At 37.5% G+C, this 142,798-nt stretch overlaps 12 protein-coding genes and 3 long non-coding RNA genes across 17 annotated transcripts; 9 read left to right on the plus strand and 6 right to left on the minus strand.

The window, feature by feature from the left end:
• The first annotated feature begins 348 nt into the window (after nt 1-348).
• On the plus strand, nt 349-1,279 carry LOC149625311 (uncharacterized). The gene is made up of 3 exons (XM_089852122.1): nt 349-614; nt 682-909; nt 1,083-1,279. The coding sequence occupies exons 1-3, from the start codon at nt 349-351 to the stop codon at nt 1,264-1,266; spliced, it is 678 nt and encodes a 225-aa protein (XP_089708248.1). The 3' UTR covers nt 1,267-1,279.
• Nucleotides 1,280-1,423: 144 nt separating this feature from the next.
• LOC149625312 (uncharacterized) lies at nt 1,424-19,623 on the minus strand. 2 transcript variants are annotated; one of them, XM_089852120.1, is made up of 6 exons: nt 18,773-19,623; nt 18,562-18,680; nt 3,657-3,715; nt 3,369-3,594; nt 2,947-3,296; nt 2,750-2,880 (listed from the first exon to the last, which is right to left on the minus strand). In XM_089852120.1, exons 1-5 carry the CDS (start codon nt 19,235-19,237, stop codon nt 2,951-2,953), a joined length of 1,215 nt encoding a protein of 404 aa, XP_089708246.1. In that variant the 5' UTR covers nt 19,238-19,623; the 3' UTR covers nt 2,750-2,880; nt 2,947-2,950. The 2 variants fall into 2 exon arrangements, with proteins under 2 accessions (XP_089708247.1, XP_089708246.1); XM_089852121.1 differs by lacking the exons at nt 3,369-3,594; nt 3,657-3,715; nt 18,562-18,680; nt 18,773-19,623 and adding exons at nt 1,424-1,673; nt 1,749-2,324; nt 2,459-2,645 and having other exon boundaries at nt 2,716-2,880; nt 2,947-3,081.
• On the plus strand, nt 4,606-6,042 carry LOC149625313 (uncharacterized). Its single transcript, XR_016374587.1, has 3 exons — nt 4,606-5,491; nt 5,580-5,843; nt 5,907-6,042. It is a non-coding gene; the product is annotated as an uncharacterized LOC149625313 (long non-coding RNA).
• Nucleotides 19,624-26,092: 6,469 nt separating the features above from the next.
• On the plus strand, nt 26,093-36,121 carry LOC149625314 (uncharacterized). Of its 2 annotated transcripts, none has more exons than XM_089851744.1 (4): nt 26,093-26,598; nt 33,799-33,838; nt 34,928-35,104; nt 35,616-36,121. In XM_089851744.1, exons 1-4 carry the CDS (start codon nt 26,561-26,563, stop codon nt 35,853-35,855), a joined length of 495 nt encoding a protein of 164 aa, XP_089707870.1. In that variant the 5' UTR covers nt 26,093-26,560; the 3' UTR covers nt 35,856-36,121. The 2 variants fall into 2 exon arrangements, with proteins under 2 accessions (XP_089707870.1, XP_089707871.1); XM_089851745.1 differs by having other exon boundaries at nt 35,393-35,684.
• Nucleotides 36,122-44,658: 8,537 nt separating this feature from the next.
• LOC149625315 (uncharacterized) lies at nt 44,659-46,648 on the plus strand. Its single transcript, XM_089851737.1, has 2 exons — nt 44,659-45,580; nt 46,283-46,648. Exons 1-2 carry the CDS (start codon nt 45,339-45,341, stop codon nt 46,548-46,550), a joined length of 510 nt encoding a protein of 169 aa, XP_089707863.1. The 5' UTR covers nt 44,659-45,338; the 3' UTR covers nt 46,551-46,648.
• A 5,340-nt stretch (nt 46,649-51,988) lies between these two features.
• Nucleotides 51,989-53,075, plus strand: LOC149625316 (uncharacterized). The gene is made up of 3 exons (XM_089852126.1): nt 51,989-52,569; nt 52,633-52,780; nt 52,846-53,075. Exons 1-3 carry the CDS (start codon nt 52,483-52,485, stop codon nt 53,073-53,075), a joined length of 465 nt encoding a protein of 154 aa, XP_089708252.1. The 5' UTR covers nt 51,989-52,482.
• A 4,528-nt stretch (nt 53,076-57,603) lies between these two features.
• LOC149625317 (uncharacterized) lies at nt 57,604-59,073 on the plus strand. Its single transcript, XM_089852127.1, has 4 exons — nt 57,604-57,775; nt 57,847-57,982; nt 58,045-58,265; nt 59,030-59,073. The coding sequence occupies exons 1-4, from the start codon at nt 57,604-57,606 to the stop codon at nt 59,071-59,073; spliced, it is 573 nt and encodes a 190-aa protein (XP_089708253.1).
• Nucleotides 59,074-70,985: 11,912 nt separating this feature from the next.
• LOC149625318 (uncharacterized) lies at nt 70,986-71,900 on the plus strand. Its single transcript, XM_089852128.1, has 5 exons — nt 70,986-71,152; nt 71,234-71,397; nt 71,456-71,503; nt 71,579-71,756; nt 71,825-71,900. The coding sequence occupies exons 2-5, from the start codon at nt 71,301-71,303 to the stop codon at nt 71,898-71,900; spliced, it is 399 nt and encodes a 132-aa protein (XP_089708254.1). The 5' UTR covers nt 70,986-71,152; nt 71,234-71,300.
• Nucleotides 71,901-72,911: 1,011 nt separating this feature from the next.
• LOC149625319 (uncharacterized) lies at nt 72,912-73,761 on the minus strand. The gene is made up of 3 exons (XR_016374489.1): nt 73,738-73,761; nt 73,544-73,682; nt 72,912-73,468 (listed from the first exon to the last, which is right to left on the minus strand). It is a non-coding gene; the product is annotated as an uncharacterized LOC149625319 (long non-coding RNA).
• A 93-nt stretch (nt 73,762-73,854) lies between these two features.
• LOC149625320 (uncharacterized) lies at nt 73,855-74,658 on the minus strand. The gene is made up of 2 exons (XM_089851739.1): nt 74,013-74,658; nt 73,855-73,950 (listed from the first exon to the last, which is right to left on the minus strand). Exons 1-2 carry the CDS (start codon nt 74,563-74,565, stop codon nt 73,916-73,918), a joined length of 588 nt encoding a protein of 195 aa, XP_089707865.1. The 5' UTR covers nt 74,566-74,658; the 3' UTR covers nt 73,855-73,915.
• A 111-nt stretch (nt 74,659-74,769) lies between these two features.
• On the minus strand, nt 74,770-76,048 carry LOC149625321 (uncharacterized). The gene is made up of 3 exons (XM_089852129.1): nt 75,922-76,048; nt 75,382-75,851; nt 74,770-75,276 (listed from the first exon to the last, which is right to left on the minus strand). The coding sequence occupies exons 1-3, from the start codon at nt 76,046-76,048 to the stop codon at nt 74,980-74,982; spliced, it is 894 nt and encodes a 297-aa protein (XP_089708255.1). The 3' UTR covers nt 74,770-74,979.
• A 4-nt stretch (nt 76,049-76,052) lies between these two features.
• Nucleotides 76,053-76,894, minus strand: LOC149625322 (uncharacterized). Its single transcript, XR_016374459.1, has 3 exons — nt 76,856-76,894; nt 76,324-76,603; nt 76,053-76,261 (listed from the first exon to the last, which is right to left on the minus strand). It is a non-coding gene; the product is annotated as an uncharacterized LOC149625322 (long non-coding RNA).
• Nucleotides 76,895-82,343: 5,449 nt separating this feature from the next.
• On the plus strand, nt 82,344-85,490 carry LOC149625323 (uncharacterized). Its single transcript, XM_089852130.1, has 4 exons — nt 82,344-82,403; nt 82,688-83,077; nt 83,589-83,648; nt 84,543-85,490. Exons 1-4 carry the CDS (start codon nt 82,344-82,346, stop codon nt 85,488-85,490), a joined length of 1,458 nt encoding a protein of 485 aa, XP_089708256.1.
• Nucleotides 85,491-96,564: 11,074 nt separating this feature from the next.
• LOC149625324 (uncharacterized) lies at nt 96,565-100,367 on the minus strand. The gene is made up of 3 exons (XM_089852131.1): nt 100,294-100,367; nt 98,809-100,038; nt 96,565-96,619 (listed from the first exon to the last, which is right to left on the minus strand). Exons 1-3 carry the CDS (start codon nt 100,365-100,367, stop codon nt 96,565-96,567), a joined length of 1,359 nt encoding a protein of 452 aa, XP_089708257.1.
• A 30,170-nt stretch (nt 100,368-130,537) lies between these two features.
• On the plus strand, nt 130,538-133,492 carry LOC149625325 (uncharacterized). The gene has a single exon (XM_089852132.1). The coding sequence runs from the start codon at nt 130,538-130,540 to the stop codon at nt 133,490-133,492; it is 2,955 nt and encodes a 984-aa protein (XP_089708258.1).
• Nucleotides 133,493-142,798: the final 9,306 nt, after the last annotated feature.

Below are 142,798 nucleotides of genomic sequence, written 5' to 3' on the forward strand. Positions count from 1 at the left end.
TTAGAAAGGTGTGAAGTCCAGCAGCCTTGCACGGATCTGCACCGTCATCAGGTTAACCCAAATAGCTTAAAGAGTTACTGACACATAATTTGAATGAGGTAAAATTTCATGTTGAAAATAAAGTTTGGGCCTCTAAGAAATGATCCGTATAAATTTTCCCCATTAAAAATTGGTTTAGTAATTAGAAACTTAATTCTAATCTTAACTGGGCACTATTACCAATTTGAAATCGTCCAGGGGGAGTGGCTAAGGTATGACGTAGGTGAATTGAGTTATCATTATTGGATAGATCAAAGCTAGTAACTTTTCTATGCTACCAAGTCTATACTGAACTTCTGAAGGCTAAAAATGGAATCTGACTCCTCTTCAGGTGATGTGTTTTACTCCGCTTTATCAAGTAATGATAGTAATATTGAAGAATCTCTCGAGTCAAGTAATTACGAGACTGAAAATTCCGAAGTTAGTGATAGTGATAAAAGTTTAGGCCTTGGCGCTGTGCAAAATCCTGTCCACGGAGTATTGCCTTATCAATTTGAACCCTTGGCTTCTTCAAGTTCTGAAGATGAAACCCCACGACCTGAACCTGAAAACCCTAGATTAGGGAACTCAGATTGGTAAGATATAACTCTTGAGTTTTACATAACCTTATTATTTGTGCCTGTATCTAAAGGTTATTTTTAGGTGCATCTGCGGATACTGTGTTATTATGCCAACTGCTGAGGAGAGCATTTGTTGCAGGGAAAAACCTGAACTAGAAGAGTTCATTACCAACGGAACCTGCATTACTCAGCACGACGAGTTTGACGAAACGTGTATCCGCAGAAACCAACTGAGGTTGGCGTATCTGGAGTTTGTAAACCCTGACGGTGGAGAAAGATTTCTTGAACCCCCCGAAGGGTTTATACACAAGTAAGTTAATTTCTCTGAATATTGCTACTAACGTCCTAAGTAAATTTATCTCATACTGTAAATCAAGATAGAAAATTAAGTCAATTTTACGCTAAATTTAGTTGTTGTAAGCGCTATTTAACCTGATTAAAATTTAAAAATATAGATTCTAATATTTTTTTCCAATTTAACAGGACTTATAGATACCTGGCTTATCGGAGGTTCATGCGCTGGATATATTGGTTTTTACCAGGTACACGTTTACCAATACCGAGTTGTGTCATCACTAAAATCCGTAACGCGTACCCTTCCGACGAGTATTGCGGATTTAGACACTTCCGTGTAAGACAAAGAAGGAGCCGCGGTCGTCGATATTGATAAGACAACACTCCATGAACAGGATTTTGTACACAAGCAAGGCCAAAACTATTATTACTATCATTAACTTCCGAATTTTCAATTTTGGAAATACTTGACTCCTGAGATTATTCGAAATTATTATCATTACTTGACAAACCGGAGTAAAAAACGTTCACCAAAGGATAAAAAAATTACAAGAAAGATAGATTTTCAAAACAGTTATTTTGATAAATCATTTCATTGTTTTTTAAAACGCTTTGCTTTTTCATATGAGGCCACCGCGTCAGATTTAGATGGGTGTTCATATTTTGAAGCCAAAGGTTTGGGTGCTTCTCCTAAAGATTCCCCGCTCTTTTCAAACCCAGTTTGATAGCTTTCTTCAGAAGCAGAAGAACATGTAGTTGCCATGAGGTTTTCTACATAATCTAGGGTGAACAAAGTGGTTGATAATTTTAAGAAAAATTCTTCAGGTATAAAAAATTATACTTTCATAAACTTACGATAAGTCGACGCAACCATGATTGGCCTTACAGAATATTCTCCAGCCTTGTATTTTGGAAAGAATATATTCCACCGTCTTTCACCATTTTTGGTGATAGCTTGTAATTTATCCGAATTTTCATTATAATGAAGCGCAGCTAAATAAAGTCTGGCTTCCATTCCATGGAAAGAATAGTGTGTGTGTTTGGTAGCAAATTGTATTACTACTGCATGGAAAGCTTCTACAGAAGACGTCTGGCATATCCAGGCTAGCTGCGCTATGTCCTTTACAAAACTGTCTATAATTTGTTTTAGAGACGCGAAAGCAATTTCTGAAACGTTAAGCCATTTCCGTGGTCGGTCTTTAGTTTTTTCTAGGGTACCGTGAGCACACTCTGGAAATGGTTCACCGTGTCCTCTGTGTTTGTTGGTAACATGGCGTAAAATGGATTTCCATTTTGCTTGCAGGAGGTTGCCATCACCATCACTGGTACTAGCGATCCAGTACAAATGGTTCTGGATACTTTTGCTCCATTTGAGTAGAACTTCCATGGTTTTTTTCTTGCCGCATACTTTTGCAATTTTGGACTTGACAGCTAAAATAATTAAATAATAATACTTATTACTTAATCACAACTAATAAGAAATAATAATAATATAATAATACGAAATAATAACAATATAATAATACGAAATAATAATAATAATAATAATAATAATATAAACTTACATTTTACTAAATGCCATACGTCAGAAAGATGTCTTATTCGTGGATAATGTTTCCTCAAAAAACTTCTAATTTGTATGTGCCTATCTGTCACCAAAAACGCTATTTCCAACCCTCGGTCAAAGAGAAACTTCAGTCCTAATTTCAAGCCTTCCAGCTCCATAGCAACGCTACTCTTTACTTGATTACTCTAAATGAAGAAACATATTTAGAAATGCTATTTACGTAAATCTTAGAACAAAAAAAAAACATATTCTTACTTGAAGTAATACCAGGTGAATAATTTTTTTGATTCGGGCTTCCAAAAAGGTATAGCTTCCGTATTTTGCGCAGAAAACAGGGCTGCAAAATCTGCCATCCCCTCCCATTTCAAGTTTTTGGCCTTGTAAGGAATCCAAAAGGCTTTTTTGTTCATCATGCCATACCTATATGTATACAATGTTATTAGGCACAAATTTATTACCATATAAACAAAATTAGAAGTAGCATACCGTTTTAATCGCTCGAAAAAGATGCTTTTTGAAGCCTGTAATATGTTCGCAAATCGAACATGACAATCTGAGAAAATTGGAACATTCTTATTGTTTTCCCTGGATTAAGTCCAGCTGCAGTTAAAACATTCAAAGCTGGCTTTCTTCCAATCAAAGGTTGGCTGCTCCACACATGATGATGGTTATTTGGGCAGTGAGTTTCGATGGTTATCATAGATCCATTGACATTTGATTTAATTGAGCACTTTGATAAGCACTGACTACAAAAAGCGAAGAGTTGGAGGAGAGCAGCTTCAAATACTATGAACTTCCGCTCAGTAACTGGATTAATTCCTTCAAAACTTCTAGAACTAGAAATTAAATAATATCTTTAAAATTTATTTTCAATTATCTCATAACTGTCAACACCAAAAATATCTTACTCGTGTACATCTTCAGCTATAGATGATATGTTGAAGCTTGATTCCAATGGATCTGAACGAGCTCCGGCATCTACCTCCTCCTCCTCCTCTTCTTCAAAATCATAGCAGTCATCGTCATTCCGTGATTGTAAAAACTGCCTTATTAGGCTCTCCTTATTTTCATTGTGAAAATCAGTTTGCGTGGTTTTGTCAGCGAGGTCTACCATAGCTACGCCAGCTTGATGACCTAAAATAATTCAGGGTTTAAGATAAAAATTATTTTAAAACTTCAATCATCGCGAAACTTACATTTGTTGCTTTGTTTTATTTGAGTTTGCGTTCCAAATGCTTTTGCTCCAGGCGAAACCCTTATGGAAAATTTCATTGGAAACCAATTGGGAACCATTTAAAAACATGTAGGACATATGGGGAATTTATAGGAAAAATACACCTATGCGTGTACTCATAGGGAAACTATAAGAAACCCATAGGTTTCCTATTGCAACATCTATTGGGATTTAATTGGGAGAGACTGCAATAGAAAACCAATAGGAAACCTATTGGTTCCCTATTGCAACATCTATTGGGATTTAATTGGGAGAGACTGCAATAGAAAACCAATAGGAAACCTATTGGTTCCCTTTTGCAACATCTATTGGGATTTAATTGGGAGAGACTGCAATAGAAAACCAATAGGAAACCTATTGGTTCCCTATTGCAACATCTATTGGGATTTAATTGGGGGAGACTGCAATAGAAAACCAATAGGAAACCTATTGGTTCCCTATTGCAACATCTATTGGGATTTAATTGTAAGAGACTGCAATAGAAAACCTATAGGAAACCAATGGGTTCCCTATTGCAATATGTATTGGGATTTAATTGGAAGAGACTGCAATAGAAAATCAATAGGAAACCCATTGGTTCCCTATTGCAATATCTATTAGGATTTAATTGGAAGAGACTGCAATAGAAAACCTATAGGAAACCAGTAGGTTCCCTATTGCAATATGTATTGGGATTTAATTGGAAGAGGCTGCAATAGAAAACCAATAGGAAACCTATTGGTTCCCTATTGCAACATCTATTGGGATTTAATTGGAAGAGACTGCAATAGAAAATCAATAGGAAACCCATTGGTTCCCTATTGCAATATCTATTAGGATTTAATTGGAAGAGACTGCAATAGGGAACCCATAGGCTCCCCAATTGCATTGTAAATTGGTCTTTAATTGGAAGGGACTGCAAATAGAAAACGTATAGAAAAGCCATAAGCTTCACAATTAACATGTCTATTGGGATTTTATTGGTAAGAATTCGGTAAGATTAGTGCTTTGTTATAGGTATATGCAAATAATTATTTCTTAAGAAACTTTTATTAACATGGTGCTTTATTAAAACTTTTACTGAAACTTAAAAAAGGCTTCAACTTAATCTTTCAATTTAAATTTTAGTGAAAGTGTAATTATTTAATACTTTTGGATTTAAATTTACATTATTCCCTTAGATTCAACTAAATTTGGGAAAGGGGATAGGTAGTGCTTCTTATTTACGGTAAAGACCAAAATATTCTGCGTCTTTTTCACTATCCTTAGAAATGGGTGTCCATTACTACCAATATTAACAACTTTGTACTCCCTTAAAATAACTATAGGCAGTTCAGAATTTTGACACCCCAAATTTAAATACACAAAATTAAGTGTTTCACTTGGATTGACAGCAGAAGTCTATTTAAAATTGCATTAAATGGATTTATTTTGAATTTTATATTGCTCCATGATGTCCATGGTGGAAGATTGCTACCATCAAATGGAAAACGGCATTAGCCAATTTAATTTGCCAATTTCTATCTACCCCATGGAGCCATAATAACGGGACTACTAGTTAAAAAATCGATATAGACTGTTCAAATCCCGGTCTCTCGTTATCATTCCTCCACGTGTGTGTTAAGGCTCCATGCCCTAGGCTTATTCTCTCACACGACAGTCGACACACGCCTCCAGGGGTGGCGCCACATTCTCTACTCTCTCTCTCTCTCTCTCCCCGCTCCTGTAACGAACGCATCGTTTCGTTTGATTTTGAATTTTAACGGATAGGCTGCTAGGAGTCAGCTCGTTACCGACAGACAAACCCAAGCACAATCGGTAAATCATGTTTTTGTTCAACTATTAATAAAAAATTACTTTGACTTTAATGGCAATATTCTACTATATTATTATGGGTAAAATCAAGGGAAAAACGTATTTAACGCCGACGTTCAAACAAAACCTTATTCTAAGCCTTGGTCATCAAGACAAAGAAGTAGAAGCAAAGACAAAGAAACCCCTATTTGCGCTAGTTAAGTTCACCGGAACTAACATACAGCGTATTGTTAACATCAAAAATATTACGGGATTTAAACCAAATCATTTGAATGATTTTAAACTTTGCACAATTACAAATATCTTGAAGAAGAGACTGAGGCATGGACTAAAGTGCTTATACTTTTATTGGGATGTAAGTAAATTTTTTTTTTAAATCTAGTACTGCCGCTCAGCTATTTGTAAATTAATTTTGCAGATTTATCTGGGAAACGGCGTTTTGTTAAATAAATGCAAGTGGGAAAATCGTCTCATGACCCAAAATCCATCAATTTTTACGAAAAATTTGGCTGTTACGATATGGGGGACCACAGTCCTTGCTACTACAAGCCTGACAGGAGTAGTATATTAATAAGAGAACGGGATGGGTATGAATTTGCCATAGAGATAACATGGGGTATGATACCCTATGGGAAAATTAACATTGGGTATGAAAATTCGACGGTCTCAAATTTTTCCGAAGCGGCTTTTTTGTGCACCTTGGACGGCATGGAGAGTACGTAAGTTTTACGGTAAAATGAGAACAGAGCGGGACGGGTTAGTAATAACATTGAGGGAAAATTAACATTGGGTATGAAAATTCGTCGGTCTCGAATTTTTCCGAAGCGGCTGTTTTGTGCACCTTGGACGGCACGGAGAGTACGTAAGTTTCACGGTAAAATGAGAACAGAGCGGGACGGGTTAGTAATAGCATTGAGTGTATAATTTCGACTCGAGTTCTCTGAATTGGCTCTCTTGGACGGCAAGGAGAGGACGTAAATTTTACGGTTAAAAAAAAAAGAGAGAGAGAGATAGCTCTAGTTTCGTTACGATGAGAGAACTCGAGGTTTGGAATTTCATAAATTGTTTATGCGTGCATTTCACCCATACGAGACAGTTGTCTGCGGCGGTGGTGTTTTTTTTAATTAGATAAATCGGATTATAGTAGTGAAGAAAATTAAGCTAAATTTTGACGGTCTTTGAACAAATCGCGTACGGTTGGATATAAGAGATGGGGAAAGTTGGGTATACGTACAGAGTGATAGAAGAAACATGAGGCATGGATGAGGGATATACCCTATGGAATATTACCATAGGTATATACATGTATATACATATTATATGGATTATAGTATTATTAAGGTACAGTTTTCAAATAATTTCTTGTTTAGCCGAGCATAGAAACGGTTTAAAAAATAAGAAATACTTTTGTGCTCTTCAAAAATGTATCCTATTCTCCACGTGGATTTATAAACATCAAGATTATGTAAATTCTTTATTGGTAAATGAATAAGTTTTGCCACCTCATAGTACGGTACAGGCCGACAAAGGTAGTACGGAGGGTCCGTACACAAATCGACGAGGGGGATTGGATTCTTACCGTTTCAGAGTACGGGGGAAGACCGAATTAATTGTTCGACAATTATATGCCTAATCATCGATGCTTCCCAGGGATATTACGGGAGTCTGGTTTCGAGACAGAGCGACGAGTTCTCAAATTTCCCTTCCGAGAGAGAGGAGAACGTTTTTAGTATAAAAGAGCGCGCATTATAAATTCTCCATAGGGATTGTACATACAACATTGACTATAGGGTATATAATTTTTCTGAACCAGGTAAAAAGGGGATTGTTTTTAATTTCACCGATCCAAGGGTACGGGAGAGGCCGACTAAATATTACGGTTAGTGCATACCTCGGAGTCGATGGAGGATTCAAATATGGATTAATTTTTACCGGTTCTATAGTAAATCTTGGTATAATTATAAATTATCCATACCAGTTGTACAGTATACAAATAGGGTTTATGATTCAGAAGTTTATGCGTGACTTTCACCCATACGAGGCAGTTGTCTACGGTGGTGTGTTTTTTTTTAATTAAGAAAAGTAAATCGGAGTATAGGAGAGAAGAAAAAGATTATGTTTTTGGCGTGATGCAAAATTAAGCTAAATTTTGAAGGTCTTTGAACAAATCGCGTACGGTGGGGTATAAGAGATCTGAAAAGTTGGGCATACGTATAGGGTGTTAGAAGAAACATGAGGCATGGATGAGGGATATACCCTATGGAGTATTAAGATAGATGTATACAACTTTTAACATGGATATACATGCCTATGGATTATAGTATTATTAAGGTACAGTTTTCAAGGAAGGTCTACAGTATATCTATAAGCTATATTTCTTAAAAACGAATTGCGTGATGTAAAATTAAGTTATAGCATGACGGTCTTTGAGCAAATCGGGTACGGCGGGGTATAAGAGATCGGGAAAGTTGGGTGATAGAACGAACATGGATCATGGATGAGGGATATACCCTATGGAATATATCGAGTGGTATATACACCCTTTAGAATATAACATGGATGGATATTATTAAGTTATAGTTTTCAAGGAAAATATACGGTATATCTATAAGCTATATGTTTCAAGTTACGAATATAATGGGTGTTACTACCCATTTAATTTCATTCTTTATTCGTATCTGGTTTCGCACACATTTTGGAAAACGACATATAATATGGCTGAAAATGTTGTCAAATACTAAATTCAATTAAAAGGTGCGGTTGGATGATATTTTCATTGAAAATTACTGTTAAATAACTAATTTCAATAAGAAATTCTGCTTTTAAAATAAAATTTGGTTGAAACTATTGTAAAATTATTAAAACGTGTTGTTAAATAAGTAAAAATTATATAAAAGTGTTGTTAAATTAGCAAAAAATAGATAATTGTTAATAAATTACTATAAATTATGGTTTAAAGTTTCGATAAATGAGAAAAATATGGTTACATGTGCAAACAAATGATTTAAATGTGGTTGAAAATTTCGTTAAATGACTAAAATACGCTAAAACATGAATGAAAATGTCGTTAAATGGCTTTAATATAAAAGGAAACGATGTTAAATGACTGAAAAGCGGTTTGAAGTGTAGTTAATTTACTGAAGTGCGGCTTAAAGTGTTGATAAATGCCTAAAAAGTGGTAGAAAGTGTTAATAAATGAATAAAAAAGTGGTTTAAAGCTACGTTGAATTACGATAATATGATAGAAAATTATGTTAAAGGACCGAAAAGCTGTTTGAAGTGTTGTCAAATGACAAAGTGCTAGGATGTGTCGTTAAATGAATTAAAGTTAAACATGAAAGACAAGGCTTTAAATTCCTCGATATCCAAACATATATGAAGGATGCTATGGGACCAGAATGAATACGAATTGGACGAACTAACTAGAATCGTCCCAAGCATATCGGAAACAGGGGCTAGAAAAACAAGTATATCATTCCGAATATTTTGGAAAAACAATTATAAACTTCGAAGACTTAGGCTGCCCCAAGTACAAAGACTTTTCTTATCACGGTTCAGATTGGGTGGAAATATCACTCTGATAATAAATTGTGCATTATTCAAGCGCACAAATTGAAACTATGGAATGTGTAATATTTATCCCACGAAATAATCAGGGTGCGATGTTATTATCTGATATATATTAGGCCATTTGGCCAACATTTTCTCCCAAGCCTCGAGAGGAAGCGAAAATTCTTTAAGGTTATTCTTATTAATGTTTTATGGGGTCCATCACCACATGATATCCAATAAGGCCTACAATTATTTTGCGGAATTTTTTTTAACTATGTCTAACCTCGATTGTCTAAACGTATAAGACTTTTATCAATATAATATGGTTGAAAACTTTTTGAAATACTAAATTAAATTAAAAGGTGCGGTTGGAGGACATTTTCATTAAAAGTTTCTGTTAAATAACTAATTTCAATAAGACGTTCTGCTTTTTGAACAAAACTTGGTTGAAACTGTTGAAAATTATTAAAATGTGTTTTTAAAAAAGGAAAATTGTTAAAATGTGTTGTTAAATAAGTTAAAATTAGATAATTTTTGATAAATTACTATAATATATGGTTGAACGTTTCGATAAATGACAAAAAGATGGTTGCATGTGCTAATAAATGATTTAAATGTGGTTGAAAGTGTCGTTAAGAAACTGAAAAGAAGTTAAAATAGTGTCGTTAAGAAACTAAAAAGAAGTTAAAATTTCGTTAAATGACAAAACCCTGAATGAAAATGTCGTTAAATGCCTATAATATGTTAGAAAATGATGTTAAGTGACTGAAAAGCGGTTTTGAGTGTTGTTAAATGAATAAAAAGTGGTTGAACGTGTCGTTAAATGAATAAAAAGTGGTTGAACGTGTCGTTAAATGAATAAAAAGTGGTTGAACGTGTCGTTAAATGACTATAATATATAATAGAAAACGATGTTGAATGACTGAAAAGCGCCTTGAAGCGTAGTTAAATTATTGAAAATATTTGAAAATGACTAAGAAATGGTTGAAAGTGTTGATAAATGATTAAAAAGTGGTTCAAAGCTTCGTTAAATGACTATAATATGATAGAAAATTTATATTAAAGGACCGAAAAGCTGAATGAAGTGCTGTCAAATGACAAAAATTGCTAGAAAAGTTGTTAAATGACTAAAAACAGGTTGAAAGTTTTGTTAAATTAATAAAATGGTGATGAAATTGTTGATGAATGCCTAAAAAAGTGGTTGAAGGTTTCGTAGAGTGACTAAAATATGAATGAAAATGTCGTTAAATGACTGTAATATAATAGAATACGATATTAAATGACTGAAAATCGGTATGAAGTGTAGTAAAATTACTGAAATGTAGTTGAAAGTCTTGATAATTGACTAAAAAGTGGGTGAAAGTGATGATAAATGACTATAAAGTGGTTCAAAGCCTCGTTAAATGACTATAATGTGATCGAAAATTATTTTAAAGGAACGAAAAGTTGTTTGTAGTGTTGTCAAATGACAAAAAAGTGCTAGGAAGTGTCGTTAAATGACTATAATATAAAATAGAACGATGGTAAATGACTGAAAAGCGGTTTAGCGTAGTTAAATTACTGAAAAGCAGTTGAAAATGTTGATAAATAACTAAAAAGTGGTTTAAAGTGTTGATAAATGACTAAAAAAGTAAAACGTGGTTCAAAGCTTCGTTGAATGACAATAACAGATAATAGAAAATTACGTTAAAGGACCGAAAAGCTGTTTGAAGTGCTGTCAAATGACAAAAAAATGCTAAGAAGTGTTGTTAAATTACTAAAAACTGGTTGAAAGTGTTGCGAATGAAAAAAAAGTGGTTGAAAGGGATAAATGTCTAATGTTCGACTCTAAGGCGCTGTAAAAACATACGGAAAGCGTGTTAAATTAACAAATTCAAAATTTTGGTTCTGTGTAATGAAAAACCTAAAAAAAACCAAAAAAAAATAAATAAACAGTTTATAGGAAGAGTTGAAAGAAAAATTTTTCTATCATTATTTAAAACATAGTATATGAGATTCGCCAGCATGTACGTGATTGGTTGAATTTATCATATTATAGAAAGACGCTACATGGTATGACCTTATAAAATACAACGCAGATCCCAAGATAAGGCAATTCTTCAAGCTGTCCACAATATTTCTAAATAGGTCAACCAATTTAATACCTTAATGTAATTAATTAAAACCGTTTAAATCGATTTAACCAGCTTTGATCAAATATTTTCTATACGAAGTGAAAATGTCACTTTTTGGTGGGCATCGTCCACCGATACATCACTAATTTAAATGGTGTAGGTGTCCCAATGCTGATGAAGTCGACGGAGATGAAGTCGCCCCCCCCCAAAAAATAATCCGTAAACCCTACCAAAAAAATTCGCTGTTAGCAACCTAAAATTCTGTAGCAATTTATATAAAAAATTATAATGATAGATTCGTTATGTTTCATCTCTGCAGAGATGAATTTCAATATCAAACAGTACAATTTTGAACAAAAGAGCAGATGGAGACAAGTAAAATGTTTCATGTTCTTTCGATGGGAGTCCCAATAGTGTGGACTAAAAGCTAACCTTCATAATGCAATTTTTATATTAAGTTCTTATAATAACTAGTTTGCCCAGATTTAGCCCCCCCCCCAAATTTCAAACCCTAGCGACGCTACTGGTTTGAGTAGAGTATGATATACCAAAGCCATTGGAAGAAAGTGTCAGGGGACCAAACCTCAGGACCAGGGAAGGGCCACCACACCCGTGTTTTTTTTCTTCAGCACGTGTTTTATTAGACTTTCAACCAATTTATTTGTCATCTAACGATATTTTCAACCTTGTTGTTGTCTTTCAATCACTATTAAAACCATTTTTTCTCATTTATAAAGACTTTCAACCACTTTTAGTCAATACTAACACTTGCAACTACCTTTTACTCACATAACAACACTTTCAACCGTATTTATAGAAGAGGAGATCTTCCTATTGAAATTAGTTATTTAAGATCAATTTTCAATGAAACATTTCACGTCCAACCGTTTTTTAATGAAATTTAGTATTTGACAACGTTTCAACCATATTTTATTGATAGATATCTTTGACGTTTAGAAATTCAAGGCCAGACATAGTTAAAGAAAATCCACAAAACAATTATAGGCCCTATTGGCCGGGTATGATATTGTGTGGTGATGGACTTACATACGAACGTTTATTTCTTATCTTTAAAGTTAGACTTATATGCATATATATGACGTGCTCAGCCGTCCATCTCCGTCGACTTCATCAGCATTGGGACACCTACACCATTTAAATTAGTGATGTGTCGGTGGACGATGCCCACCAAAAAGTGACATTTTCACTTCGTATAGAAAATATTTGATCAAAGCTGGTTAAATCGATTTAAACGGTTTTAATTAATTACATTAAGGTATTAAATTGGTTGACCTATTTAGAAATATTGTGGACAGCTTGAAGAATTGCCTTATCTTGGGATCTGCGTTGTATTTTATAAGGTCATACCATGTAGCGTCTTTCTATAATATGATAAATTCAACCAATCACGTACATGCTGGCGAATCTCATATACTATGTTTTAAATAATGATAGAAAAATTTTTCTTTCAACTCTTCCTATAAACTGTTTATTTATTTTTTTTTTGGTTTTTTTTAGGTTTTTCATTACACAGAACCAAAATTTTGAATTTGTTAATTTAACACGCTTTCCGTATGTTTTTACAGCGCCTTAGAGTCGAACATTAGACATTTATCCCTTTCAACCACTTTTTTTTCATTCGCAACACTTTCAACCAGTTTTTAGTAATTTAACAACACTTCTTAGCATTTTTTTGTCATTTGACAGCACTTCAAACAGCTTTTCGGTCCTTTAACGTAATTTTCTATTATCTGTTATTGTCATTCAACGAAGCTTTGAACCACGTTTTACTTTTTTAGTCATTTATCAACACTTTAAACCACTTTTTAGTTATTTATCAACATTTTCAACTGCTTTTCAGTAATTTAACTACGCTAAACCGCTTTTCAGTCATTTACCATCGTTCTATTTTATATTATAGTCATTTAACGACACTTCCTAGCACTTTTTTGTCATTTGACAACACTACAAACAACTTTTCGTTCCTTTAAAATAATTTTCGATCACATTATAGTCATTTAACGAGGCTTTGAACCACTTTATAGTCATTTATCATCACTTTCACCCACTTTTTAGTCAATTATCAAGACTTTCAACTACATTTCAGTAATTTTACTACACTTCATACCGATTTTCAGTCATTTAATATCGTATTCTATTATATTACAGTCATTTAACGACATTTTCATTCATATTTTAGTCACTCTACGAAACCTTCAACCACTTTTTTAGGCATTCATCAACAATTTCATCACCATTTTATTAATTTAACAAAACTTTCAACCTGTTTTTAGTCATTTAACAACTTTTCTAGCAATTTTTGTCATTTGACAGCACTTCATTCAGCTTTTCGGTCCTTTAATATAAATTTTCTATCATATTATAGTCATTTAACGAAGCTTTGAACCACTTTTTAATCATTTATCAACACTTTCAACCATTTCTTAGTCATTTTCAAATATTTTCAATAATTTAACTACGCTTCAAGGCGCTTTTCAGTCATTCAACATCGTTTTCTATTATATATTATAGTCATTTAACGACACGTTCAACCACTTTTTATTCATTTAACGACACGTTCAACCACTTTTTATTCATTTAACGACACGTTCAACCACTTTTTATTCATTTAACAACACTCAAAACCGCTTTTCAGTCACTTAACATCATTTTCTAACATATTATAGGCATTTAACGACATTTTCATTCAGGGTTTTGTCATTTAACGAAATTTTAACTTCTTTTTAGTTTCTTAACGACACTATTTTAACTTCTTTTCAGTTTCTTAACGACACTTTCAACCACATTTAAATCATTTATTAGCACATGCAACCATCTTTTTGTCATTTATCGAAACGTTCAACCATATATTATAGTAATTTATCAAAAATTATCTAATTTTAACTTATTTAACAACACATTTTAACAATTTTCCTTTTTTAAAAACACATTTTAATAATTTTCAACAGTTTCAACCAAGTTTTGTTCAAAAAGCAGAACGTCTTATTGAAATTAGTTATTTAACAGAAACTTTTAATGAAAATGTCCTCCAACCGCACCTTTTAATTTAATTTAGTATTTCAAAAAGTTTTCAACCATATTATATTGATAAAAGTCTTATACGTTTAGACAATCGAGGTTAGACATAGTTAAAAAAAATTCCGCAAAATAATTGTAGGCCTTATTGGATATCATGTGGTGATGGACCCCATAAAACATTAATAAGAATAACCTTAAAGAATTTTCGCTTCCTCTCGAGGCTTGGGAGAAAATGTTGGCCAAATGGCCTAATATATATCAGATAATAACATCGCACCCTGATTATTTCGTGGGATAAATATTACACATTCCATAGTTTCAATTTGTGCGCTTGAATAATGCACAATTTATTATCAGAGTGATATTTCCACCCAATCTGAACCGTGATAAGAAAAGTCTTTGTACTTGGGGCAGCCTAAGTCTTCGAAGTTTATAATTGTTTTTCCAAAATATTCGGAATGATATACTTGTTTTTCTAGCCCCTGTTTCCGATATGCTTGGGACGATTCTAGTTAGTTCGTCCAATTCGTATTCATTCTGGTCCCATAGCATCCTTCATATATGTTTGGATATCGAGGAATTTAAAGCCTTGTCTTTCATGTTTAACTTTAATTCATTTAACGACACATCCTAGCACTTTGTCATTTGACAACACTTCAAACAGCTTTTCGGTCCTTTAACATAATTTTCTATCATATTATCGTAATTCAACGTAGCTTTAAACCACTTTTTTATTCATTTATTAACACTTTCTACCACTTTTTAGGCATTTATCAACACTTTAAGCCGCACTTCAGTAAATTAACTACACTTCAAACCGCTTTTCAGTCATTTAACATCGTTTCCTTTTATATTAAAGCCATTTAACGACATTTTCATTCATGTTTTAGCGTATTTTAGTCATTTAACGAAATTTTCAACCACATTTAAATCATTTGTTTGCACATGTAACCATATTTTTCTCATTTATCGAAACTTTAAACCATAATTTATAGTAATTTATTAACAATTATCTATTTTTTGCTAATTTAACAACACTTTTATATAATTTTTACTTATTTAACAACACGTTTTAATAATTTTACAATAGTTTCAACCAAATTTTATTTTAAAAGCAGAATTTCTTATTGAAATTAGTTATTTAACAGTAATTTTCAATGAAAATATCATCCAACCGCACCTTTTAATTGAATTTAGTATTTGACAACATTTTCAGCCATATTATATGTCGTTTTCCAAAATGTGTGCGAAACCAGATACGAATAAAGAATGAAATTAAATGGGTAGTAACACCCATTATATTCGTAACTTGAAACATATAGCTTATAGATATACCGTATATTTTCCTTGAAAACTATAACTTAATAATATCCATCCATGTTATATTCTAAAGGGTGTATATACCACTCGATATATTCCATAGGGTATATCCCTCATCCATGATCCATGTTCGTTCTATCACCCAACTTTCCCGATCTCTTATACCCCGCCGTACCCGATTTGCTCAAAGACCGTCATGCTATAACTTAATTTTACATCACGCAATTCGTTTTTAAGAAATATAGCTTATAGATATACTGTAGACCTTCCTTGAAAACTGTACCTTAATAATACTATAATCCATAGGCATGTATATCCATGTTAAAAGTTGTATACATCTATCTTAATACTCCATAGGGTATATCCCTCATCCATGCCTCATGTTTCTTCTAACACCCTATACGTATGCCCAACTTTTCAGATCTCTTATACCCCACCGTACGCGATTTGTTCAAAGACCTTCAAAATTTAGCTTAATTTTGCATCACGCCAAAAACATAATCTTTTTCTTCTCTCCTATACTCCGATTTACTTTTCTTAATTAAAAAAAAACACACCACCGTAGACAACTGCCTCGTATGGGTGAAAGTCACGCATAAACTTCTGAATCATAAACCCTATTTGTATACTGTACAACTGGTATGGATAATTTATAATTATACCAAGATTTACTATAGAACCGGTAAAAATTAATCCATATTTGAATCCTCCATCGACTCCGAGGTATGCACTAACCGTAATATTTAGTCGGCCTCTCCCGTACCCTTGGATCGGTGAAATTAAAAACAATCCCCTTTTTACCTGGTTCAGAAAAATTATATACCCTATAGTCAATGTTGTATGTACAATCCCTATGGAGAATTTATAATGCGCGCTCTTTTATACTAAAAACGTTCTCCTCTCTCTCGGAAGGGAAATTTGAGAACTCGTCGCTCTGTCTCGAAACCAGACTCCCGTAATATCCCTGGGAAGCATCGATGATTAGGCATATAATTGTCGAACAATTAATTCGGTCTTCCCCCGTACTCTGAAACGGTAAGAATCCAATCCCCCTCGTCGATTTGTGTACGGACCCTCCGTACTACCTTTGTCGGCCTGTACCGTACTATGAGGTGGCAAAACTTATTCATTTACCAATAAAGAATTTACATAATCTTGATGTTTATAAATCCACGTGGAGAATAGGATACATTTTTGAAGAGCACAAAAGTATTTCTTATTTTTTAAACCGTTTCTATGCTCGGCTAAACAAGAAATTATTTGAAAACTGTACCTTAATAATACTATAATCCATATAATATGTATATACATGTATATACCTATGGTAATATTCCATAGGGTATATCCCTCATCCATGCCTCATGTTTCTTCTATCACTCTGTACGTATACCCAACTTTCCCCATCTCTTATATCCAACCGTACGCGATTTGTTCAAAGACCGTCAAAATTTAGCTTAATTTTCTTCACTACTATAATCCGATTTATCTAATTAAAAAAAACACCACCGCCGCAGACAACTGTCTCGTATGGGTGAAATGCACGCATAAACAATTTATGAAATTCCAAACCTCGAGTTCTCTCATCGTAACGAAACTAGAGCTATCTCTCTCTCTCTTTTTTTTTTAACCGTAAAATTTACGTCCTCTCCTTGCCGTCCAAGAGAGCCAATTCAGAGAACTCGAGTCGAAATTATACACTCAATGCTATTACTAACCCGTCCCGCTCTGTTCTCATTTTACCGTGAAACTTACGTACTCTCCGTGCCGTCCAAGGTGCACAAAACAGCCGCTTCGGAAAAATTCGAGACCGACGAATTTTCATACCCAATGTTAATTTTCCCTCAATGTTATTACTAACCCGTCCCGCTCTGTTCTCATTTTACCGTAAAACTTACGTACTCTCCATGCCGTCCAAGGTGCACAAAAAAGCCGCTTCGGAAAAATTTGAGACCGTCGAATTTTCATACCCAATGTTAATTTTCCCATAGGGTATCATACCCCATGTTATCTCTATGGCAAATTCATACCCATCCCGTTCTCTTATTTATATACTACTGACAGGAGTAATTTCTAATAGAATGAAAAATACCAGATATGATGAAGCTAGGCCACCCCTCACCCCCCAAAAAATTCAGTCAATAAAGAGTAAGTTTATAATTATTATTTTAAGGAAATATCAAAGTCCAAAATCTTCCAGGTGGCGTAAGGTACTACGGGGTGCAGAACATCCTGATCTTATTGATGTTGCTGTGAAAGGTGTTCATCACGCTTTAACTCAAAAAATTGCTGTTATTAGGAAAAAGATTAAATAATTATTTTGTAAAAAGCCGTAATAAAATGTATAGCATTCTAGGGTGCTAATTTTTACACTATTAGAATGGTAGCTCTTCACGTGCAAAGTCCGTTTATTGTGTTAATTTGTACTCCTCTCACGGATTTTAATTCCTAGTACAACTGCATTAGTTTTAGGTCTTATCAAAGCCCCTTAGGGTTTTTTTCCTGTCGGAATTCCAGTTTGATTATTACCTATCTGAATTCCATTTTGATTATTACCTATCTGAATTCCATTTTGATTATTACCTATAGGAATCCCATTTTGATTATTACCTATAGGAATCCCATTTTGATTATTACCTATAGGAATCCCATTTTGATTATTACCTATCGGAATCCCATTTTGATTATTACCTATCGGAATCCCATTTTGATTATTACCTATCGGAATCCCATTTTGATTATTACCTATAGGAATCCCATTTTGATTATTACCTATAGGAATCCTATTTTGATTATTACCTATAGGAATCCCATTTTGATTATTACCTATAGGAATCCCATTTTGATTTCTACCTATCGGAATCCCATTTGGTTTATTTCTTATAACAATCCCATTCATTTCTATTCCTATTGAATCCCCATTAGATTATATCCCAACACTGCCTATTGGGACACCATTTGTCAAGGCCTATTGATACCCAATTCAATTTCTATTGGTGTATTTGTCCAAAACACAATCGATTTCTAATACATTTCCAATAGGAAAAATACCAATTGGTTTCCAATGTAATTTTCCATAAGGGAAATAATAACTGAGTTCCTCGACTTTTAGTTTTTGGAAAAACAACAAACTGAATTCCAATCGACGGATTCGAGAAGGTATCGGAATCCTAAAAATTTACAAGTTAAAAATTGGTGTTCAATAAATAAACAGATACAATTAGTACAGATAGTTCTCGAAACGACTGGAGAATAAACTCACCATTAATTTAGCCCTCTTTCTCGGTAGCATTAAACCTTCAGTGTAATCAGTTTCTAAAGTTTCCGAAGGTTCATGAACGCTTTCTAGACTCTCCACGGAAGTTGATGCACACGCTTCCATTGATGGCAAATTAACCGAACCTATCACACTTACACCCGATTCCACATTTTGAGTACCGAAAATTGTTGGAACAGAACTACGAGCCAGGAATTTAGAACCGTACCGTTTAATAGGGCTAATGTTAATCAAAGCACCGGGTTTATGTTCATAACAATCGCTCGTAAAATGAGCAGAACAAACGCGGCTACTTTTCGTGATTTTAGATTCTGAAACTCCAACATTTTCAATCCAAACCTTTCGAATGACTTCGTTTTTAGGAAAACAATGGAATAGTATTGACGGTGCTTTAGTTTTGTTATTGTTTTTGCAACCCGGAACAATACATTTATAAGAGTAATTACTCATACTGACTTCTACAAACTAAATTTTAAAAATGAAGTTAACTAAATCAAGTTAGACTGATTTTTTAGCCTGAGCTCAGCTGAGATATCTTAACCCTCGGCGCAATATTTACCAAGCAGGCGACTAAAGATGGCGTAGGCGGAGTTTCCTTCCCAGATCGTGACGTATATACCTTGAAAAAACAATTTGGCCAAGACCACGGTGTGAAAATATTCAAAAGTAGGCGGGGCCACGTGGACAATTGGAGTCACTTTCAAATTGTAATTTCAAGGTTAAAAGTAATTTAAATGTAACAAATATCGATATTTTCGAAATCTACGTATAGGAAAGCATAAATTAAACTACAAACTAAGGGAATATAAGATCATGTACTATATGTGTCTATAACTCTTTAATAATGCCGGATATGTTTTTTCACCGCTCTAACTGATCTGACCTGGCAGCCCCAACGAGTCTGTGACAAAGCTTTTAGCTCGGAATTTCCAATATTCAACTCTTGTTGAATTTCTTTGAACTTCCTGTGAGCTATGCCTGACGTAGAAAAGTACGAGTGCAAAGTACTTAGCAGACTGAAGAAATCCTTGACATCTTGAATATCACAACAGGTGTCGACCAGCACCAAATTAAGTCTATGGGCATAGCAGTGAATATATAATGCTTTGGGATGCTCTTCTCGAAAAATCTTTTGTACCCCTTTGCACCTTCCACTCATGACATTTGCTCCGTCATATCCCTGGCCGACACAATAAGCTTCTCCAAAATCATACTCCTTAATTTTGTCGCACAAAGATTTTTTTAAACCTGCAGCGCAAAGATCTCTGACGTCTTCAAAGCATAAAAACTTTCGTTCAATTTGTTGTTTAAGAAGTATCGAATGCATATACTCATTTGTTCCAATTTGCTCAAGTCTCTAGTGTCGTCACACAAAATTGAGTAAAATCCAGACTTTTTCACTTCGGCAATAATTTAGTTTCTTAAAATGTCAGCACTGATTTTCATCAAGCTATTTTGTGAAGAAGGAGACAAGTAAGAGGCATTTCCAGGAATAAGAGTTTGGCTAAGGTTTTCGCCAAAAATAGGATCAAACTTCGAAAAAGTTTGCAAAATTTCCAAAAAGTTCCCCCAATTCAATGAATTAGAGCCTTCGTCGTGTCCCCTTTGGGCAATTCCCTGTCTCGCAGTTAGTAGTGAAATTTCAATTATTCGATTGAGATAAGCTCTGTTTTTCCTAACCTCCTCTACGCTGGCATTCAGTGAGATAGTAGCTACTGATCCAGTCTTTTGACATGTCTTAAATCCAGCCCACCCTTCAAGAGATTTCTTATGGCTTAAGGTATTTTCGTGGTCGTTGATTTTTTTTACTGCGTGTTGCCAGTCTTTGAAACCAATGAATTCAAATCCATCCGCGCATCTTCCACTATTGAGTCTGAAATGTCTGCAAGCGTAACAAAATGCAGAATCGTGGCTAACACTATACTCTAACCACTTGTAATAATCGAACCAACAACGGTTGAAAGCTCTGTTGTGTTTACCGCTAATTTTTAAAGGATACTTAGCAAGTAGTGGTTGTCTAGGTGCTTCATACTTCGTTTCACTTAAATCAGTAGGAACTGTATTGTCACTACTTGGTCGAGTTGAGCTACTTGGTAGTACATTATTGTCAATCACAGAAGAAACTCTTAATTCATTGTTAATATCTTCACGAGTTGATAAATTGGCAACTTCAGTGTTTTCGGGAGGAGATAAAAGACGTGTTGCTTCACCCTTTTTAGTCCCTCTTATCACAAACTTGTCCATTATGATTCCTGATTTGTTGTTCTAAATTTAAAACTTAATTTTAGGTTTGATTTTTGTTATTTATTGATCGATCAATGCGATTAATATGTGATTTGTGGCTTACAAAGAAAAATATATCAGTTAGTCCTACTCCTACAGACTAAGTTTCTTTTCACCTCTCCAAAACAACGGACGCGTCTGACTCGCATATCACACTCAAACTAGGTTATTTTCAAAATTTTATCCCACCCGGGCCACCCACAGCAACTGAAAAAAGGCACGTGTCATGAGCTAGCCACCCGCTACCCCTTAAAAGAGAAAACAGTACACTCCAAAAGCACAGGAGATCGGAGATCCTCGGTACTTTACGGGGGTAGAGGACGGGAGAGAGGTTATTTTTTAGACCTTGCATCGGAAGGCAGGCGATTGAGTCGAAAGGGGGAAGATGTTGCCTTCAGTGCTTGGGACGGTGTAGGGTAGCTATTCTATAGCAAAAACATGACTGTTACGACTGTATACTGTAGATAATATAAATATGAATTAGTGTTTGTATGTGTATTTCACTTTCATACAGTAAAAACTTCAATTCACCCCAACTGAATAATTAGCAGAGGCTTTCGGTAAATATAAGGGGCGCTTTTAAGAAATTTTAGGAGGGGCCAGTTTTCGTCCGTTACTGGGAACACGAGTGCAGCACTCGCCCAGAGTCGCGTTTTCCACTGGCCCCAAAAACTGCCAGAGAATTGCTCTTTCTTGCTCTGAAAAATTCGGCGGAGCGACGGTCCTCGAGTGTTTTTAGCCATATCGTAGTATACGATAGGCTCTTAGTTTGACCCGAGCCGTCCGTAGTAGTAGTAGTAGTAGTAGTAGTAGTAGTAGTAGTAGTGGCCGGGGTTGTCGCTTCGTTATCGTCAGATTTTAGCTTAAAAGGAACTTTATATTACCACAACCCACCCATAGGGGTTACAGGGCTCGGTTAGAGATTTAATTTTAATTAAAATTTTTTCAGGTCAGACCCGGGAATCGAACCCGGGTCGCTGGCGTAGTAGACAAACACTCTAACCACTGAACCATAGAGACTTGATAGAAACTCCGAGTTTTTTATTATTTATTCTTATCTCTAAAATGTCGGGGTGATGTGGGGTCGGAAACTTTTGAATTTTTATCTGTGGAGTCGGATACTTATGAATTTGTATGTTTGGGGTTTTTATATTTATTTTCTTTTTATGTATGTGCTAATTAAATAGATAACGATTTTCCCCGTTTTTCGTTCTCGTTCGGTAGCTATCGTCATCTATGTTATGTTTGACTGGAACGTTTTGGCGGTTAATTCAAAAATGGGTTTAGATAGAGCTAACATAGTGTTAAATGAGCGTTATGCGTTTGATCATTTTAGCATTGCTAAAGGTAATTCGAGGGGATAATCACTAAAATGCGTAATCGCTTTAACTAAACTTTCTCTTTCAAAAGTTTCTGGGCATAAGTCCTTGTTAATTACTCTACAGCAGACGACGCTAAATGCTCATTACTCTACAGTAGACGATGCTAATTTGCCATTTCACCAACTTGAAACCTTAACTTGATATTTTTCAATAAATATAACACTATATTTATTAAAAACTTCACTAGCGGGTCTAATTTTCGTTTAATTATGTGTCTCGGTTGAAATTCTTTACTTAAGATACCTTTTTAATTTATATTTTAGATGTTTGTTTCGACCAAGGCTAAAGTTGCCTAACTTAGGATAGCGTTAGTTAATCCATGGTGAGTCTATGTAATGGGTGATTGTAAAAGCTTTGAAGGACATATTTAAAGGTAACCAGAGTCCTGACATTAATTTAAATATTTTAATTATCCACTTCTTAAGTTTAGCAGACGCCTACCAATGGTAAGTTAATTTACGACTAGCTATCAATGGTGAATTAAGCTACCAATCGTCTACCAAATTATTTAAACTTTCCCATAAAATTATGACTGACACTTGGTTTGAGCCAATATGCTCACGAACATCTTACTGAATCCTCGAATGAATGACGTTATAGAGGCAAAAAATTATTTTATAATAGATATTCTTTATTTTCTTTGGTGCGTAAGGTTTGGTAGTTTAAGATTGTTTATTGGGTGTGTTAAGTCATTAGTTTGAATAGAGAATAAAATAAAAATAAAGACGCTTCGGCTGCTGCTAATTAGGCCAGTAAAGATTTTGAATTACATTTGTAATTAAAATCAACGCTTTCCTAAGAGAAGGACAACGGTCTGTTTTTGTTCAAGATAAAAAAATGTCGGCCTACTATTTGGCGGGTGCGACATTTCGACTCGACACCGGCCATCCACGTGACACTCGTTGCCAACCGACTAATCGGGCTGAAGGTACATTCTCTTTTAATCTGAGATCTTGCGCGAGTGCGAATCTAACTGATAAGAGTTGTGATAACTAGTTCTCTCTTCATATTTGCCCTTAACTTACTGTTAAATGTTTCAGCCAATCACGTAATCAAAATGACTTCCTAGTTGTACCATGGAAGAAGTGCTCCTGGGTCTACTTGTCTTACATATGCAGGGTGTGGGTGTTGGTCATAGAGTTTGATTATGGTCAGATTTTTAAATAAAAAGGCAAAATTTTTAACGCCCTGAGTGACGATGACGTCACGGAGCGGTATTACACTGGACGTGTCTGTGTGCGTGGATTAACTAACGCTAGGGATTGTTCGTTTCCCCTAAAAGATGAAGCCCTAGCAGCGGCTACTTTCCCTTACAGGAAGTTATAAGAAAATTGGCCCAAATGTCATGCGTCCTATGACGTCAAAATTGAAATCCCGCCTAAATTAGAAGCCACCATCTTTAAAATCCGCAAAACCGATTTATTTTGACTAGAGATGGCGGTATATCTACATCCGTTTCGGTCCAATAAATTGGGGGAATGAAGAGGGAAATCAAGAAATAATTCGGAACATGTAGCTGGCTATATTAATACATTGGAAACACGGTTAGTGAACAATCCTTAGGGTTGGGCAATCCAGGCTGCGTGTGTCTGTCACCGCGTTCGCAGTTGGCTAATCGGAGCAAACGTGTTCGCAGTAAGCAATTTTTATCTTCTACTCCCATCGTTAGGATTAAGAAGTAGGCGGCAACCGGCCAGGGTTACGAGACACGTCAAGCTGTCCTGCTTCCCAATGGTAGGGCTTCCACCAAGGTTAATGCAATTGCGTCTTGCGAATACTTAGAAGAACTTCATAATAAAAGTCTGTGTGAATAGAAATCAATGTTTGAGTAGAAGCAGTTTTTGTTGAAACACTTATTTTCTCGCGTTTCTGATCATTATTAGCTTTGCTATTAGCAGGGGTATTAGTAAATTTGTCTATTGGAAGGGCAATGAAAAGTACTACGTTGCAACATTAACAGTTTTGATCAAAGGCTTAGAGGAAAGTTCAAATTTTTGTGTGTTTTCTTGCGTTCTAATTAAGTTGCAAACCACGGACTTATGCTCTTTTGGTTTGTTCATTAAAAACAAATTACACTGCGTATAAACCTCTTTACCCGACATTTTGATTAAAAAATAAGGCACTTGATTAAATTTTCACTTCTGGTTAATCCCTACAAGCAGAGCAGACTGCCATTATTACAAAGACTAAAAGAGACACTTTCCCACAGTATATTTTTAGTCTGTGTATAAACAAAGCTTCTTGTAGCAATCGCTAGGTAGCGTATTCAAAGCTCACTCTTGAATCAGTCCAATCAGAGATGACTGTATTTCTAACAGGGGGCTATAAAATACGGCGCCTAAGGAGGGGAAACAGAGAACTTGCCTCTAGCGTTAGAGGAATATGTCTCCGATAATTTCGGTTTATGTATTTCTGTTAATATCAATTAAAGTTATTCAATAATTTAAGAAAACCTCTTAATTGCGTCTCGACTCGGAGAGGTTATTTTTGGATTCCCAACTTGTTTCTTTTAGCTCGAAGCATACCTTATCAAAGACCATTTCCAAAACCTTCATTGGTGGAAAACCAGAACCGAAAAAATATCTGTCCAACCGAACGGCAATGCCGCCATGCAATTGCCGTGAAATATTTCCGATGAACTTCTTTCCATCGTATTCCGTTCTGATTTTTCCGCCCAGTAAGAAGTTTTAATCGAAACTTTAATTACCGGTATGCTAGCTATTTTTTCCTGATATTGAACCATCATTACCAAAGCCATTATTGCAGCTTTTCGCATGTAAACCGAGATTATATCCCTGTCTTTAAATTAAGGACCATTTTCAGTCAACTTTTTTGACGGGCTTCCGAAGACAGAAAAATAAATCGAAATCGAAAAGCCGCAACTCGGATCGTTTTCAAACAAGCATCAAATGAATAAAATTGACTAAAGAGGGCGTAACTCAATTACTTTTACTTTAATCGTATAAAACTTAACGAAAATAAGAAGCAAATATCAAACTCTTTTAGATATCCGCTTCTTGAACTGAATTTGAAGCTTGTTTGAAAACCATCTACAATTTGTGTTCCTGCCTTTGACTGAACATTACTTCAGACGCAGAGGCTTATTTTTTGATCAAAAAAATCTTGATTGAAAATGCGTCTTTAGAAATAAACTTTTTAACTTCAAGGCGTCGTAACGCTGTCGAGTTTCTATAGTTTTGATTTCGCAAATGTGCGTGCAAAACTAAGTGGACTTTTTAAATGACTTTAATAACACACTCCGTGATTGCTTCTCGCGTATGCCATCATTTTAAAAAAGGAATCATTCCAACTTGGCGTCGGGGGGGGGGGGCAGCCTCTTAGCGTAGCCAGTGAACAAGTCTGCACCCTCGCTTGTGCAAAAATTATGACGCGTAATCTTTAAAAGCCTATTCTTGACAGCGCTAGAATTATAGCGCGTAATTCGTAATAGGTGGACCGGGAATCTGAGAGTGATTGGCTCTTCGGTTGGCGCTGTTAATCCAAGTTTTTTCTCGTGATAAGAAAGTAACGTTTTAACTAAATGGTGTCGAAACACTATTAAGGCTCTGTTTTGATAGGATCATGATGACAACAAAATGAGAATGCGGATATAATTGGACTCTTCGGTCGATTCCGGTGGTAAAACTCGTTTTGACTTCTCATGGTGAGGGCACGCTGTAGATTCGATCATTTTGTGTCTCTAAATCGGAGCATAAATTCGCTGTTGGACAAGGTGCTTCTATTTGCTTAACATATGGAAGAAGAGGTCTATAACGTAAGCGTACTCAGTTTCTCTGGTAAGGTAAGTTATCAAAATCTGAAAACGTTTTAGTTGTGAATACTCTTAAAGATAGTGTTCGTTGTGACGTAAACTTGACGCTGTAAGATTGTCGAAATAGTCGATTATTGCCTCGGAGTTTTTTGAGTTTGAAGAAATTGCGCATTGAGTTTCCGTGTTCCAGACTATAGTTGTGAACTTTATGATAACATATTAAATTTAATCCTCTTATTTGAATGAAATTTAAAATTTTTTAAATAAACTTTAATTGCGTGATAAATTTTAATTTCCTAGCCGCTTTGGGATTTACCTGAATACTCTGTCCACAGAATGACTTATTACATATTTGAAAATAACAAACATCTCCGGTAAAGTATGCCAGGTAACCGTTAACCAAGAGCAAATACAGGTGGAGTACAATTCTCAGCTGTTAATAATTGCCTTGAATACGCGTCTAACCAAAAACCAATTCTATGAGAGCGGTAGCTCTCTTAGGTAAGACTTCATACTGCCTCTAATGTATAAGGATGGTTTTTTGATTGGCCGTAACCTTTTTCGTATTGTGTTTGCTGCTTTGAAATTTTGACAGTGGGCCCAAATTTTGTAGTTAAAATTTCAAAGAGATCCATCTAATAGTTAATTTTATAGAAAAATAAAGTTGCTAAGGGGGGATTTCATTTCCATAAAATTAATCACAGATTTTGACGAAAAACTGGAAAATCTCCCTAGAAATAACATGGGAAATATTCCAAACTTAACCATTTTGTCTATACCCTTACAAAAATAACTATACATTTGATACATTTGAAAACGGTCTTAAATGGAAGCCCCATTATCATAATTGGCGCCTATTTTTTCATTAAGAAAAATTAAGTTTAAGTATTGTTTTTCATAGTTTTAATTACATGCTCTGACTTACGTGGTTCACCCTGAAGCTGTGGAACTTACGACTTTGTAGTTTAGAAAGCCACTCTTGGATTTTCGTCGTTTTATCGCGGATATAGTCAAATTCTTAGAGCAAATAGCTAGCTTAAAGGACATTTTAACTATTGCCTATCCAACTAGTTCAGTTGCGAAGTACAGATTAAGGCTAATTAAACTGGATTACCAATAAAAGATAAGTAAACTTGATTACCTTTTAAAGATATATAAACTAGATTATCAGTTAAAGATAATTAAACTAGATTACCAATTAGAGGTAATTAAACTAGATTACCAATTAGAGGTAATTAAACTAGATTACCAATTAGAGGTAATTAAATTATATTACCAATTAGAGGTAATTAAATTAAATTACCAATTAGAGGTAATTAAATTATATTACCAATTAGAGGTAATTAAATTATATTACCAATTAGAGGTAATTAAATTAAATTACCAATTAGAGGTAATTAAATTATATAACCAATTAGAGGTAATTAAATTAAATTACCAATTATAGGTACTTAAATTAAATTACCAATTAGAGGTAATTAAATTAAATTACCAATTAGAGGTAATTAAATGAAATTACCAATTAGAGGTAATTAAATTAGATTACCAATTAGAGGAAATTAAATTAAATTACCAATTAGAGGTAATTAAATTAGATTACCAATTAGAGGAAATTAAATTAGATTACCAATTAAAGGTAATTAAACTAGATTAGCAATTAAAGTTAATTAAACTATATTACCGACGGCTGGTAATTAAGCTAGATTACCGGCGACTAGTGATTCAGCTAGATTACCGACGTTTGGTGATTAAGCTAGATTACCGACGACTGGTGATTAAGCTAGATTACCGACGACTGGCGATTAAGCTAGATTACCGACGACTGGCGATTAAGCTAGATTACCGACGACTGGTAATCAAGCTAGATTGCCGACGACGGGTGATTAGGCTAGATTACCGACGACTGGCGATTAAGCTAGATTACCGACGACTGGCGATTAAGCTAGATTACCGACGACTGGCGATTAAGCTAGATTACCGACGACTGGTAATCAAGCTAGATTACCGACGACGGGTGATTAGGCTAGATTACCGACGACGGGCGATTAGGCTAGATTACCGACGACTGGCGATTAAGCTAGATTACCGACGACTGGTGATTAAGCTAGATTACCGACGACTGGCGACTAAGCTAGATTACCGACGACTGGTAATTAAGCTAGATTACCGACGACTGGTAATTAAGCTAGATTACCGACGACTGTTAATTAAGCTAGATTACCGACGACTGTTAATTAAGCTAGATTACCGACGACTGTTAATTAAGCTAGATTACCGACGACTGGTAATTAAGCTAGATTACCGACGACTGTTAATTAAGCTAGATTACCGACGACGGGTGATTAAGCTAGATTACCGACGACTGGCGATTGAGCTAGATTACCGACGACTGGTAATTAAGCTAGATTACCGACGACTGGTGATTAAGCTAGATTACCGAAGACGGGTGATTAAGCTAGATTACCGACGACTGGCGATTGAGCTAGATTACCGACGACTGGTGATTAAGCTAGATTACCGACGACTGGCGATTAAGCTAGATTACCGACGACTGGCGATTGAGCTAGATTACCGACGACTGGTGATTAAGCTAGATTACCGACGACTGGCGACTAAGCTAGATTACCGACGACTGATAATTAAGCTAGATTACCGACGACTGGTAATTAAGCTAGATTACGGACGACTGGTAATTAAGCTAGATTACCGACGACTGTTAATTAAGCTAGATTACCGACGACTGGTAATTAAGCTAGATTACCGACGACTGGTGATTAAGCTAGATTACCGACGACTGGTGATTAAGCTAGATTACCGACGACTGGTGATTAAGCTAGATTACCGACGACTGGCGACTAATCTTGATTACCGACGACTGGTAATTAAGCTAGATTACCGACGACTGTTAATTAAGCTAGATTACCGACGACTGGTAATTAAGCTAGATTACCGACGACTGGTAATTAAGCTAGATTACCGACGACTGGTGATTTAGCTAGATTACCGACGACTGGCGATTAAGCTAGATTACCGACGACTGGTAATTAGGCTAGATAACCGACGTCTGTTAATTAAGCTAGATTACTGACCACTGTTAATTAAGCTAGATTACTGACGACTGTTAATAAAGCTAGATTACCGACGTTTGGTGATTAAGCTAGATTACCGACGACTGGTAATTAAGCTAGATTACCGACGACTGGCGATTGAGCTAGATTACCGACGACTGGTAATTGAGCTAGATTACCGACGACTGGTAATTAAGCTAGATTACCGACGACTGGTAATTAAGCTAGATTACCGACGACTGGTAATTAAGCTAGATTACCGACGACTGGTAATTAAGCTAGATTACCGACGACTGATAATTAAGCTAGATTACCGATGACTGGTAATTAAGCTAGATTACGGACGATTGGTAATTAAGCTAGATTAACGATGACTGGTAATTAAGCTAGATTACGGACGATTGGAAATTAAGCTAGATTATCGATGACTGGTAATTAAGCTAGATTACGGACGATTGGTAATTAAGCTAGATTAACGACGACTGGTAATTAAGCCGGATTACCGACGACTGGCAATTAAGCTGGATTACCGACGACTGGTAATTAAGACCGATTACCGACGACTGGTAATTAAGCCCCAATTACCGACAACAGGTAATTAAGCCAGAATACCGACAACTGGTAATTAAGCCCGAATACCTACAACTGGTAATTAAGCCCGAATACCGACAACTGGTTATTAAGCCCGAATACCGACGACTGGTTATTAAGCCCGAATACCGAGGACTGGTAATTAATTTAGATTACGCGCGACGCCGTAGGACTTTTTTTCTCCTATGGTTTCTAATAGGGATGGCGGTTTTCGGAAAATTCCGAAACCGGTATTTGACGATGTCAAATCCGGAATTTACCGGAATTCCGGAATCTTTTTACACTCCGAAAAATCCCGGAATCAATCCGGTTTCAATTCCGGAACCAAACCGCATTGATTCCGGAATCAATACGGTTTCAATTCCGGAATCAATACGGTTTCAATTCCGGAATCAAAACGGTTTCAATTCCGGAATCAAAACTGTTTCAATTCCGGAATCAAAACTGTTTCAATTCCGGAATCAAACCGGCTTCAATTCCGGAATCAAACCGGCTTCAATTCCGGAATCAAACCGGCTTCAATTTCGGAATCAAACCGGCTTCAATTTCGGAATCAAAACCAAAATTACACCGACACGCAATCCGGAATTTAACCGATATCAAAACCGGAGCTATTAACATTAACTATATAGCTATAACTTACATTAGCTATATAACTTGTACTATATAACTGTACTTGAGCCTGGTTCGCTCCCGTCTTGTGTTTGGCTGGGTTGCTTGGGGGAGTTGTGCCCAATATCTTCGTGATAAGATAGAGGGTGTACAAAGAAAATTTGTGCAGTATAGCTACTACAATTTCTTTCAGAACCTTGAATACCACTATGACACGTTGCTAACATTCTTCGAGCTACCAACTATAGCACATTACTGCACTCTGATAGATTTTAAATTTATTTTCAAGTTACTTCATAACATTATTCCTCTTCCCATGTTGTTGGCAAGGTTAAATATTTGTGTTCCACGGGTTTGGCGTAATAATCCTGACACATTTTACATAAAGGGAACATACTTAAATCCTATTAACAGAATGCAAAAGTCTTGCAATATCCTAGGTACTAAACTCGATATATTTTCCATAACTTTGAAACAAATCAAATAACTCTAAATTCACTCCCTCATTTTTTTCTTAAAACAAAAACAAATTATAATGCCTATTTATTTGTTAAGATATGTATTTTTTGTATAATTCATTCATAGTTTGTTAATTTCTCTATTACTCACGTGCATGATCTCAATTTTTGCTACATTTGTATATTGGATACACATTATCAATGTCTATATTCTCGTGAACTCTTTGTAGTTTTTTATATAGACAATAAATATTTATTTCATTTCATAACTAATTTAGGCAAGGAAAATAAATTTTGTTAAATTATGGACTGACAAATAGGCTAAACACCATTAGCTATTATTGTATATTGTTGAGTTTGTTTCCCACGGTGGAATTTAGAATTTTGTTTTTATTATTTTATCACGAAAGAGAGCCAATCCGCCTCTCTTATACACCGACTTCCTAACAAAATTAAAGTTGAATGTGACGCCACGAATAGCATGACGCCAATCTCCCCCTTGTCACGGACTGTCACAAATTCAGAAACTCCCCCCCCCCTTAAGAGTTTGACGCCGATTATGGAAGGTTTCCATTTGTATTATTTGAAGAGATGAAGATTGAAGACAATAGTGGTGTGTCTTACTCTTGATTCTTGAGTAATGTTGGCTGAAAACATTCCGTATGAGCCGGAATTCCGTACAAACCGGTATTCCGTATGATCCGGTATTCCGTTCAAACCGGTATTCCGTATGATCCGGTATTCCGTTCAAACCGGTATTCCGTATGATCCGGTATTCCGTTCAAACCGGTATCCCGTATGATCCGCAATTCCGTACAAACCGGTATCCCGTATGATCCGGAATTCCGTACAAACCGGTATCCCGTATGATCCGGAATTCCGTACAAACCGGTATCCCGTATGATCCGGAATTCCGTACAAACCGGTATTCCGTATGATACGGAATTCCGGTTTTCAACTTGGAAAATTCCGTACCGGAATTTTTTGGAAAATTCCGGATATGTTCCGGAATTCCGGAATTTTTCCCATCCCTAGTTTCTAAACAATTTCAATTAATATTAAGACTGAAGTAACAGATATTAATCAAAACTGTCATTGTAGACAAAGACGGGAAAGTGTAAAAGATAAGTGTAGAAAATTAATTGTCTAAAGTAACAGATATTCAAATTTTCACTTTTGAAGACATGATTATAAAAGATCAATTATTTAAAAAAAATTCTTATCTTACTTTTTTTTCACCAAAATTTCATTTGCCCAAAATATTTTTCACCACTTTTTACCCAAGTATTTTTTCTCAATAGTAGTTCAAGAGAAATGCCACCTACAAGAGTTTAAGGGACTTGATACTAGGTTTTACTTTCGACTAACATTTTCTTTTAGGAGATTCAAATACTTGGATATCTGAAAAGATTTCGCTTGAAGAGTTTACGCGTACTATTTTTGAAATGATGCGCATGTTTCATGTTAAAATATTTTACTTAAGTAATTTTGGTGAAAAAAAGTAAGATAACAATTTTTTTTAAATAATTGATGTTTTATAATCATGTCTTCAAAGGTGAAAATTTGAATATCTGTTACTTTAGACAATTAATTTTCTACACTTATCTTTTACACTTTCCCGTCTTTGTCTACAATGACAGTTTTGATTAATTTAATCTTGTCCGTACACTTTAAGAAATTAGCGTAAAATTAACCGAAGCGAAATGATACCGAAAACGCTAAGAGTTTCCATTAAATTAACGGTTTGTTGTGTATAAAATTTACGGTTCCGTTCTTCTCCAAAAAGATCATGGTGGCAATTTGATCCGTGAAAGGGCTAATGGTAAACGGGTTGTATAGATACAGAGTTTTATTCTTTTTTTATGGTGCGCATTCACTTTCAGTGCGTCTAGCCACAAATCAAATTTGGTGTTATTTAACGTTAACAGTCATGTTGACAAACTAAGAACTCGTTGAGGTTAAACGAGACGATAGTGTTTACACTGCAAACCAGTTGTGAATGTAGTTATGAGTATATAGGGTAAATAGCTGAAAATTTATACACTTCATTTCCTGTTTTTTTCCCCATTGACTGATTTCCATGAGTCCAAGATTTATCCTTATTGGATGTAAAATGTCGTCTGCTTTACTGTATATTCGCTATGATTGGAATGCTGCTTCAATAACTCGTAAATTTTTACTTGAAAAAGGAGAAATAATTCCATATCTAGGTAAATAAAATAAGTTTGTAGTAGTTGACCTCTTGACTCGGAGAGGTAATAATTTGGTTTTTCCAACTTGTTTATTAATTTATATAGGCTGTGTTGCTGTTATTTATTATAGTTGTCGTTGACCCTTCAATCGGTTGTTGTTATCAGTTTTTAGCTACGACTCTATGAATGTGAAAGACATTTCAGATTATGATCTGTGAGTGTGTATGTTGGATAGACGAAAAGACCTTTTTAGCTAGGCGTGGTAAGATATTAATGTACCCCCAACTGTTGGGTAATCTCGAATATTACCTTAGCGAAAGAGAAAACGCGAATAATGTGCTACATTAGCACATACGAAACTAACACGCCCTCCCCACCCTCAACCACACGTAGCTAATACGGAATTTTTAAGTGACTTGTCTTCATAACGGTTCTTATTTTACCCTCACTTGGAAATAAATTTCAACGTTATCTCTATGGGAAAATTTAATCTTTCTCACCAAAAAGTCGGATTAATTTTATGGTTTCTAAATTCACCCTTAGAAAACATGATTTTCGATGAAATTTGTTCAAGGTTTATAGTGGGATTCTCGCCCTTGGTTTTGCTCTTGGTGTTGTAAAAGACGCTTTCATAATTGAGCTTATATTTTAAGGTACATACACGTGAATAATGGTAATGAAGATTCCTTTGAGGTTTGTCACTATAAATAAAACATTTTAGCCCTAAGTTTGAAACAAGTGCCCCACCAACGGTTTCATTATGTGCTATTCAAGTTACCAAGCAAGCCTAATCCAGTTAAGAGACGAAAATTTGAAAATTTGCGCATCTCCCGCTGCGCAGGCTGTCTTTAACTTCTGCAAATCTCGTTAGGAGAATATGTAACCAGAGCGCGCTATTGATGTCGAAATTGCTACAAGCAACGCCTCGACTAAAAAACTTAGCGCTCAAATATTGTACTTATGCGTGAATTGAAAAATTATATTCTCACTTCGCTGATCGATTAAACTTTAAAAAGTGCTTGAAGGGTTGAAGAGAGGAACTGGGTAAACTTAAGTCCACCGACTGCACTAGAGCACTCTGGGCCAGTTTTCGTCCGTTACTGGGAACACGAGTGCAGCACTCGCCCAGAGTCGCGTTTTCCACTGGCCCCAAAAACTGCCAGAGAATTGCTCTTTCTTGCTCTGAAAAATTCGGCGGAGCGACGGTCCTCGAGAGTTTTTACGTTCTTTTATATTAGTTCGGTTTCTTTCACTCTTAACTAATTATAATGGCTGGTTCTTTCGAGTGTTAATTAAGAATGAGAAACAACAACCACGTTGCTTGGGTGCCATATTTGTTCTAAGGTTTATTGTAGCCTGCTATGACTAGTTCGTTAGCGACCCCTAGCGACGAGTAATACAAAACAATTTGACCCGCAAAGTTTAAATAAGTAAAATACATAAGAAGAGTGACGTAGTAGCGTGTTAGATCTTGTTCCACTGACGAATCGTTCTCCGCCAAAACTCTAGTAGGTGAAATCTTCTCAACCTGAGAGCACTCTAGTTTTCTTGACAAGGCCCATTTAAAATGGATGGTCCAGCTTTGCTTGGAAATTCAGAGGTAAAATGGTAGAGAATACATTTCAGGCAACATGAAAATCGTTTAAAAGCGAGGCGTTATTTTTCATTAACCTTTTTTCATTTCACTGTATAATTTTAAAGCGAATGAGTTCAACTTGTTTCAACCCTTCATGCTCCCATTAAGGGCCAACTACAAACTGTTTATCTCATACGCATTTCCAGAAAGCGAACCTGGTAGCAATTCCAATGAGTTACGAATTTGGAATGCGAAACATAATGTCCTCAAAATTCACAGTGCCATTCATGTACGCCCATCAAAGATTACTGTCTGCCAAAAATCTGACGTTCAACGCTGCTCCAGTCGGAGCCTTCGACGATTTAAAAACTATTTCCATTGGTGTGAGTCTAGAGAGTTTTGTACCGTCTACAAATACTAAATAAACATATCCTTTAGTTTGTGGGCTGCTAGGAGCCTCCAGCTATAGGGTGGTGTAACCAAAAATCTGATAAGACTTCATGAAAGTCTTATCAGACTTTTGTGTAACATGATTACACCGCGATATTGAAATCGTTCCCTACATAAAAGCTATGACCAAACGTAACGTAACAATTAGAGCTAAGAAATATCAAACTCAGATTTAGTCGTCGAGGAACGAGTTACAATTCGGGGAAAACATTTTCCTTCAGTTCCAAATTATCTGCTGTTCGTGTAATGATGTAGAATGGAGTGTATATAAAAAATGTAGAATTTTCTCTTCGTGTAAAGCTGGAGAACGTACATCTTTAAGTATGTGAAGCGTATCCAAGATCTCTGTTGTTAGTGCCCTTTGCTTGAGAGCCATCTAGTAATTACGTCTATTTTTTGGCAACTTAATTCATAATCGTTTCTTCTCTGAAAACACTTTTTCAGGTTTGGAGCGGGTTGCTTTGCGTCATGGGAGTCTTAGCGATGATTGATATCATTCACAAGCGAGTGAAGAGAGATCCAGGATCAATGTTGTCCGTCGCTGCTCAAAAACTCTTTCTTTATTTTGGAGCCATTTTGGGAAAAGGTAGAGTTTCAAGAGTCGAACAATTTATCGGGCCTGGACGGGCCGGGTCGGGCTTTTCAAATTTTGGAAATTTAAGGCAGTTAGTTACAAAATTTTAAAGCGCGCGCCCTGATTCCTACGCCAAACAGAGCCGCGGTGGTCTAGTGTGACGTCACACAAGCGAGTTGTTGGAGAGAGAAACAAGTTGGGAAAACCAAAATATTACCTCTCCGAGTCAAGAGGTCTACTACTACAAACTTATTTACCTAGATATGGAATTATTTCTCTTTTTTGAAGTAAAAATTTACGAAATATTGAAGCAGTATTCCAAGCATAGCGAATAATACAGTAAAGCAGACGACATTTTACATCCAATAAGGATAAATCTTGGACTCATGGAAATCAGTCAATGGGGAAAAAAACAGGAAATGAAGTGTATAAATTTTGGAGAGATATAACCTTAATGTGTTGTCTACGCTTCAGCTATTTACCCTATATACTCATAACTACATTCTTAACTGGTTTGCAGTGTAAACACTATCGTCTCGTCTCACCTCAATAATATTCTTAGTTTGCCAACATGAATGTTAACGTTAAATGATACCAAAGTTAAATTGTAGCTAGACGCACTAATAGACAATGCGCACCATAAAGAGAATAAAAAGTCTGTAGCTACTACCCGTTTACCATTAGCCCTTTTACTATTCTAATTGCCACCATGATCTTTTCTTCTATTATAAAATCTTAACCTGATTAATTAATAGTGTATTTAACTTTCGGCTCACTCTGAACCGTTGATGTCTCTTCATTTCAGACACGATAATCAAAGCCCAAAGTTTACTTCACCTCAGGCCTCAATTAATAAAATCTGTCATTGTAGACAAAGACTGGAAAGTGTAAAAGATAAGGTTTGAAAATGAACTGCCTGAAGTAACAGATATTAAAATTTTCACTTTTGAAGACATCATTTTAAAACATCAATTATTTTAAAAAATTCTTATCTTACTTTTTTTCACCAAAATTACTTCGGGAAAGTATTTTAAAAAGGAACATACGCGTTATTTTAAAAATACTACGGCTTTACATTTTATTTTTTATCAAAAATTTAAAATTAGGTAGAAAATTGACCCTATAACGTGAGAAAATCGTTGAGAGCTTACAAAATATAAACCGTATTAAAACTTTACAAAACATATTCTTAAATTGTAAAGCTTTCAAAGTATTAAATATTAACGTGCTGTGTTGCTCTCAAAGATCACGATCAATCTACAGATCTTTTCGACACTAATAACTAAATCACAAAGAAAAGGCCTATATTATTTTCCGCTACGCAATATTTTCAATTTCAAAATATAAAAATTTAAACTCTTCAAGAGAAATCTTTTCAGATATCCAAGCATTTGAATCTCCTAGAACAGAAGTAGATCATATTACAGCTCCCTAGAAGTACTGGACGATATAACATCGCTGTGCATCAGCATTGTCTCCCAGCGCTGAAGGGAAGAGGGTATATGCGAAACGCAGCGGCGAATTTGTGAACTAAACCAGAGGAATGATTTTGGCGCGAAAGAAATTTTTAAAAAGCGGGGCAAGAAAACGGAAGTACGTAGTAGCCAACGAGAAAAGGTTTGAGAGAGAAGAGCGCGGAAGGAAACAAGTTGTTCCATACATAGTGTTGCGTTGTAAATATAATACTAGAAGTCCACTTTGTTTTTACGATTTTAAAAAATAATTGACGGTCTATAGGTATTTCGCTCAATTTTTAAACGCTTGTGTTTGAAAGGAAATTAATATGAATTCAAATTTTCAAAATAAAATTCATCATGCTAGAACATTTTTGGTGCATCCCTAATACAGCACTGAGTTTCCACCGATTTATAGGTTTTTAGCGGGGATAGTTGGACCGATTTATTACGAATTATAGGTTATGTGCGTCGACATAGAAATTTGTTTTTCTTTTTTAAGTCTGACAAATTTTTTCAAAGCTTTAACGTTTTCCGTTCGCGAAAGATGCTGGTCAATATTTTTCAGTTTTACAAAACGTTTTAGTCGCTTACGGTTATGCGATTTTAATATCACATATAAAATGTGTTCAGATGTGTCTTTCATTTGGGCATGCGACGATTGCAATTAGTTACATTGGTCCTAGACGTTTTTCCTAATTAGCAAAGAAACATAAGCCATTCTAAATCAAAATTATAGCGCGATAACAAGCTTCACTCTAATCACAACACTGACGGCGGTCTGACAGCCATTAGGCTACCATCAACCGGAACTTCCGCAGGTTAACGCAGCTCCAGATCCGGGTTAATGGGCAAACTATACTTGTAAAACTGAGTTATAGATGGCGGGCTTGGATGTCTTGGAAGAAAACGCTGTTTACAAAAGCATAACCTACGTCTTGTACTTATAGGGAGCTGTAATATGATCCACTTATGCCTAGAATCAAATGTTAGTTGAAAGTAAAACCAGTACCAAGCTAGTATCCCTTAAACCCTTCTAGGTGACAACTACTATTGAGGACAAAATACTTGGTAAATGTTGCTGAAAAATATTTTGGGAAAATGAAATTTTGGTGAAAAAAAGTACGATAAGAATTTTTTAAAATAATTGATGTTTTATAATGATGTCTTCAAAAGTGAAAATTTTAATATCTGTTACTTCAGGCAGTTCATTTTCAAACCTTATCTTTTACACTTTCCAGTCTTTGTCTACAATGACAGATTTTATTAATATCTGTCACTTCAGTCTTCATATTAATTAAAATTCTTTAGAAAATATGGGAGAAAAAGTCCTAGGCCGTCTAGCTTAATTACCGGTCGTCGGTAATCTAGCTTAATTACCGGTCGTCGGTAATCTAGCTTAATTACCGCTCGTCGGTAATCTAGCTTAATTACCGGTCGTCGGTAATCTAGCTTAATTACCGGTCGTCGGTACTCTAGCTTAATTACCGGTCGTCGGTAATCTAGCTTAATTACCGGTCGTCAGTAATCTAGCTTAATTACCGGTCGTCGGTAATCTAGCTTAATTACCGGTCGTCGGTAATCTAGCTTAATTACCGATCGTCGGTAATCTAGCTTAATTACCGATCGTCGGTAATCTAGCTTAATTACCGGTCGTCGTTAGTCTAGCTTAATTACCGGTCGTCGGTAATCTAGCTTAATTACCGGTCGTCGGTAATCTAGCTTAATTACCGGTCGTCGGTAATCTAGCTTAATTACCGGTCGTCGGTAATCTAGCTTAATTACCGGTCGTCGGTAATCTAGCTTAATTACCGGTCGTCGGTAATCTAGCTTAATTACCGGTCGTCGGTAATCTAGCTTAATTACCGGTCGTCGGTAATCTAGCTTAATTACCGGTCGTCGGTATTACCAGTCGTCGGTAATCTAGCTTAATTACCATTCGTCTGTAATGTAGCCTAATTACCGGTCGTCGGTAATCTAGCTTAATTACCATTCGTCTGTAATGTAGCTTAATTACCAGCCGTCGGTAATCTAGCTTAATTACCAGCCGTCGGTAATCTAGCTTAATTACCAGTCGTCGGTAATCTAGCTTAATTACCATTCGTCGATAATGTAGCTTAATTACCAGTCGTCGGTAATCTAGCTTAATTACCAGTCGTCGGTAATCTAGCTTAATTACCAGTCGTCGGTAATCTGGTTTAATTACCATTCGTCGGTAATTTGGTTTAATTACCAGTCGTCGGTAATCTTGTTTAATTACCCTTAATTGGTAATCTAGATTAATTACCCTTAATTGGTAATCTAGATTAATTACCCTTAATTGGTAATCTAGATTAATTACCCTTAAATGGTAATCTAGATTAATTACCCTTAATTGATAATCTAGATTAATTACCCTTAATTGATAATCTAGATTAATTGCCCTTAATTGATAATTTAATTAGTAACCCTTAATTGGTAATTTAATTAGTAACCCTTAATTGGTAATTTAATTAGTAACCCTTAATTGGTAATTTAATTAGTAACCCTTAATTGGTAATTTCATTAGTAACCATTAATTGGTAATTTAATTAGTAACCATTAATTGGTAATTTAATTAGTAACCATTAATTCGTAATTTAATTAGTAACCATTAATTCGTAATCTAGTTTAATAACCTCTAATTGGTAGTCTAGTTTAATTAACTCTAATTGATAATTTATTTTAAGAACGTTTAATTGGTAAACTACTTTAATTATTTAAATTCGTAATCTAGTTTTTTATCTTTAATTGGGAGTCTAGTTTAATTATCTTTTATTGGTAATCCAGAATAATTAGCAGGGAAAAGTTAAAATGTCCATTAAGCTAGTTTGAATTTGACTATATCCGCGACAATTTAGACCCGTGTGTTTTGATGGCGTCGCTGTAGCGGCCGCGTCAACGTCACTGCAGCAATATTAAAGCCGTCTTATCTCACTATCGATAGGCCATTCCAACCAAAAGGCATTAAGATGGAACAATCGGATTATTATGAGGCAACTATACGTTAAAAAAGGCCAACATTGGTCTCGCTGATATTTCCTAATAAAACAGTGTATAAATGCTAAAATATCGCAGATTGGGGTAGTTTTTAAAATTTAAAATTAAACATACTTAAAATTAATTTTTCTCAAAAACCTTAAAAATGGTCCTAGAAAAAGGTTTAAATTTTGATATAAAACCATTCCCAAACGTAACAAACGAATATTTCATTTCAAAAGGGTGGCGACAAAATGGCTAAATTTGAAAAAAACTCCATGTTATTTCTATGGGAAAATTTAACTTTTTCACCAAAAGGGCTGATTAATTTTATGGAAATGAAAACCACCCTTAGCAACTTTATTTTTTATACACTAAACTAATGGGTGGATCTTCTTGAAATTTTAACCACATATTGAGGGCCCGAATTGTAGTTCTGTGGAATTTTTTCAAAGCAGTTAATACGATACAAAAAAAGTTATAACCAATCAAAAAACCATCCTTATACATTAAAGTCGGCATGAGGTCTTATCTAAGAGAGCTATCGCTCTCCTAGAATTATTTACTCTTTGTTTCACTAAGCCTATTGCGGATGATACTTAATATACCCGCCGGAGTCTAAGTCTTAGTTTTCTTCATGAAATCACTAAACCAAGGATTATTCTATATACAGATGTAGTATAGCTTAAGTAATATATAAACAGCCATTTCAAATAACAATATTAAAAAAAATCTTTGGAATATCAAAATGAAACAGAGCTTTAAAGCTACAAAAGTACTAAATGCATCATAATTACGAAAAATACTTCCTTATATTCACTTTATATTATGGAACAAGTTGGGAAAACCAAAATAATACCTCTCCGAGTCAAGACAACTACTTACAAACTTATTTACCCAGATATGGAAATGTTAAAATTTATGAAATATTAAAGCAGTATACAAAGCACAGCAAATATACTGTAAATCAGACGACATTTTACATCCAATAATGATATACTTGTAAACATTAAAATCATCCGATGGGGGAAAAACGGGAAATGAAGAGATAAAACTTTGGAGGGATATTACCTTTACGTGTTTGTAAAGGCCCAATTTTCTACTCCTCAACTGTATGCCCTCTATGTTCAAAGCCATATTCACAACAGGGTTGCATTGTAAACACTATCCTTTCATTTCATCTCAACGATTTTCTTAGTTTGTCAAGATGACTGTTAACGTTACATAACACCAAAGCTTATTTGTGGCTACACACACTGAAAGTAAATGCGTACCATAAAAAGCATCAAAACACGAAGCTATTATCCGATTACGATCAGACCTTTCACTGGTCTGGACTGCGTTCAGCAGAGCTCACCAAAAAAGATAGCGGATTTTGGAAATGTTTACCGGTGAGGTCTGTCGTCATAGCTTTTCTCCGGTCATCGGCGTTTTATAAATGACGCTAGCGCAATAAAGCGTGCAAGGTACCAAGGCTTAACAAAAATTGTATGATAACATATTTATAGAGATAGATAACAACTTTTATAATTAAAATTAGAAACTAACATATCTTTTAAAATTCTCGCGTGATCAACTGGTTTCACGCCAATTAAATAGCTATAGTCCCATAGTGCTATTTGTATTAATTCCTCCATGGTTTTTCCGCAAAGCTGAGAACTATGCGTTTTACGTCACGTTATCCAAAGAGCCGACTATTTTCTTTGAAGACCGCCCTAGCTCAGCACTAAGCACCGTGACGTCAAAATTCAAAACCAAATCCCGTTATGTAGGACACTGCTAACAGCGCTGGGCTCTGCTGAACGCGGCCCAGATTTCCACCATGATTATATAATCTAAGCCTAATTATTTAAAAGTGTATTTAGCTTTCGGCTCACTCTGAACCGTTAATGTCTCTGCATTACAGAAACGAATACCAAACCCAAGCGTTTACTATTTGGTTCACTAGGCCTATTGACAAATAAAAGTTCATTTGACCAACATAGTAGCGTTGTGCTTGTATTCACTTTAGAAAGGATTATGCTATAAACAGATGTAGTATAGCTTAAGTAATATATAAACAGCCATTTCAAATAATAATATTAAAAAAAAACTTTGGAATATCAAAATGAAATAGAGCATTAAAGCTACAAAAGTACTAAATACATCATAATTACGAAAAATATTTCCACATATTCACTTTATATTAAGGATAAAGGGAATATTATGGTTCTGTAGGATTCCTTTACACATCAAAACAAAACGAACTTCTAACGCAGCGCACTACTGTAACAACGGACGGACACATACAGACAAAAACATAGACTGCTTTTTAACTCTTTCCGTATTAATTTTGAATTGAGAAACAAGATTATCTTAAATATTAAAATAAATATAATTAATATTTAATATTTTCTTCGTTAGTTATTCGCCTTATTGAACGTTACATCGTTTTAAAAAAGAACAATTAAACATTCTTGAGAGACTTGACTAATATTGGCGTTTGAAATGAAGCATACGCCGGTTGCTTCGCCTTAATCAAATAGGTAGTATATAAGGGTGTCGAACTACAGTTAAAAGCAAGAACAACCGCAATTGCGAAAACCTATCGTGGACAACCCACCCTAGGGAGGCTAGACGTTTCTCGTAACCCTAGCTGATCGCCGCGAATGTCTTAAACCCAACGATGACGATGGAGTAGAAGCCAGGTGTGCAGACTGGTGTCCATGTGGGATGGACAAAAACAAAGACCAGAAGATGGTGGTGTAGAAGCCAGGTGTGCAGACTGATGTCCATGTGGGATGGACAAAAACAAAGACCAGAAGATGGTGGTGTAGAAGCCAGGTGTGCAGACTGGTGTCCATGTGGGATGGACAAAAACAAAGACCAGGAGATGGTGGTGTTAGAAGCCAGTGTGTACAGACTGGTGTCCATGTGGGATGGACAATGACCTGAAGATGGTGGTGGTTAGAAGCCAGTATGTACAGACTGGTGTCAATGTGGGATGGACGAAGGCCGTAAGATGGTGGTGATTAGAAGCCAGTAAGTACAGACTGGTGTCCGTGTGGGATGGACAAAGACCAGAAGATGGTGGTGAGAGAACTCAAGTAGAGTAGCCATTTCCGTGACTGTGAAAGCAGTTCGGAAATGGTGAACACGTTTGCTCCGATTTGGAAACTGCGAACGCGGTCACGTGGGTGTAACAACAGACACACACACAGACAGACACACACGATCGTTACAGAACCTCTCCGTGACATACGTCACTCGGAGAGGTAAAAAGGGAATATTAAGGTTCTGTATGATTTCTTAACACATCAACACAAGGCTAACTGCTAACGCGACGCACTAGTGTAACAATGGACGGACACACACAGACAAAAACATAGACTGCTTTTTAACTCTTTCCGTATTAATTTTGAGTTGAGAAACAAGATTATCTTTAATATTTAAATAAATATAATTATTTTAATCTTCAATAATTAACATTAATAATAGTTAAACCGTTTAAAATAAAGTTATACCTATTATCATCGCAAACTTTGCTAATATTGACGTTTAAAGTGAAGGGTACCCCTCTTGCCCGCTTTCTTCAAATTTTGGGGTATATATACGATTCGTTTCCATTATAATAGTAAGGAAAAAGCGCAATTGCGAAAACCTTTGGTGGCGATCCCACCTTAGGGAGGCTAGACGTTTCTCGTAACCCTAGCTGATCGCCGCGTATATCCTAAAACCAAACGATGATAATGGAGTAGAAGCCAATGAGACAGATTGGTGTCTATGTGTAATAGACGGAAAACCAGTAGATGGTGGTGTTTAGAAGCCAGAATGTACAGATTGGTGTCTATGTGTAATAGACGGAAGACCAGTAGATGGTGGTGTTTAGAAGCCAGAATGTACAGACTGGTGGCCAAGTGGGATGGACAAAGACCAGAAGATGGTGGTGATTAGAAGCCAGTATGTACAGACTGGTGTCCAAATGGATTGGACGAAGAGCAGAAGATGGTGGTGATTAGAAGCTAGTATGTACAGACTGGTGTCCATGTGGGATGGACGAAGATGAAAAGATGGTGGTGATTAGAAGCCAGTAAGTACAAACTGGTGTCCGTGTGGGATGGACAAAGACCAGAAGATGGTGGTGTGAGAACTAAAGTAGAGTAGCCATTTCCGTGACTGTGAAAGCAGTTCGGAAATGGCGAACACGTTTGCTCCGATTTGGAAACTGCGAACGCGGTCACGTGGGTGTAACAACAGGCACACAGACAGACAGACAGACACACACGATCGTTACAGAACCTCTCCGTGACATACGTCACTCGGAGAGGTAAAAATTCCGAAGGGAGCGTGAGCCCCCCCCCCTTGCCTGTGTCGCACCGTCGCACGCGTAAACACTAAACACGAAATATACCGTATAAATCTATCAATTTTGCACGCCATCTATGATGGACGAAAAAGTTAAAAATACATCCAATCAAACGAAAAGAAAAAAATAACCCTTTCTATCTATTTTCCGTAAATTATGGATAAACGATTATTTATAAACGAAACAAGCAAGTTCTGAGGATAATGGCGTAGACAACATGGAGACATAATGTGGAGTTGTAAAAAAACCGCCCTTACACTTTAAAGCCACTTTTAAACGCGTAATAGCTAAGGTAGTGAAATACAACTTTTTCGAACTTCCTTGAACTATGAATGCGGTATTGAATTTGCGAACTTGTTTGCTTTGATTTGCAAACTGCGAACGCGGTCCCCTTGGTTGTAAGAATGCAGCACACAGACACACCCACATGTCCAGTGCAGTGAATGGTTTTAGTCAAGCAAAATGAACAGTGCCTTCAAGCACTCAATTTTTCTATTGGTTTGTGTTGGTGCAGGCTTCGACATTCCTTCGTCACTGGCGATTCGCTTCAGCGTTGGAGTTTATCTCTTGATAGTAGTGATTTTCGTCAATTTGTTCAACGGAGTCTTGAAAGCCAATTTCTCGTCTCAGAAGATAGAAAACATTAACAGTGCAAGGGATTTATTGAAAGTACACGACGTCAAAGTTTTCATTTCTGAGTTAATAGAAGACAGTGTTAAACAATCGGTGGAGATTTTTGAACACTTTAATCTCATTCCTAAAGTCCATTAATAAAATTTCAATTCTAACAGACTGACATGAAAACTCTCTGGCATCAGCGAGCAAAACGCTTTGAAGCGGGAGACTTACAGTCAGGAAAGGAAATATGGTTTGGAGATTTACCTACTTTACAGATGGCCTTGTTAATGCACTTCGATGAGCCAAAGCTGAAACTATTGCATTTTCATCTTGGTTCGGCCAAGTACTTGGAACAACCGCTAGTGCTCCCAGTTAACAATGCAACAATGAATCCGAAAGCTCTGAAGAACATCAACCAAAGGTTCGTTAACTTTCTTAATGCACGAATAGTCTGCGTTTTCGTGTTTCTCCTTCGCACATCTTTAATATAAAACGTAGCTACTTGAGTCTTCTTCAATAATTCTATACCTCAACTGGCGATCACGCGTATTGACTAATAACGCTGGAAAAATCTTAATTATTATACAACTACTCTCGAGCACATATGATGGCGAATTCAAGAGCTACGTATCGCATTACGTTATTGCTCGTGGAACCGATACGTAGTAAAATGGATATTTTTAGCAGTTCCACTTCCAACTGCCGATTGATCCCATAGACCATTTTCATAGCACCGCTTAATTTTGACACCGCTAAACCAATCGATTGCTTATTTGGTAATCCGCTGTCAAAAAAGTCCAAATGAGAAGCGTGCAAATCACGTAACACGCTTTAAATGACGGCTTTTGTTTAATGTTCATATCGCTACACGCCCGTGAAATCCACGCGAATTTACATAATGATTAATGACTAGCGCATTTTAATCGAAATCGGCAACTCTTCATAGGCCTAGTGTCACTTGAAATCTTTGGGGGAATATCATTTTACAAGTCCCGGCCAAAAGTGTCGAGTGTACCTTGAAACTATCAAATAAAGTCGGCATTAATCACACGGACAAATTTTGTAGCCTGATTTAAGTTACTGAAGTGAAAAATTAAAGTATCTCACCATTTGGTGATTTCAGATTGCGGTCTTTCTTGGAAACCAGCCAAATCACAGCATTTCACCGCGTGTTCGAGAGAGACTTTCACGTCGAATTGGAACCTCAACATTCGACGGCTGAGAATGAAGTCCACGTACTCGGGTTCAAGGACATTGAAGCCAAGTTCCGATTGTGGGCGGCAATGCTTGGAGTCGCTTCTTTCGTCTTCACCGTCGAGCTACTGACAAGATTCCAATTTCGAGAACCACTGCACATCACTAGGATCAAACGAGGATTGTTAGGAATGTAAACCCTCGCAACGGAACTTTAAACCGGAAACTGATTTAAAACGATTCCGATCCGAACAAAGACATGGCTAAGAGTCGGTTCAGACTAGTATTTATTTGCATAAAGCATAGGTATCTTCATGGTTAAATCACACATCAAAATTGTACACCACCCGTAAGCAAAGATTACAAATTTTAAGACATGGAGCGAGACCGCATTCGACCGAATTCAATTTAGCATACACAATAGCGGACGACGATAACCGCGAACTAGCACAAGACTACCTTTCGGTAGTGAATATAGCTACGCCGGTTCAGCGGCCAATTACCGCGAAACTCTGATGTCTCGCGACTTTTGGCCATCTTCACACTTTACCTTTGTCCACTTTTGGTGATACCAAGAAGTGATATCTAGTTCACTAGGGCAAGGTATAAATTCGCCACATTTCTAGCTTTATCTCCAGTTCAAACGTAGGTCCGGAGTTAATCCCCGCCTCTAAATTACAATTAGCATCGCATTGGTTCAGGGCGACGCGAATGACGAAAATTACTGACGACTGAGCGGAGGCGAATTAGCCCGGCCTCCTTTTACGTCCCATCTTGTATTTTGAAAGGACTGGGACTATGTCGCGCGAATACTTAGGCATCTTTTACCATCTCCCTAGTAAACTAGATATCGCTTCTTGGTGATACCACGGGCCACTAAACTAAGAGGGCATTTCAGCTATAGCTTTGCCTATACGAACGGTTTGCCTCTTCAAAGAAATGGGCACCTATGTGAGTTAGGAGGGAAAAAGGGGGTCGAACAGGAACGTGTAACACGTACCGCAACGCCATCTACCGTATAATAGACTAATTACATGAACTTTGACTCTGCCAGTCTGTCTTCTGCTACTATTATAGTAGCTTTAGTCCTGTCTCGAGTTTTAGTTTTGACGTTTCATCTTAATTGAACTCTATTATTTATAATGGGTGTAAAGCATTGTGTGTTCCCTAGCTGCAACAGCGATAGTCGCTTCAGCACTAAGCCTCATATGAAAGGAGTTTGGTTTATACCCTTTCCCAAATATAAAACTAAAAAAGTATATTGCATTCAATGGGTAAACTGGCTAGCAAAATATAGGAACGGATTTACGGTAGATGACATTGGACCTAATACGTACCTCTGTTCTAAACATTTAAAAGACGATTTTTTTAAAAGTCAGCTATGGCTTAAAAAGACAGATGGTAAGCTTTAGTCAATACTACTTAGTCGTACTTATTTATAACATGTGTTTAAAATTTTTAAGACTTTACCATTGTGACAACTGAAGTCAAAATATGTAGGCCAGTGTCAATTCTGAGGCAGGTTTCTCAAAATAAATCGGCTGTAATTTTGGAACCAAATATTATTCCTCAGAAGGATTTAAAAACCATCTAAGGCATGAATCATTAGCAATGGAATGTTCCAATTTTGAATATAAACAAAGTGAACCACAAACAGTTCCTGTATGTCATTAAAAATCTCTCTTGTTGATCTGCTTGGACTATAATACTTATTTGATATTTCATAGATTTATGATGTGCAGTCTTCATCAACCCCATCATTTATTCTAGATCATAACTATTGTGGAACTCAAAAGGCTGTTCACAAATCAAAAAACGAGTTAATTATGAACCTTTCTAGCCCTGTAGAGTCATTTGTTCACGAAGAAATAGTACAAAGTTCAACTGTTGTCGAGGAAATGTTTAAGTTCTACGAGTTCCCAAAGGAATGGGCTGTTGCCTATGATGCTGGAGGTTTAAAACTATCGAAGAGGGGGAAGACAACTGAAGACTAATCAAAATAGCCCGTTTTAGTTCGAGTCCAGTCCCCAAAATAATAGCCCTATACGGATAAAATTTTACTGACTTATAGTTCAAACCTTCTCCTAACGATTAAAATATTTTTCATTATTTTTAACTCAATATTTAAGTCAGAATATTTTTTCCCGCTGGTGAAGTTTTGGATGTAGTTATTCGAGTCCAACTCTTACAATTCAATACCTAATGTTTTGTCCAATATGTCATTCGAAAGACAATTTTGAGCTGTATCGATTAAAATAATTTTCAATTAAATCCGTCCACTAATAAAAGAACTGCACCAGAAAAACTTCAAATTTAGACAGCTTCAATATTTAATTCCTAGAGGGCACCCTATCTGGGTATAGGCTAAACTCTGAACTTCTCATACTATGTAGAAGTTTTCCTTCTATGCTGGTATAAAGACTGGCGGAACGCCGGGAAAAGGTAAAACTGGTCGGCTGGCCCCCGCAGCGAGATTTTGAAGTTCTTTTGTTGTACAGAACTACCGAGGGGAGGGGTTAATATGGGAGACTGTGAATGCTTTTTTGAAAGGCTTCATTCGCTTCGTCAAAGAATTTTGCTGCTCGTGGAGTCGTGGATTTCGGGGCTATTCCCGCTTATCACCAACAAAATTCTAGTTTATCCGTCTTTAAATTATTCCTCACTGACCCTCTCCCGGGTGTTCAAATAAAATTTACTTTACTAAATGATTTTTATTAATTAAAGGGAGTCAGAAATGGTCATACAACCAGTTTTAATCGATTTATATTAATTTAAAGCAATTTTTATGTTATTTTATTATTCTAAATATAGATAGCTTCCACTAAAAGGGCTAGAGATATTTCCTCCCCTCTCTCAGCTTTAACTGCAGTGCAGTGTTGTCAGGCCCTCTGAAATTAGCCGAGTTAGTCAAGTAACGACTGAAACTGAACTGCTAGCCTTCCTCTCTACATTTTGTTTGGCTCACAAACGGTCTGGCGTCGAAAAGAGATGTGGTCGTTGTCTGATACTTGGTATTGCCGTAATATTTCTTCCTATAATGTCGATGGCGCTTTTTGCGACTAAGAACTTTACTTGGTGGTCTTTTTCTTTTCGATTACCTTGATTTTTTTCTTAGGGGTGATTAAGGAAGACTTAACTCTGTTGCCATATACATTTTAATTTCGAAGTTGGTTAGCGATATAAAGTCTTAGAAAAAGTTTTGCTGCTAAACAAATTAAAAACTGATCTCGTTGTAACAAAATTGACTACTAGTGGCGGTAGAGAGGGGCGTAGACTATGTATCCCTCCATCTGGGCTCGCTCTTGTAAGAGGGGACACTGTACGCGCCCAATAGGGGGATGACACTGAGCTAAGAGAGAAGAGTATGACGTTTGCATACGCAGCACTGCCATTACTGTATTAAAATGATGCAAAGGTTCACTAACCGTAAACTACGTGTACATTTTAGGAGCAAGACTCACACCTTATCTGACGCTCAAATTTCGAATAGCGCTACATTTATTGTGCATTAGGCCTAGTTCAGACCCTCTTAAATGTTACCATGTTTCAGATGATTACTTCAGTGCCTTCAAAGCTATACTAAATGTACTTTCAATAGGGAAGAGAAGTACAGCTCTAGTTTTATAGGTATTGTAGTTTCAAGAAAAAAAAACTTTACAGATATTACAAGCGTTTCTATTGAGAAAGGGGTAACCGTAACGGTGTCACGCGAGGGGCAAACCACTCCCGTAATGGTGGTCAATGAAAGAAATTGTGCTATCCAAAGATAAAATTCCCCTAACATTCTCAGGTGTTCACAGGTCAGGTGGACGGATTTAATTGAATTTTTTTTTAATCGATGCAGCTCAAAATTGTCTTTCGAATGACATATTAGGCAAAAAATTAGGTATTGAATTGTAAGAGCTGGTCTTGAATAACTACAGAAAAACTTCACCAGCGGGAAAAAATATTCTGACTTAAATATTGAGTTAAAAATAATGAAAACTATTTTAATCGTTAGGAGAGGGTTTAAACTATAAGTGAGTAAAATTTTAACCGTATGGGGCTATTATTTTGAACACTGGACTCGAACTATTTTGGGTTGTCTTCAGTGGTCTTCCCCCTTAATGAAAAATGTCGAGGTGAACATCCCCTCTTGTTCAGGTCGCTATCTATCCCTGATCCGTAACGCACGCCCTTTCCCTTTCACTGGTAATCTTAACCGCGCTTGAAAAAAAAAATCCCCATTTTCAAAGATGCGAGATCAGGTTCGTCTCACCTAATGTTCCATACATTAAAGCCTTCATGACAGTTATTTCTATCGGCGTTAGTATAGCGTTGAATAATAATAAATGGTTAACTGAATTCCGGTACAGGGATGGTTTATAGAAGGAAAACTTCTAAATATCCACTATAATACCTACTACACGGGGGATAGAATTGTGTTATTCCCCGCAGATCTGAGCGCCATCGTTTGAAAAAGATTCGAACTTTAGGTCAGTTGTCCTCCCCCTTAACTATGAAATAGGATCTGTGCTAGCTTTAATAACTATAGACCTTGACTTCAGTTTAAAGCTAAGAATATTGAATCAACGTATAAAAGAACATGCCCTATTACCGAATTTATGTACAAAAGTAACCTGCCCAGAAGATTTGACCAACTTATTGCAAAAATTGAGTCACATGAAAGTGTGTTCCGGGAATCATGAAGAAACATACAATGATATTTTGAAACAAAAAGCTGTTCCAAATGGTGTGATGTGCTGGCCTACCAATTCGGTACGACATGTTTCATGCTGCCTTCTTTCTCAAATGAACAGGTGTGGCAAGTGCGTTAAGCTACGTAGTTACTTTCGCCTTTACATATTTCGAAAGAAAAAAGAAAAACGTAGAATATCGTCATTTAAAGCTCTAAGCCACGAAGAAATTCTTCATGAATTGAAAAAAGACAAAAACTAACATAACTAACATAAAGCGAGGACTTAGTAGACGAGAGAAACAAATCAGTAAATTGATTATGAAGAATGGAGAGAATATTGGTGAAAAAGCTAATGATTGGCTATCTGATGTTCTTGAAAAACATTTTAATCCAACTATGAGAAATCTCGACTTTCCGAAACTTTTTTTGGCAACTCAACTAAAAATGAGCCAATTAAAAAGCAAAAAAAGTAGGCGATGGGACCCATTAGTTGTACACTGGTGTTTGTATATGTATCATAAATCTCCCAGTCTATACAAGTCACTGGAGTCTTCGGGAATTCTTAATTTACCTAGTTATTCAACTTTGCTTCGAAATTCAAGTGATATAGGAAGAAAACCAAATTTTCAACCAACTATGTTTAATAAACTAGCGGAAGAAGCGAAGATTAATACTCTTAAAGACTATCAAAAATACTTTTCATTGTTGATAGATGAAATGAAAATTAAAGAGGATCTAATTTACAGTAAGAAAACAGGGGATCTAATTGGCTACACAAAAATCAGTGATCCGTACGATAAAATTGCTGCATTTGAGCATCAGCTATTTGATAAGAAAGAAAAGCCCATTGCAACGCATGCATTGGTTTTTATGATTCGAGGCACAACAATGAATTTTAAATTTCCACTGGCTCATTTTCCTACTGATTCGATAACTGGCGATGAACTTAATTTCCTTGTATGGCGAGCTATTGCCCTTCTCGAACTTAAAGGTTTTAAAGTGGTAGCCGTTATTGGTGATGGTGCATCCACAAATAGAAAGGTTTTCATCAAGCACGCAAAAGGAGGAGATTCCTACAAGTGTTTAAATGTTCATGCTTTTGATGAGGAGAGGTTCATCTATTTTATCTTCGACCCACCACATTTGATTAAAACAGTCAGAAACTGTCTTCTAAACAGCCGAGATGGTTGCAAAATCCGTCTGATGTATAAAAACGGTCAAGACTTAGTATGGACTACTATTATGAACTTGAACGTAGCCGATCCACTTTGAGGAAAGCACATAAATTAAGCGATGATCACGTATATCCCCAACCTCAAGCTAAAATGAAGGTTAGATTAGCCACTCAGGTTCTCAGCGCCACAGTTGCAAATGCAATTGAACAAGAGTTTGGAGAAGCAGTATCAGAGACCACACTATTTTAAAGAACTTTCAACAACTGGTTTGACTGCATGAACGTGAGAAACCTTAAAAGCGGATACCAAACTCGCAACCCATGGGTGAACCCATATGAAAGTTCAACTGACATGAGACTTAAGGTATGGCAAAAATAAATCCAAATATTAATACACTATCTATTTTAAAATTAATGTTTCAAACAGTGGCTCAGAGAGGATTTTTTGAAGTACCTTAGCGATTGGGAAGGGGATGTCAAAAATAGAGAAAGTAAAAGTGAAAAGCCTTACACAACCCAAGAAAAGAAAAAAATGTTGCTTAGTCAAGAAACAATGTCTGGATTAAAACAAACTAGTATGTCATATAATACATTTTCAACTCAGAATTTGCAAAATATTTACCATGAAACTATATTACAGCTAAAGCAATGGTAGAAATAATACCCTTTTTGCTGTCTAAAGGCGCGAAATTTATTTTGACAGCAAATTTCAATCAAGACCCTCTTGAGAACGAATTTAGTCGCCACAGTCAAGCTCTGGGATCTGGCCAGAACCCCACCTATCAACAATTTTGCAATAATGGCCCTACACTCGCAGTAATAAAAAGAGGAAATATAAAAATAAAGGTCTTAGGAAAAAATTGTCAATAAAATATTTGTCAGTAAATATTTTTACTGTACTTGTTTATTTCATTTCTATATGTAAATTTAGGAACATTTTATCACATAAAATTACATTTAGGAACATTTTTTCACTATTTTTTGCCATACATTGATTTTAGGAACATTTTTTCAGCTTTGTTTTGCCCGACCCGGAATTGCCAATATCACTTAACTGTTGTCTCAAACTTCTCTTTGCCCTTGCTTTTGTGTTGTTTAATCTCTGCTGCTCTTTTAAGTCGTTTTTCTCATTTTTCACATGACCATTAGCGTCAGTGTTGATCAATTTGTCAATCATTTTGTTTAAAAGTTTTTCCCCTGCTTCTTGTAGAACCCCACTCCTTTCGCATACTGTTTTCCAGTCAATCTGTAATTGTTCATCTTGATCCAGTATTTGTTTAACTTCAGGTTTTCTGTTCAGTCTTTGGTTGTTTTTTTTACTAAAAATATTGAATATGACCTTGTGAATCCTCATAAAGAATTTGAAAGTGTCCTTCGCGTAAATTAAACCCCCACGATCTTGCAGTTCTGTCCAATGCATTGTTTTGATTTCGACACATTCTTGATGATCTTTTTCGCATGTTAATTCATTGAAAATTAGCAGGCCTTCAGTAGATGATTATAAGGTTTTAAGTAACGTTCCAACAACGAAAAAAAAAACTATCCAAGCTTTTTTCCTCTTCGAGTTGCTCATCAACTATTGGAATGTTTGAGATTCCATCGTATCGTAGGCTTCTTCCAAATATTTCGCCTAATAAAAATTGTATTGCGGCTCTTTTTTGAAGAATAGTTACTTCTGGCTCCTATTAATTATTTTCCATTAATTTATTAATTAAATAATTAAGTTATTATTAATTTGTTTTTACCTTAATTTATAATGTGGTTTGCATTATGTTTTCCATAAATCTACTAGAAAATTTAATCGAATTGGACTCGGCCACAAATTTATCCATGCTGGTGTTAGTTAGAAGTTCTTGTAGCTCCGTTTTAAGGATTTCTTTGGTTGTGTCATTATCTAATTTTAAAGCCCATGAGAACAAATTCACTTCGTCAAATTTAATTCCATGGTTTCAATTGCAAAATCGATAGATCCCAATGCAAAACTAAATACGTTTTGAAACATTCGGTCATAATCATTTGAAGACACTAATTGCACTCTCTTTTTTAATTTTGATGGTGCAGATGCCACCAATGGTTGTGGTATCCTTTCAAATCGTTTCCGTGACTTTAGACTACAGGGTTCATTGTTGACAACAACCTTCTTTGTCTCGGTCTTCGCCTGTAAAACTACATTATGGTCTTTAATGTTGGGGTTTTCTTTCGGGTTTCTCTTTGCTCGAATAGTTTTTGTAGCTACTTTCTTAATTTTGGGCTTTTGCGTCAATTTCTTTAGCCCACTAGCCTTGGGTGGAGTATTTTGACTGAAATTTAGACAAACAGTCGTTGAATTAGACTACTGACAAAATCTAGAAATAGGTACTAAATTAATTGTAAAGTTTAATTACCATTGAATTGTTGAAGTTGAAGGTCTAATGTTTGGTGCGTGTGCGTCAGACTTATTGTTCAAATTAATATCACAGGATCCTAGAAACTTATCACATGAATTATCACTTGTAATATCACGTTTTGAAAGAGCCTTTAAACCATTTCCCTCCTTGGAATTAACTTTACTACTCATCAGTCATTGTCTAGGCATATTTAAATTCTTTATCCTATATATATATTTGAACACAAGTCACAATTTTAAACTATTACATTTAATAAAAGCAGCTTACCTTCAAAAACACCCAACCAGCAGCACTAACGGTACAAAATTACTCTCCTGTAGTCCTGTTATCAGCCACCGTTCATTTAAAAATGGCGGCGTTGTCTAAAAATACTCTTTTCCAGCCTCACTCGCCTTGTTACCGAAATGACGTAGTTCCGCTTTTTAAAAACTACCGCTAGAGGCGACACTAGTAAAAACCGTTTCGCTTGAGCGCCGCCCGATAGCAGAACTGAAATGTCCTCTTAGTTTAGTGGCCCGTGGTGATACTAAGCTACGATAATTCTTATTGTCGTTCGAGGATGAAACCGAGTTTATTTAAAAAAGTGACACTTGGAAATGAATATAAGATGAAGTTTGTATAATGGCGTGTAAATAGCTAACGCAATCTAAGACAAATACTCAACTAACCAAAGTACTAAGTGAAACAAAATAGAAGTTCTTACAATAATTGTAACCGTAAACAAATTTTTTGTCAGGCGTGTCAGTGAATGAAACCAGTCTTTTTCAAAATTCTTAAAAAATGGAATTATCTAGTGAGGGTACGTTCCAATTAGGGAATACAAAGTTAATAGTATATACTACTTTATTACTTAGAATATTGAAATTACTAATATTTTTGTAAATTCGCAATGACTCTTAAAACGAAAATAGGCGTAGGAATTTGTTTACGAGACATAAATTACTACATAGATATTTATTGATGTATTCTAAGAAATAAATGAAAAATAAATAATTCCTAAATGTATCTTTGGGAAAACAAATAATTACTAAATGTATTTGTGGGAAAATAAATAATTCCTAATTGTATTTTTGGGAAAACAAATAATTACTAAATGTATTTGTGGAAAAATAAATAATTCCTAAATGTATTTGTGGGAAAATAAATAATTCCTAAATGCATTTTTGGGAAAACAAATAATTCCTAAATGTATTTTTGGGAAAACAAATAATTACTAAATGTATTTGTGGGAAAATAAATATTTCCTAAATGCATTTTTGGGAAAACTAATAATTACTAAATGTATTTGTGGGAAAATAAATAATTACTAAATGTATTTGTGGGAAAATAAAAAATTACTAAACGTATTTGTGGGAAAATAAATAATTCCTAAATGTATTTTTGGGAAAACAATTAATTACTAATTGTATTTGTAAAATAGGATGCCCTTCGCAAAATTAAAGGATTATATAGGACTCATATATTGTTAGATTTAGAGTGTGGATAATTTTATTTTATTGAAAACGTAAGATTCTTTAAATTGCGTTACATCGAACCTAGATCTAATCAAAAACTGAAGGGCTCACACAGACACACATTTAGATTTACATGAAAAAGTGACTAATAATTAATAAAATGTAAGCAAAAAGGGACATAAAAGTGACCAAAAATCACCAAACCAAGCTATTTAAAAGGATCAGGTAGGAAGATCTGTTTTTCAGATAAGACAGATTTTCGTTATTCTTTTTAATAATCAAACATATTTTAATGGTCTGTCGAGCTCAATCTGTGAGTTTAGATATTTAAATAAAAAATTCAATTTTGTTATTTTGGAGCGCGTTAGTTTTGGTTTCATATAACAAGATGGCCGCGGCCATATTAACGTTTTGCCGAGGCTAGTTAAATTTATTTTAAGGTGACCCCGGCCTATATACTTTACGGGGGTTCTTTTTCATCTTTTAAATATCAAATATAATTCCATTTATGAATAAAAATAATATAGCATGATTTTGGGTTATAGATTAATGAAACAAGTAAATAACAAACTTCTGTTCTATGAACTGGAACAGTTTTGTTAATATTTTTGTTGCAAACCTAATATTTGTGGGATAATAGATGTGTTTGGGTACGAAAATTATTCATTGATTGCACGCTTATAGCAATGTGCAACAAGCGCTTAGAATTACCCCGAGCAAAAGTACTATAATAAACCTCCCTTCGGGAGGAAAGTATACATCAGCCCATAGGCATAATGTTAAAACTCGCGCAATATCATCGATAGGCCAAATACCATAAATACACAATATCGGGCGCGGACAAGCCAATGTAAAATTTAGTTCCTTGATATGGTCGTTGGAAAATAGTTCAGGCGGGCCGGCGGGGAAATGAAAGACTTCTGCTGCGCTAGGCCCAAGATGAAGAATGCCGAATCGCAATGTAATTTTTATGTACGAGATTTATCAAATAAATCTACACAAACGGTTATTACAAAACGAAAATTTAGTGTACTAATAATCCAAGAAGATGAACATTCTGAACCAAAGAGGAAAAAATTGAGACAGGTAAAAATAACAGCATTTTATATCCACTTTTGTATGTGGGCCTTGGTTTTCATGTTTACGCCGAGTTAAATAACATTTCGATTTAATTTAAGCTTAACCATTCTTAAATGCAGTTTCACTTATATCAAAAATCTTTTCACAGACTAATATAATTCCTTGCGAAGATTCTGTCACCCCATCATCACGGCCACATAAGTTTCTAATTATTATTGATTGGTTGTCATCAAAATCGAGGAATGCTGCAGCAATTACCTACTTGGAGAAATGGCTACTTAAGGCGGATGCATACATGGGTTTGGGAGCGGTAAATGGAACGGTAGCGGCAACGGCCAACGGCGGCGGAAAACCATACACACCTACTGTTTGGTTTGACGCGTCGCTAGCACGAACGCCACCGTTTTCCATAGATATAGGTGGCGTTGTAGGCACAAAATATAATGAAAACCAGTAGCAGACGAATTCTTTGGCAAAATGGATTCCCATTTATTGCTCTTGAGGCGACGAAAATTAATATTAACTTTACTTGTTGACAATATAAACAAGAGAGAGAGAACCAAGTGGGTGAAACGTATATTTCTCAAGAGGCGGCAACAAGGTGACTTCCAAAACCTTCTTGCAGAAACGAGGCTGCATGACCATGAAGGTAATATATCCTTTATCAAGGCCTACATTGATAAACTTAATTATCCCCATTAAAGAAATTTATTTATCCAGGATTCTTTAACTATCTTAGAATGGAAACTGAGACCTTCGATGAATTACTTCGATTAGTTGGACCTAAACTTGTGAAAAAAGAAACTAGGTGGAGGAAACCAATTTCTCCGGCAGAGCGACTGGCATGCACTCTCAGGTAAAACATTTTTCATTTGAATATAGAGATATGGATTTATAGAGAACATTTAATGTGTTTAGATTTTTGCCAACTGTATGTTCTATGATAGACATGAGCTACAGTTTTAGATTGGGCCATTCTACTGTTTCTCAAATAATTCGCGAAACTTCAGAAGCAATTTGGGAAGTTTTAACGCCATTGTATGGGAAGGCCCCTAGAAATGAAAATGAATGGACAACTATAGCAAAAGACTTAAATTGGGAGAAATGGAATTTTCCCAATTGCTGTGGTGCCCTTGATGGTAAACATTGCGTGATCCAGGCTCCCAGCAATGGCCTTGTGTCCCATTCGACCGAACGCGTTTCCCATTCAACCGAAAACAGCCCAAATGTGCGGTTTTGGGAAAATATATATCAGAATTTAAAAAGCAAACGTTTTCACTTTTTCTAAGGAATTTTTTTTTACCCTACAGTTTTCGTTGTATATATATATTGATGTTTGAAATGCAAAATTTAATTTTAAGAGTGATTGATAATGGAGAGGATAGCTAATAAAGGCGGATTTCTTTACATTAACAATATTTTGGAAAAGGCGTACCATAGTTAAATGATTTATAAAATATTATTAACCTAACTTAACCAACCCAAACCTAACCTAACATAACAGTAATGTTTTGAAAAAGGCATATTATTTGAGAAGTCATTTGAAGCTATAAAACATCAATATTTTGGAAAAAGCGTAACATTGTTAAATGATTCATAAAATATTACTAACCTAACTTAACCAAACCATACCTAACCTGGCATAACAGTAATGTTTTGGAAAAGGCATATTATTTGAGAAGTCAATGAAGCTAAACATGAATATTTTGGAAAAGGCGTACATTAGTTAAATGATTTATAAAACATTACTAACCAAACCAAACCTAACCTAACATAACTGTAATGTTTTGGAAAAGGCATATTATTTGAGAAGTCAATGAAGCTAAACATGAATATTTTGGAAAAAAGATCAGCTAGCTAATTGGACCAAGTCATCTTGCGACTTATTGTCACTTATCTAAAGGCTCGTTTACATGTGCGCGAGAAATGGAAAACGTCGAAGCCTAAAGCTGAGAGATGAGGCGTATTTGGGTTTGCGTTCTCTAGGCGTACCGTTTACAAACAAGCGAGAACTTTTTAAGTAGCGCTTGTTGCTCATAGATGAAGCGGGTGTTCCGAATAAGCTCCGATCTGCCGTGGTAGATTTTTCAGCTCATGTTCGCTTGTCGCGAAGAGTCACGTGCTTTTCCAAGCCAATAATAGCCAAGGACCGAATATCGTTTGATATTTTTCCGTTTGTTTATCTCGCGAAAAAGGCGTAGACACCCTCATTGAAAATATCTTTAAAAGAAAGAAAAGAACAAGATAAAATTTTTGAAATACGTGTAATCACATTGTCTCATACTTTCAATTAAATCAACATTATTTAGAGAAAATATACGCACCTTGACAAATTATATCAAAAAACGTTCCAAAAGGCTTCTATTTCTCCATATAGGATGTACCCACCAACGACGTTCCATTCTAATTTTCTGTTTTATATTTTGTTTGTTATAAATGTCAAATGTTTTTCAAAAGCAATAGTTTCTTTTTAAGCAGAAGCAAACTAACGACAGTCGACGTCATTTTATTTGCTTACTTCCAACTGAAAGGCAACTCTGCAATCTAGGCTCATGCTACCGCTCAGCTCATATGTAAACGAAGGAGCGGGTGGAGCAGCGGGAACAAACGCTTTTGGCAGACGCGATTTTTTTAGGCGCGAGAAAAAGATTCGACTTTCAACTTCTACTTTCCGCTTTAAGCTTAATTCTCGCAAACATGTAAACGAGCCTTGCTTACCATTGTTAAATGATTTATAAAATAATACTAACCTAACTTAACCAACCCAAACCTAACCTAACATAACAGTAATGTTTTGGAAGTCAATGAAACTAAACATCAATATTTTGGAAAAGGCGTACCATAGTTAAATGATTTATAAAATATTACTAACCTAACCTAACCAATCTTACAATTTCCTTCTCGCGGTTTGAACCCGAGCCTCTGAATTAAAAGCCTGATATTCTACCATGCTGCTGCGGTGATTCGAAACCCTCACAGACATTTAATTAACTAATTCTTTCAAATAAATTCCCATTCAGCAGAAGCCCGCCATTGGGCTGGAAATTTAAATATATTCTCCATAAAAAACCAAAAAGCGGTTCCCGTCGAATGGGATTCGGTCCAATGGGACTATACCAGCAATGGTGGCTCACTATTTTACAATTACAAAGGGGACCACAGGTTTACAGGTTTACAGGTTTACAGGTTTAATTGTTCGCCGTACAATGGTACGCCCTTTTGAAACAGGGCGGCTCCCTACAATTGGGGGAGCGCAGCAGAAGTTAATAAGTCCACCAAAACGCGCAAATGTTTGTGGTGGCAGCGGGGGACGGAAGTCTTGAGACCTATCGGTCCAGATAATGTGGTATGGACGAGTCAGGGTGGGCGCGTCGCCAGGCTTCATTTTTGGTCCACCAGGTCGTGAGGATGGCCCGAACGGCGTCGTGGTCCCACACGGAGCCCTCCAGACCTAGGACGACTTCCAACGGGCTACCACGATTGACATGTCGCCAATCGGAAGTCGCGGGGGAGGCACATGTCTCTGGACACGCCATTAAGACGTGAAAGACATCTTCGTCCTGGAGACCACAGAGGCGACAGGTGCGCTGGTAATCGCCGAAGTCGGCGCGGCGGACACCCGTAAGCAGGGACCCCGTCCGTGCCTGGAAAAGGAGGCCTCCTCCGTGAGAGCCATCATAGCAGGCCTCCACGGAGGGAAGCGCTTTAGCCCCGTAGTGCCGTAGGCTTTGCTTGGCGGAGATTGCGGAGCGCCACGTCCGTTCAGCGTGCTCGGTTGTTTCCCCGTCGACTTGGCTGGCCCAGGTAGCATAGGATGTTGCTTCACCCCTAGCGGTGCCGACCCCATATTTTCTATCCAACGCCGCGACGCGGAAAGTCCATGCGGTCTCTAGACCGTTAGCACGAATGGACTCGTACACTTGTTTGGCCAATCTGTCCTGGGGGAGGAACTTTAGGCGGCCGAGGTACCTGAGTTTGGAACGAGCTTCTCTGGCCTCCATTGAGCTCCAGCCCATTTCCCCTTGGATTGCCGCGTAAGCCGCCATCGAACCCGCGTTTAGTGCCGTTTTGCCAACCATCGATTGGGTACGCTCCAAGGTATCACACACCGATTTGGGGTAACAAAGTACCTCATTTCCATGAGTGAGGGCCGGGACTGCAACGGATTTCCATAAGGTTCGACCGACGGAGTATTTATTGTAGGACCCTTCCGCAAGGTTGCGGACGGACCAGCGGAGGCGGTTACACTTCTGTGCGAGCACGTTGGCGGCCTTGGACAGGTAGTTGCCGACATTGGTTAGCACTACCCCCAGATAAGCGTATTCGTCCACCTCTGGGACCCGGAAGCCTTGAAGAACGTAGCCGGGGTGCCGGACTAGTCGACAGAAAGCCATAGAGTTAGACTTTTCACGGCTAAACCGAAGGCCTGTCTCCAAGGCAAAGGAACTGCAGGCGTCCAGGAGGGCTTGCATGTCGCGGGGGGAGTTCGCGAAGAGAACGATATCATCAGCGTACAGGACGCAGGAGATGATAATCGCCTCCCCGTTCCCCACAGCCGGCAACGTTGCGCCACATTTGAGATGGATAAGACTAGTCACCAACCGATCAATGTATACCAGGAACAGAAGAGGCGAGAGGGGGCAGCCCTGACGAAGGCCAACGAGACTGGGAATGGGCGCGGTGGTGCAGCCATGCAGCGTATACTCATACGACGACCCCGTGTATAGGCGCCGGATCTCCTCTATAAACGCGGGCAGTGTCGTGCTAATGGCGGTATGTGACGCGAATTATTGCTTTACATTACTAGACATTTTAGATTCGGGTCACCATAGTGACGGGGGTGTGTTGGCCAATTCAGACTTTGGAAAAGCGTCGGTAAATGGAAGATTGAATCTACCAAAACCACGGCAATTGCCAGGCAGCAGAGGGCTCGGAATTCCCTATGTTTTTGTTGGTGACGAAGTTTCCTTTAAAAGAAAATTTAATGCGGCCATTTCCTAGAACTGCCCTGGATTTAAACCGAAGAATATATAACTATAGGCTATCACGTGCTAGGCGTATCATTGAGAACGCTTTTGGGATATTAGCTGCTAGGTTCAGAATATTTCGAAAACCTATAGTTGCGGAACCCAACAATGTGATCAGTTTCATAAAAGCAGCATGCGCCCTTCACAACTTTCTGAAAATAACGAACGAACGAATTAACAACGAGCAGAGACGATATTGCCCACCAAAATTTTCAGATTATGTTGACGCTCAAGGAATTGAGAGAGATGGACAATGGCGTTCCGAAGAAACCACTGGTTTAATTGCTGTTGGGCCTCTGGGATCTAACCATGATTCTATGACAGCCAATGCGAAAAGAGAAGAATTTGTAAGATTCGTAAATTCACTCCAAGGTTCACTATCTTACCAAAAAGAAAGAGTTTTGATGGGTAGTACACCAATAAATTAAACGGTCAAACAAATGTCTTTTAATTTTTTAATTCATTATTTGTCATTATTGTCGGGAAACTTTAACTGAAATAAAATATCTTGGATTTTCTTTCTTGCAACCGCCTTTTTATACATCAGGCAATTCTCTAATTTCTTGAGCTATGAATTTTGCGAAGTGATCTTCTTTGTCAAGAGTGTCGGGCGAATTACGTTTCGCTGCTGTGTCTTTTATAATGTCGTCTGTTTCTTTTAATGATTTCAGAAGCTGCTCGCTTAGTTCGGAGCCGGTTTCCACCCTTGATATTTTTCTTCGAAAATCATTATCGACAGGGCCTATCTCTGAGCTTTTAACTTCATTGCTTGAAGCCCTCTTTGACGAAGTACTTGCACTACTTGTGGTAGATGTAGTGTTTGACTTGCTTGTTTCATCAGCAGCGAAAACATCGTCTACAATGTCAACTGCATTTATGTCTGCATTCTCAGTAGTAGCTGTTTCCAAAGCTGGACCATCGTGTGATATTTCTAAATCTTGGGCTAAAGAATGAATGGAAAACACTTTCAGCTTGTGATGAAGTATCGCAGTACTTTGCTGTGGAGCAGTATGGAAATTGTTTATGGTTCTGTGGGTGTCATAAAAGAAACGTAAGGCTGGAGTTATGTAATAGTGATAGTAGTGTTCACTATTCACTATGAAATCGTTTGAATAGCTCTACCAATGACATCAATACGTAATATGTACGATTTAAGTATACATGTCACTGATAATTATACGGAAGTACATCTTTCGATGTTCATTTCACTATTTAAAACTTTTAAATTCGAACTCAAGTAGTAATCAAATTGTTTTAAACTGACTTGCGATGTTGTACATGTTCATGAAGAAACGATAGCTTATCGTAGAGTATCCAAGGGTTGGAAGATGCACTTCCACTAGGCGTTTTCTTGATTTTTACAAATCGATCTCGTATATTTTTCCATTTCTTGATAACCTCCGCTTCTGTAAAACACCAGAATGTAATATGTTAATGTTAAACCAATGATTAAACCTATACAAATTGTTAAACTGATATTTAACTCATACCTGCAATATTTAGCTCCTTTGCAATAGTTTTCCATGAATTTGATTTCACCAGTTTATTTCAGTACTCTGGATGTTTCAAATTATACAAATGTTCAAAACATTTCACGCGCTCAATTAATTGTATGTCTCTTTCCAAATCCATATTATACACCTAATACCGACCGCGTGAAAAATAATACATTCGTCTGCTTTCTAAAGAAACCACGTGATTGTCTAAACTGTCGTGATTGCATTGCGCTTCTCCGCCGTTCCGTTACCTTCGGCGAAAATAGAAAAATATCCTATTCTCGCCAAGGCTCACGAGCGGCAAGCGGAACACAGCGCGACACGAACCGAGATGGTTTAGCGCATGCGCGCCGGCGGCAACGGAGAGCGGCAACGGCTCAGCGGCGTATGTATGCATCCGCCTTTAAGATGTACGCGCCGAGCGGCTAGGGTTACGAGAAACGTCTAGCCTCCCTAAGGCAGGGCTTCCACCAAAAGTTCACGCAATTGCGCATTTTTAATCACTTAATGTGAATCAATCGCCTTATATACCCTAAATTTACGAAAGTTCTGATATAGGTGTTCCCTAGAGGTATAACGTTAAATATAACTATGTTTAAAATTATTTTAGGAATTAAGTTTCTTAAACCGACTTAACTATAATTAACGTAAAATACTGACGATTAAAATAATTAATATCAGTTATATTTAATTAATTATTTAAGATAAACTTATTTCTATGTAATGACACAAGTGAGAGTTTATATAGAACGAGTAATAAAGATTGCATCCGAATCGAAACACTACACGGGTATCAAAGTTAATATAAAGCGAGTAGGATGATAAGATCTCTTACAAAACGATAACATTTCCTTTTTGCAGAATATTAAATGGAAATATTTTAAATATTTTTCGGCATTACGATTCTTTTAGTAGTTGTGTAGCTATAAAGCTCTGTTTCATCTCAATATTCCAAGAAAATCTTTTATATTAACATTTCAAATTTGGTGTTTACTTTTTAATTCAGCTTTACTACATTTATACATAGTGTAAACGCAACTATTAACTTCACTAATCACTACATAATATGAATTTTAATACTTCGTCTCTCTATAAGTGTTGAGATACCCTAGATTTAAGTCAGAATTGACCTTGTCTCGTGTTCTCTTACAAGAGGTGTTAACGGTTCAGAGTGAGCCGAAAGTTAAATACACACTTAAAGCTCATCAAGGACGGCTCCGTTGATGCCCCTGAAAGATGCCTTTTCTGCTACACGTTGGCTAAGCTTGGCAAAGGCTAGTTAAACCAAAGGCAGGAACCAATGGGACCTAGTGCATTAGGTCTGATTGGTTCCTGCCTTTGGTAAGGTAAAATTCGTGTCCAGAAGATTAGCCAGCATGCTAGGGGTGATAATGGAGCCGCCTGTTACTTTAAGTGATAGATATTAGGTCCTCATTAGAATTAAGAGGATACACAGGGAAATGTTAAACGAATAAACCTTTACAAATGACCTACGCAATATCCCGACAATTTGAACTACGTATTTCCGGTTTTTCTCACTGGCTGGTGGACCTGTGTTTAGATTAGAAAGTGAATTCGTCTCGGCTCGGAGAGGTTTATTTTGGTTTTCTCAACTTGTTTTTATTCAATGTGCAATATTTTTTTCAGTAGGATTTAAATAGTATTACCATATTTTTACAAACTTCTTTAAGTTCCTATATTTTTAGTTTATCATAGTTTAGTTTTAAATTTACTCCGTTATCTACAATCCCAGCCATATCTCTGTTGGCCGATGGCGTCGTCTGCTATTTTATCCACGACGTACGACAAGCGCATGCCCGCATAAATTTCCGAAAGGGGCTTTAGGGACTTGGCTGTACAACATCGTGGAACGCCAGGCTTTCTTCCACCACTGCTAAAAAACATACCAGGAGGAGGGGCTTATATAGCTTTCATTTAGTTAAAAAACATACCATAATGGCACCGGGGGCGGAATTAAGCCCGAATTCCCAAGTCCCTATTGTATGATTTTTCCGCCTTTGGAGAGCTACTCGGCCAATACAAAGACGGAGATCGTTGCAGATGATCGGACTTAATGTTATGGCGGATCGAGTTACAAATAACGGAACGGATATATTTCTGAAAACAATCTTTAAAAATTCCCACACGCTTAAATTAGAGACCATCGGATTTTTATAAACTTAAATGGTTTCATTTAATAAAGGGTTATTATTTGCATTTCGAATTTTGCTTTACCTTTTATCTCGTTAACCAATTCTTCTAATTCATTCGTTATATCAAATTAATCACCCCCATTAAAAACATTAGCACGCCACACGATACGCCGTCGCCATAAAAAACGTAAACACCTTCCACATTGATGCATTCTGCATGCTTGAATTTAGACTAAATTTAGCCGCGTCAGGGAGCGCTTCTTCAAAAGCTCGTACTGAGTCTTTACCGAGAATCCCAAGATTTTAGAATTATTTCTCACCACTCACACGAGCACGGTTTGGAACATAACCACTGGCCCAACGTTTCAGAACAAGAGGGTTTGGAATTAAGCCGGGTTTGTAGTCTTGATGTTTGACATTTCACTTGTGCTGTCATTTATGATATCCACATGATAGTTTACTTTATAGCCATAACATATATTTAACACCATACCCTGACACTTATTATTTATTAAGTAAGAGAAATGTAGATTTTACGTTGTCCTAGTAGAATCAGAAGCTGACAAGGCTTCACACATGAAGTGCGTAACATGTGCCTGGGTGAGCTTCACGATATATTCTAAGCTCCTTGGAAAGAACCTCGCCACACGCGGAGGAAAATAATTCTGTAACGCGGCTCCTTCCGCCGTCTCTACCTTAAGAACCGATTTACCAGGTTCATAAATTCGAGAACTACTATAAAGAACGAGTAAGGTCTCTAAAATATTCTTTAGATAAAACTATTCGTATTACCAAAGATTATTTGGGAGTAAGACACTAAGATCTTATCAAATCTTGCAGCTTTTGCTTGGACTATTTTTGTCGCCGTGTGTCTGTTTTTACGGGGAATTTTTTTGTTCTCGCGGCAGCCATGTTTGTGTAGTTTTTGAGCCTAATATTAATCGCAGAGCTATTTTTCTCTTGAAATTTAAAAATTATAATAATATAAAAAGATTTCGTTGAAGACTTATTGAATGACTCGAGAATGTACGAAAATTTAGCTTTTAAACGTTGGATTTTGTATTTCGACTACCGAATGATACCTTAAATTTTCCTTCCGAGCATTTCCCACAGTCATTTTCCTAGATGACGCCCAAAATATCAGTAGCACGTGTTCAGTATTCATTTATGATGTCTAGACGGTCTTAAACATAATTATTAACAATTTTCATAATTTTTTAATTATATACTGTATTGAAATGACATTCAGAGCGGCTATTTTCCAACATGGCAGCGAAACTATCTGATGAATGGCGTCAATATTTTACTATGAGGTTCACACAGCTCTGATTATAATACCTATCAATTTTCATAATATTCCAACAACATGCTGAAATATACTGTACCTAGCATTCACGGCGGCCATTTTCCAATATGGCCACCAAACTCAGTGCTGGATTTACACCCTCGGGGGCCCCTATTCATAATGCGTTTGGGGGCCCCTCCAGTCCCAATAGCCAGGAGCAGAATGATTGTAATGAATTATGAACTCAAGTTCTATGGATTTGCGAGTAGTAATCTTTTGGTTTCTAACCGGGTGTGCGTAATGAAAAATTTGTTTGTCGGGTATTTGGGGTACCCATTTTTACCTCTCCTTGTGAAAAATATCCTGGAGAGGTTGTTTCCGAAGTGTCTGCCAGATAATCGTGATTGCAGATTGAACCAAACGTTTTCCTAATTTTCGAAACGCATTCACAATTCACAGAAATTTGGAATATTGTACTTTGCTACGGTACATATTGAACTCATCCGCCCGTACACATTGGATTGTTATTAACTATAAACATAATAAATGGTTTTCCCGTCGATTCTGCATGCAGACCAATCCGCCACATTTGCTTCTACCACCAATAACTGCTGGTCTTAGTTCATTCCACATAGACGCCCTTTCTGGTTTCTAACAATAGCACCATCTACTGGTCTCCCGTCTATTTCACACAGACACCAATCTATAGCATTGGCTTCAACTACATCATAATAGTTAGGTTAATATTTACGCGGCGATACACCCCAATGACGGGGTTGCACACTAAAGTGCTGTTCTTACCCTTTAGCTTAGATTCGAAACCCTTGCATACCACTGATTTGCGTAAGGCGAATCAACACGCATACGCTTCACTTCATAGGTCTGTTTTAGTCTTGTCTCTCAAAAATGTTTATTTAAAAAACCGAAACATCACAGAAAAATATTTAGGGGAGGTACTCACATCTAACCAAATTGTCTTGAAGATAAATATTTCAACGTGAAACTTGTTGTTTAAATAAAATGGGTGCGCATTAGTGTCCTGCATCACCTGGTTAAATTTTAAAATTATGTTCTATCTTCAGATGTATCTACATTTTAGGTGAAATAATTTTAATCTCGACTCATGCTGAATAATTGAAGTAGGATGTTGTCTTTAGGGAAAATTTAACACTGGGAGGAAGAGATTTGACCACTCACTTTGTACTCTCTCCTATAATTCTTACAACCCGACAGCCAGTTTGAACTTGACACGAGTAGCAATGCGAAATATTATTCTACCCAGGTAGTTTCGAGTAAATTGAAATGCAAATTTCGATTATCGGGTCGGGCACACGCCCCGTCTCCTGAATGGGTCTCCGCACATTCCTATTACTTTACTACCCCGTCCAGGCTTGTAAATAAGGTGGACCAGTGACCCTTTTCCTATTCATTTTTCTATTGTCCCAGCCACTCCGGTTAATAAAGACAAAATTCATGTATTACCACTTGATCAGTTATCACCAATGGGATTAATTTATGGCAAAAAAGTATTACTAAAAACATTAATTTTTCATACTAATATTATTTTGGCATTTCATTATCCCTAAGCTTTTAGAAAAGTTAAACATTACCGCTAAGGATTATCTAGAATTATATATTCTGTTATTTAAAATACAGAAGAATCAAGAGTCATAGTTTTCAGATGACTAGCTTATGTACTGGTTTTCGTTGGTTGTATCTAAAATTCTAAATGACAAATGCCATGAAATTACGAAAACCGCCAAAATGAAGCAGTCGAACTATTTGTGTGACGTTTCCCGAGTCCCGATTCCCTAAACTCGCTTCCGTAGCATTGCGCCGAATCCCAATCAACCGAAAAAACCGCACTTTGGCGGATTTACGATTCTGTCCAATGGGAATTTCGATGTAATTTAAATAAATAAAATAAATAAAAATTAAATTAACTTAAAACAATTTAAGACCTGCGTAAAATGAACACTAGGTCCAAACATTTTCTAAATAATTATTTTAAAACTAAGGGTTATAAGAACAAAATAGTAATAAATCAACAAAATATGACGTAATAAAACCAATTGCAAATATTGATTTATTTTTTATATTATATTCATCATAAAAATACTATAAGCCAGCCGTTTTACTGTACTTGAAGTCTATAACTGCTCCAAAGAGGAAGAGACGTCCTCTTAACCTACTCTACCTTACCCTAACCTAACCTAACCTAAGGCAGTAAAAATGTATTTAAAACGCTTTCATTAAAAAACGACATTAATAGAAATTAAACTACATAGCATTTTTGGGGTCGCTGTTTTCGACAAATAGCGTCTTTTGAATTGTAAATACCAAACCCGCGGTTGGGCTAAATTTCTTGAAAACATTGGCGGGATTCGGTCTATTGGAATTCTGCGCAATGAGATGATACACCTAAGCTACTACAGTAATCCTACACCTAGTCGCCTTAGCCGGTCTCTATTCTTTAAAGGAATGGTTCACCCATAAACATTTTTGTCTCTTAGCTCAATAGAACTTTTGTAAAGATAGTGGTACTATTGAAATTAAATTAGTAGCGATAGTTTTCATTTTATAATTAAAATAAAATTTTATATAGACATCACCATTAACCCCTTTCTCTAAACTTCACTGTCGTGCTTGGCCAGACCTGCCAGATGACTGGCTGGTTTAAATAGAGGTTAAGCCAATGAGATTTTAGCACTCCAAGCAGAAGAATTTAGGTCGGGGTTTTTTTGAGTCCGACAACTTTGTCTTCAAGTATGTTTAGCTCTCGTTAGTCGTTTCGTTGATCAATTTGAATCAAAATTAATTGCCGAAATGCTAAGTTGTATTATAATAGACTGTCAGAGAGTTAACTATATTGGTGCTGTTAGTTTTTATGCTGTTCTCGATCACTTTAAGTACCCCAGATATTGCATCAAAATGGTTACGATATGCGACGATTCCCTAGCGTACTAGGACTTGGCTACGGCACTCTACGGTGCTACTCTAGTATCTCTACGGGCGCTACCAACGTAACTTGTCGCCGGTCTGGCCTTCAAGCGCGTAATAGTCGAGTTTTCTTTTTAGTAGAAGCTTGTCCTATAGATACCTCGGCCAATATGATGGAGGACTGAATTAATATATGAGAGTGACGTATCGCACTCTCTCTGGCTCTGCGGAAAAGCACCATACAGGCGTCATAAGGTCCTCTATGCAATTAGTTTGTCTGGTTTAATTTAAAATATACTTAATGTAAAATTTTTTCAACTCTCGAAATCTTGGTTTTGGGTCTAATTAAAGGGATTACATTAAAAACGTTTATGGGTGTCCCATTCCTTTAAACAATCTCTGTCAGCCAAGTGTATGCAAAAATGCACAACTGGACTCCTGTAGTCTATATTTATGTTAAAATGAAAATAATTAAAATAGTCTACACATCATTTTTTTAATAAAAGTAGGAATTCATAAAATAGTCATCGGAACAAAGACCCTCACGCTTTGAATTAAAAAAATTGGTACAAGGTATTAATAAACAGGTCTGTAAGTAAGAATATCATTTCCTAGCCTGACCCCGTCCCTCACAAACCTCAGCGGGAATTTAAAGAATTTTTGTCTATCACGGATCATCAATAGACGAAAAGAGTAAAAATCTATCAGTCTGAAAATTAGTTGAAAGCTGTTATTCCGAGGAAGTGAGATTAATCATTTCCTCAATTATATAGAATTGTGACTCAATAGAATGAGGTAGATGAGGGCTTAAGACTGACCGTCGAGGGCCCCCTGAGCATGGATTTATAAAAAACTATCGTTTGTGGATATGTCACTGGGAGAAAAACGTGTAAACATAATTCGCGATTTTCTCCTAGCGCCACCTATTGATCAGGTCATACGTTAGAGCGGAAGTGAGGCAAACGTCACATCCCGTTTTGGGTGAGGGGTCCTTTGTGCGCATGACGAGATGTCACGTGTTGTTAGGTCTGGGATTTTGAATGTTAGAAACGGACATGTTAGGGTTTTCGGGTCGTGATTCTCTTGATGTATTTCAACTTATTCAAGTGAAGATTCCTTTAATGCGTAAGTGACAATCTAAAAATCCATATTATAAAATACATTATTTTCAATTCAGAACTACTATATAATGAAAAATAATTTCAGTTTAGTTCTACAACGATTAAGCTGAATGAAATATTGATTTAAATTTAGTAATTATTACATTATCAGAATGAGTGGCTGGGTAGAAAATATTTCTGAGCCCGACTCAGAGGATGAGCATACTAGTAGCTCCAGCGAAACGTCTACATCTTTCAGCGAAAGCTCTGGTAAGATAATTAACAAACCCAATACACAGCCTCCCTGTTCCCAAATTGCTAATTACAGAGGATGAAAATGTCACCACCACTGTAACGACGGAAAATATTTTGGATGGTAATTTATGGCTTTTACAATATTAACTTGTTACTATTAATAGCATGTTATAAAATGGTACATTTGATTAAACAGATGAAAACTGTGATATTCATCAGGGGTTGAGTATGGAAGACGCTCAAAACATGATTGAGGATGTGGAATTTGAACAAATGCTAGACGATGAGGACATTGACAAAGCTCTAATGAACTTAGATACGAAAGTCCAAGTCGTAATGCAGTCTACTTCACGCCCCTTAGAAACAATTACTAAGTATTGTGTTATAAAATACGAGTATGAAACTCATTTAAACAAAAATAAGTTGTCTCTCAATGTTTCAGCAAGTCACCAACTAGTTCACCAATTAAAAAAAAGCAAAGAAAATTAATCAAGTTGCACCTCCACGAACGTCCATGATGATGATCCCTAGTGAGTTTCACCCTGAATAAGTAAATTTTCAATTAAATAATCAAAATTAATTTCACCTAGGTAGAGAATTTGATGAATCATTTAAAGGGCTTGTATTTGAAACACAAGCACAATTCAAATCTTGTGAATTGGGATCTTTGAACATCGACGAAAAACATATAGCAATTTACACTTGGATAACAAAAGTGCACTTCAGAGACTTAAATGAATTGAAACGTGTAGTAAGACCAATTTTGGTGAACACTGTGGAAAAAAACGTTTCACAAATGATGATGAAACTAATTACCCACAAAAAGAAGGAAAAATTAAAAATTTTAAATTCTTTAAAACATACAGATGTAAGAAAATGTGAATAATAATTATGAATCAGGTTGATTTATTATGTAACAATTTCAGGGTTTTAAGGATCTTGACGAAAGAGAGAGAACTGTTGGCATCAACCTTCTCTTAAAAAGAATAATAGAAAATGGATCTAAAAGAATTCAAATTATGACAATTGACGTTAGTGCAAAAATAGAAGAGCACCCTTCGGTTTTTATGTACGTAATTGGTGCAACTCTTCAATCACTAGCTCGTAAGTCAGAATTTGGAAGGAACCTCGTTTCAAAAATGCACACGACAAAAGAAAACGTTGCTTTTAATCTAAGGAAGTGGATCGACAGTCTAAATAGAGGTGGTTTATTTTACCCAACACAAGAAGTATACGAACTCTTTGTTAAAATCTATAAAATCGTCATTCCATACTACTTCAACAATTATAATGAAAACCGAGTAGTTAAAGCAAAAGCTGAGATAAAAGAAAACGAAACAATTGTGCAATCTTGGAGTAGCCTTTGTGATAATTGTGTTCCTGAAGTTGAGAGGCCCAAGCTGTTTGACCACTGCGTTAGTTATTTCATAAATACAATTGGAAATGGTCATCTCAAGAGGCTCAAAGAAGAAATTAAAACGAAAAATAGACTTAAAGCTATCAAATCCCTAGCTGATTCAAAGGCGAGATTAAGAAAACAGATGGAGCAACTTTCTACTGGTAAATTTGCAAAGTGATAAACCTAGTCAATGATGAACAAGTGCAATTGAAATGGAAATGTTCCTATTTTTAATCGTTTAAAGGTTTTGAAATGTTCCTATTTTTTATTTTTCAAAAGTTTTGTAATTAATGTTCCTATTTTTTTATTTTTCAAAAGTTTTGTAATTAATGTTCCTATTTTTTTATTTTTCAAAAGTTTTGTAATGTTTTTTATAATTTTTTAATTATTGACAATCTCCATAGTAATTGAGATATATAAATGATATTAGTTAAAGCTCATCGTTGGTATTATTTGAAGTGGTGGTATTTCCTTCAGATGTGTGTGTCGGTATTTTGTATCGTCTTAACATAAGGAGGGATTCTCTATTATTTCCAAAGGTTTCAAAAGTTGGGTTATCGTTTCTCCCATTCGCACCACGCTGCTTTGAAAATTCCAGTTCTAGTGGGTCTTGATTAAAATTCCCAGTCAAAACAAACGAAGCTCCTTTGCCAAGGAGAAACTTTATGATAGCCACCATTGCCTTAGCTATTTCAAAACATAGGGAAAACTTTAGTAGCAGGTACTTAATACTTTAATTTAATCTAAAATAGAATATCTTACTACTTTGCCTCAAGCCTGCCAGTGTTTCCTGCGAAAGGATCATTTTCTTCCTTTCCTCTGGCTTGAATTTACCTGGATGGATATTTTGGGTGTATTGTTCCCAATCATCTAGGTACCCCAAGAAGTCATTTTCTAACCACTGCAAAGAATTCATTCAATTTGTTCATAATTAAAACGTTAAAAGGAATACTCACACTAAGCCGCTGATCATTAATTGTATTGAAAGGTCTTTTATTGGGTTTTCTTTTATGGTAAGCTTCTTTGAAATTTGTGGTATTGAATATGTCAAACCCTTTGTCAAATATCTCAATGAACTTCACAGTTTCGGCATATTCTTCGCCAAATTCTTCTTTTATCGCTTCTGCAACAGTTTTACTGAGTACTTGTGATGCATATCGAACTTTCATCTTCGTGTAAGAATTAAGATAAATATGATCCCCAGTCAATTTGTGCGCTTTTCGAAGGTTACCAGGTTGGGATCTTTCTTTTTCAAATAAATCTCTAATCGGTTTCCAAAGAATATATTGGCCATTGTTTAGCATGAGACGAACTTTGCATGTTTCTTCACTTGACCATAAACAATTCCTTGTTGTTTTTAAGAGATGGGGAGGGTCAAACATGAAAAAGAACGGTCTCTCTTCGTCCGCACTAAATGGATTAATACAGTAATGTGGAGAATCTACTGTTGTATTCGTGGTGAAAAACTTTCTGTTGGTGGCTGCACCATCCCCAATGACGCCTAGTACTTTAATGCCAATTGCTTCAAGTTTTTCAACAGCTTCCCAAATTATAGAGTTAAGGTCATCTCCAGTTAATCCGTTGGTAGCAAAGTGTGCGAATGGATATTTCTCATGGGTTGTGGTTCCTCTTAACATCAACATTAGAACATTATTGGCTACTTTTTTTTCTTTGAACGTATCTGATTGAAGGCTATTAATCTGGTTTCTTGCATTGTTTAATTGAGTATAACCAATTATGTTGCCAGAATTTTTTTTGTAAACTAATTCTTCTTTCACTTTCATCTCATCCAGAAGAATGGTGAAATATTGTTGATGAGGCTTTAATTGCCAAGGTTTTATATCTTCTTTGAGTTGATTAAACACTTCATTTGAAAATCCAGGTAAACTCCCGTTATGAGTTCAATGTCTAAATAGAGTGCTACATGAAGGCAACTGCAATATTTTAGATTTGGCCAAGCTTTTGTACGCGTTTGGGGTCTTATGATATTGATACATGCACCACTGAATGACATACGGGTGCCACCTTCGGCCACGTGCATCTTTTTGTTTAATTGCTTTCAATTGCTCTCGTAAAAACAAGGAAACAAATGATTGGTCATCTTTTTTTGGTATTGTTTTTGTCAAAATTGTTTCAATGCAATCATTATCTTCAGGTTCTTCTAATGGTTGGCTGTCAACATATATATGTTTCTTTGCTTATTTCTTCTCTTGTTTAACTTGCCTTCTTGCTTTTCTTTCGCAAGCTTTAGATTTCTTCAGCAATGAAATAAGTTCTTCTTTAGATAGTGACTTGTACTTTCTCCTGTTGCTCGTTTTTTTCCCTCCAGAAATTGTTTTCAATGCGTAACTCCTTAATTTTGAGCAATGAAAACATGTTTTGTTGTTTGAAATACCCATGCAGTTATCGTCTCGTATAGCTGAGAAGTGAACTTTCCCTCGACATCTTTCCTTCAAAATGTTTACCATTTCAGGCTCTTTAATTCCTTGGCAAATCTTAAAGCGGTTGATGGTGGTTAAAAGTTCAATAAGAGAATTCACACTCGATATTGTCTCTGGTAACTGAACCATACTATGATTTAATATATCTTTGCCACAAACCTTAACTTGTAAGCTATTATCCTTAGTTATAGTTATTGATATTAAAGGTGTGTTTGACTCTTTGTTGACCTTCAAAAAGTGAACTTCACTATTTCCTAAATTAGACAGGTTGGACAGCCAATTTTCATCTACTAATTTTAACCATTCTGGCAAGTTCAAAAAGTCTTTCAAGTTTTTTATACTCCATTCTTCATTATCTGTACAAGTGCGATTTTGTGACATGTCTACATCATTTTGACTGCTTTGATTGGTATTATCCTTGTTATCTTCACAGTCAGTGAGGCAGATTTGTCCTACATAATTTTCATTGAGCAATTGAGGTACCATCGCCACATTATCCCCTTTTATTTGACTTTCTTCTTCAAACGGGTTGGTCATTCTTGCCATATTTTCATCACCAAACTGGTTGATCACCTCAGGATTATTTTGATCTTCACTTGCTTTGGTCAAGTGTAGAGACTCTGCATTACCTATTAAAATTGAACTGCTAGTAAATAAAAGCAAAATAGTGACAGAATGGACAGTAGTATTTTGAATTACTCATGTTCCCTATTGCATCATCAACGTCTAAATTAACGGAGCTGAGATCTCCCCAATGCATTGATAATACAGTTTCATGCATATTTAACGAACTATCAGCTACTATATGATCTTGAGTGATGCACATCGGTGTATGGTGGGGCGCTTTAGGGGTACTTGAGCAAGCAGGATTCAAAGCACGTATCATACTCTATGCAATTAAAACAGAATCTCATCTACCGTGAAGTATCAACAATAAACATTTTCTAGTATTACTAACAGCAGATTGAGTTGGTTCTATCGCAGTAGGTTTGCTTGCTTCCACAACTGACGACAAAGGTTTCAAGATAGATACCATGCTCTTTAATTAAAAGACCACATCTAATTATACTAAAAATTAAGCAATAGAACGTTTTTACTTACGTTAGAATGAACAGGGTCAGGAAAAGTTTCACTTGGACCATTTAATCCCACAAAGTGTTTATTGCATAAGTATGTGTTTTTAGTAATTTTATCCTTAGTAAAGTCTTTTCTAACTTCTTTGAGCCATTTTAACCATTTATTACATAACACGGGTTTGGTTTTTGGTTTAGGAAAAGGTATAAATGTTACCCCAAACATATGAGGTTTCTCGGATCTTCTAGAATCGCTATTACACGTTGGATATATGCAGTTCTTATTTCTCCCCATCTTACACTAATGACTTTAAAATTTAAATTTTAAAATTAATTTCCTAACTGTTTTAAACGTAACGGTCGTAATTGTAAAATAAAATCAAGCAGACGATAATTAAAAGTAGATTTCTAGTGGCTCCCCCTCTTGACAAAAAGAAGCATACATTCGATTTCCGTTTAAACGCCTCACTTCCGTCCAGACCCCTAGAGGCAAGGGGGACGAAAGTGCATCTTGCCACCCAGCTTCCACCCGAAATCGTGAACTAGAGGCATTGCCTTACCAAAGGTAGAAGTACCATATCCACAAACGATAGTTTTTTTATAAATCCATGCCCTGAGCCTCGGGACCACTAGGCACGTACTATGAATTTCATGTGGCTCCAATCATAATTTGCACCAATGTTCATAATTTTTGAACAAGAATGTGGAATACATTGGAGCTGACATTCAAGACGGCCATTTAACAAGATGGCGGTGAGAATTCGCGCTCTACTGCAGAGGAGTTGTAGTATACTTTTTCTTGGGTCTAAAACAACCCATGTACCAATTTTCATCTTATGTTCAAATGTTCTAGGTCAAAACAGGAGTTCGGGGGGGGGGAGTATGAAACTGGCCATATAACTAATGGTAAAAATCGCGAACAACAAGATTCTGTCGTTGCGCATAGAAAGGATTAGCCTGTTTATGGACATACAACCTTACAGTATATCGTAGTGGTATCTATGCTCCTTGGTTTTCGTTCCAAAACTTCCGTTGTCTGGGATCTCCGTCGAAAAGAAAAATGGCGATATGGTGGACGTAGAAACACGTTGCAATTCTTATATTAAAGATACTGGGAATAAATTTGTCCAAACCGTTTTAATTTAACCACGGAATTCTCACTCACACATATCACAACAAAACATCATTGACGATCGTTTAAATGTTTTGTAGAAAACTAGAAACCCCCGACTAAAAGCAAACTTCTTAGCCAAGGCTTAATTTACACCGTTCCGACAGAAGCAGACGTGAGCCATTTTCGCTCCCAAAATCACAAGATAAAAATAGTGCTAAACCGGAACTGTGTAAGTTAATGCGCGTGGGCGCTATAAAATGGGGCAACTATTTCTTTGGGAGTTAAGCGGTGGATGAATCCGCTGAGCTTTACGGCGAAACTGTGTTGTTACGGGCTTTTTAACCAGTTTCGTACTTCGGGTTATTATGAACTCCTGGTCAAACCCTAAAAGTGCTCGATAAAAGGCGGAGGCGATCGACGGCGAGGTCTACTCGAGGTCCAATGCAAGAAAACAATATTGGGGTGTCGCCAATTCTTCTGGCATTAAAGAGGTTATCTACGGTTAGAGGCTTATTGGTTAAAAGCTTTTTTGTTCGTCTGCTTAGTTTTTACATCGGGAAAGTCATAAAATCCATGGTCAAAGCTATTGAGAAGTTAGACTCGCGAAATTTATGTGTAAAGTCTAATCTGCTTTTGGTAGAATATCGATTTTATTGCTGGTTTTATTTAAATGCATCCTTTTGAACATCGCAAACTCTAATAATGTACTTTTCTCCTATTTAAATACATTTAAAAAGTTATACTTACAAGTTGCAGTACTGATTTCTTTAACAGGTGAAAATAGTTTTAGAAATCTGGCGTGGCCTAAGACAAAGACGGACTTGAAGCCGTAATTTGGATACGAATCCCAAATTCGCGGCAACGGAAGACATTTGAGTAGGGATGATATAAATGCCACCAATTTTTGAATCACTTCAAACACGAATAGTAATATCATCAGCGACATAACTGTTGTTTGCTCATTGATGGAAAGACCAATTGTAAAGCAATCAACACTTTGGCCTGCTGTGTTTATACTCAAGATGGAGAGGAATTAATTTATTTTTTCCTCGTAAAGCGTTTATAATTGTCGTTGTTGAACAGGTTAAAATAAAATACGCTAATAACTGATTTACAACTACATTGAACATATTTTTCCTCAATTACCAACGAGAATTTGAATTTAAGTATATATTTGGGAACTCTCTTAAACGTGCTAAAAGAACGTTCATTTAGAAATCTAAAATTATTTTCTGAAAGATAATATTTAAAATCATTAGAAAGACATTAGTTAAAGTCATTACTGGAAAGATAAAAACTAAAATCATTACTAGATATATAAAATTTAATTGATAAGAATAGAACCGTCAAATACGACTACAATTAGAAAATTATGGACACTATGCAAGGATCTGTTTCGTGGGCTTTACACCGCAGATATGTTACCGAAAACAGTGAAAACATTCCCTTCCCTGTATATCGTTAATACGGGGATGTCAAATGCCAACGGAGAACTTTGGACAGCTATTTTCTTTTCAAGTAACAAAAGTACCGAGTTCTTTGACAGTTTTGGAAATGCACCGTAACTTTTAATTCTCAACAACTTCCAGTCAGACATATGGTGGATTTTGCTTATATTTTTCTCTGTATAGATGTAGAGGTATTAAAATATATGATTTTTGGTTAAAATTTGTGAAGGATAGGAATTTGAAAGATAAAATGATATCAGAATTTATGTGGAAGAGAATTGTATAAATTTTGTATTTAATTTGCGTTTGCCTTGAAAACCTATCTTTGCCTGGACAAAGTGACTTTGCCTGGAAAATCTGTCTTTGCCTAGAAAATCTGCCTTTGCCTGGAAAATCTGTCTTTGCGTGGAAAAACTGTTTTTGCGTGGAAAATCTTTCTTTGCGTGGAAAAACTGTCTTTGCGTGGAAAACCTGTCTTTGCCTGGAAAATCTGTCTTTGCCTGGAAAATCTGTCTTTGCCTGGAAAAACTGTCTTTGCGTGGAAAAACTGTCTTTGCGTGGAAAAACTGTCTTTGCGTGGAAAAACTGTCTTTGCGTGGAAAAACTGTCTTTGCCTGGAAAATCTGTCTTTGCCTGGAAAATCTGTCTTCGACCGGAAAATCTGTCTTTGCCTGGAAAATCTGTCTTTGCCTGGAAAATCTGTCTTTGCCTGGAAAATCTGTCTTTGCCCGGAAAATCTGTATTAGCGTTGAAAATTGTGTATTTGAGCGTGTTTGAATATAAATGGTTTATTTGGTTGTCGCGTGATGACGTTAAAAATCATGGAAAACGCACGTCCATTAGGTTGAAGAAGATTAAACATGATGGCGCCAACATTTTAAAAACCAAAACAAAAGTGTATTTTAAATTTCGGTCTTTAGAGTAAACTTCCCAGAAGCCAAAATTAATATTTTACCTATAATTTGGCCTATTTTACTCAAATTGTATATATTCTAGTTTGATTGAATAGAACACAGCTATGAAAATAACCGAAACTAAAATTATAACCAAGAAATGTAATGAAAAAAATGCAAATGACCCTAATACCAAAAGTCACAGTTTATTTATATAAATATTTATAGGACTATTTTGAATATATTCATTTCTAGTCATTAATAATGTGGATATGATACTATATATTTACTTCCGTTGCGGGTAGGAAGCTAGCGCTTCCATATTCTTCCCCGGGTCTCGAGGGTGCACAATGCTAGACTAAGTGAAAAACGTTATGGTTTCTTTAGATGAATTTCGGACCCCGGGCGCAAAATTGCTTCACATGGCCCTGATTATAAAATGAAATCTAGGAAATCATAATTTTTAGTTTTTCGCTCAGAGATACAAACCTAAAAACCAACGGGGATGGTAATTTCTTCAGTACCATTTTGCTATCAACATAGTCCGAATACGCGAGTGTTCTGAAAATTAATTAGGCAAAGAAGATGTTTTTCTTCATCCTCATTTACATTTCAAATTAAAAACATTGGCGGGTCGTGAAAATACCCTGTTTTTTCTCTCAATCGGCCTGTTTCAAATTAAAGAGATACAAATGCCAACGTAGTTAAGACGTTTTAATTACATCGTTTTTGGCTTTAGAAGTAATAAAGTATATGCCTCTGAAATGGAGGACCCCTTTTATTATCGACCAATAGGGCTCTTATCTACCCTAAAAAAACTGATGGACAAAATAATCAACAAACGCTTACAACACTTCCTGGAAGAAACCCACGCCCTGAAACCAATTCAGACCGGGTTTCAGGAAGGGGCAATCCACTGGTGACAATATTCTACGCCTGACGGAAGAGACCAGGGACGCTTTGGAGCAGAGGAAGTACACGGGGATAGTCTTCCTATATATAAAGACGCCTTCGGAAATGTGCCACCAAAAAGGCTTTTACCACCATTGACAGAGCTAGACTGCCGAGGTAACTTATGGGCGCGGATAAAGGACTTCCACCTAGACAGAGAACTCACGGTTCGCCTGAATGGGGCAGTTTCATCTCCTCGACGACTAAACTATGGAGTCCCCCAGGGGAGCCCCCTAAGCTCTACCCTGTTCTTGCTTGCGATTAACAATGTAGGACGAGACTTCTCCCCAACTTGCGCATATGGTCTACATGCGGATGATATTGCTATTTGGGCCTGCTCTTCCACACTGACCACGGTATTCCAGATCTTACAATTTAATCTCAATTTAGTCGCCTAGAAAAATAGAGATTGCCGATCCAGTACGATAAATGCTAACATTACTCTGCACGTGACGATAGAGCCCACCCATGGCGCTCCCTCTCCATATAGACGGTTACTCCATCAATGATACGGACATCTACAAATACTTTGGACTATGGCTAGACCGGTGGTGCACGTGGAAATTTCACATCCAACACGTTTTACAGCAATGCCAGAAAGGACTGAATATCCTAAACCCTTTATGGGCTTACGGTGGGGAGCGAAAAGGTTTATAGGAATAATGATATACACACATATGATCAGGTCCACGATGAACTACGGCGTCTCGGTTTACGGGGCGGCAAGTAAGACCCAACTCCTCCAGCTGGAGAAGATACAGAATGTGGCACTACGGATCATACTCGGCAAGCCCAAATCTACAAGCATTTCCTCGATGGAAACCGAGCTCGGGCTTCTTCCCCTTTCGGATTTACACCTCTTAGCAAGGGAACTAGGGGAAGAGAAAAGCCCGAAATAGCTTCACGCCACAAGACCACAGCAGATTCTCCCTTTGCCAGACAGACAAACCTTGAAGGATCGATAAAAATACCATTTTCACAGTCTTCCAAAAGGCTTTTTAACGCCCAGCCCGTTATCTCAGAAAATTTCTCTCCTCACCCGACCCCCATCTCATACAGCACTACCGACAGGCTCATTTCGCGGCCATCGCCAACAATGAAATCTTACAGATATACACAGATGCATCGTGCCTGCCAGGGAACAAGTTGTGCGGACTGGGGATAATGATATAATCTTTCAACCTAGCACTTTCGAAAAGATAAAAATGGCCACAATGACATTACACAGTGCGAACTACAGGCGCTACGTCTAACCCTCTCGGAGGCACGGGACTTCCAACATACGTACTCATAGCCACAGATTCCCAAACTGCACTCAAACTCTTGCAACAACTGTCCGCAAATAACCCCTTGGTGCGCACAGTACAGCAAAACATAGAAGACAGCCCTCAAGAGATTTCGTTCATCTACAGCTCTGTGCGCATTGAAATTGACGGCAACGAACGAGCGGATTGAGCGGCCTGAACTAAACGCCTTTTCCGCCAGAACAGACACTCACATTTTCTAACAAATGGTGGGGAACCCGAGAAGGGGCAATCCAAAGGAAATAGCGATCAGCTCCCTTCAAGGATGAAATCTCAAAGCTAAAGTCACACGAACCCAAGAAAACTGCATCTCCAGGCTCCATTGTCGACGGTGGATGATGGGAGAACACCTTCACAAACTGGGAAAACTCGTTACTGGAGACTGCTCCGCTTGCGGAGTACTAGAGGATATACAGCACATCCTTTGCCATTGCCCACTCTTGGACATGCACAGACAACCCTTCACACCACTATAACCCCACCCAGCCGGTTACCCTAAAAACATATTAACCTGCACCATGAACGGCGATGTAAAAACTAGAAAAACGGTCACGTGCCTCTGGGAAGATTACGAGAAAAACGCCTACCCCTGGTGACGCAACCAAAAAAGAGGTATATAGCACCGCTACAACCCCACTTCTTTCACAATGACGGCACTTTTGTCGGATAAATTTACACTAAGTCGGTGTTTCTCCCCTACAAACTATTGAGCAACGCTGCCACAGCCCCAGAGAAAGGGCTCCTTCGCAACGGAGCAATAACCCTCTACAGCGCAGAAACCGTGCACATCGCCCCACATGCCAGAGCTACTGTGGACGCAGACTACCGAGGCCCAGTGAAAGTGGTACTGTTTAACATAACACCGACAGAACTCCACATAGCACAAGGGGAAGCTATGGCAAATATGGTGATAACTCCACGCTACACGGGCCCAGTGGAAGGGGCTGCCACACTACCACAGACCGACCGTGGGGAAGGGGCATTTGCTCTACAGGACAAAAATGGAGACGATACCAGGACAACACAGCACACAAGAACAATATATATAAATCGTCAAACTAACCAACTCGATGTTACAGACTCAAAAAAATTGTTATTACCCACCTATTTATGTACCCTATAAAGACGGGCCTCGATGCAGGCGATAACCACGCCCATCTGGCTTTTACTTTTAATAATAAATAAAAATAGTGCAACGCGGATAGTGGCCCGTGTGAAGGGAACCCCCCCCCCCTCCCCCAGATAATACATTTCTCCACTAGAAACGACTGTTACCAAAAAATACACCTTTTCGACGAATCTAAGAGGGAGAGGCCCGGGTGAAAATTTCCTTTTGGTTGTCAGCGGTGCTTGACCCGCTTGGCTCACAGAGGGCTCTACACGTCACTGCCTTAAAGTTTAAGCAGAAAGAGGGGGAGGCATTCTTTGTAGGCTCTGGGTCGCAGGCGGAAAGCTATAAATAGTCTGAAATTTCTAAATGGATATTCATTTCAACATTCGATTTCGAGCTAAGTATACGAACATCCGTGCCCCCATATCTCTATTCGAGCTAAACTAAGTTACTGCATCTCTTCTTTATACAGTATTTTATCTCCAGTGCCCCCATTTCTATCTCTTCTATCTTCAATGCCTGTAAAAACGGGGTAAGTTCAATTTAGTGTAGATTTATTGCTTTCAAGTTTTTCGAATAAGTCTTTGTATTTCTGAGGTTGCGTCTACTGGTGATACTTCGAAATGGTTTTCAACAGTTTTACAAAAACAATAATTGTATTATCTCATAAAATACCTCCATGGACACCAAGAAAACAAGATAGCACCGGCCATCTTCATTAGTGAATAGCCCCTCGACGCGCTGCTTTTAACAGTGGTAAAATGATTACCCGGAACCACTAAATAGCCCCTTTTCCTAATCTCTTTTAAAGTCGGCATGAGACTTTTTTAGCGCTACATTCAATGTTTCTTAAATAATTACACGCAACCCCTAAAATAACTCTTAAACAAATTCCCTTTTAAAATCACTTGTAAAAATCCCCAATGAGTGAAAATTACCATTAGTAAATAGCTCCTCTTTAACCGTGCTAAGATATTTACCCGTAACCCCTAAGTATACCTTAACCCTTATTCCGTTTAAAATCGACGAGTTTCTAGTGAGTAGCACCTCGATGATTTATCCTTATCCAATTTAATTCACCATAAATCCCTAACCCTTTTAAAAGCGTCATTGGAAATCAACAATGAACGAAAATTTTCTTTATTAGTGCATAGCCCCTCGACGCTTTAAATAGTGCTAAAATTATTACCAGTAACATCTAAGTGACATTAATAGAAGAACAAAGTTTTAGTGATTATCCCCACGATTAGTTACCTTTAACAGTGCTAAAATTTTTATAAACGTAACGCTCAGTTAATACACGCACAAAAAAGACTTATGCCCACGCATACTTATTGCATCTTGTGCATTTTTAAATTGACTTATTTATAGGAAAAGGAAAAGGACAGGATCTTCCAAAAAAGAGCTAAGAAAATAAACCACCCAGGTTCCACCGCCACCAACGACCACCCAGGTTCCACCGACACCAACGACCACCCAGGTTCCACCGCCACCAACGACCACCCAGGTTCCACCGCCGCCAACGACCACCCAGGTTCCACCGCCACCAACGACCACCCAGGTTCCACCGCCGCCAACGACCACCCAGGTTCCACCACCACCAACGACCACCCAGGTTCCACCACCACCAACGACCACCCAAGTTCCACCGCCGCCAACGACCACCCAGGTTCCACCACCACCACCAACGACCACCCAAGTTCCACCGCCGCCAACGACCACCCAGGTTCCACCGCCGCCAACGGCCACCCAGGTCCCACCACCACCAACGACCACCCAAGTTCCACCGCCGCCAACGACCACCCAGGTTCCACCACCACCAACGACCACCCAAGTTCCACCGCCGCCAACGACCACCCAGGTTCCACCGCCGCCAACGGCCACCCAGGTTCCACCGCCGCCAACGACCACCCAGGTTCCACCGCCGCCAACGACCACCCAGGTCCCACCGCCGCCATCGACCACCCAGGTCCCACCGCCGCCATCGACCACCCAGTTACCACCGCCGCCAACGACCACCCAGGTCCCACCGCCGCCAACGACCACCCAGGTCCCACCGCCGCCAACGACCACCCAGGTCCCACCGCCGCCGCCAACGACCACCCAGGTCCCACTGCCGTCGCCAACGACCACCCAGGTCCCACCGCCGCCAACGACCACCCAGGTCCCACCGCCGCCGCCAACGACCACCCAGGTCCCACCGCCGCCGCCAACGACCACCCAGGTCCCACCGCCGCCGCAAACGACCACCCAGGTCCCACCGCCGCCGCAAACGACCACCCAGGTCCCACTGCCGTCGCCAACGACCACCCAGGTCCCACCGCCCCCACCTCCTCCAACCACCCGTAGAGAGACAGAACTTAGCAAAGGATAGTTTACATTCCAACTATCGATGCTTTCTTGACTGAGTTCAAAGATCTCTACGAGGGTGCAAAATGTAAACCTTCCTCGAAAGGTGTTTAATGTCTGCCAAAACAGAAAATTTTCCAATTACTCCTAAGGGAGAGTATTGATCACTGGACTAAGACTCTGCACAAGTTGAAAGCAAAGATAGAGAAAGAAACTAAAATGCGCTACAACGCCGCAGTGGTCAATCTGTACAGGGATGAAGACGATAGTGTTGGGTGGCACTCCGATGATGAACGTGGGGTTCACTCAACTATTGCCTCGTTATCTTTCGGCGCGGAAAGAAAATTCTTAATGCGCCCCAAAGGTACAACTCGTGCTACCATTTCGGTTAGCTTAACCAATGGATCCTTTCTTTTAATGAAAGGGGTTAACTGCCAAAAGGATTGGGAGCGCTCTGTGCCTCGAGATTCAACCCCCAAAGTTAAAAGAAAGGATTAATATTACCTTTCGATATATGGGGGAAATGCCTAGCTCTTCTGCAAAAGCAAATACTCCATTTCTCGAAAGGTAATATTATAGCACGGTGGGGAAATGTTATAATGAGCTCCTCTTTTGTTATCAGAGTCCATCCACCCAATTGACAACCCTACCACCGGTTGCTTTCTTTGCCTTAGCTTTCTCCTTTTGCAGGAATGCAAGGTAGGCATAATTAGGAAAAATAATTTTCGAATAAAAAGAAATATGTAAACTAAAATTCGATATACTAACATGAATAAAAAACATAATGTTGAGTGTGTAAAGGCCGCATAAAGTTGTTAACTCTTGACTTTGAAGTTATATACGTCTAATGACACATGAAGTTCCGATTTAATCTTATAAACAGACTAGCATCGTTAGCCTATTAATAAAAACTGTCATTGTAGACAAAGACTGGAAAGTGTAAAAGATAAGGTTTGAAAATGAACTGCCTGAAGTGACAGATATTAAAATTTTCACTTTTGAAGACATCATTATAAAACATCAATTATTTTAAAAAATTCTTATCTTACTTTTTTTCACCAAAATTACTTCGGGAAAGTATTTTAAAAAGGAACATGCGCGTTATTTAATGCGTTTATTAAAAAATTTAAAATTAGGTAGAAAATTCGACCCTATAACGACAGAAAATCGTTGAGAGCTTATAAAATATAAACCGTATTAAAACTTTACAAAACGTATTCTTAAATTGTAAAGCTTTCAAAGTATTAAATATTAACGTGCTGTGTTGCTCTCAAAGATCACGATCAATCTACAGATCTTTTCGACACTAATAACTAAATCACAAAGAAAAGGCCTATATTATTTTCCGCTTCGCAATATTTTCAATTTTAAAATATAAAAATTTAAACTCTTCAAGAGAAATCTTTTCAGATATCCAAGCATTTGAATCTCCTAGAATCAAATGTTAGTTGAAAGTAAAACCAGTACCAAGATAGTATCCCTTAAACCCTTCTAGGTGACAACTACTATTGAGGACAAAATACTTGGGTAAATATTGCTGAAAAATATTTTGCGAAAATGAAATTTTGGTGAAAAAAAGTAAGATAAGAATTTTTTAAAATAATTGATGTTTTATAATGATGTCTTCAAAAGTGAAAATTTTAATATCTGTCACTTCAGGCAGTTCATTTTCAAACCTTATCTTTTACACTTTCCAGTCTTTGTCTACAATGACAGTTTTTATTAATATCTGTCACTTCAGTCTTCATATTAATTAAAATTGTTTAGAAAATATGGGAGAAAAAGTCCTAGGGCGTTGCGCGTTCATCGGTAATCTAGCTTAAATACCAGCCGTCGGTAATGCGACTAAATCACCGGTCGTCGGTAATCTAGCTTAATCACCGGTCGTCGGTAATCTAGCTTAATCACCGGTCGTCGGTAATCTAGCTTAATCACCGGTCGTCGGTAATCTAGCTTAATCACCGGTCGTCGGTAATCTAGCTTAATCACCGGTCGTCGGTAATCTAGCTTAATCACCGGTCGTCGGTAATCTAGCTTAATTACCGGTCGTCGGTAATCTAGCTTAATTACCGGTCGTCGGTAATCTAGCTTAATTACCGGTCGTCGGTAATCTAGCTTAATTACCGGTCGTCGGTAATCTAGCTTAATTACCGGTCGTCGGTAATCTAGCTTAATTACCGGTCGTCGGTAATCTAGCTTAATTACCGGTCGTCGGTAATCTAGCTTAATTACCGGTCGTCGGTAATCTAGCTTAATTACCGGTCGTCGGTAATCTAGCTTAATTACCGGTCGTCGGTAATCTAGCTTAATTACCGGTCGTCGGTAATCTAGCTTAATTACCGGTCGTCGGTAATCTAGCTTAATTACCGGTCGTCGGTAATCTAGCTTAATTACCGGTCGTCGGTAATCTAGCTAAATTACCGGTCGTCGGTAATCTAGCTTAATTACCGGTCGTCGGTAATCTAGCTTAATTACCGGTCGTCGGTAATCTAGCTTAATTACCGGTCGTCGGTAATCTAGCTTAATTACCGGTCGTCGGTAATCTAGCTAAATTACCGGTCGTCGGTAATCTAGCTTAATTACCGGTCGTCGGTAATCTAGCTTAATTACCGGTCGTCGGTAATCTAGCTTAATTACCGGTCGTCGGTAATCTAGCTTAATTACCGGTCGTCGGTAATCTAGCTTAATTACCGGTCGTCGGTAATCTAGCTTAATTACCGGTCGTCGGTAATCTAGCTTAATTACCGGTCGTCGGTAATCTAGCTTAATTACCGGTCGTCGGTAATCTAGCTTAATTACCGGTCGTCGGTAATCTAGCTTAATTACCTGTCGTCGGTAATCTAGCTTAATTACGGGTCGTCGGTAATCTAGCTTAATTACCGGTCGTCGGTAATCTAGCTTAATTACCGGTCGTCGGTAATCTAGCTTAATTACCGGTCGTCGGTAATCTAGCTTAATTACCGGTCGTCGGTAATCTAGCTTAATTACCGGTCGTCGGTAATCTAGCTTAATTACCGGTCGTCGGTAATCTAGCTTAATTACCGGTCGTCGGTAATCTAGCTTAATTACCGGTCGTCGGTAATCTAGCTTAATTACCGGTCGTCGGTAATCTAGCTTAATTACCGGTCGTCGGTAATCTAGCTTAATTACCGGTCGTCGGTAATCTAGCTTAATTACCGGTCGTCGGTAATCTAGCTTAATTACCGGTCGTCGGTAATCTAGCTTAATCACCGGTCGTCGGTAATCTAGCTTAATCACCGGTCGTCGGTAATCTAGCTTAATCACCGGTCGTCGGTAATCTAGCTTAATCACCGGTCGTCGGTAATCTAGCTTAATCACCGGTCGTCGGTAATCTAGCTTAATCACCGGTCGTCGGTAATCTAGCTTAATCACCGGTCGTCGGTAATCTAGCTTAATCACCGGTCGTCGGTAATCTAGCTTAATCACCGGTCGTCGGTAATCTAGCTTAATCACCGGTCGTCGGTAATCTAGCTTAATTACCGGTCGTCGGTAATCTAGCTTAATTACCGGTCGTCGGTAATCTAGCTTAATTACCGGTCGTCGGTAATCTAGCTTAATTACCGGTCGTCGGTAATCTAGCTTAATTACCGGTCGTCGGTAATCTAGCTTAATTACCGGTCGTCGGTAATCTAGCTTAATTACCGGTCGTCGGTAATCTAGCTTAATTACCGGTCGTCGGTAATCTAGCTTAATTACCGGTCGTCGGTAATCTAGCTTAATTACCGGTCGTCGGTAATCTAGCTTAATTACCGGTCGTCGGTAATCTAGCTTAATTACCGGTCGTCGGTAATCTAGCTTAATTACCGGTCGTCGGTAATCTAGCTTAATTACCGGTCGTCGGTAATCTAGCTTAATTACCGGTCGTCGGTAATCTAGCTTAATTACCGGTCGTCGGTAATCTAGCTTAATTACCGGTCGTCGGTAATCTAGCTTAATTACCGGTCGTCGGTAATCTAGCTTAATTACCGGTCGTCGGTAATCTAGCTTAATTACCGGTCGTCGGTAATCTAGCTTAATTACCGGTCGTCGGTAATCTAGCTTAATTACCGGTCGTCGGTAATCTAGCTTAATTACCGGTCGTCGGTAATCTAGCTTAATTACCGGTCGTCGGTAATCTAGCTTAATTACCGGTCGTCGGTAATCTAGCTTAATTACCGGTCGTCGGTAATCTAGCTTATTTACCGGTCGTCGGTAACCCTTAATTGGTAATCTAGATTAATTACCCTTAATTGGTAATCTAGATTAATTACCCTTAATTGGTAATCTAGATTAATTACCCCTTAATTGGTAATCTAGATTAATTACCCTTAATTGGTAATCTAGATTAATTACCCTTAATTGGTAATCTAGATTAATTACCCCTTAATTGGTAATCTAGATTAATTACCCCTTAATTGGTAATCTAGATTAATTACCCTTAATTGATAATATTAATTAGTAACCCTTAATTCGTTATCTAGTTTAATAACCTCTAATTGGTAGTCTAGTTTAATTACCTCTAATTGATAATTTATTTTAAGAACGTTTAATTGGTAAACTACTTTAATTACTTAAATTCGTAATCTAGTTTATTTATCTTTAATTGGGAGTCTAGTTTAATTATCTTTTATTGGTAATCCAGAATAATTAGCAGGGAAAAGTTAAAATGTCCATTAAGCTAGTCTGAATTTGACTATATCCGCGACAATTTAGACCCGTGTGTTTTGATGGCGTCGCTGTAGCGGCCGCGTCAACGTCACTGCAGCAATATTAAAGCCGTCTTATCTCACTATCGATAGGCCATTCCAACCAAAAGGCATTAAGAAGAAACAATCGGATTATTATGAGGCAACTATACGTTAAAAAAGGCCAACATTGGTCTCGCTGATATTTCCTAATAAAACAGTGGATAAATGCTAAAATATCGCAGATTGGGGTAGTTTTTAAAATTTAAGTTAAACATACTTAAAATTAATTTTTCTTAATAACAAGAAAAATGATCCTAGATTATAGTTTAAAGTTTAATTTAAGACCGTTCCCAAAACTAACCAACGTATAGTTTTCCTAAATCACGAATAACCGATTTGTTTTTTTCGAAAAATTTCCCATGTTATTTCTATGGGAAAAATTTCTGTTTTGCATCAAAAGGTGTGATTAATTTTATGGAAATGAAAACCACCCTTAGCAACTTTATTTTTTATAAAATAAACTAATTTATGGATCTCTTTGAAACTTTAACCACATATTAAGGGCCCGAATTGTAGTTCTGTGGAATTTTTTCGAATGAATTAATACAATACAAAAAAACTACATCCAAACAAAAAACTCTCCTTATACATTAAAAGCAGTATGAAGTCTTATCTAAGAGAGCTACCGCTCTCTCAGAATATCGTAAATGTCAATATCAAAGGTTAATTGAGCGGTCCGTGACAATTTGATCTCGCCGTTATGGTCACGCCGTTTCGGTCTCGCCGATTTGGTCTTGGGACAAATGGGTCTCGGGACAAATTGGTCTAGAGACAATTTGGTCTCACGACAATTGGGTCTTGGGGCAAATGGGTCTCGGGACATTTTGGTCTCGAGACAAATTGGTCCCGGTACAATTGGGTCTCGAGACAAATTGGTCCCGGTACAATTGGGTCTCGGGATAAATTGGTCCCGGAACAATTAGGTCTCGGGACATATTGGTCTCTGGACACGAAAGTCTCGTTCCAAAAAGATTTTCACCCCTTCAGCATTTTTTTAAGCAGCCAAATTAAACCGAACCAAACCAAATCCTACCTAACCAAACCAAACCTAACCTAACCCAATCCAAGCTTGTTTAGAGGTAAGAAGATTTTTTATATGAGTATGAAAAGCCCGCCTCTTAGGACGAACAATTTATTGTCAATAATAGAAATATTTTGGAAAAGGTGGCAACTAATTAATTGGATAATATTTTGGAAAAGTTGGCAGCTGATTAATAGGAGAATATTTTGGAAAAGGTGGAAGCTAATTAATAGTAGAATATTTTGGAAATTGTGGCAACGAGTTATTGGGACCATTGTTTTGGAAAAGATGGCAACGAATTATTGGGAACATGGTTTTGGAAAAGGGGGCAACGAATTATTGGGACCATTGTTTTGGAAAAGGGGGCAACGAATTATTGAGACCATTGTTTTGGAAAAGATGGCAACGAATTATTGGGACCATGGTTTTGGAAAAGGGGGCAACGAATTATTGGGACCATTGTTTTGGAAAAGGGGGCAACGAATTATTGGGATCATTGTTTTGGAAAAGGTGGCAACTAGTTACGTAACCAAATAATCACGATACCAAACCGTCCCGAGACCAAATAATCAAATCACGAGACCTAATAGTCCCGAGACCGTAAAATCACGAGACCAGATAGTACCGAGACCAAAAAATCACTAGACCAAATGGTCACAAGACCAAATTGGTGAGACCAATTAGTCCCAAGACCAAATCAGCGAGACCATATTTTCCTGTTCCGTAACTACGATACACTTTCCAATTTATTAACACGACGAAGTGTACGCATACAAATGGCCATTTGATTAAAGTTCCTGTATATCATATTATTATTCTAATGGATTAAAATAAAACCATTTGGGCATCTTTTGTCGAATGATGTTTCTTGAATCCTTTTTTACTCCATTCATTTTAGTTAATGGTGTTAATAAAATATCGCACTAATTTCATACCAATTCAACACCTTGTCTAGGTGTACAAATAGTGCAAAATAAATTTTACGCTACTACATCACTATTCTGGTACCGTAGTTTTTAAGAGTGTAGCAAGCGGGTCTAAAGTTAAATTTCGACCCATATTTCTCTTCCTCTCAGTACCTCCAGAAGTAAGATAGATGTATCGAGGCAACCCTATTCTTCACTTGGCGAAAGTGAATATTCTTGATAACACACCAACTGTTGGCCCTCTGGTAGCGGTTTCTGAATTTTCCCTCCAAAACGGGAGACGCTCATGGTGGCAGACGGCTGAACTAGATTCAAGCACCGGCGTCCGTGTTCCGCGGCTTTAGGTTGAGGGGAAGAGGGTAGGAAATTTTTTGGAACTCGACCAATTTTTTTCTCTCTAGTATTGGCGCGATGGTAGTGGCATAAAATCCTCAAATTTGTTCACTTGTGCCAGGATCTACTACCAATGCTAGAGCTCTTTACTTCTAGTCTCACCTTACTTCGGGTACCTCCCATAAATATGACTCCCACTAAAATTTCTCATATGTATTTGCTGTAATGAAGCGCAATTCTAATCAATACACTTAAAACGATTAGTATATCTCTCTTGAATATATATAGAATGAATGAATAGTATATCTCATTTGTTGAATGGAGTAATGGAACTGAAATGGATCTCTCAGTGAGTTTACACACTTTTACTTAAGCACGCTTCGCGAATCCCGGCATAAATCGTTACTCTCAATTTACTCATTAGTTAGATCGCGTGTCAAAACGATCCGGGTTCGTTCTCATAGAATCACAGTCATCAACGGTCCGAATTTTCGAGAAAGCAACCTTTACAGCTCATTTCCAAGGTCTGTTCTAAATTTTGCAATTCAAAGTAACGCTTTGGGGGGGGGGGTAGGGTTTCAATTAAATTTTAGTTCTCAGTACCAGAATGAGATTCAGTGTTAAATTTTTTGATTTATCCGGAAGTGCTCGTATCTGGAAACAACTGAAATTTAATTATACACTGTAAAAATAAATGGTACCTAAATAGTTTGTAGTGGTGTAATATATATATTTTTTGCACTATTTTTACACCTAGCGAAAGTGTTGAAATGGTTTGAAAATAGTGCGATTTTTTAATAACACTATTATACTGTATATTGCATATTATAGTTTGAGCACCTTTTATCGAAAGATGTTTCCTGAACCTCTATTTTTAACGTTCATGTTAGCTAATGGTGTTAATAAAACATCGCACTATTTTCATTATCCATTTCAACACCTTGTCAAGGTGTACAAATAGTGCATTTTTCAATTTTGTGCCTTTTAGTTCAGGGTTCTGAGCCGAAAACTCTATATTGTTGTTGCAAATTTTTGAACGGTTAATTTCAAAAAAGCCAACAATCAAATATCTTAATATGATAATTGTCAATAGAATCTTAATGAATAATTTCCTAATTTTTAACTCTACTAATATTAACTCTAATGAACCATGTGATTTCTCTTTGATGCCATATGAAAGTAACAATATTATTATTTATGTATAATAATACAGGGTGTTTCAGTGAAGTCTGGCACAAATTAACACGCGTTTCCTTCAGGTCAAAAGAAATCAAAAATGATCTATGAACTTTTGGGTGAAAGCCCCCCCGTTTCAGAGTTATGTACTCTCCAAAATTGGCCTTTTAGCAATGGAATTTTGCCGATATGTGGAACTGGTATTATGCCTTTGGCCAAATTGTTTTCTAATTTACCATAAGCTAATGTACGAAGAAATTAACAGCTAGTGAAGTCTAGGAGGATATAGGGGTGAAGGAGTCTTCGACTGCCCGTTTTCCCATTGAAACGCGCTTACAGATTATCGTCCGTTCTGGGAGATTCTTAGCCGCGCACCTTGTTCCGCGCTCATCGTCATCGGGCGTCGTTTGTTTTAATTTTTGTTAAAGGCGCTGCATTTTTTAGTGCTTTAACGGAACATTTATCATTATTTTATTTTTTATTAATACTAAATTATGGTTCTTAGATAAAACTGAAGTAAAGGTAACGGTTTTTTTTTTACTCTTTGCCAACACCAAAAACTCTACTAGATAAGCGTTTAAGGTGGATTAAAGCCTGTGGGAGGGTCGAATTAACGCCCGATAAAATTAAAAAATATCTCTACATGTGCAGTGAACACGTAATATAGGCGGCGTTGCCTCAAAGGCCTAAGCTAGCATGAAAAACCCGCTATTTTTTTAATTGGATTTGCGTGGTCACGTGATGCGCGTAACCAATGTAACTAGGTGCGCCTGCACGAATCTCCCATCGGAGAGGCCGAAACCTGAGCTCTACGAACGGGCAGTCGAAGACTCCTTCACACCTATATCCTCCTAGGTGAAGTGGTTTAAAGGGCCGCTAACATTATTCGTTCTCGTATTAATAACGTTACTTCAAAAATAATAATCCCAATCAAATTTATTGCGCCTTAAACACCAGCGGTTACAAAACATTAGCATTTAGAAAAATTGTTGAAAATGACCTCCTTCAACGTTTAAGCAAATTTGCGCGCGTCTTTTAAACGACTCGCGAACACGTTCCAAGATTCCTGGCGTGTTGCAGGATGTTATCACACCCATCAATGATTCTTTGTCTTAAGTCCTGGACATCTCGAACTTCACTACGGTACACCAACTCCTTCACATGGCCCCACAGGAAAAAATCGTCGACCTATCAACCTCAAAGGGAATTTGACATCAAGATGCTGTCTTACTCGAAGGCTAAAGTGTGGCGGTGCCCCATCGTGCATGAACCACATTCTGTGTCGGAGGACCAAGGTCTGGTAAATTGTCCTGCAAAAATCTCAAGTATGCCTCCCCATTTAACCTTGGTTGCATAAAAAAGGTCCAATTATCCAATCGCCCACAGTTCCGCACCACACGTTCAAACTAAATCGTACCTGATGCGCCCTTACGTGTGTCGCGTGTGGGTTTCTTTGGTTCCACTCTTGGTGGTTGTGCAAAGTAATTACACCACCATGCGAAAAATTGGCTTCATCAGAGACCAACAAAATACGTGGAAAGTCCAAGTCTATTACTTGTGCCAAATCCACTGCCAGAAAGAAGTCACCTTCGTTTAAAGCTTGTACTTTTTGTAAATGATATGGGTGGAACTGGTGTCCACGAAGGACTTTCCACGCGTAAGGGCACATGAGGTGCAGTTTAGTTTGAACGTGTGGTGCGGAATTGTAGGCGATTGGTTAATTGGAGCCTTTTTTAAGCAACCAAGGTTAAATGGGGAGGCATAATTGAGATTTTTGCAGGACAATTTACCAGACAAACGTGAGGACCGTTGATGACTGTGATTTTATGAGAACGAACCCGGATCGTTTTGACGCGCGATCTAACTAATGACTAAATGGAGAGTAACGATTTATGCCGCGATTCGCGAAGCGTGCTTAAGTATAAGTGTGTAAACTCACTGAGAGATCCATTTCAGTTCCATTACTCCATTCAACAAATGAGATATACCATTCATTCATACTATATATATTCAAGAGAGATATACTAATCGTTTTAAGTGTATTGATTAGAAATGCCCTTCATTACAGCTAATATATATTCTCATTTCCTTTAGATTTTAGAAATTTTAGTGGAAGTCATATTTAGGGTGTACCTCATATGAGCAGTTCCCTGTATAGCAGTTCTCGAAATAGCAACCGCGATTCCAACAAAACAGCGGAGTTTTTCAAAACTGCTGTTTAGAAATAGTGGCTGCTGTTTTGGGAAATAGTAGTGTTTTTGTTGAGTTTTGAGCATTTCTTAACAATACAAATGTATTCGTTGGTTTCAAAAACTACCTTTTTCTGTGATCATTTAATCAGTAATGTGACCTACTAACTTATCGTGTTTATGATATTTTTTAAAAGTACAATTAAATATTGTACTGTTCTTCAGGCTGTATCAGTTTACAATTCTCATACCAGGATGGAAAAATAATTCAAGAAAGCTTATTTTATTGCGGAAGTAGATAATTGTAAACAGAAATTTTTTGGAAAAGGCATATTATAATTCGAGAAAGGTTATTTTTTTGGGAAAAGGCATATAAAAATTAGAGAAAGGTTATTTTTTTGGAAAAGGCATATTATAATTCGAGAAAGGTTATTTATTTCGGAAGTAGATAATTGTAAACATTAATTTTTTTGGAAAAGGCGTAACATTGCTATACCATTTCCAAAATATTACTAATCTAAGCCTAACCAAACGAAACAAAACCTAACCTAACCTAACCTAATACTATTTAGTTGAAATAATCAACTTTAACCTAACGAAATTATCCATATCTGACCTAGTTCTTTTTGAGTTCATGTAACTCAGCTTGGCAAAATTACACCATAATAAACAACTATGGTTTTTCAGATATCTGTTTTTTCGCTCTTTAGTACGCCGCGTTTACGAGAACCGCTGTACCGGTATTTGTTGTAATGGGTAAACTGTCATTTCGGGAACCGTTATTTAGAGAACTGTTGTTATGAGGACCGCTATTATGAAATCCGCTCATAAGGGAACTGCTCATGTGAAGGCATCCCCATATTTATGGGTGGTACCCGAAGCAAGATGAGACTAGAAGTAAAGAGCTATTGGTAGTAGATATTGGCACAAGTGAACAAATTTGAGGATTTTATGCCACTACCATCGCGCATACACTAGAGAGAAATAATTGGTCGAGTTCCAAGTAATTTCCTACCCTCTTCCCCTCAACCTAAAGCCGCGAAGAACGGACGCGGGTGCTTGAATCTAGTTCGGCCATCTAGAGCCGCGAGCGTCTCACGTTTTGGAGGGAAAACTCAGAAACCGGTACCAGAGGGCCAACCGTTTTTGTGTTATCAAGAATATTCACTTTCGCCAAGAGAAGAATAGGGTTGCCTCGATACTTTTAGTCCCTAATCTTACTTCTGGAAGTAATGAGAGGAAGAGAAATAATAAAGCCTATTCATGGTGATTACCGGGACAATACAAAAACACTTAATGCACAGATATAAATATACAAAAGATAAAATGAATGAAAGTTAATTAATTTGAAGGAAAATCAGAGACCCAGGCATATAGCAAAAATTTCGAAATTAAAGACCGAAACTAAAATCGATGAATGAGTAGCGTCTGATCTGAGGTAACGCGTTCCAAGCACTAGCGCTTCTGTAAAAGAATGAGTTCTCCAAGGCAAGGCATCGCGCATATTTTATTGAGAACTTCAGAACGGCATGTCTGTGATTCAAGGTCAAAAATTCAAAGTCAAAAATTCGTGTAGGCGGAAGGTAGGTGAAGTGGCCAGGCGGACAAGTGTAACCATATCGCAAACATCACGACGAACGGACAGTGGCAAAAGATGTAAGGTGCGCAGCCTGTCTACATATGGTATATGATTGAATTTATGCGGTTTGGGAGACTTCAGAATGAAGCTTGTGAAACGCCGTTGAACACCTTCTAAGGTAGAAATATATTTCTTCAGGTAAGGATTCCAAACCGGGGATGCAAACTCCAAAACAGGTAGACACATCGAGCGGTAGAGGGTTAGGGACGCCCTGGAGTAGCCACTCGTTCTCCGAATTAATCCACACAAACGTTTGGCACGGTTAGCAGAAAAGGCGACATGAGAAACCCAGCATAGGTCGCAGCTGACCCTGACTCCTAGTAGCCGCATGAAGAAAACACGTGTCATTGGAGTGCCTTTGATCCGATGGGAAACGTCATCTAGATATTTTCTTCTTGTCAGAACCATGAAATTACATTTCCGGATATTAAGCGAAATGTTGTTGGCAACACCCCATTGATAAACTCGATCTATATATTCCTGCAAATCAGACCGGTCGGATGCCTCGCGTATGTCCTAAAGAAATGTAGCTGTCATCCGCATATTGATAGATGGAACATCGTTCAGATAAAACGGATGGTAGGTCGGTCACAAACAGGTTGAAAAGCAATGGTGCGAGAACCGAGCCCTGTGGAACTCCAGATGGAACATGGCGGTAGGAACTAAACTCTCCTCGATAAATCACGCGTTGAAAGCGGTTGGACAGGAAGTTCCGAAACCAGAAAAGAACAGCTCCCGAAACTCCAATACGTTCCAGTTTGTACAAGAGTCGCTTGTGGCAAACCCGAGTCAAAAGCCTTCGACCAGTCGAAGGAGACCACATGTACATCCATAAGAAAATAATATATAGCTCATTTCATACATTTTCATACTACAGCATTTGCGCGCTTACGCTTTTACGCCCCGTGGGAGAAGTTTCGGTACTACGAGTTAAAGGGGGGCGAAACCGCCGCCGCCACCTAAGGTGTCCACGAAAGGCACGATGGGCCGGGGATACTCCTTACCTCGTACAAGTGTAAGCGCTAACCTCGTTCGTCAAAATCTCGCGCCATCTATACATTATGATAATTTTGACATGTACTTAATCAGTTATAATTACCAAAATAATAACTTCTAGACCTTTAACTATATAATTACAATATAGAATTTCAAAATTTTCTAAACAAATATTTCATCTTTTTAACGCCAAAAACTCTTAATAGGTGGCATTAGAAACCTTTTACAAATTTCAATGGAAGAAAATGCTGTTTACATGGCTTAAATGGAGGGTTTCATACTTATAGGGAGCTATATATTATTTTCTTATGGTACATCTGGAGGACCCCTCTTATCAATGAAAGACGATCATTGGTGAAATGATTGCAAAAGTTGCTGCATGCACGATCGGCCTGTCCTGAATCCAAACTGTGATGAAGGCAGAGAGAGTTGTCTTCGGGGAATAAATTTAGTCTCTCGACCATGATTGATTTAAGGACCTTCCCAACGACGGATGTAAGAGAAATAGGGCGGTTGTTTGAGATATCATTCCGTTTTCCAGAACCCTTAAAAACCGGGACCACATTGGTCAATTTCCATCCAGAGGGCAGGGACGATGTCTCCAGTGAGTAGTTAAAGAGTTTAGTCAGTATACCAATTATCGCAGGAGCCATCAACTGTAATAGACGTGGTGTTATGCCATCCGGTCCGCAAGCGGTACCAGGTTTTAAGCGAGTCAAGGCACAGGCAACATCAGAGGAATCAACGAGATCGAAGGTGAATTGAAGTTCAGGCTGACGAAGAAGTAGTAAGGTCAACTCCTGATCCGGAGGACGGAAGCTGTCATAAAAATAATTTCCGAAAGCAGCGGCGATGGCTAAAGGGCAAGACAGCACCCCATTAGGTACCTCAAGGGACGAAGACAGTGGTAAAAGAGATCTTGACCTCACAAAGCTCCAAAAGCGTTTAGGATACGTTGCCAGGGTAACGTGCAAGGTCCCAATGTACTTGTCATAAGCCTCACGTGTCGTCGAACGTAGAACATTACTGAACTGTCTATATTTATTCCGGACTGAATCCTTATTGGACTTCCAGGCCTTATTATAAAGCGAGCTCTTTTTATGACTCAGATGAAAAAGTTCTTTAGTGATCCAAGGCGATCGCTTTCTGCCCCGTATGGTAGTTGACTTGATGTTATCCCTTACAGTGGCCCAAAAAATATCTAACCAAAGTTCCCAGGTCTCATCAATGTTATAGCTAAGAGAGAAGGCCAAGTCAAAAGGGGCGTGACGAATCATATTAAGAAGGTCCTCCAAGACCAAATCTTTGTAGTTCAGGACCGAACGGTTAACACGTTGGGTAAAGCGACGCGGCATCTTGAGAGTGCCAGTGACCGCAGAATGGTCGCAACCTGGCAAATTGGCAGTAGTGCAAGTCTCGTGCAGGAATCTTTCGTCGTTAATAAAAACCAGGTCCAAAAAATTGTTGCCACGGGTGGGAGTGAGTACAGTTTGTTGAAACCCAAGGCCAAGGATAGTGTCGCAAAACAACTGTTCATCCGCAGTTCTTGGAGACGGATCCAACCATCATGTGTACGTTAAAGTCTCCCAACAAAAGAAAAACGTCATTCGGCGGAAGTGTTTCATGTAGGTGTCCAAAAAGTTCGCAATGCGTAACCATATAAGCCAGTGAAGAATTCGGCGGACGATAGACGCAACCAAGCACAGCTGAGCGAGAGCCACAGGTTAAGGTCGCAAACACCGCTTCAATAGGAATCCCATCTTCAGAGGTCTAAAGTTCAGCAGAAAACTCAATGCGAACCGAATGTAGACTTTCATGCAAGGCCAGTAATACACCACCACCACGTGTAGGACGATCCTTCCGGAAAGTGACATATTCAGGGGGTAGTATCTCGGAATCCAGAACAGAAGGGTCAAGCCATGTTTCCGTTAGACCGATGACATCATATTGAGAGGAGTTCAGGAGAGACATATCCTTAATCTTTGAGCGAAGGCTGCGAACATTGGCATGGAGGTAAGAGACATGTCTCGAGCGTCCAGGGAGCCTTGTAGAGTACGCAGAATTATCCAGGGACGGCGCATCTTGCGCAGCAAAAAATGAGTCAGTGAAAGCCGGTAGAGAACAGGTGGAACATAAATAGGGCTCGTCGGATGACAAAGGTCGCCCTCGCAGAAAAGAGGCAATTGATTGTCAGTAACAGGTTTCTGGCAATGCACGCAAGGCCACCTCATAGTCAAGATTGGACCAGGATTCAGTTTCACGTCACCGCAAGATATCAAATGGTTAAAGTACACTGCCATTAGTGGCGAAACCTCAGAAACCACATCCAGTAGGGCAAGTGTTGACGGAAGCGAACAAAAACGATGGGGCGAGCGTATGTGACCAAAAGAGTCCGCAGTGGAGTACATAACAAAGGGCGCGTAGAAGTAGCTGGTGTCCAAATATATGTTGATGTAATCTAATAACTAAATGTAAAATAACCAAATAATTACTAAATGTAATTGTGGAAAATAAAGACTACCCTAAATATGTCTCGGTCTAAATTTAATAGTTCAAACTTAAGGTAAGAACTTAAAGTAATTGATGATTTAAAATCATGCCTTCAAAAGTGAAAATTTAAATATTTGCTACTTTAGGCAATTAATTTTCTTCACTTTTCTTTCACACTTCCCGTCTTTGTCAACAATGACAGTTTTCATTGATATCTGTTACTTCAGTCTCAATATTAATTAAAATTGTTAAGAAACCCTCGGAGAGAAAAAGTCTTATGGCGTTGCGCGTCCGTAAGCTAACGCGTTTGAACTAACCAACCAACTATTAAGTAACGGTCAATTCTGACTGCTTGACTTGAGAGTCATCGCCCAATCAAACTTAAATTTCTTTCTGTAGACCTGTGCACCGACAGATGTCATGGATTTGTGCCTCAACTCACGTCATAGACTTGTGCGTCAACACACGTCTAATACTTTTCTATTTTCATTACCTTCGATAGGAAATTTCGTTTCATTACCAGTAATCGGTCATCTAGCTCAATAAAAAGAAGTCGGTCATCTAGCTCAATAAAAAGAAGTCGGTCATCTAGCTCAATAAAAAGTAGTCGGTCACCTAGCTCAATAAAGAGAAGTCGGTCATGTAGCTCAATAAAAAGTAGTCGGTCATCTAGCTCAATAAAAAGTAGTCGGTCATCTAGTTCAATAAAAAGTAGTCGGTCATCTAGTTCAATAAAACGTAGTCGGTCATCTAGTTCAATAAAACGTAGTCGGTCATCTAGTTCAATAAAACGTAGTCGGTCATCTAGTTCAATAAAACGTAATCGGTCATCTAGTTCAATAAAACGTAGTCGGTCATCTAGTTCAATAAAACGTAGTCGGTCATCTAGTTCAATAAAACGTAGTCGGTCATCTAGTTCAATAAAACGTAGTCGGTCATCTAGTTCAATAAAACGTAGTCGGTCATCTAGTTCAATAAAACGTAGTCGGTCATCTAGTTCAATAAAACGTAGTCGGTCATCTAGTTCAATAAAACGTAGTCGGTCATCTAGTTCAATAAAACGTAGTCGGTCATCTAGTTCAATAAAACGTAGTCGGTCATCTAGTTCAATAAAACGTAGTCGGTCATCTAGTTCAATAAAACGTAGTCGGTCATCTAGTTCAATAAAACGTAGTCGGTCATCTAGCTCAATAAAAATAAGTCGGTCATCTAGCTCAATAAAAATAAGTCGGTCATCTAGCTCAATAAAAAGTAGTCGGTCATCTAGCTCAATAAAAAGTAGTCGGTCACCTAGCTCAATAAAGAGAAGTCGGTCATGTAGCTCAATAAAAAGTAGTCGGTCATCTAGCTCAATAAAAAGTAGTCGGTCATCTAGTTCAATAAAAAGTAGTCGGTCATCTAGTTCAATAAAACGTAGTCGGTCATCTAGTTCAATAAAACGTAGTCGGTCATCTAGTTCAATAAAACGTAGTCGGTCATCTAGTTCAATAAAACGTAATCGGTCATCTAGTTCAATAAAACGTAGTCGGTCATCTAGTTCAATAAAACGTAGTCGGTCATCTAGTTCAATAAAACGTAGTCGGTCATCTAGTTCAATAAAACGTAGTCGGTCATCTAGTTCAATAAAACGTAGTCGGTCATCTAGTTCAATAAAACGTAGTCGGTCATCTAGTTCAATAAAACGTAGTCGGTCATCTAGTTCAATAAAACGTAGTCGGTCATCTAGTTCAATAAAACGTAGTCGGTCATCTAGTTCAATAAAACGTAGTCGGTCATCTAGTTCAATAAAACGTAGTCGGTCATCTAGTTCAATAAAACGTAGTCGGTCATCTAGTTCAATAAAACGTAGTCGGTCATCTAGCTCAATAAAAATAAGTCGGTCATCTAGCTCAATAAAAATAAGTCGGTCATCTAGCTCAATAAAAAGTAGTCGGTCATCTAGCTCGATTATCAGTAATCGGTCATCTAGGTCGATTACCAGTAATCGGTCATCTAGCTTAATTACCAGTAATCGGTAACCTTGCAAGATCATTTTTATTGTTTCGGTCCCTAAGGCAGTTCGTAACTATATATATTAGTGTGGAGGGGGGGGGGGTTACTTTTCCAACTTAACTTGTTAGCTCACACAAGCCTAGGTACCCTTGTTTTTCAATCCATCCCTCCGCCGAGAATTGGACCAAAGAGGTTTAAACGTGCTAAATCATAAACTGACTATTTACAGCGAATATACATGCTAAAATATCTCAGATTAGAATGGTTTTGAAAATTTAAAAATTAAACATACTTAATCAATGGAACTTGGAAAGCGGAAAACTTTAATATGATGCTTTAGTTTAAAACTGTTTTAAAAGCAAAAAAACGTATAGCTATTTGAAAAATATTTTCCTATTTTATTTCAATGGATTGTTGTCCCACGTCATGAAGAGGTTTCTGGGTTGATTGATGTGGATTTACTAGTAAACAGATGTAGAATTCACCCCACTGGGCGATGCCCATCTGAAGTTTGATGAGCAGGAGAGCAAACTAAAAGGGTGAGCCTGGGGAGAATTGTGTTGCATAACTGAAGTATTAAAAGGATGCAGAGTGTCATACTGCTTCTAGTATCCCCTTTCTGGATAATGTTATACTTGGTAAAGAGAAGGAAACAGGCAAATTGAAATGCTTTGGAAGTCCCATGTTTTGAAATTGTCGTAAACAGAGATTTCCTCGTTATCTAGAATAATTATACTCAGAAACCAGTTCTGATACGTGTTTTTAATCTAAATCACAGCATTTTTAAGATGAATAGTGATTTTAGTAGCTGGCCTCTGTAACTTATACAGAAGTAAGAAAACTAGACTAAATAGCACAAAGCTAGAAAATATTCATGAGATGCGAGCTCTCTCAGAAACTAATCTCGTAAATAGCGTGATGTACGACAATATAGTAACACAACACATAAACCCGGATTGCTATTTCTCCCTCCGCTTTACACGTAATTGAACGTCAACAATTCGACTTTTAGTTTGGTATTGCAATATTAGAAAGTTGAGCCGAACGGTATCTAGCACCGTGATTGTCTAAATTAGAAAATTTTGACTACATACCGAGCTGTTCTATAAAATGATTTGTTCGATTGGTGTTTTATCTTTCGATTATTAGTTATCGCTAAAGCTTATTTCGTTAGTGCAATATTTTCACCAGAGACTCTAATTGGTACACTTTCATTTCCAATTCGTCCACAAAAAGGTTAGTCAAAATATTTTATAAGCCTCCGAGCTAATGCCGTGGGCCGGTCTTTTCAAAAACATTCGGTCCCTTTCGGTGTTCAAAGTCGCGGACCTTTTTTTCAGCGTCGAAATCACTAGCGATTTATCGTCCGTAGCAAGATCTCATGTCCGTAGCTATAGGGTAAAGGGACGACGCCTCAGCTGCTGTTTGCTGTAACAGTGCTCGAATTTTACTGTTTGGTCAAGTGGTTTTAGGGAACAAATCTGGAGATGAATTACGAAGTTTGTACCTTCTATTTAAGAGTGGACTTAATTCCGTGTTTTTCCCTAATGTGGCCCTCGCTGATGTAGCTCGAGAGTGATTAGCCCCTCGTGTTTTTCACGCGACTTCGTTTGGTTTAGAAAAGAAAATGATTAACCCAGCGCTAATATATTAATTTACAGTTAAAACTAACTTTCTTCGGTGCAACATGATGGAAACCGTGTATAATATTACTGTGCCATGGCCGGATGGAAAGGTAAGTTATAGATAGCCAAAACTAAGTTGTAAATAGCCCATAATGTTTCCTCAAGAAGTTATATCAGTATCTCAGAGAGAAGGTATAAGATGCCTTTGTATTCGTGCGCCATAGTCCCAGTCCCCCTTTAAAAATACAAGGGGGACGTAAAACGAGACGCCGAGCTATTTCGCCTCTCCTCAGTCGGAAAATATGACTGTAATTTTCGTCATTCGCGTCGTCGCGCTGACGTGAGTTTTCAAGAACCAATCAGATGCTGGTTGTAATTTAGAGGCGGGGATTAACTCCGTACCTACGTTTGGACTGGCGATAAAGCTGGAAATCTGGTGAATTTATACCTTCTCTCTGAGATACTAGATATAACTTCTTGGTTTCTTTTAATATGGGGTTTCGTATCTAGTTTCCAAATCTTAAAGGAATTAAATTCTTCACATGATGTATTTTTGTTGTTATTCAACTTTATTGTTTAAAAAAAAACCTATCGGAAATTTTAACCACACATTAAAGATCGGAGTTTAAGTTCAGTGGAAGTGTCTCATAACAAACGCAATACACTAAGAAATACACCCAAATAAAAACCATGACATGGAAATGGAGATTAATAGGCCTAGCACCTGGCGCAAAATAACTTAAAATGAATTTAAAAGAAACTATTTTTTTCAAGAAAGTTTTCAAATATTTAATTAAAATTACTCGACTAGTTGCGGTCTCATTATTGGACCTTTATTACCAGTATGACTTGTTTAGAAAAAAAAGGCTTTTTTTAGAATATCTGTTAACAAGGTATGGAGCTTCTTTTGTAAACGGGTCATTCTGATGATAGTCCAATAACGAGACCGAAACTAGTCGAGTCAAATTAATAAAAATTTTAAAAACTTTCTAGAGCACTTGAAAAAATAGTTTCTTTTAAATTAATTAAGCTTTTGTGAAATTTACCAGAAATGAACCAGAATTGTATGGCTGTAATTGGAATTCGGTTCAGTTTCGCAATAAAATCACCGTCATCAAAATTCAAAGCATTTTGTACTAATGGACCCTGGTTTCTAAAGACTTTAGTTGTAGAGTTGATGCACTTGAGTTAATGTTGTGTTTAAAGATTGAACGCCTTTTCTAGAGTCCTTTGGATTATCCTTTCGATTCTGCAACTCGACTTTGGTTTTTCATTTTTGAACACACGAAACGTCTCAGGTAAAGTAGGTCATTAGAGCGAATGAAGGAGGAGTACGAGTCATAGCTATGGACCCAACAGAAGCCGCATTCTTAACAGTTAATCTTGAGCACCAGAGGAAAACGACAAGCATCCATTACTTTCGTTTCAAATTTAAATTTCATAGTTATTTTCCAAAAGTCAGTTAACTATTATTGCTTGAACCTATTCTCAGTGTAGTGGGAAAGGTTTGAAGAGTTAACCCATTTGACCTTTCACTCCAAAAACCTTGAATACTTTTTTAGTGGGTGACTTTGTGGCGCCACGAACCCTCAGGGACATTTATTAACCCCTTTTTGGCCAAATGAACCATAACCTGGAAAAATATTCACTGTCGTCCCTTTTATTCTGTAAATACCGCTCTTACATATTGGTAGCATTAGTCTTAGATTAATTTTAGACCCTTCATATCTTAGAATTGTGTAAATAATTGCACTACGCGAGTTAGATCCGACACATAGTTGCCAGATATAAGCATTGCCACAAGTTTTTGCAACGCGATCGCGATGTGGTCAAAAGTACTTTTCCCTCGTTTCTTGACCATATGGCTCGGGGCTACTCCTTCATACGCTCTTCTGATATCATAACGAAAGAGCATTCCTAATTGTGTTCATAATTAAAGGTTCAACCCTACTATGGACGGACAAGAAATACTTGGAAATGTAAGTATGATATTCACGATAGACAAAAAAATATAGAATAAAGTTTGTAACAAAAATGTCTCCGTTCCGATGAGTTTGTCCACGTTTTGAACGAATTCTATTTGGCATAGTATTCCCTAAGAGGATATAGGGGTGAGGGAATCTTCGACTGCATGTTCTTAGAGCTCAGGTTTCGGTCTCTCCGATGGGAGATTCGTCCACACGCATCTAGTTATCTTGGTTACGCTCATCACATCCACGCAAATCCCAATTCAAAAAAAGCGGGTTCTTCATGCTAGCTTGGGGTCTTAGAAGCACCGCCCCCTATATTACGTGTTCACTGAGCATACAGTGATATTTGGAGACCTGTGTCGCTTACCAACTCTGACTACAAAATTATTGGCGCTACGCATGAATGAAGTCATCAGCTCTGCTGTAGGGTCAAGTCAGACTTATTCAATACCTGGCAGATCAATCTTTTAAACTCTGGCATCTCTCAGAGATCTACTATACCCAACCAATAAGTCTATTGAAACCCTAGCTATAATAAACATTGATTTTGAGAAAGCCTTCAATAAGGAAGATCATGATTATCTATTCGAAATGCTACAACGCTTTGGGTTTTCCACCCTCTTTTATTACCAGGATAAAGGCCATCTATTCAGGTGCCTTTTTTAGACTCAGAGTTAATAACTTGCTCTCAGCACCAATCTCTTTTAGTCGTGGGATCCGTCTAGGTTGCCCACTATCTGGTCCTCTTTTCTCCCTCTCAATAGAACCTCTTCTTGCACATATTCGGCAGACGCTTTCGGACAGTGCTGTCCAAGGCCACAGTAAGCGTAAGTGCGCCTCGTATTCGGATGATTTAAACATCTTTATCCGGTCAGACTTAGATTTTAAGGTATTACGCTCCGCTCTCGACCATTATTGTAAAATCTCAGGTGCTTCTGTTAGCTTTGCTAAATCCTTTGGTTTGAGGTGCGGAGCTTGGAGCACTCGCTTAGATTGTCCGTTCAACATCCCTTGGCACGCCGAGTTTGGTAAATTCCTGGGTGTTCATCTCGGTAATGAACGTTCTCACGAAGATAGAAATTGGCCGGAACTTTTGATGCGTCTTCAACGCACACTAGGACGGTGGTACCGTCTAAGATACTTATGATCGGTTTATGGCAGAGTCCTTATTATTAATCAGCTGGCCTCCTCTGTTTTGTGGCATCGCTTAAAAGTTCTTGACCCCCCCTTCTGAGTTTGTTCGCGATGCACAAAGTCGCCTCTCCCTGGTCATTTGGGATGGTGTTCATTAGGTATCCTTTAAAACCCTTACTCTTGACAAGCGTTTTGGTGGAATAGGTCTGGTGGATGTAGCCACTAAAATGAAAGCTTTTCGGTTGGCTTAAGCAGCCAATATACTTAATTGCAATCCCAATGATTCCCCTCATATTGACGTTGCGCACTAACTACTACGACTTATTTTCCCAAATTTTACTACAATACGTACCCTTTTCATGATGGAACCTCTAACAGCCTGCTCCATACAGGTATATAAGACGTGTCTAACTACTTGGCAACTCTCACCATTGACCATTTCCCTCGACCTATATCTTCGGGAAACGGTTTTCACATTTCGGATTTTTGACAATCGGTTTATTCGGGATAGGGATGTTGAAACGCTGAGCGGAAATCTACATTCCCGATTTGCCAATTGTGGTATAAACTCGATTGGCGACCTGCTTCACCAACGTTCACTCCGTTGGAAGAACTTTGGCGAAGTTATTCAATCGGATCGACCCGTTTTCTTCTTAGAACGTTTGACAATATTAAACAGTCAATTACGTTATCATTACCTCATATATTTAATGAGTATGGAATTGTTCATGGACACATTTTTGGGGGCTCCAGTGACCCAGTTTTAATTAACGATTACAGCTATATAAGCTATATTAGCGATTACAGCTATTTAAGCTATGTTAGCGATTACAGCTAATTAAGCTATATTAGCGATTACAACTAATTAAGCTAGATTAGCGATTACAGCCAATTAAGCTAGATTAGCGATTACAGCTAATTAAGCTAGATTAGCGATTACAGCTAATTAAGCTAGATTGCCGATGGCAGGTAATTAAGCTAGATTGCCGATGGCAGGTAATTAAACTAGATTACCGATGGCAGGTAAATAAGCTAGATTACCGATGGCAGGTAAATAAGCTAGATTACCGATGGCAGGTAAATAAGCTAGATTACCGATGGCAGGTAAATAAGCTAGATTACCGATGGCAGGTAAATAAGCTAGATTACCGATGGCAGGTAAATAAGCTAGATTACCGATGGCAGGTAAATAAGCTAGATTACCGATGGCAGGTAAATAAGCTAGATTACCGATGGCAGGTAAATAAGCTAGATTACCGATAAGCGTATGACTTGTGTTGGTGCACAATTCTATGACATCTGTTGGTGCTCAGATCTATGGAATATTTTTGTGCACAGGCCTACCTAATCTTTTTGTGGTATAACTACCGCTTGCTCTGTGATTTGCTTGTGAAAATGACGGGAAAGCAATATGAGTTTGACTGGTTGTTGATTGTCAAGTCAAGCAGTGAGGATTGAAGTTATGTAATAGATGCTTGGTTAGTTCAAAAGCTTTAACTAATGAAAGTGCAACGTCCTATAACGTTTTCTCTCCTACAGTTTTTAAACTATTTTAATTAATATTAAGACTGAAGTGACAGATATTAATAAGAACTGTCTTTGAAGACAAAGATGGGAAAAAGTAAGAGATATTAATATGAACTGTCTTTGAAGACAAAGATGGGAAAAAGTAAGAGATATTAATAAGAACTGTCTTTGAAGACAAAGATGGGAAAAAGTAAGAGATAAGTGTAGAAAATTAAATGCCTGAAGTAACAGATATTCAATTTTCTTTTTTGAACACATGATTATAGAACACCAATTATTTGAAATAATTTTTATCTTAGTTTTTTTCACCAAAATTTCATATGCGAAAAAATTTTTTCAACATTACTTACCCTAGTATTTTGCTTCCAATATTAGTTCTAGAAAAAGGCTTCTTCAATGGATACCAGCTTGATACTACGCTTTACTTTCGACTGACATGGTCTTTAAGAAGGTTCAAATACTTGCATATCTAAAAAAATTGAGAATTATGAGTTTAATTTTTATATTTTTAAATGAGAAATATAAAATCTATTAAAATATTTTTACTAAAGTAATTTTAGTGAAAAAAACTAAAGAATTTTTCAAAATAATTTATGTATTATAATCATTTGTTCAAAAAAGAAAATTGAATATCTGTTACTTCAGGCATTTAATTTTCTACACTTATCTCATACTTTTTCCCGTCTTTGTCTACAAGACAGCCCGTACAAAAATTTACGGCTGCATTTTGCTGTTATTTATATTTTTTAGAATCTGCAATATATTGCAAATAAACTGGAATATTCTGGAAAAATACTGAAATAAACCTGAAAAAGGTTCAACTTCAGACAAAATTAAGATGCATTCCAGAGAGCAATGCAGAACATTTTAGACGTTTTGCAGAAAAAATACCTTCCGTTAGAAAACTCAGTACAGCAGTATACAAAATTTAGCTACTCTAGAGTCATAAAATAGCTACCTTACAGCTAGAAAACAGAGGGGGAAATAGTAACTCCCGTAAGAAATCAGGATGTTTGTAGGCTCATTACAGGTACTGTACCTTCCAGATATATTGTATGCATGTTACAGTCAGAAATTGCTAAGTTTGTAGAATAATGGCAGGCGGGTTTCGGATGCTTTTTAGGATAATTGCAGGCGCGTTTCATATACTTTGTAGGAAAATTGCAGGCGCGTTTCAGATACTTTGTAGGATAATGGCAGGTGCATTTCCGATTCTTTGTCGGATAATTCCAGGTGTGTTTCAGATACTTTGAAGGGTCATTGCAGCTGCGTTTCAGATACTTTGTAGGATAATTGCAGGCGCGTTTCAGATACTTTGTAGGATAATTGCAGGCACGTTTCAGATACTTTTTAGGATAATTGCAGGCGCGTTTCAGATACTTTTTAGGATAATTGCAGGCGCTTGTCATATACTTTTTAGGATAATTGCAGGCGCTTGTCATATACTTTGTAGGATAATTACAGGCGCGTTTCAGATACTTTGTAGGATAATTACAGGCGCGTTTCAGATACTTTGTAGGATAATTGCAGGTGATTTTCCGATAAGTTTTAGGATAATTGCAGGCGCATTTCAGATACTTTTCAGGATAATTTCAGGAGCGTTTCATATACTTTGTAGGAAAACTGCAGGCGTGCTTCATATACTTTGTAGGAAAATTGCAGGCGTGTTTCAGGTACTTTTCAGGATCATTGCAGTCGCGTTTCAGATATTTTTCAGGATCATTATTGGCGCGTTTCAGATGCTTTGTAGGATCATTGCAGGTGCTTTTCAGATAATTTTTAGGATCATTGCAGCCGCATTTCAGATACTTTGTAGGATAATTACAGGCGCGTTTCAGATACTTTGTAGGATAATTGCAGGTACTTTTCAGATATTTTTAGGATAATTGCAGGAGCATTTCATATACTTTGTAAGATAATTGCAAACGCGTTTCAGATACTTTGCAGGGTCATTGCTGCTGCGTTTCGGATACTTTGTAGGATAATTGCAGCCGCGTTTCAAATACTTTGCAGGATCATTGCAGCCGCGTTTCAGATACTTTTAAGGACCATTACAGGCGCGTTTCAGATACTTTAATGTGTACGATAATTGCAGGTGCTTTTCAGATACTTTTTAGGATCATTGCAGCCGAATTTCAGATACTTTGTAGGATAATTACAGGCGCGTTTCAGATACTTTGTAGGATAATTGCAGTTACTTTTCAGATATTTTTAGGATAATTGCAGGAGCATTTCATATACTTTGTAGGAAAATTGCAGGCGCTTTTCATATACTTTTCAGGATCATTGCAGGCGCGTTTCAGATACTTTTTAGGATCATTGCAGGCGTATTACGGATACTTTGTAGGATAATTGCAGGTGCGTTTCAGATACTTTGTAGGATCATTGCAGCCGCGTTTCAGATACTTCGCAGGATCATTGCAGGTGCATTTCAGATACTCTGTAGGATAATTGCAGGCGCGTTTCAGATTCTTTGCAGGATCATTGCAGGTTCTTTTCATATACTTTGTAGGATAATTGCAGGTGCGTTTCAGATACTTTTTGGAATAATATCAGATGCGTTTCAGATACTTCGCAGGATCATTGCAGGTGCATTTCAGATACTTCGCAGGATCATTGCAGGTGCATTTCAGATACTTCGCAGGATCATTGCAGGTGCATTTCAGATACTTTGTAGGATAATTGCAGGTGCATTTCAGATTCTTTGCAGGATCATTGCAGGCGCGTTTCAGATGCTTTGCAGGGTCATTGCGGGTTTTCCTATCAATTATTGTGAATCAGTCGCCTTATATACCCTAAATTTCCAAAAAATTTTAAAGAGGCTTATGCTTGAGTTCAAACGTCAACAATAGCTATGTTTAAAATTATTTTAGGAATAAAGTTCCTTAAAACGATTTAACTAGAATTAAGGTAAATTAATGACGATTAAATTAATAAATATCAATTATATTTTTTTAATATTTAAAAATAGCCTCTAAATTGCGTCTCGACTTGGAGAGGTTTATTTTGGATTCCCAACTTGTACTCATCCCTTACAAAAATATTAAGCTGTAATTTATCTGAATACACGCTTTTCTGACTTGCTAAAGTAATATCTGAGATGGTTCAACTGTTTAGGTACATGTACAAGTTCTTACCACATCTAGATAAAAGGTCTTTTCGTCTATCTAACATCCACAACATACACACTCACAGAACATAATCGAAAAAGTCTTTAAAACTTGTAGCTAAAAACCGATAACAACTGAAGGGAAGGGTCCCGACAGGCTTGTTTTACGTCTATTCGCAACCAGGAAAACTGCTGTAGACTTATATGATAGCGCTAAAGTACTTTGGTTCGCAATTTCCTTCACATTTCGAGCGCCATGGTGATAGTAGATCTTGTCTTAATCGGTGAAGTTGGACTGCAAAACCGAGTGTATTCAATTCTCGAGTCATTCTCGAACTAGCTCTCAGTAAGTCTCTAGCATTACGAAGTATAGGCAGTGTCATACTTATTGAAATATATCTGATAAACTTTTGATAACTGTATATACAATACTGGCTCTTTATGACCAAAAATGTTTCAATTTTCTATCTTTTATGGTGGTTTAAATATTTTTAGGATCGAGACGTGACAGTATTAGATCAAAAGATCTTATTGAGATGAATGAGTAAAGCTTTTTTAAGATGCCTTTTTAGGCCTAACCAATTGTTTATTCAAAGTTTAGGAAAATAAAAGCAGTAATATTAATGCCTAACAGAAGCAGATAAAAATTTATGGAGCGCTCGAAGTTGACTTCCCGTACAAAAATTTTAAGCTGTAATTCATCTGCATACGCGCTTTTTTATCGCTACCACGCTGTAACCATTAAGGCTACATTTCTGCTGCTCAAAAAACGGGAAAATTTCACAGCAATTCTAGAACTGCAAATTGACTGCCGTTTCTACATTTTCTGTTTGTTAACTGTTAACTGTCTAGCCTGGCAGAAATATGCAGCGCAATTCTGCAAACGCTAAGCAAAAGTAGAAATACCAGCTGTTAGTTTAAAACTGTAATTTGACCGTTTTTATAGATATGATACAGGTCTGCAAAAGTGATGGAAAAGTAGAAATCCAGCTGCTAATTTAGAACTGTAATTTGACCGTTTTAATAGACATGTTACAGGTCTGCAACAGTGATAGAAAAGTAGAAATCCAGCTGCTAATTTAAAACTGCAATTCTACCACATTTATAGACATGTTACAGATCTGCAAAAGTGATGGAAAAGCAGAAATGCAGCTGCCAATTTAGAACTGTAATTGGAGCTTTTTTATAGACATGTTACAGGTCTGCAAAAGTGATAGAAAAGTAGAAATCCAGCTGCTAATTTAAAACTGCAATTTGGCCACATTTATAGGCATGTTACAGGTTTGAAAGAGTGATCTGGATTTCTACTTTTCCATCACTTTTTCAGACTTGTAACATGTCTATAAATATGGTCAAATTACAGTTTTAAATAGGCAGCTGGTATTTCTACTATTTCATCACTTTTGCAAACCTGTAACATGTCAATAAATATAGTCAATTTGCAGTTTTAAATTGGCAGCTGGATTTCTACTTTTCCATCACTTTTGCAGATCTGTAACATGTCTATAACTGTGGTCAAATTACAGTTTTAAACTAGCAGCTGTTATTTCTACTTTTGCATCGCGTTTGCAGAATCGCGCTGCATATTTCTGCCAGTACAGACAATTAACAGATAATAAACAGAAAATGTAGAAACGGCAGACAATTTGCAGTTCTGGAATTGTTGTTAAATTTTCGCGTTTTTCGAGCTGCAGAAAATGTAGCCTTAATGTATACCTATTACAGCGTGGTAGCGATAAAAAAGCGCGTATGCAGATGAATTACAGCCTAAAATTTTTGTACGGGAGTTTTAATTAATTGTCTATGGGCAGGTATATTTTTAGCGTACCATCACAGTGAGGGCAATAGAGATGACCAGACTGTGGCATTGTGCCATAACGTAGCGGCTTTAGGCTCTCGATACAGGTTCTAAGTTATTTACCACAATTTTTTTGAAAAATACGTACGAACAGAATTATATCAAAATAAATATTACTTACATTTTGAACAAAGTATTCTAATTACGGAGCTAAATTCCTAATAAAATATTTCCCTGCACTGTATACGTCAGGTTATTAAGAAACTACTACATTTACTATTTAAAGCGGAACTTATGTATAATGCAATGTTACACAAAATTAATTTTGCTCTATTTCCAAAGTATTACAAAAACACACCGTAATTTAACTGCTTAACCTAGACTTTCTTTTCTCGACGTCAAGTTCAAAGTGATGGTTTCCGTGGGTACGATCCTAACCTTTTATAGTTTGTCCATGTCTTGAAATTACACGATTTCCCCTCCCCCTCCCCTTGTTACTTTCTCTCTCAGGAAGGAAGGCGGTAAATGTTTTGGGTTTATAAGGTCGTCCTTACTCTCTAAAGAGTGAAAAATCGTTACCTTTACTTCAGTTTTATCTAAGAACCATAATTTACTATTGATCAAAAATAAAATAACGATACTAAAAAATTGCAGCGCGACGCATTAAGTGTTTACCAAAAATTAGAGTGAACGAATAGACGAACCCCGATGACGATGTGCGCGGCTAAGAATCTCCCAAAACGAGGAAAGCACTTCCGATAATCTGTAAGCTCGTTTCCATGGGGAAAACGGGCCAAAATTTTGGGTTGGCGCGGAGGGATGAGGAATGCGGGCACGGTAGCTAGAATGAGAGACCATTTTCAATTGGAAAGGGCACAGTGTGTTTTTAGCCACATCGTAGTATACGATAGGCTCTTAGTTTTTTTTAGTATTACTAGTAGTAGTGGCCGAGATTGTCGCTTTCGTTATCGTCAGATTTTAGCTTAAAAGGAACTTTACATTACCACAAAACCCACCCATCGGGGTTACTGGGATCGGTACGTGATTTAATTTTAATTAAAAAAATTTTCAGATCGTAGCCGTGAACCGAACCCGGGTCGCTCACGCAGTAGACAAAAATTCTATCACTGAGTCATAGAGACTTGATAGAAACCCCGAAATTTTATCTCTTAGCTTTATCTCTAAAATGTCGGGATGATGTGGGGTGGGGTGCTTTTGAATTTGTATGTTTGGGGTTTTTATATTTATTTTCTTTTCATTTATGTGCTAATTAAATAGATAACGATTTTCCCCGTTTCCTACCGCGCTCCTCATGTGTTTCGTTCTCGTTCGGTAGCTATCGCCATCTATGTTATGTTTGACTGGAACGTTTTGGCGGTTAATTCAAATGTGGGTTTATATAGAGCTAACATAGTGTTAAATGAGCGTTATGCGTTTGATCATTTTAGCATTGCTAAAGGTAATTCAAGGAGATAATCTCTAAAATGGGTAATCACTATAACTAAACTTTCTCTTTCAAAAGTTTCTGGGCATAAGTCCTTGTTAGAAAGTTATAAGATGCGATAAGTGTCCATCGGCATATGTTGTAAACTGATCGAGGGGATTATTACTTAAACTATCTGTTCTTCGTTTGGCCGGAATATTAGAATTACAGCATAACTAAATTTGTACGGTCATAATTTAATCACTGTTTAGAGTAGGGAATCGAGGGGCTATTCACTCTGATTTTATGCACGGTAAATCATTTAAGCATTGAAAAAGATAGCGCTATTCACTCATTAGGGTAAGGTATAGAGGGGTTATCCACTCATTAGGGTAGGGTATAGAGGGGCTATTCACTCGTACGATATGGCTACTATTACGAGCCCTTGGGCCGTCTTGTTTATTTACGCTTTGAAAGACATACTGGCTTTACGATTGTGATCTACGAGCGTGTATGTTTCTGGTTTGTGTGTGGGGGTTGGATAGACGAAAAGACCGTTTTGGCTTGGTGTGTTTAGAGCTTAATGTAACCCAACCGTTGGGCCATCTCGAATATTAACTTAGCGACTTAAAAAACATGATCATTGTACTACATTACCACATACGAAACTAACACGTCCTTCTCACCCCCAACCACACCTAGCTAATATGGAAATTGCATTTGCGTGACTTTTTCTCTGCTGAGTCGAAGCCCAAGCTAAATGGGAAAGCCCTCACATGAGCAGTTCCCGTATGAGCGGATTTCATAATAGCGGTCCTCATAACAGCAGTTCCGGGAAATGGCAGTTTACCCGTTACAGCAATTACCGATGCAGCGGTTCTCGTAAACGCGGCGTACCGTTACAGGCTTACAGCAGATCTCTAAAGAGCGGAAAACGATTATTGTTTAATATGGTGTAAGCTGGCCCAGCTGGGTTATATGAACTCTAAAAGAACTAGGTCAGATACGGATAATTTGGTTAGGTTAAAGTTTATTATTTCATCTAAATACTATATTATGTTAGGTTAGGTTTTGTTTCGTTTGGTTAGACTCAGGTTAGTAATATTTTGGAAATAGTGTAACAATGTTACGTCTTTTCCAAAAAATTACTGTTTACAATAATCTACTTCCGAAATAAAATAACCTTTCTCGAATTATAATATGTCCTTTCCAAAAATTACTGTCTACAAGAATACAATTATGTACTTCCGAAATAAAATAACCTTTCTCGAATTATAATATGCCTTCTCCAAAAAATTACTGTTTACAATTATCTACTTCAACTACTTCCGAAATAGAATAACCTTTCTCGAATTATTTTTCTATCCTGATAGGAGAATTGTAGACCTACAATATTTAAGTGTATCTTTAATAAAAACTCATAAACACGATCCGTTAGTAGGTCACATTACTGATTAAATGATCACAGAAAAAGGTAGTTTTTTAAACCAACGAATACAACTGTATTGTTAAGAAATGCGTAAAACTCAACAAAAACACTGCTTTTCCCAAAATAGCAGCCGCTACTTCTAAACCAGCAGTTTTGAAAAACATCGTTTTTTTGGAATCGCGGTTGCTATTTCGAGAACTGCTCTAAAGAGGTACACCCGCTGTCCTGTTTTTGTGAGTACGTTTGTTACAGTCCCCTGTTGTGTTTAAAAGATAACCAATTGATAAGGGTATAGATATAGACTCAGATAACAAAGCCGACATTCAGTGTTGTACCTTGTACGGCCGATTGATAACTTGTTTATGACAATAAACGAACTAATATTTACCTTACTCTTCACGGGTATGTTACGCAATTGTATATATATGTATATATCCATGCTGGCCTTTGGCCTTCATATTCAACTGCTCATTTTCAGAACGATACAATCGATCTGGAGCCACAATCTTGCGTGAGGGAAACAGATTATGAATATGCTCAGAAAGCTGAGATGGGATTTATTCCAATCTGCACAGTTCCATTCATGCATACATATCGAATAATGCTATCAGCAAAAAGTCTGACCTTCATCGCTGCTCCAATGGGAGCCCTCGACGATCTAAAATCTATTTCGAATGGGGTAAGGATAAGTTATTTCATTACTTTTAATTATTTTCCGATATAATTAAGGCAAAATAACTAGGTCTGCTTTATTCAAGCAAAAGTCCCAGTATATTCGAGGATCTTTGAAGACGAGTATTAATTCGTAAAGGAAGAAGTAAAATGGGACTAGAAGTAACGAGCACTAGCATTGGCAGTAGATCTTTTCACCAGTGAACAAATTTGGCGATTTTATGCCGCTTCCATCGCGCCAACACTTTACTTCTCGTAAAGGTGAAAGAGAAAAAAAATGCAAGATGGCGAAAGCTTGGGCTATATTACGAGAATTTGGATGAGACTAGAAGTACTGAGCTAACCAAATTCTTCACTTGGCGAAAGTGAATATTCTAGATGACACACCAACGGTTGGACCTCTGATAGCGGTGTGTGAATTTTCCCTCCAAAACGTGAGACGCTCGTGGCGGCAGACAACCGAACTAGATTCAAGCACCCGCGTCCGTGTTCCGCGGGTTTAGGTTGAGGGAAGGGAGTAGGAAACGTTTTTGGAACTCGACCAATTTTTTCTCTCTAGTGTAGGCGCGATGGTAGTGGCATAAAATCCTCAAATTTGTTCACTTGTGCCAGGATCTACTACCAATGCTAGAGCTCTTTACTTCTGATAATACTAATTTTTTTGCCTCACCTGAGCCCACATAGCGTTAAGCCCCGTAAAATATGATAAAAAAATCCGACTCGCTTACCAAATATATATTTTTGCAACTTCGTTAATTAGTTTCGAAACCAAGTAATGTATACTCTCAAGGTTTTGTAATTTGAAACCAACTTATATTGCAAGTTTTATTTTGGTATAATACCCACTATCGAGCGGCAGCGCAACTAAATTTCTTTTAACTCTCTCTAAGCATTAGCCTTGTCGCATTCGTTGGAGAGACAGAGACATGATCTCGCTACCTTTCTTGAATTTTACCACAAAATATTGTGTAAAATTGAGATGCACACAACTATTTAAGTTACGCTCATCGCGCAAACCGTTGACAAAGCAAGAGTCAGGTGATCGTTTTTAACGGACGTAGCGTTAGCAAAGCTAAACGTGCACTGGAAACGACCAATTATATTTGCATAACACCGTTATCCCCTTTGGTTGCTAGTCGTGTATACCTTTTTCAGATATGGATCGGGTTAGTTTGCGTCATTGGCGTACTGGTGGTGATTGACATACTGCACATGATGGTGATGGGAACTCGAAAATCAGTCATAGCCGTTGCCTCACAAAAATGCATACAATACTTTGGAGCCATTTTATGAAAAGGTAATGGAAGACCCGCATTTGTTAATACCTTCAACTTTCAAAAGCTCTTAAAAAATCAGGATCCAGGTACATATCTTTTCAACTCATCACAGTCAAACGGCTTATGTAATTTTAGCTACGCAATATTTTCAAATAGAAAAAGTTTAATTTATCAAATGAAATTTTTCAAAGGTAAGAGTATTCTAAACATAACTGTCCGCGCTCACCTCATTTCATTGAGCGAGGCTCTTCAAAATATTTTATAAGGTCACGAGCCCGAACCGAGCCTGAAAGTTCATGAAAAACATTTCTGAGATTGGACCCGGGCCCACAATACGTCACAAACAAAGTGAGCCTTGAGCTGAGCCCAGGTTTAATTGTAAAATTAACGAGTGCTTGCGCTGAATCGTCTCACAAATTTTTGGGTTTTATTGAACTCGAGCGAGGCCAATTCAAAACTATGAGACCCCTCATTTTGAAAGGGCGCTCACAGTTTTGAGACTGCGCTCAGCTGGGCTCAACGCCCCATTCAGGGCCAACAGAAACTAGTATAACTCATTGGTAGATGTAGTTTTGAAGTTCTTTTAATACATAAGTAGTGCAAGTCATTTGGGTAGTAAATATACAGGGTGTTTCTGAAAAGTCCATCACAAATTAAGGGGCGTGTTTATGGGACCAAACTGAGCGGAAAGTACCAAAGAACATGGGGTGTACAACATTTTGTTACGGAGATATGGCCTTCCAAACATTCGCCCCTAAAACAAGGAAATATCCAAAAATGAGGAGTAACACTTAAGACCGACTAACCAGCTTGTTTAAAATTACTAGACAATTTCAATAGCCTTTAATCGAACAATTGATTTCTACCTTTACTAATCAGAAGCGTATAAATGAGTAGAAGTATGCCTACGGTGGTAATGTAAAATTAATCCCAAGTGACATGATGTTTCAAGATCTTCCCAGCACCAAGTAAAATGGTTCTGATTGAAGGGACTTTTATTAGCACAGCGTAAACAACGTTATTTTCAGGAATTAGTCCAAATGTCCACGGGCGGCATTACAAAAACGAGGCAGTCTTTCGAATGATACTTGGACATGTTGGAAGATCCCTGGCTTGTTCCTGTTATCTCAAACCGTAAAAAGCTACGCAAATCTTCATCATCACGGACAACACTCTTGTACGTTAGGTATGACCTTGAGAAAACCTAAAAGGACATCTCGAATGTATTTGAAAAACCCATCTCCAATTAAGGGGCGTGTTGTTTGTTTCCAACAGAGTAAACTCGCCCAGAGAACAATTACAATGCAGAGCCACGTTTCGGCGTTAATGGCCCACAAAGGTGGTCCCAAACAAAAGACTTGGACATGTTGGAAGATCCCTGGCTTGTTCCTGTTATCTCAAACCGTAAAAAGCTACGCAAATCTTCATCATCACGGACAACACTCTTGTACGTTAGGTATGACCTTGAGAAAACCTAAAAGGACATCTCGAATGTATTTGAAAAACCCATCTCCAATTAAGGGGCGTGTTGTTTGTTTCCAACAGAGTAAACTCGCCCAGAGAACAATTACAATGCAGAGCCACGTTTCGGCGTTAATGGCCCACAAAGGTGGTCCCAAACAAAAGAACAAACTTTAATTTGTTTCGTTCAGTAAGTGTTTCATGTGTCATAGATAAAACGCCATGATTAATGCACAAAGAAAATGTTATTGACAAGTTTTCGGACCGCGATGCTGAAATGTGGTGGTGCACCATCGTGCATGAACCACATTCTGTTTATTAAACCTAAGGGTACGTCTTCGAGTAGTTCTGGTAAATCGTCCCGTAAGAACTACAAGTAAGCCACACCGTTTAACCTGGGCTCTAGGAAATATGGCCCAATTAAATTGTCACCCACAATACTACACCACACGTTTAAGCTGAATTGTACTTTGTGAATTCTAACGCAAGTTGCGTGTGGTTTTTTCTTAATCAGCAAACCAATTGGCGGCTGCTTGTTTTTGGATCGTCCTCGAAAATAGTGAGAACTTCGCCTATTCTTAAAAAACAGAGCACTAAAATAGAGCACTATGTTTTTAAGAAAGGAATAAAAGAGGTTTCACGTACATGTGTTTGTTTTATTAAACTCATAATTCAACGAAGTCTGTTACAATGCCTTTCTTCACAAATGCCGAATATGCGGATATGCACCTAATGTATGGACTAGCCGAGGGGAATGCCGCTGCAGCTGTACGCTTGTATCAGGAAAGATTTCCGCAGAGGCGACTACCAAATCGACTGACGTTCGAGGCTGTGGACAGACGTTTGAGGCAAGATGGACGAATCCAACCGGCAGGACCTCAACCTAGAGCGAGAGCCATCCCAGAGGCCGTAGAAGACGAAGTTCTCACCATTTTCGAGGACGAGCCTGAATCAAGTACCCGCCAAGTTGGTCGCCGATTAGGCGTAAACCACACGCTCGTGTGGAAAATCCTCAGAAGCCACCGGTTTCATCCTTTCCATGTTCAAAAAGTTCAAGGTTTGAATCCAGCGGACTACCCACGACGCACGGCGTTTTGTCAGTGGTTTCTGGCTAAAGTAAACGATATCGATTTCCCACGGGATTTGTTGGTTACTGACGAAGCTAACTTTTCACGGGATGGTATTATTAACTTACATAATAAACATCAATGGTCCCAGCTAAACCCCCACGCAACTTGCGTTAGAAGTCACCAAGTACAATTCAGTTTAAACGTGTGGTGTGGTATTGTGGGTGACAATTTAATTGGGCCAAATTTCCTAGAGCCCAGGTTAAACGGTGTGGCTTACTTGCAGTTCTTACGGGACGATTTACCGGAACTACTCGAAGACGTACCCTTAGGTTTGGTAAACAGAATGTGGTTCATGCACGATGGTGCACCACCACATTTCAGCATCGCGGTCCGAAATTATCTTAACGCGACCTTCCCTTTGCGGTGGTTAGGTCGAGGTGGACCTGTGGAGTGGCCTGCTCGATCACCCGATCTGAACCCTTGTGATTTCTTTCTTTGGGGCCACCTGAAAGACTTAGTTTATCAGACTGAAGTGCCCGATGTTGAAGAGCTACGTCGACGAATAATTCACGGCTGTCAAACAATTCGCGAAACTCCAGGCATTTTTCAACGTGTAAGGGAATCATTTGTAAGACGTGCTAATGTGTGCCTTAACGCGGGTGGTGAACACTTTGAACAATTTTTGTAACTAGTTGCAATTAAATGTTAAAACTTGTCAATAAATTCATTTTCTTCGTGCATTAATCATGGCGTTTTATCTATGACACATGAAACACTTACTGAACGAAACAAATTAAAGTTTGTTCTTTTGTTTGGGACCACCTTTGTGGGCCATTAACGCCGAAACGTGGCTCTGCATTGTAATTGTTCTCTGGGCGAGTTTACTCTGTTGGAAACAAACAACACGCCCCTTAATTGGAGATGGGTTTTTCAAATACATTCGAGATGTCCTTTTAGGTTTTCTCAAGGTCATACCTAACGTACAAGAGTGTTGTCCGTGATGATGAAGATTTGCGTAGCTTTTTACGGTTTGAGATAACAGGAACAAGCCAGGGATCTTCCAACATGTCCAAGTATCATTCGAAAGACTGCCTCGTTTTTGTAATGCCGCCCGTGGACATTTGGACTAATTCCTGAAAATAACGTTGTTTACGCTGTGCTAATAAAAGTCCCTTCAATCAGAACCATTTTACTTGGTGCTGGGAAGATCTTGAAACATCATGTCACTTGGGATTAATTTTACATTACCACCGTAGGCATACTTCTACTCATTTATACGCTTCTGATTAGTAAAGGTAGAAATCAATTGTTCGATTAAAGGCTATTGAAATTGTCTAGTAATTTTAAACAAGCTGGTTAGTCGGTCTTAAGTGTTACTCCTCATTTTTGGATATTTCCTTGTTTTAGGGGCGAATGTTTGGAAGGCCATATCTCCGTAACAAAATGTTGTACACCCCATGTTCTTTGGTACTTTCCGCTCAGTTTGGTCCCATAAACACGCCCCTTAATTTGTGATGGACTTTTCAGAAACACCCTGTATATTGTAGTTTTGCATTTGTCGCGTAAAAATAGCTGCAAAATGATTTATTTCAACATCTACACTGCTTGGAAGAAGTATTCTCCGGACGTATGAGACCAAGCTCGAGGTGAGCCTCAAATTCTATCGATTTTGAGCCCAAGGTGAGCACACGAAAAAATCAGAGAGAGTTTAAGCTCGAGCTTAGCCCATAAAAATTACGCGAATGAACCCGAGCCCGAAAACTAACTGAGCTCTAAGGAAATATTGTTTCAATTTTGAGCTTTAGGTGAGCTCGTTGAAAATTTCAATAAAGTAACGTGAGCTGAGCCGAGCCCAAGCGCAGGTGGACAGACATGATACTAAAAGCAAATATTAGTCAAAATTAGACACTAGTATCAAGCAGGCATCCCTTAAAATACTCATAAAGATACCATTCTTTTCTTGAACGACAAAGACAGTTTTTATTAATGTCTGTAACTTCAGTCTTAATATTAACTAGCTGTTACCCGCGGCATCGCTCGCGTATAATAAGAACTTCCATCAAAATGATACAAAGAATGGGCAAATTTTACTGATGATCATTTTTTTGTAGCACCCTAGGAGCGAAAGCACTCGGCGTTGCCCGTCAGCCCGTCAGAACATTTTTTTTATTACTTTTCACGCGGACATTATTCCATAAAGAAGGGTTTTTAAATTTGTGGCCGCCATTTTAAAAGATGGCAAAAATCGAGCCCAAAAGAGCATCCAACCGGTCTATAGGTTAAAGGAAAGCAGTGTACTAAATATTTGCGAAATCGGTTGAAACGCGCGGACGTTGTTGCATAGAAAAGATTTTTTATATTTCTGGACGCCATTTTTTAAGATGGCGGCGGATTGGAAAAACCTTTCTTAGTACGTGCCTACTACTTATGAGTAACGTTACTCCAAATTTTCAGCCTTCTAGGGCAAGCGGTTTGGGCTGGGCGTTGATTGTCAGTCAGTCTGTCAGTCAGTCAGTCAGTCAATCAGTCAGTCAGGACTTTGATTTATATAGATATAGAAGATTAAACGGTACATGACTTTTCGGACTCGCCCGCCAACCTTCATAACTTAACACGATAAAACATATTCATGTACATGAAGATTATGGCTTGACACCCGCTAGCGCCGACGAGCCACTCACTCAGTGTAGTTAGTGTGCACGGCTGAAAATTAGAAACTGATTATGCGTAGTCTTAAAAGCCCTGACCTTAACAGTGCTAAAATGACGAGGGGTTGAACGTTTTTAAAAAAGTGTACTGAATTTCAAAATCCAAAGAGTGGGGTGGCGTAGCGGTTAGTGCTTTCGCCTCGCAGCAAGAGGATCCCGGGTTCGATCCCGGACTGTGGCACCGGGTGAAAATCTGGGAACAAATCCTTCTGCGTAGAGTTTGCAAGTTCTCTCCCCGCTTGTTAAAAGCAGCTTTCCTCCCGGTTTCTCCTTTCCATCAAAACTTGCAGAGGTTAACGGTAATAGTTAGTATAGGGCGCTGTAGGTGAGCTGTGGCTAGCCACCACCCCCTCTATGCATTGTAAAGGGCCCTACCTGTAAACAAGCCACAGGCTTAGTGTGGAAATCCCTTCATAGACAAACCTTAGATTATTATTATTATTTAATATCTTCAGATTTGTCTTGATTTCGTTGGATTTTGAGATTTCAAAATCCAATTTGATTTCTTCGGATTTGTCTTGATTTCAATGGATCTTTAGGTTTCCCCCCGTGAATTTGTGATTTTTTGTTTTGGACTTCGTGAATTTTGTAGTGGATTTCGCGATTTCTTTACTGATTTCGCTTCTGATTTTGTGATTTCTTTATTTTGTCATTACTTTACTTTTTTTGATTTTTTTTACTGATTTTGTGATTTTTATGGGATTTCGAAATCAACAAAAATACGTTTGATTTCTTTCCGGATTTCTGATTTTGTTAATGATTTCGGGTTTCTTAAGTAGGATTTCGCGGGTACCCCGTAAAATGATCACACGTATTTCTTTTTTAGTGTTTTCCGGGAGGATAAGTAATGCGTTCAGGGTTGGCGGTGGTTTAGGCGTGTAAATGATGTTATATTTATATTAACGTATAAAATCAAAATCGTGGGGTTTAAAATTATTATGTGGTATTAAATTAAAACTAACACACGTTGATTTCACAATTGTCATTATTCTCGTTTCATATAATAAGGCAAACATACTGAGAGTGACCATAATTTTCGCTCTTGTAGGGTTCAATATTCCTCCGTCACTAGCCATTCGCTTCAGCGTTGGACCTTTCATCTTGATAATTGTGATTCTCGTCAACTTGTTCAACGGAGTCTTGAAAGCCAGTTATTCATCTCAGAAAAGAGAAAATATCAACAGTTTAACCGATGCCTTGAGATTATCTGATGACATCCCGTTTCGATTACATCCTGATACTGTTGATAATGATGAATTTTGTCGACCGGTAACACTCGGCTTTCACTGGGCGTTTTTCGCAAAATTTTGCGGAAAAGGAAAAACTTTTCCTCTTTTTTTGGCGAATTTCGTGATTTTGCGTTGCGGGTCCTATTTCTATTTTTGCGAATTTTCCCGAGCCGCGTTTTTTCCGTAGGCACAAACCAATCATTGAGGGTAAGCTAGTCACGTGGTTAACACTGAGCGCGTGTTTCTAGGAGTGTTTCATTTTGAAATTAGCGGTGCTCAACCGAGGCTTAACCTGTTTACCATCATTTGATTAGAGGACTGTGATGTCATTTAAACATTAAAATAAATAGATTCGGAAATGTTGGTGGAAGAGACATCTTTGGGATTTAAGAAATATAAGTTACAAAGATGTTAATATGAAGGAAATATATTGAGCTCAATCGCTCAGTTCGAACTTCGGACACCGGTCTCATCAGATATTTATTTCCGCCGCGGTTTTGTCCGGTGGAAACGGACCACACAGGATAAAAATTTCCATGGCGGTTTTTACCTTTTTCGCTTTTTTCTGCGAATTTTTCTCGGGAAAGAAATTCGTCCAGTGAAAACCGAGTGTTAGGATAATATACTTTCTTCTAAGGAGACTTCTAGAGTTCTATCCTTAAAATATTTGAATCATTTCAGACTGAAACTGAAATGAAAATGCTCTGCGGCAGGTTGTGGCGGCAAGAACACACATCCCCTGATATAGAAAAACTATCTAGAGGAAAGGAAGTTTGGTTTGCGGATATATCTGTTTTACAGATTTCGTCCGTTTTCTTAGAAACTAATCTAATTCATCTGAATGTTCACCTTGGTTCTGATAAGTACTTTGAGAAACCGATAGTTTTTTTGGCAAAAGAAAGAATTAATCCTGAAGCTCTGAAGTATATAAACCGAAGGTTGGTTTCCTTACTATCATAGTTCGGTAATACTCTGCGTGCTAAGGTTAATGCGTGGTAAATTTTAATTATGAAGATTTCATGATTACAGATTGCGGGCTTTCTTAGAAACTGGCCAATTGACACCGTGGCTACGCTCCCTCAAGAGAGACTACCACATCGTATTGGACCATTCGGAGGCTGAGAATGAAGTACATGTACTCAGGTTCAAGGACATCGCAGCGAAGTTGGCAATGTGGGCGGTAATGCTTGGAGTCGCTTCTTTCGTCTTCACCATAGAGATACTGACAATGTTCATGTTTCATTAAACACTGATGATCATGGGAACATTATAAGAATGTAACCAGGTAATAAAGGATTTTTAGGACAGCTGATAAAATCCAAAAGATTTCTAAAACAGCTAGGTATTCGAAGTTTAGTCATAAATATTTAGCTATAGCTAGCTAGGTATTGACGTTAAAATCTAAAACAGAGTTAATCTGCATACGAGCGCCATGTTCCTTCTCTTTTTAGCTTATTAAAAACGACCTAACAAACAAGAAGTATCGGTGGCACTTGCCAATGCTGGGTTTAATGCTTTTGGCTATTCTACGCTAGTGCTAGAAGATATGACTTGACACACGCCCTTAATTTTAAGTGAAAAAATTCACCTCCTTTCGCTAGATTCCCCATAGAAAAAGCATGGGGTTGTTGGTGACCCAATCTATCCTATTTCTTAAATCTACAGCGAAGTTACCATTCGCAATACTTTTAAATTAACAAGTCTCTATTCAAAGTGTGTCATTTCCAAGTTTAAGTATTTTATATTAATTATGGCTCAAACGTTAATCAATGTACACGTAAGTTTAAAAGGTTACCACGTTCCAAGCTTTTTGATGGAATTTTCAAGCTTGTTGAACGACAAGGTGGTCTAGCGTTTTCCGTAGTAACAGGTTATGTTGATTTAGCGTTATTTTATAAGAGAAAAGACTTTCCATACAACACTATTACAACTATTACTAATACAACAAAGCTATTTTTTCGAATTTTCGTGCTGCTTGAAAAAGAAACGGGCCTAGTCTTCTCAGTGCTAACAAGTCAACTTGGTTAATTGCAGTTTTAAATTCAAATCTCGTGAAAAAGCATCGATTCCGTGAAGATATACTCTAATGAGCAACGTATGAAATTGGGAATTTAATAATGTCAAAAAATTGGTACGCTTATAATGCTGATGATTGGCGTTGTACTGTACATCTCTGAACAAATAATGCATAGCGTTTCTAAGTTTTTTTAAATGATTTTGACATAATTTTAACATTTTCAATGATTAAAAAATATATTGTGCACTCATTACATTATCCGATTGATGCATCGCGTTTACAAGCGCCAAGCTCGTTTTCATGTTGATGTTCGTGAAATACAAGTGATATTAATTACAAAATTTCATAAAATTTTAAGCATATTTCTGTTTTGCTTAAGTAAAGTATGGATATCGTTATAGTTGTTTAAATTAGTAAGCTATTGTAACTGTAGATAAAGTGCTAGAGATAAAAATTGTAGTCGCGAATAGTTATAACTTACTGTGAGAATACAGTGGTGCGATATAGCGGATCGCAAGTTAAATATTTTGAATCAATATCGCAGATATAAGGAAAATAATCATTTTTTTTAAATATGATTGCACAAACCGTGGGAAAACAACTTCCCATTTAATGATACTTAAACAGAGAAAAGCAAAGATATGTAGAGACGTTAAAGCAAGTTGTCTTACATTGCACAAAGCTTTTATATTGTAATATTTTTCGTATTAACAATTTTCTGGTCAGAATTTGAATGTGAAATTAAAACTCTCTGCTCTCACGTGTAATGTCGAAAAAACGTTAAAGTATTTTGGGCAAATGTAATTATGGTGAAAAAACGAAGATAACATTTTTTTTTAAAAATATTTCTTTCTTAAAAATCATTTCTCTACACTGAAAAGTTTCAATATCTGGAACTTCAGTCATTCCATTTGGTTTTCTTATCTTATACTTTTTTTACTTTTATCCACAAAGATGTTTTTTAATATACTATGATTAGTATTTTTTAAATAATTGATGTTTTATAATCATGACTCTAAATTTTAAAATTTTAAAATCTGGTCCTTCAGCAAATTGATTTTTCATACTTAGCTTTTAGTTTGTACAAGCTTTTTGACCAAAATGTTTTATGAAAAAAAAAATAGTCGCCTGTGTTAAACGTTGAAACTATATTAGACTCAGAGAGATCGTGACATTATTTGTGGTCACTGATGCCATAAAGTATCCTCGTGACTTACACCTTTAACTGCAAAAAATATAATTTCCATTTTGACCACGAATCTTATAAAGTATTTTTGACGCGAAATTTTAAAAATGCGTAGCGACGCAGCATCTTTGAAGCACTGGTATATTACTCTTAAACATTGATGAGCCATTAATGTGTGACAGTCAAGAAATTTTCGATATTTACCTTCACAGTTGTAACCGTAAACAAGTTCTTACTGCGCAATGCACATTTTAATTGCAATCTGCAACGTTTTAACTAAATTGCTTAGGGAAATTCTCATTATTTTATCCCGGATCACCTAATAGAGCATTAAATTGCAAAATGTTACGCAAGCCTTCATAAATCTTTCGATTACATAAAATATTATTATACAGGGACGTAGAGGGGATCCGACGACCACGTAGTCGCAATATTCACGAGTTTGAGTCGAGCGGACTCAGCAGCGGCTGCACGATAAATTAACACGAGCTTATATATCGCGATGCTTTTAAACCATTCCAATTTTGCGAGATGTAAAAATTGGTAGTTGCTCTCTCAAGTAGCCGTGGGATCGTTACGTTTCCTAAATTTTTTGATAATCGAGTATATTTCACGTTTCCTAAATTTTTTGATAATCGAGTATATTTTCACCAGAAGGGTCGGACGTTTGTCAAAATCCTGTACAGTTCGTCTGAAATCTATTTAAAATCTCTTTCGAAATCCCGAAATCTTACCCTTAAAATCTCGAAATCTCACGTCAAAATCTAAAAATCCCAAAATCCCTACCATAAAATCTGAAAATCCTGAAATCCATACCTTAAAATCTAAAAATCCCGAAATCATCACCTAAAATCCCGAAATCTTTCTTTAAAATCTATAAATCCCAAAATCTCACCCTAAAATTTTAAGATCTGAAAATCCCCACGCTTACAATACATGTTTTGCATCTATTTAAGAGTGAAGACACGGGGTTAAAACTCTGCCTTCCATCTCGCTTTTTGGCGCCTGATCTAAGCAAGAGCTCTGTATTACAAATTAGACTATTTTTCTCGATTTTTCTCCAGTATTAATTACAGTAAATTAAAACGAATTGAAAGTCTAAAACATAAAACTATATTTCAAAATATTGAAATATCCTTTGAACACCGGAAGTTAATAGTAAATCAAAATCTGAAAATCTCCTTGAAAATCTTAAAATCTTGGACTAGATTTCAAGATTTCTAAAATCTTAGCGAAGATCTAAAAATCTGGGCAAAATCTCAAAATCTCGTATAATAAAATGCCGAACGTCCGACCCCTCGTTTCCACCAGAGCTATGATACTGCTTTTGCAACGAGTGAGTGACGTATCTGGTTTCACGAGTAACACTTGGATACTCAAAATAAGCGTTTCTCTGAACTGTTTCACAGTGCATGATGAAGTTAAAGTGTGGTCACTCCCGAAATTCTACTCCTTCAAATCATTCGTCATTGAATTAGAAAATATCTATAAAATTAATACAAAGGTGACATTACAAACTCGACAAAGAATTAACGATACTATGCAAATGTTCTGTTTTAGTGTAAGCTTAATGTTATGTTTCGATGTAATAAAAAACTAACTGACCTACTAGGCCTACCTTATCTATTACTGTAAACATGATAAGGACTGGTATATAAACGCCTGTCGGGTAATCAACCGGCAGAAGGATTGTAATCGCGCCTCTCGTAATATTCTATGTAATCATTGTAAATACCATTAAAACTTATACCTTGACTTTTAACCGTGTAGTGTCATGTACATATAAGCAACTCTTATAATAATGAACACAACATAATGGCGACGGAGATGGGATCCCGATAACCCCTTGCACAACGAAGATCCTCGACTATAATCACCGCCGCTAAAAGGAGTACCAGCTGACGGAGCAGAAGAAGACAAACACAACATGTCTCTTACCGCACAATTCGGAACCTTCGAAGAAAGATCCGAGTCCTGGACCCTGTACGCAGAAAGGCTGGGGCAGTATTTCATTGCTCATGATGTAACCGAGGAAAACAAGAAACGGGCGATGTTGCTCACCGTCATTGGAGCCTCAACGTACGCCACGTTGCGCAATATCGTGGGACCTGCCAAACCAACCGACAAGACCTACGCCGAATTAGTCAAAGCGTTAAACGACTACTTTAATCCTATACCATCAGAAATCGTCGAGCGTTATAAGTTCAACTCGAGAGACCGACAACAAGGAGAAACGATAGCAAAATACATCTCCGAACTCAGAAGAATGAGCGAATTTTGTATGTACAGCAACTCATTAGACGACATGCTTAGAGATCGACTGGTGTGCGGATGCAAGGACGATTCACTGCAGAAAAGGCTGTTAGCAGAAGAAAAGCTAACACTAACTAAAGCTGTTGCCATCGCACAGACAATGGAACAAGCGACACAAAATGTTAGTACCATGAGGAGCCAGCAGTACGCAGATGGAGCTGAGAAGATAAATGCGATATCCATACTCTCCAGAAAGACAAGACATCACAAATCAAGACGGCCATCTACACCCAACCAAGAGGTGAAGCCAGCAAAACATGAAGGTCAAGGTCATTTCAAGAGAGCGGAAAACAGTCATTCCAACGGTCATTCCAACGGATGCTACAGATGTAATGGACAAGGACACGCAGCAGTCAATTGCCAATACAAAGAATCCACCTGTCACGCATGCCGTAAAAAGGGACATCCATCAAGAGCCTGCAAAAACAGCCAGCGCAAAAATTGGTCACAAACAAACCATATAGAGCCTCAGGACAACGAATACGACACGTTCGAAATTCACCATATCTTCTCCGAAGAAGTACCATTGGATCAGAACGAGGAAGGTATCTACCACATGCCTGCGTTGAATGACACGAGGACAGTTGCGCCGTACAAGATAGAATGCGTGATCAACCAGAAAAGCATCATCATGGAAGTCGATACTGGCTCTGCGTTTTCACTCATCTCAAGCGAGAATGCCGATGGAATAGTAGACAAGGAATCACTACAGAAATTCGACACAAGTCTCAAATCGTTCTCTGGACACTCCATCGAAGTCATAGGCGTCACGAGCGTCAACGCGTCGTACCAAATTCATGAAGACATACTACCAATAGTAGTGTACAAAGGAAAAGGACCCACGCTTTGCGGCAGAAACTGGTTGTCATCGGCACTACCCATATTAGGAAAGGGATTCCCGAACACAGTGGACGTAGTAGCGAACATATACAGCTCGGAAGAAACTTTACAAGCGATACTAGACAAACATGCAGAAGTCTTCGACACCAGTACATATGGACACTTGAAAGACGTAAAAGTTCATCTGTATCGTAAACCGGACATGGAACCAAAGTTCTTCAAAGCGCGTTCTGTACCATACGCATACAAAGAAAAAGTCGACCAAGAACTAACAAGACTGGAAGAAGCGAAGATAATCTCTCCAATACCGTTTGCGCAATCAGCCGCTCCCATCGTCCCGATTTTAAAACCTAATGGCAAAATCAGGATATGCGGCGACTTTAAAGTCACCGCCAATCAGCAAATCCAGACGGAAAAGTATCCGCTACCAAAGGCCGAGGACATATTCACCAAGCTGTCGGGATGCAAAATATTCTCGAAGTTAGACATGAGGGATGCATACAGTCAACTGGAGTTGGACGACGAATCCAAAGATTTAGTTGTCATCAATACTCAAAAAGGGCTTTACAAGTACAACTACTTACCATACGGTATATCGTCAGCATCGGCCATATTCCAAAAGCACATGGAAGCATTGCTAAGGAACCAAGACAATGTGACACCCATGCAGGATGACATAGCGATAGGCGGCTCAGACGAAAGGGACCATCTACGGAAATTGGACTCAATACTCCAAGTCATAAAAGACGCAGGACTCAAGCTTAGACGTGAAAAATGTCAATTCGCTAAAACATCCCTTGATTTCCTGGGTCACCACTTGGACAAGGAAGGGCTGCATCCAATGTCAAACAAAATGACGGCAATATCTGACGCTCCTGAACCCAAAAATGTGGAAGAACTGAGGTCATTCTTGGGTTTAATCAACTACTACGCCAAGTTCGTACCGAACTATGCGACGCAACTAGCACCATTATTCGAGCTTCTACGAAAAGACACGGATTGGAGATGGAACGAAGAGGAGAGGTCGACATTTGCCAAAGCCAAGGAATTCCTAACCAAATCGAACCTACTAGTACACTTCGATCCCAACCAAGAGATACGACTAGCGTGCGATGCGTCACCCACTGGCATAGGAGCTGTCATATCTCACTACGCACACGGCGAAGAACGTCCCATTGCCTTCGCATCTCGAACGATTTCCAACGCAGAGAAAAACTATTCTCAACTAGAAAAAGAAGCCTTATCTCTTATATATGGTGTGACGAAATTCCGGGACTATTTGTTGGGCCGCAAATTCAAGTTAATCACCGATCATCAACCATTGGTCAGTTTATTAGCCCAGAATAAACCGACGCCACAAATGGCAGCAGCAAGATTGCAGAGGTGGTCACTCGCCTTATCAGCTTATGACTACCAGATCGAGTATAAGAAAGGCAGCTCTAATTCAAACGCCGATTGCATGAGTCGCCTTCCACTACCAATACAACATCAAGAACCACCACTCCCCACGGAATACGTATTGCTCATTGATAAGTTCGACAACGGTCCAATAACGACAGATGAAATACGGCGTGAGACAATGAAGGACAAGACATTGTCGAAAGTCATGGAGAACACGATAGAAGGAAAAGGATGGAACAAAGCAGATGTCACAACGAAACCATACTTCAACCGGCGAGAAGAACTAGCCACGATGCAAGGCATATTGATGATGGGAAAAGAGCCATAATTCCCGAGAGCCTGAGATCTAAAATGATGGAACAGTTACACGACACCCATCAAGGCGTAGTAAGGATGAAGTCACTCGCAAGGTCTACAGTATGGTGGCCTAAAATTGATGAAGATATTGGAAAACATGTAAAGCTTTGTGATGCATGCCAATCCAAGACACCGGAACCAGCGAAAGAATTTTCACCATGGCCCACCGTTTCAACACCGTGGTACCGAGTCCATTGTGACTTCGCTGGACCCATTGATAATAAATACTTGCTGATAACAGTCGACGCGTTCACCAAATGGATAGAGGTAGATATCGTTTCATCTACTTCAACTGACTGCGTCATTCGCTCACTCAGATCGAAAATGGCTCGCTTCGGTATAATCAACACTCTGGTCACGGATAATGCCACATGTTTCACCAGCGAACAATTCAAAGCGTTAACCATCAATAACGGCATAAAGCATCTCACATCACCGCCTTATCACCCACAATCAAATGGACTAGCTGAGCGAAACGTTCGTACTGTGAAAACATCGCTAGAAAAACTATCCTTCGGACACAAGACAGCAAAGGACATAGTGGATGAAGGATTGAAAAGCACCAAAGAAGGTTCACTTGACGAAAAATTGGCTCGCATACTCATGAGGCACAGGCGGACTCCTCTTGCGTGTGGGAAATCACCATCCGAATTAATGTTGGGAAGGAATATCACGACCGTTCTTGACCTATGTCTACCAAAGAAGCAATCTGAGACATCCGAGTATAACGTCACAAATCCCACCATGTACGCTAAAGCAGACCTAGTCTACATAAGAAATTATGCTAGAGGACCTAGATGGATTCCCGGTATCATAGACAAGCGCATGGGTAACAAGTTATACCAAGTGGAGCACAGACAACAGATTCTGCGTAGGCACCAAAATCAAATTAGGAGGAGATGGACCAATCCGGAACAACAAAGAGCACCTGAAACTGTCTGGATTCCAACGCCGACGTCAATCGAAAATAACGACACACCAACAGGAACTAATCGAACAACAGCAACAACAACAAGAACGCCCGACCACGAGATGACGCAACAGAAAAACAAAGCAGCACCAAGTCCAGACGAAACAACCTCGCGGCGATCAGTGCGAACACGCAAACCCATAGAAAGATTAGGCTTATAAAAAGAAAAAGTGATGTTATGTTTCGATGTAATAAAAAACTAACTGACCTACTAGGCCTACCTTATCTATTACTGTAAACATGATAAGGACTGGTATATAAACGCCTGTCGGGTAATCAACCGGCAGAAGGATTGTAATCGCGCCTCTCGTAATATTCTATGTAATCATTGTAAATACCATTAAAACTTATACCTTGACTTTTAACCGTGTAGTGTCATGTACATATAAGCAACTCTTATAATAATGAACACAACACTTAATAAAAAAAGTAGAGGTCACCGCGAGAAACTATATTAAAACATATAACAAAAAAATAAGGGAGTACATTAATGGAATAAAACAATTGGAAACCCTCAGAATATTGCGATTACAAATATTTTCGCTAACTCGCCCTGACTCTGAAAAATCCTTTACTATTTCGTCGACTAGCAAGAATTTGTTTACGAGTTATCAAAAATAATTATTTAATATTGTTGATGTAATCTAATAACTTTATGGAAAATAACCAAATAATTAGTAAATGTCTCTAAATGTAAATGTGGAAAATAAACTCTATCCAAAATATATGTAAATCTAAATTTAATACTTAAACATATATTTAATTTGCTAAAATTGAACAAACCAATAAAACCCCACTTATTGTTATCATAATTTTTGATACTGCACGCTTACGGCATTTTAGGTTTATTTGAAGAATGGATAAGGAGGACATTAAGCAATGCTCTTTGTCAGCGTTAGTTCTGTGGGTTGGATTCATAGCCGTTGAAAACTGAAGTTAAGAGTTTCTATTTCTTAATGGTAAGTTTTATTGGTCATTTTTAACCGCAAGTAACTTGTCACCGTAGGTGTTTTAGATATGACCACTTAAAATGACACAAGGCATATACAATCTTCCTTTTTTATATTACTTTTTGATATATAAACAAATCAATTTAATTGTTCATGGTTTTAATCAACGTAGTCTGGTAGAGTAGGACCCCATAAATTGGTCTCTATTTTGGGTAACTGCATTTTTGACAACTGATATTTATAAGAGTTAGTTGGTGATAAGTTTAAATCCATTCGGTTAGTTTCAATATCATGAATTGGTTTTCGTTTTAATAACCAAGTACTCATTTAATATATATATAAATTCTTATTAAACTAATTTCTAAGTTAACGTGCACATCTGTTTTCCCATCTTTTTCTAGGAATGCTCGACAGATGGTAGCATCACTAGCAATACGTAGCTAGCCCCAGATTAATAGCGAAGGCTTTCAGACATTTAGTAAAATAGTCGTTCTAGTTATCAACTGGTTTAAAACTTCCCCACGCAAGGAAAATGATTTAATACATTTATATAACAAGATGACCCAAGGACTGGGTCGCATACCGTACACTATATTTCAGAGAGTCACACTTGAAACATATTTTGATCATTTACTTGAAAACGACTTCTCTATTCCGTTTTTATTAACTAACGATATCAATTCTCAAGGAACAGGAAAATATGGTCTCGCCGAATTGGTCCCGCCATTTTGGTCTCGCCGATTTGGTCGCGGGACTAATTGGTCTCACCGATTTGGTCTCGGTACTCCTTGGTCTCGTGATTTTTTGGTCTCGGTACTATTTGGTCCCGTTATTATTTGTTCTCGGGACTATTTGGTATCGTGATTATTTGGTATCGTGATTATTTGGTCTCGGGGACTGTTTGGTATCGTGATTATTTGGTCTCGGGACTATTTGGTATCGTGATTATCTGGTCTCGGGACTATTTGGTCTCGTGATTATTAGGTCTCGGGACGGTTTGGTCTCGTGATTATTAGGTCTCGGGACTATTTGGTATCGTGATTATTTAGTCTCGGGACGGTTTGGTCTCGTGATTATTAGATCTCGGGACTATTTGGTATCGTGATTATTTGGTCTCGGGACGGTTTGGTCTCGTGATTATTAGGTCTCGGGACTATTTGGTATCGTGATTATTTGGTCTCGGGACGGTTTGGTCTCGTGATTATTTGGTTACCTAATTAGCTACCACCTTTTCCAAAATATTCTCCAATTAATTAGTTGCCACCTTTTCCAAAATATTCTGCTATTAATTAGCTGCCACCTTTTCCAAACTATTATCCTATTAATTAGCTGACACCTTTTCCAAAATATTCTCCTATTATTTAGCTGCCACCTTTTTCAAAACATTCTCCTACTAATTAGCTGCCACCTTTTCCAAAATATTCGCCGATTAATTAGCTGCCACCTTTTCCAAAATATTCGCCGATTAATTATCTGACAACTTTTCCAAAATATTTCTATTATTGCTAATAAATTGTTCGTGGTAAGAGGCGGGCTTTTACTACTCATATAAATAATCTTTTTACCTCCAAACAAGGTTGGGTTGGGTTAGGTCCCGAGACCCAATTGTCCCGAAATCCATTTATCCCGAGACCAAAACGGCGAGACCAAATCAGCGAGACCAAATCGGCAAGACCATAGCGGCGAGACCAAATTGTCACGGATTGCAATACTCATCCTACACACTGAGAAACTAACGTCAAAGAAACAATAGTTTTCACCATGTTTTTGATTGTTTAATGCTGTTATCCAGAAAAACCTCTAACAAGCCTTAATATATACAGGTAGTCGCTGTTTTTCGAAATTACATTACCTTAATTTTAAATATACAGCAAAACATTGCTTTTTTTATGTTAACGACTGTGGAAAAAACAGCTAGTTTTTATTTCTGAAACGGAAGTGCAGGATATGTTATTATTAATAGAACGTTGCTATTTTCCGAAAAAAAGTATTCTGCCGTGAATAATTAAAAACACAGATAGTTACACTATTAAGTATAAATTAAACCTATATTTTACTGTATAATCCTCCGTAAATTAAAGTTTTGCATACTATAATTTGAACATTAAGTACTTTACTTTAAACCTTGAAGCACTTTATTTTAAACCTTGAAACGCTTTAATTTAAACCTTGAAACGCTTTAATTTATACCTTGAAGCAATATAACCTATTCTTACCTAACCATGCTAAGCCTTTTGGAAAAGGTCCGTGTTTATTATGAAAGAACCCATATGAAAATAAAAATATTTTGGAAAGTCAGTGAATTGCTAATCTTGGAGTGGCGTCGCTAGGCTTTTTATGGGGTTATAGCGCCCCAAATTTCAAAGTTAGTCCCTCAAAATAATCCGTACACTAACTTCTAAATCGTCGACTTTAGTTATACAGTTAGAGAAATTTCCGCTTCAAAAACCTCGTTAGTGAAGGGATTTTCTTTTCTTTAAATATGGTAGAGTAGATTAGGTCAAACGCGTTTCTTGAGCTCGAAAAACTCTTCGTGAAAAGAGATTATTAAATTTAACGAATACGTGTGTATATACTGCTGGGATATTAGGGCCTCCAAAACCAATTTAATACCCGATGCATTTATACTAATTTATAACTTTCTGCCTTTTTCAGAAGTTATTAAGTCGGTGAAAATGACCAACTTACCAAGCAGTTTCAAGCTGAATTTTAAGTCGATCAAGTGGCCAACTTTTTGTGTAGTTTCACATTAATGCGAGAACTACCCTTGCTTGTTAGAACTGTTCTCTCAAGGTTGAACCTTGCTAAGCATATAGCATTTGATGACAAATCAACCACTCAGGAAGGTGTCATGCGACACTAAGAAAGCGTTATTTAAATTCGGAAAGGTGTTGTGCTGCACCCTTTATGGAATTGCACAACACTCATAAGGGAGTAAAAATTAACTTTTAGTTTGATATAAGAGTTAAAAAGGTGTTAAACTGAACCTCTGTAGCACCATTTTATTCTTATCTTTGACACTAATTGGTCAAATAAGTGTTATTAAACCCTTTCTGGGGTGTAAATGAACACTTGTAATGGTGTCAAATTTGGACCCATATAAACTACTTTTAAAGGTGTTAAAGCACACCGCATTTTCTTAGAGTTTATAACAGCAACCAGTATAAATCTACCCTAATGGACAGTCTGTTAAAAACAGCTAGTCGTCTTATATAAATGACAAGTTGCATCTTAACCAACAGAGCTTAATGTTTTTAATAAAGGTTTGAGCGCTTTTAGTTTTACAGCAAAGAGAGTCTTTATCAAAATAAGCTCCGGGATTTAAAACTGTTCTAAGAGCTGTTATTTTTACAGCAACCCTATTTTTTTAGTGTACTATAAGCGGTTTGAAACAGCATGATGTGTTTTTATTTTCACAGCAATCCACGTTTCAATCCAGAGTGCTTAGTGAGTTTAAAACCACATATTTTGCTGTTAGTTTTACAGCAGCAGAAATTTTATGTAACTGTGATTTATTGGTAGTAAAACAGCATATAGTGCTGGTTTTTTCATTGACCCCTACAATATAATCAACGGTTAAGACTGTCTTTGAAACAACCTCTGAAGCGGTTATTTTAAAAACTACGAACGCCCCTGAATACACGAACAATTAATACTTAAAAATGTTAGTTCCACTGTTTAGAAAAACAGTATTGTTGACGGTATTAAAAACAGGGAGGATGTGCAATTAAATTAACATCATCTTGATGGCATACGCTATTGCCATTACCATAGTGTTTATTTTACAGCATTTTTATTCTGTGTGTATATTAACTTTGGAAAGAGTTTCATCAGGAGCAGATGACAAAGGAGTCTCGGACGCTAGCTTCCATAATGTAGAGGGCAATGGGATCCACGAACGTCACGGTTATTAACCAAAATCATTACACCAGTGCCACCTCTCGTAGGAAATTTGAGCTTTATTTTCCAACCAGTAGCGTGGCTGCAAAGTCTCGAAAGGAGATCTGGGAAATCGCGTCTGGAGCCTCTCTTTAAAAATACGTATCGTCTGCTTATAATAAGCCTAGGCTTAACGAGTATTAGAGTTAAAAAATGGATTTCAACGGCTTTTTAATCTTTTTTTAGACTAAAATTGATAATGAAAAGCCCAGCGAATAACGTATGTACACTATTAAAAAACTAAAATGTGTTTCAGTGCCAAATTTTTCTAAATTTCTTCTTGAATTAAATGATAGCTACAAGAGGTTGGGAAAAGAAATCACTCACGATCTTTTACAACCCAAAAAGTAAGAGACAGTGATTTCGTTTCCAACCTCTTGTAGCAGTCAATTAATTCCTACCTTTAAGGTCACAAAATGTAGTCTTATCTTTTATCTTAATACCAACGATTACAGCTGTTTGAATAAAGTAATTATATTGTGTATATTTATGTCGCGATCGGGTAAGACGAACCTCAGTGTCCACCGTTAGTCCGTTACAAAACAAAAATTCCCAGCAGACTTTGGTGCCAGATATAATCCATCAAAACCATCGTCTGCTATAATGTCTGATAGCGCCTCTGTGGCAAACGATACCGCTACAGCTGTGACGTATGCGGGTCCCATTGCCCTCTATATTGTGGAAGCTAGCGTCCGAGACTCCTTTGTCATCTGCTCCTGGTTTCATGGTGCAGTGTAGTAAAGTCTCAATTTTTCGCTTTAAGCTAGGTTCCCACTTGACCGAAAATGACGACAGAAAACTTTAGCGCTGCGTCAAAAAATTGAGTTTTACGCAGCCTTTCAACGGCAAGATTTTAGTTCGGTTCACATATACGACAGAATTTATACCAAAAGGGCAGTCTACCGGTAGTCACGTGGCACGATTTGGAATTGAGGCTCGGAGCCAGAAGAACTTAAGCCTTGGACTTTGATTTTCCCTTGATGGTATCTTAATTAGGGAGCTAACCTCTACCAAATGAAGGTCAGAGATTCAAATCGAAGGTTTATTACATACAAACTCTCGCGATCAAATCCGATTAGAGAATTCAGACTCAAAAGTTCATGACATGCAAATGTGGCAAAGGCGACTAGCGAGTGGAAAAACCTCAAAGCGGCGATAAAAAACTCGCCTAATATGACGTCAACAGAAGCTTCATCTCGAAACGAATTTTGATTGGTTATGAAAATCATTTTACGTCGGCCACTGTGTCAAAAATAGAACACCAATTCTGTCCGACCGAAAGCTGTTTCGGTCGCGTTTTGCGGAAGATATTTTACCGCAGAGGTACTTACGCAAATGTTTCCGTCGTGTTTTTGGTCAAGTGCGAACTAAGCTTTTAAATGTATCCAGTCTATCGACTTCATACCCAATCTTCGCAACTCGTCCTTTACAAACTTTGACTACATATTTTTCGGTTAAGAGGTTCTTCTCAAATATTTTATAATGTTATATGATATTAATTATTTTTATCTGAAGTTACTTATCATACTTCTAGTTGAATCGTTTTAAGAGACGTTTTTCCTAGAGTATGCCACTTTCGCGAGTGTCTGATAGACATTAAATGGTGTAGTTAGATTGGTGATGACAGTTAATAGAATTGTGGTCAGTACTGTTTTTCAGATATCCGTGAACTGTGACTACGATCCGGAAATTGAGAACCATTTTGTTCAGATTAGAAAACTGCGAACGCGATCTCCTGGGGTGTAAAATCAGGCAGACAGACACACAAACACACAGACAGATGGAAACGTCAAGAACAGAACGTTTCCAAAACAATCATCACTCGGTGAAGTAAAAAATCTAGCCTCTATATTGGCTTCATATGAGTCCAATATTGTTCGACAATTGTCCAACGTCGGCTTGATATAACACCAATGTGCGCTCGATATTAGTCATAAGTTAGAAATTTGTCCAATGAGGGTTTGTTTGATGTGTGGATAATATTCTGACCATTTCTGGGTAATAATTGATCCCTTAATAAATGATTCTGGTTCCAATTTTGGATGAGACTCCAAATCTGGCTTATCATTCGACCCTCCCTTTTTGAACACGAGTTTCGTTATCCAAAAATAGATGAAAAACTCTGCTGTCTCAGAGTCAGCCGTTTGGATCCATTTACATCCAATTATGGACAACATTTTTTAACAGTACTATTTATCGCGTATGTGATTCGGTTTAGTAACCTTATTTTCAATGTTCTCATGTTACCACGCTTTGTGATACACTTCTCTCGAAGAGACGTATTATATACTTCTGATAATATGGACAATTACCAATGTTTTTATTGATAGTTCATACCATTATCAGGTTTTTAAATACAATTATTTTTCAATGATTTAAACTTTGCGTTTTTTCGTTAATATATAGCTATAACAATTTAAAAAAGATCAAAGTTTATCGTAAAAAAATAATATTGGCGGTTACTCGTCCAAATACTAATCGATAAAAGAAACCAAAACCACATTTGTATCAAGAAACGTATGGATCATAATTTTTTATTCGAAATCGAATAAAAGGTATCGCAAAAAAAGGTTTTTGGAGTAAAATTCTTCTGATTATGTTGAAAGTTTTAGTTTTTCGGAAAAATACTTACGATTAATAATTGAATCACTCTACCTTTTTCCGAAATAAATCGAGACGAAATACTTTTATATAATCTTCGTTTTACAAATTTTGGTATGTGAATTTATTTGAATAATAGTTAACCGATCCCCGAGCCCTACTTCCAATCACCACCATCTTCTGTTCTTTGTCAATCCCACATTGACACCAGTCTGCACTTACACTGGCTTCTAACACAACCATCCACTGGTCTTCCGTTTATTTCACATAGACACCAATCTATATCATTGGCTTCTACTCCATTATCATCGTTTGGTTTTAGGATATACGCGGCGATCAGCTAGGGTTACGAGAAACGTCTAGCCTCCCTAAGGTGGGATCGCCACCAAAGGTTTTCGCAATTGCGCTTTTTCCTTACTATTGTAATGGAAACGAATCGTATATATACCCCAAAATATGAAGAAAGCTGGCAAGAGGGGTACCCTTCACTTTAAACGTCAATATTAGCAAAGTTTGAGATGATAATAGGTATAACTTTATTTTAAACGATTTAACTATTATTAATGTTAATTATTGAAGATTAAAATAATTAAAAATAATTATATTTATTTAAATATTAAAGATAAACCTCTCGTGCAAAGAGAGAGATTATCATTGCCTCCTATATCTATCAAGGCCCGTGCATTGTGATATATTTCATTCATTGCCTCTTATATCTATCAAGGCGCGTGCATTGTGATATATTTCATTCATTGACTCCTATATCTATCAAGACCCGTGCATTGCGATATATTTTTCAAAACAGCAACAAAAATGG

This window comes from Phalangium opilio, unplaced genomic scaffold (genome assembly GCF_054372755.1).
Source record: "Phalangium opilio isolate 3A_F unplaced genomic scaffold, DU_Popi_V2 ptg000105l_1, whole genome shotgun sequence".
NCBI classification, from domain to species: Eukaryota; Metazoa; Arthropoda; class Arachnida; order Opiliones; family Phalangiidae; genus Phalangium; species Phalangium opilio.

What these genes read in the sequence shown, in the direction of transcription:
- LOC149625311 (XM_089852122.1), top strand. Translation starts at nt 349, where the DNA reads ATGGAATCTGACTCCTCTTCAGGTGATGTGTTTTACTCCGCTTTATCA. An exon ending in AGATTAGGGAACTCAGATTG is followed by an intron (nt 615 to 681) that starts GTAAGATATAAC and finishes GGTTATTTTTAG; the next exon opens with GTGCATCTGCGGATACTGTG. An exon ending in CCCGAAGGGTTTATACACAA is followed by an intron (nt 910 to 1,082) that starts GTAAGTTAATTT and finishes CCAATTTAACAG; the next exon opens with GACTTATAGATACCTGGCTT.
- LOC149625312 (XM_089852120.1), bottom strand. Translation starts at nt 19,237, where the DNA reads ATGAGTAATTACTCTTATAAATGTATTGTTCCGGGTTGCAAAAACAAT. An exon ending in GAAAGAGGGCTAAATTAATG is followed by an intron (nt 18,681 to 18,772) that starts GTGAGTTTATTC and finishes GTAAATTTTTAG; the next exon opens with GATTCCGATACCTTCTCGAA. An exon ending in AATAAAACAAAGCAACAAAT is followed by an intron (nt 3,595 to 3,656) that starts GTAAGTTTCGCG and finishes GAATTATTTTAG; the next exon opens with GTCATCAAGCTGGCGTAGCT.
- LOC149625314 (XM_089851744.1), top strand. Translation starts at nt 26,561, where the DNA reads ATGACTTATTACATATTTGAAAATAACAAACATCTCCG. An exon ending in GAAAATAACAAACATCTCCG is followed by an intron (nt 26,599 to 33,798) that starts GTAAAGTATGCC and finishes TTATATTTTAAG; the next exon opens with GTACATACACGTGAATAATG. An exon ending in TAAAAACTATTTCCATTGGT is followed by an intron (nt 35,105 to 35,615) that starts GTGAGTCTAGAG and finishes ACACTTTTTCAG; the next exon opens with GTTTGGAGCGGGTTGCTTTG.
- LOC149625315 (XM_089851737.1), top strand. Translation starts at nt 45,339, where the DNA reads ATGAAAACTCTCTGGCATCAGCGAGCAAAACGCTTTGAAGCGGGAGAC. An exon ending in CTGAAGAACATCAACCAAAG is followed by an intron (nt 45,581 to 46,282) that starts GTTCGTTAACTT and finishes TGGTGATTTCAG; the next exon opens with ATTGCGGTCTTTCTTGGAAA.
- LOC149625316 (XM_089852126.1), top strand. Translation starts at nt 52,483, where the DNA reads ATGAACGTGAGAAACCTTAAAAGCGGATACCAAACTCGCAACCCATGG. An exon ending in CAACTGACATGAGACTTAAG is followed by an intron (nt 52,570 to 52,632) that starts GTATGGCAAAAA and finishes TGTTTCAAACAG; the next exon opens with TGGCTCAGAGAGGATTTTTT. An exon ending in GTCTGGATTAAAACAAACTA is followed by an intron (nt 52,781 to 52,845) that starts GTATGTCATATA and finishes ACTATATTACAG; the next exon opens with CTAAAGCAATGGTAGAAATA.
- LOC149625317 (XM_089852127.1), top strand. Translation starts at nt 57,604, where the DNA reads ATGGATTCCCATTTATTGCTCTTGAGGCGACGAAAATTAATATTAACT. An exon ending in CGACTGGCATGCACTCTCAG is followed by an intron (nt 57,983 to 58,044) that starts GTAAAACATTTT and finishes TAATGTGTTTAG; the next exon opens with ATTTTTGCCAACTGTATGTT. An exon ending in TTGCTGTGGTGCCCTTGATG is followed by an intron (nt 58,266 to 59,029) that starts GTAAACATTGCG and finishes ACTTATCTAAAG; the next exon opens with GCTCGTTTACATGTGCGCGA.
- LOC149625318 (XM_089852128.1), top strand. Translation starts at nt 71,301, where the DNA reads ATGAGTGGCTGGGTAGAAAATATTTCTGAGCCCGACTCAGAGGATGAG. An exon ending in GACGGAAAATATTTTGGATG is followed by an intron (nt 71,504 to 71,578) that starts GTAATTTATGGC and finishes TTGATTAAACAG; the next exon opens with ATGAAAACTGTGATATTCAT. An exon ending in CCCTTAGAAACAATTACTAA is followed by an intron (nt 71,757 to 71,824) that starts GTATTGTGTTAT and finishes TCAATGTTTCAG; the next exon opens with CAAGTCACCAACTAGTTCAC.
- LOC149625320 (XM_089851739.1), bottom strand. Translation starts at nt 74,565, where the DNA reads ATGAAAGTGAAAGAAGAATTAGTTTACAAAAAAAATTCTGGCAACATA. An exon ending in AAAAGAAAGATCCCAACCTG is followed by an intron (nt 73,951 to 74,012) that starts GTAACCTTCGAA and finishes TCTTACACGAAG; the next exon opens with ATGAAAGTTCGATATGCATC.
- LOC149625321 (XM_089852129.1), bottom strand. Translation starts at nt 76,048, where the DNA reads ATGTGCATCACTCAAGATCATATAGTAGCTGATAGTTCGTTAAATATG. An exon ending in TGATGCAATAGGGAACATGA is followed by an intron (nt 75,852 to 75,921) that starts GTAATTCAAAAT and finishes CAATTTTAATAG; the next exon opens with GTAATGCAGAGTCTCTACAC. An exon ending in ATAATAGCTTACAAGTTAAG is followed by an intron (nt 75,277 to 75,381) that starts GTTTGTGGCAAA and finishes AACCGCTTTAAG; the next exon opens with ATTTGCCAAGGAATTAAAGA.
- LOC149625323 (XM_089852130.1), top strand. Translation starts at nt 82,344, where the DNA reads ATGGGAGAACACCTTCACAAACTGGGAAAACTCGTTACTGGAGACTGC. An exon ending in GAGACTGCTCCGCTTGCGGA is followed by an intron (nt 82,404 to 82,687) that starts GTACTAGAGGAT and finishes ATTTACACTAAG; the next exon opens with TCGGTGTTTCTCCCCTACAA. An exon ending in TCAATGCCTGTAAAAACGGG is followed by an intron (nt 83,649 to 84,542) that starts GTAAGTTCAATT and finishes TAAACCACCCAG; the next exon opens with GTTCCACCGCCACCAACGAC.
- LOC149625324 (XM_089852131.1), bottom strand. Translation starts at nt 100,367, where the DNA reads ATGTCACTTTCCGGAAGGATCGTCCTACACGTGGTGGTGGTGTATTAC. An exon ending in TGCATGAAAGTCTACATTCG is followed by an intron (nt 100,039 to 100,293) that starts GTTCGCATTGAG and finishes TCCGTCTCCAAG; the next exon opens with AACTGCGGATGAACAGTTGT. An exon ending in ATAAGAGGGGTCCTCCAGAT is followed by an intron (nt 96,620 to 98,808) that starts GTACCATAAGAA and finishes CCGAAATGACAG; the next exon opens with TTTACCCATTACAACAAATA.
- LOC149625325 (XM_089852132.1), top strand. Translation starts at nt 130,538, where the DNA reads ATGTCTCTTACCGCACAATTCGGAACCTTCGAAGAAAGATCCGAGTCC.